Source organism: Lacerta agilis, chromosome 14 (genome assembly GCF_009819535.1).
Source record: "Lacerta agilis isolate rLacAgi1 chromosome 14, rLacAgi1.pri, whole genome shotgun sequence".
NCBI classification, from domain to species: Eukaryota; Metazoa; Chordata; class Lepidosauria; order Squamata; family Lacertidae; genus Lacerta; species Lacerta agilis.
The window spans coordinates 7,013,380-7,157,558 of NC_046325.1; the positions used below are offsets into that span (position 1 = coordinate 7,013,380).

The following is a 144,179-nucleotide window of genomic DNA, read 5'->3' on the forward strand; positions in this document are numbered from 1 at the left end:
GGCCGGGGACGAGGCAGCTATGCTGATAAAAGTTCTCACTTCTTAGCTGCCATGGCAACCGTGAAGGAAATGCCGAGTCGGCGCTGGATTATAGACAGTGGGGCGAGTCACCATTTACTGCCCCCTAGTGTCCAACTGGGGAACTGCAAGGAACTTACTGAAGGAAAACTTGTCTCTATGGCTGATGGCACTCAAAGACAGTTACAAAAATTTGGCTCTGTGTATTTAAGCTGTTTGAATACTAATCTTGAATGTTTTGTTTTGCAGGGCATGAAAAGCTGTTTATTATCTGTTTCTGCTTTGCTTAGAGATGGGTTTAAAGTCTGTTTTGAAAATGATGTATGTACAATTTCCAAAGGAGGTAAGCAGCTTGTTAATGTTCAGAGTCAGGATGGGTTGTTTACCCTGGAAGAGTCTATGGGAGCACAGGTAAAGTGTGCGAATATACCCACGCACAATATGTGTGTGCATCTTTGGCACAGGAGGATGGCACACTGCAACTGGGGCTATGTCAGAAAGTTGCATTTGTGTGCTGATGGGTGCAACATGAAGTCATGCTCAAAGTTCTTAGATTGTCGCGCATGTAAGAGAGCTAAAGTGAAGACTTGTAGTTATCCTAGATCTGACAGGGTAACTGCAGCACCTTTCGAATTAATTCATACAGATTTATGTGGACCTATGCCCACTGCCAGTTTGGGCGGTGCCAGATACGCTCTTTCTCTTACAGATGACCACACCCGGATGGGGTGGATTTATCTTCTAAAAGAGAAGAGTGAGGCCGCCAATACAATTAAAGAGTGGATTGCTGCTGTGGAACGCCAATTCCCGCACAAAGTAAAGTGTCTGCAATCCGATCGTGGCGGGGAATTTACGGGTTCTGTGTTAAAGAATTTTTTCCGCAGGAAAGGCATACGCCACAGGTTAGCTTGCGCTTTTTCTCCTCAAGAAAATGGGGTGGCTGAAAGGCGAAACCGCACCCTTCAGGAGGCTGCGGAAGCCATGCTGTTTGATGCACAGCTTCCACCAAGGTTTTGGGGGGAGGCGTGGAGAACAGCCAATTTCACCTTGAACAGGACATATAATTCTACTGTGGGGGACACACCCTATTTTCTCTTGTATGGAAAGAAGCCAAAGGTAGATTTCTTTCGTGTGTTTGGGTGTGAAGCTTGGGTTCTGATCCCTAGAGCTCAACGCAGAAAAGGTGATCCTCGATCCCGAAAAATGATATTTTGTGGCTATGAGCTAGAGACGAAGGGGTGGAGATTTGTCTATCCTGAGGGCAATCAATCTAGAGTTGTGATAAGCAGAAGTGCTGAGTTTTGCGAGCAAGGTGGATGGACACGCGTTCATGCCAATCCTGACGTTCTCTCAGAGAGTCTAGATGACTCTGCTGATGAAGATGTTCAGGAGCCAGCACCAGCACCTGCTGGAACACCAGCTCAAGGACAAGGGACATCTCCAAGGCCAGTAAAAAAAGAACCCAGGAGTACGCCCACATCTCCCGTAGTTAGTCCAGAAAGACAAAGAAAGCGAAGTAAGTCACTAGGAGGCTCTCCTGATGACAGGGACGTGCAGATTGGTCCCAACACATCAGAGTCAGAGGGGGCATCTGACCAAGTGGTAAGGCGTTCTGAACGCACCACAAAAGGAAAACCCCCGGAAAAGTACACAGCAACTAGTGTTTGGGCTTGCTTAGCTCAATGTGAGCCAGAAAGCTTCAGAGAGGTGTTACAATTGCCCGAGGAAGAGGCCGCTAAGTGGCATGAGGCAATGGTGAAGGAGCTTAACTCCATGAAATCGTTAGGAGTGTACTCCATCACAAAACTGCCAGAAGGAAAACAGGCAGTGAGCAGTCGCTGGGTGTACAGAATTAAGCCAACAACCACAGGAGAACCGCAATACAAGGCAAGGCTTGTTGCGAGAGGCTTCTCGCAGAGAAAAGGGCTCCATTACACTGAGGTTTACGCACCAACCTCCAGGAGTGAAACCCTGAGAATGCTTTTGGCAGTCGCTGCCCAGGAAGGTTTTCAGGTGAACCACTTTGACATAGATGTAGCCTATCTAAACTCAGACCTGGAGGAGGAACTCTACATGTTGCCACCTCCAGGGTTCGAAGACAGTATGCCAGGTCAAGTGTGGCGACTGCACAAGTCCATATATGGACTAAGACAGTCTGCCCGAAACTGGAATTTGTGTCTGAATAATGCTCTGGAAGACATGGGTTACAAAAAGAGCCAAGCTGACAGCTGTCTGTATCTGAAAGGTTCCGGACAGCAACAAGAAATGGTGTTGGTCTTCGTTGATGACCTTCTCCATTCTGGAAAGACTAAAAAACAGGGGCAACTATTTGCCAAAAGTCTTGAAAAGTATTTCAAATTTAAGAGTCTAGGGCCAGTAAAGGTCTATCTAGGTGTACAGATAGATAGGACTGCAAACGGGAGCTTTATGCTCAGTCAAACGCCCAAAATTGAGCAAATACTTGAAAGGTTTGGAATGGCTGAATGCAAAGGCAGCAGAACTCCCATGGAGACAAACTATGTGAAAGACAGTCAATTTGGGGAAAGGTCCGATTTTGACAATCCCGAAGTTTTTCAATCTGCTCTGGGAAGTCTCCTATATATTTCCCAGTGGAGTAGACCGGACATAGCGTTCGCGACAAATCTGCTCAGCAGAGAGGCTTCAAAGCCTAGCGTGGCTACCTGGAGAGGAATCAAAAGAATTCTCAAATATTTGCAGGCCACTAAAAATGTTTGTTTAAAATTGCCAGCTGAGGGTGAGACAAAACTCACTTGCTGGGCTGATAGTGACTGGGCGAATTTAAGGACAGAAAATCTGTGTCCGGACTGGTGGTAAAATTTGGAAAGTCTCTAGTTGGTTGGAGGTCGCGGAAACAGGAGCTTATTGCACTTTCATCCACTGAAGCCGAGTTCAGTGCCCTTTCTGACGTGTGTAGGGAACTAGAGTACTACCAATGTTTGGTACGAGAAATCTATGGGAATTGTCATTTGCCTGTCACTGTTTGGGAGGATAATCAACCATGTTTAAAACTGGCGGAAAATGGACAATTTAAAGCAAGAACAAAACATTTGGACATCCGTTTCCAAAACGTTTGTCAAAGTGTCCAAACAGGTTTGATTAAATTATAATATTGCCCTAGTTCAGAAAACCTAGCTGATGGATTTACTAAACCCTTAAGCTTTCAGAAGCATGAAGAATTCTGCAAGGGGTTGTGTTTATGTTTTGAATAAATGATTGTATTTACATTCAACCCAGAAATACAGCACGAGAGGGGGTGTGATATATTCCAGAACCTACAGGGTTAAACTGTTAAACTGCTCTGGTCATGTGACGTGCTGTAATCTGGGTGTGCCTATAAATGGGTTTCTGTTGCTTCCTGGAGTTTGGGAGTTTGGGGCGTGGTTTTTTCCTTTCTGTTATGTTCTTCAGTACTGGGAGCAAGCATGCCTTCCCAGGAGTTGTATCTTTTCTGTAAATAAACGCTTTAACAGAGATAAGAACGAAGACGGCTGCAGAGAGCTTTATTAAAGATGCCTTACACAACAGACCTGCTTCTTGCTGCGTGAGTAGAATCTCTGCTAACAGCCCAGGGAACTGGGGGGAAAGCAAAGTGGCACAGCAGGAGCGTGCTGGACTTTTTGCCAGTTTAAAGTGGACTACCCAGTTTACTGGACAGTCTTGAGCAGCCCCTTGTAAGGTCGTGTCGGCATGGATGTTAAAATCCCCTAGGACAACCAAACTAGGTATCTCCAGAACTTCCAGCATGACCCGAAGAAGCTCAGTCAGGGAATCCTTGGTGCAGCGGGGATGTCCATACACCAAAAGGAATCCTGTACTGCCCCTATTGCCCAACTTCCAGAACATGTACTCAGAGAACTGGGTCTTCTCAATAGGATGCCCGGTGTAAACTAGTGACTTCCTAAAAATCACTGTAAACCTGCCCCACACCGCCGCCCATATGACCTGGGTTGCTGTACATACAAGAAACCTGGTAGACAAGCAGTGGCAAGGACAGGCCCATCTGCTTCATCCAACCAAGTTTTTGTCACACATGCCAGGTCAAGTCCTCAAACCATGATCAAGTCATGGATGGCAGTGGTCTTATGAATCATTGACCTGGCATTGCACAGCAACACCTACAGGTTATGTGGGTCTCCCTTGTTGATTCCAGTATCCATCCATTGAAGACCAGACCCGGAGGCAGGGATAGTCTTCAAACAACCACTAAGCCTGCCTCCTCGGTAATGATCTTAGCATAACTCCTCCTGCTGCCCGTGATCACTGAGATCGGGTGGTCCATCGCATCCCCCCCCCCCGTGGAACATGCCCCAGCCATTCTGTTGGCTGGGGCCCACTCCCCAGCATCCTTGACCCTCTCCCCTTAAGAACCAAATACAAACTATATAAAACAATAAAACTAATTTTTTAAAGTTTACAGTTATATTAAAAAAAACTGACCCCCAGCCCCAACTAGACATTAATCCCACTCCAACACAGCAAAAACCAAACCATAAACCAAAATTTAAAACACAACAAATTAAAATTTTAAAGCAGTCACTGGACTAGGGGAGGGTGAGCCTGGGACTCACCCCATGGCCAGATGGACAGGGCCTTCCAGGGAGTGGCCTTCAGCACTCACAGCTGGTAGAGACATGTTTTATTTCAGCTGGCGCACATGATGGCATCCAGATGCAACATGGTGTTTCTTCTTTCTACGCTCCTCCCAGTGCTGTAAACAAGTGACGTGTCTATAAGCACTGTAGTTGTCTTCAAAGGATCCTCAGATGGCAGGGTTAATGTTGCCAGCTTTCATGTCACTTTTACTGGCATCTTTGTAACAGAGGGTTGGTCTGCCAACAGGCCCGGTGCCTGAGGCCAGCTCCCTATACAGTGGTACCTCGGGTTACGAACACAATTCGTTCCGGAGGTCCGTACTTAAGCTGAAACTGTTCTTATCCCGAGGTGCACTTTCGCTAATGGGGCCTCCCACTGTGCGTGTGGCTCTGGTGCACGATTTCCATTCACATCCTGGGGCAAAGTTCACAACCAGGAGAGCCAGTGTGGTGTAGTGGTTAAGACTCGTAATCTGGTGAACCGGGTTTGCGTCTCTGCTCCTATGCATGCAGCTGCTGGGTGACCTTGGGCTACTCACACTTCTCTGAAGTCTTTCAGCCCCACTCACCTCACAGAGTGTTGGTTGTGGGGGAGGAAGGAAAAGGAGAGTGTTAGCCGCTTTGAGACCCCTTAGGGTAGTGATAAAGCGGGATATCAAATCCAAATTTCTCCTCCTCCTCCTCCTCCTCCTCCTCCTCCTCCTCCTCCGCTGCTACTACTACCACTACTACTACTTCTGGGTTAGCAGAGTTTGTAACCAGAAGCGTTCGTAACCAGAGATACCACTGTATAGCACATCCCTGGGGATCATGCCACCTTCTATTCTATGTACATGACCAAGCCAGCATAAATTTAACTGAGACATTATGTTAACGTGCTGAAAATATGAGCACATGTCAAGGCCACGTGATCCGTAAACAACATCTCATGGATGAGAACCCACCAAAGTTTTGTCTTGGCATGGAGACACGCCAGGTTGAGCAGACCTCGGTCACTTCTTGATCTATAGACATGTTATTGATTCATTGGGGGGGGGCGGTGTTCAATACAGGGTTACCCATATGCACTTTCTTTTATTCTTTTGTCCCTTGAACTATGAGGCAAAGTGGTGGGATATCTGGTTGGCTGCCATTGCAGCATTGTCCTCCTTGCTACAGTGATGATCTAGGTCAGGATGCCGCAGGGGTAGTGGAAAGGGCAAGGGGGGTGGGGATTGGCACATTATTCCCTTATTTTGAAATTAAAAATGATGAATTTATGAGTATTTCCAGGCAATTTCCGACACACATCAAATTGATACCCTCATGGTAATTTCGACAAAAAACATTTATTTGAATTATTTATATGGCATCCTATACCAAGGATTTTTCAGCATGGCTAAGTAAATAAAAGGAGCAACCCCTTTTAGATCAAATCTCAGATCAATTTTGATTCTGTATGTGTCTTTTCTGTGTGTGTGCTGGTCATAGACCGTAATAAAGTACTAACTAAAAGGAGCAAGCTAGAAACAAAAATAAATAATACAGTAGATACTCCATTTCACACCAGATTCTTGGCACAAAGATTAAATCAAGAATCACTTCTCCTTTTCCTTATTCCACACCTGTTTTGTTTTTTGGGTTTTTTCTAGCTGAAAATGTGTTGCACAGAGAAATTGTAGTCATGGATTCCCTTGATAATACTTGAGTTTGATAACAGCTTTGATTATTAGTTTTTAGCTTGGATGTTTCATGTGTCCAAAGACAATGACTTAACTCTTATTTCACTCTGCTGCTGTTGACTATGGAAAACTCTAAACCACCTGGCACCGAGGAGCAGAGGAGACTCATGGTCTGATCTGGGGATGGGAAAGAGAAAAGAACTGTTCATTACCAAAGGTGCTACACAGGGCCAAAACTCTGAAGAAGCAATTATCTCCCCCTACAATGATCCAAATATCTATAATTTGTTCCCATAATAAAAGCTGCACATGCTTTCCAGAAGGCACAAGAGAACAGATGATAATAAAATCAAAAAATGGTTTAAAACTCCTGTGCCATGGAGAGCTGGGAATAGAGGCAAGAGGCAGGCAGGGATCTGTCAATTTCATTTCTGAAATTCCAAGTAGTTTTCATGTGCTTTGTCAGAATCAGAGTGTGGTCCATCACAATTACTAAATGCCTGAATTTCTAATCCTTCTATGGAAAAATAGGACCGGTACATTTCAAGTCTGCATTCTGCTGCACTTGGACACAAAACAGTCCGCATTTACAAAAAAAGATTGGCCAGATGTTGTGGTTACTGGTGTTGTTATTTCTTTTCATTCCTGTTGTGCACAGAGTAGATACCATGAAATGTCCTATGAATGATCCCATTGCTGTCCCACAGGAGTGGTACCAGCCAGGTCACCTCCTGGTTGGTGGGATTGCTGCTCATATCTTTTACATTTTCTTTGAAGTTTTCTTCAAGGAAAACCCATCACAGAATATGTTTGAGATTCCAATGTAAGGACCCTTTCTCCCTCTGCACCTTCTGGGCTTTTTAAATGCACAATTGACAGAAAAGATATTGGTCCTCCATTGGGAATTCCTCCTCCTCCTTTGAGTCTTTTGCATTGCACTAAGCTTGCAACAGCTCAATAAAATTATGTGTATTCAGAAACATTTTATTCATGTTGAATCCAACTCTCCTTTTCCACAAACCATGCAACATTTATAACAATTTCTTTAAGAGCCAGTGTTGTGTAGTGGTTAAGAGCGGTAGACTCATAATCTGGTGAACCGGGTTCGCGTCTCCGCTCCTCCACATGCAGCTGCTGGGTGACCTTGGGCTAGTCACACTTCTCTGGAGTCTCTCAGCCTCACTCACCTCACAGAGTGTTTGTTGTGGGGCAGGAAGGGAAAGGAGATTGTTAGCCGCTTCGAGGCTCCTTCGGGTAGTGATAAAGCGGGATATCAAATTCAAACTCTTCTTCTTCTTTAAGTGCAATTTCTTTCTTCCAGAACCTTGGTCTCAGGCTCCACTTATCACTGAAATCTTAAGAGGCTTATAAGGCAACAATTTAGCATTTCAAAATCAGAATTAACTTTTCTCACTGTCACCATTAGAAATTAATACCGACACAGCACAATCCTATACATATCTATTCAGAAAGTTGAATGGGTCTTGCTTACTGATAGATTAATGTAGAATTACAATCCAACAGTACATTTCTAAGCATGTCTAATGAGAAGTAAGTCTTATTCAATTTCAGGAGGTTACACTCAGGTAAATTGGGCTATGATTTCAGCTTTAGTGTGGATCCACATATAAGAAATTAGTCTGGCATAAATTTACATGGGCCAAAGCACACTTTATTATTTATTCAAAAAAAATGTATTCACAACATGATGGCAGAAAACCTCAAAGCACTTTACAAAAAGATAAGACAATAACATCGAGAAAACAATTACAATCCTGCTTTAAAACATACAAGAGTTAAAATACAAAAACAGGAAAAAATTACCTCAGTTTTCTAAGCATAAAGGGACCCCTGACCATTAGGTCCTGTCGTGTACGACTCTGGGGTTGCGGCGCTCATCTCGCTCTATAGGCCAAGGGAGCCAGCGTTTGTCCGCAGACAGCTTCCGGGTCATGTGGCCAGCATGACAAAGCCGCTTTCTGGCGAACCAGAGCAGCGCACGGAAACGCCGTTTACCTTCCCACCGGAGTGGTCCCTATTTGTCTACTTGCACTTTGACGTGCTTTCAAACTGCTAGGTGGGCAGAAGCTGGGACCGAACAACGGGAGCTCACCCCGTCGCAGGGATTCGAACCGCCGAGCTTCTGATCGGCAAGCCCTAGACTCTGTGGTTTAACCCACAGTGCCACCTGGGTCCCTAAGCATCTGAGTAGGCATGCCTAAATAAGAATGCTTTTAGCCAGCCGTGGGAAAGGTAGTATAAATATGCTTGCTTGATCTCAACAGGCAGCAAGTTCTGAAGTGAAGGTGCAGCCACACTGAATGGCTGAGTACTTACAAATGCGGAACAGGTATTTTGTAGCACCTATAGTAGTGTCAACTTTATCAGGTGTTTGTGTATTTTGTCCCCCCAAAGTGAGTTGGAAAAGTTATGCAAGTGTGGCTGTAGTGGTGTCAAAGCACTATACATATCCCAAATGCCCTCATAGCATACATAGAACACATAATATATATCTGTAATGACAAAGTATAGTCTCTATTAACCAGAAACATTGATTATAAACCACAGGATTTCACAGTAAACTAAATCAGTTAGGGAAAGGAATAACCATTGTGGTGTCATGTCAGTTTCATGCATCACATAATTCTCTTTTGAAACTGTAAATTATTTCACTTCATCCTGCAGTCTGGCGACAAAATTCTACCAGCATGTCCTTGCTTTGGCGTTTGCTGTGAAAGAGATAAATGAGAACCCCCAAATCTTGCCCAATGCCACTCTTGGATTTCATATCTATGACAGCTATTATGATGCAAGGATGACTTATCGGACCACTCTGGACCTGTTCTTCAAATCCTGTAGTTTTGTCCCCAACTACAAATGTGATTCCCAGAGAAACCTCATAGCCATCATTGGTGGGCTTGGCTCGGATACTTCTTCTCCTATGAACGATGTCATAATTCTTTACAAGATTCCTCAGGTAGGATCTATGAATAGGGGTATTTTCACAAATTACACCCTCTTTTGATATTCTGGATGTGATTTTGAGCTTTAGCAAGAGGTTATGATTGTGGCTCAAACCTTTGTTTGTTATTGGTCCTGTTGGTGGATGGTTTCCAAATTTGTAAACAGGGGCTTCGCCAGTTCTTTCTCCAGATGAATTATCTCTGAAACATCAGACACACTGCCTTGTGTTTTCAGTTTCTGCCAGTAGAAGCTCAGCATAAGTTTCAAGAGTAACACTGAGAACTCTTTAGTATCAGCTAAAGATAACCTTGGTTACTTTTGTTCCAGTAACCTCCTAGATACTTTAAAGCAAATCAGTGCACAAATGTGCTATACAAAGGAAAGCTCCAGGAATTCTGTCACTGTAAATAACAGAAAAAATATGGCCTGGATAACACCTTTCAAAGCTAATGTGCTGATCGGAACTTAGATATCCACTGCATTTTGCACTTCTCTGAATGTTGTAATGCTGCTGTGATGTAGTTTAACCATATTAAAATATTCATCTACATAGTAAAAGGTAAAGGGACCCCTGACCATTAGGTCCAGTCGTGTCCGACTCTGGGGTTGCGGTGCTCATCTCGCTTTATTGGCCGAGGGAGCTGGCGTACAGCTTCCGGGTCATGTGGCCAGCATGACCAAGCCGCTTCTGGCAAACCAGAGCAGTGCATGGAAACGCTGTTTACCTTCCTGCCAGAGTGGTACCCATTTATCTACTTGCACTTTGACGTGCTTTCAAACTGCTAGGTTGGCTGAAACAGGGACCGAGCAACGGGAGCTCACCCTGTCGTGGGGATTCAAACTGCCGACCTTCTGATCAGCAAGCCCTAGGCTCTGTGGTTTAGACCAAAGTGCCACCCGCTGTGACAAAGAATATAATTTTTCTATATGTATTTTGAGTGAAAGCACACATTTAAATTTCTGGTGATCCTGACAACATTGGTGACACTTTCATCCAAATATCGTAATAACTTTACCCAATAGCTGCATATTTTGAAACTGATCTATATAATAACTCTAAATTTCCTTTCAGTTCACATATGGCTCATTTCCCCCAGAGAAAAGCAATAGTGATAAGGTCACATCCTTTTACCATATGGTCCCCAATGAAACCCATCAGTATAAGGGGCTTATCCTCTTGCTTAAGCATTTTGGATGGACGTGGGTTGGGCTTTTTGCTGTGAATAATGACCGTGGAGAATATTTTTTACAGACCCTTGAGCCTTTGCTTTCTCAAAACAGAATTTGCTCAGCATTCACACAAAGAGTTCCACAACTTCCTCGTTTTGATAAATGGGGTGACCTGTATGCTATGCTGAAAAGCTTTTATGTAAGCTGTACAGATGTTAAAGCCAATACATTTATTCTCTACGGAGATGTTTTAACAATTATGTGGGTGAGATTTCTTTTATTTGCACGAGATCCTGGGAAAGTGTGGATCATGACAACCCAAATTGATTTAACATTATCAGGCTTACAAAGGAACTGGGATCTTCAGCCTTTCCAAGGTGCCATTTCTTTCACAATTCATTCGGAAGATCTCCCAGGATTCAAGGAATTTCTTCAGAGCAGGAAACCTTACTGGACCCAGGGAAATGGCTTTGTCAAGAACTTTTGGGAGCAAGCATTTGACTGCATATTTCCAAAACCTGGAGTGCCAGTGGAGGTGAATGAAACATGTACTGGAGAGGAGAGGCTGGAGAACCTTCCTTGGCCTCAGTTTGAAATGGGTGTGACCGGTCACAGCTACAATATCTACAATGCTGTCTTTGCTGTGGCTCATGCTTTGCATGCTGTTTACTCAGTTAGATCCAAGCACAGAGCAGAGATTGGCAGCAAAAGATCGGAACTTCTAAGTCTGCAGCCTTGGCAGGTAACGTCTTGAAAACAAATTCTTCTTAGGTAAGTTAGCTGATGAGTAGAAGGTGATACTGTTAAAAGATTCACACCCACAAATAGTTGCTGAAATGGTATTGTACATTTTATTCCCTGGAGGATTTTTCTGGGTTCACATTTTCCTCCTAGACATTTAGAATGAACAGAACTTTCATATTCTAAACAAAATCGAAAATTCTTTCTAGTAGCACCTTAGAGACCAACTGAGTTTGTTCCTGGTATGAGCTTTCGTGTGCATGCACACTTCTTCAGATACCAAAAAACACGAAAGCTCATACCAGGAACAAACTCAGTTGGTCTCTAAGGTGCTACTAGAAAGAATTTTCGATTTTGTTTTGACTATGGCAGACCAACACGGCTACCCACCTGTAACTTTCATATTCTAGTTCTGTTTTTATATTTTCTCTCTCCATATATTGTATCAAATTAGCTCCCTTTCTAAATTTGATCCTTTTTTATACTAAACTCCCCTAAAGTTTTAGGGGAGAGTTTCTAAACAGGAATTTCCACTTGTCCCTGTTATAAAATAACATATTATATCTTTGTTATTTAAGTATTATTCAGTAAATTATACCTTTGTTATTTAAGTAATATATAAAAAATGAGTGCCAATTGTGAATTCATTTCTATATTTTGCTCCACAATGCTTCATGATTCGAAAATGACTACAGTGGTACCTTGGTTCTCGAACTTAATCCATTCCTGTAGTCCGTTCGAATCCCAAAACCATTCAGAAACCAAGGTGCAGCTTCCGATTGGCTGCAGGAGCTTCCTGCACTCAAGCAGAAACCGCGTCAGATGTTCAGCTTCCGAAAAACGTTTGCAAACTGGAACACTTACTTCCGGGTTTGCAGTGTTTGTGAGCCAATTTGTTGGGCAACTGAGCCTTTCGGAAACCAAGGTTTAACTGTACAGGATTTTTGTGCTACCTTGGTTTTAGTTTGAGCAGAAATCAGTTTGCTATGAGGCGCGGGTGGCGCTGTGGTCTAAACCACAGAGCCTAGGGCTTGCCGATCAGAAGGTTGGTGGTTCGTATCCCCATGACAGGGTGAGCTCCTGTTGTTCGGTCCCAATTCCTGTCCACCTAGCAGTTCGAAAGCATGTCAAAGTGCAAGAAGATAAATAGGTACCGCTCTGGCGGGAAGGTAAACCGTGTTTCCGTGCACTGCTCTCGTTTGCCATAAGTGGCTTAGTCATGCTGGCCACATGACCCGAAAGCTGTCTGTGGCCAAACACCAGCTCCCTCAGCCTATAGAGCAAGATGAGCACCCCAACCCCAGAGTCGTCCACGACTGGACCTAAAGGTCAGGGGTACCTTTACCTTTACAAACCACCAACAAACAACAGATCCACCCTCAGCATTTATATCCCAGCATACATGGTTCTTCCCTTTTTTCATTTAATTTCCACTATGTTGCTACGTCTTCGTGTCTTTTTGTCTTTTCAATAGCTCCATCCATTTCTTCAAGCTGTCTCTTTTAACAACAGTGCTGGAGAATCAATCTTTTTTCATGACAAAAGGAAAGCGGGGAATGGATTTGACATTGTGAATATGGTCACATTTCCAAACAAGTCTTTATTTCAGGTGAAAATTGGAAGGGTGGATCTTAAGGCCCCTGAAGGAAAAGCATTCATCCTTAATGAAGATCTAATTGTGTGGCATGCAAGTTTTAATCAGGTATGGATTCTGCAGTATTCGTTTTGGGTCCCTATGTTCTTCAGATGGGTTATGCCCTATCGGATAGGGTTATACAGTAATTTGATTGTGGCTACCAAGCACATTCAAATGTAGATGAAACACTGAACTGCCAAAAACATTCACAGGTTTCTGTAGAAGTGAAACCTGAATAATATTAAATATAAACCACTTATGAAAACATGGCTTTTTGGGAAACTGATAAAATCAGCCACCAGTCAGTGATCTCATTTTTTGTTGGACAGGGATCCCAGGTTAGTTGCAAACCACATGGATTGCATTGAGAAGATCTTAGGTCCAATCTCTTCCATCTCCAAACAAGTAGGACTGAGAAAGGAAGGAAGGAAGGAAGGAAGGAAGGAAGGAAGGAAGGAAGGAAGGAGGGAGGGAGGGAGGGAGGGAGGGAGGGAGGGAAGGAAGGAAGGAAGGAAGGAAGGAAGGAAGGAAGGAAGGAGGGAGGGAGGGAGGGAGGGAGGGAGGGAGGGAAGGAAGGAAGGAAGGAAGGAAGGAAGGAAGGAAGGAAGGAAGGAAGGAAGGAAGGAAATCTATATGTGAAGGTTTAGGGACCAATTGAAGTGTCTGGACTAGGTGACAAACAGATCCAATCACCATTCTCCTACACATCTGACCAAACAGAAAGTAAATCCAGCTGGGTCAGAGTTCTTATCAGGATATGACATGGTCTGGTAGGGTAGATAAGATTCCTATTCTTCTTATGCCAACATATAATGAGGCAAATACTCTGGGATGAAACCAGTAAGTGGATGGACAGCCTGGGAGAAAGGAAGCACGGAACTGGATAGTTGGGCAAAGGTTTTTTGGCTGAAAGAAGGAGAGAACCTACCTTTGAATATGTTTTTATACATTGCTTCTCAAGCTAGCCTACTTCATAGGGTTGTTGCTGAGATTAAATGAAGAAGGAAAGAAGCACGTATGACACATTGAGATCCTTGCAGAAGAGGGGAGGTATAAATGCAAGAAATAAATAAACGTTGGAAAATCAGTTGTGGGTTTTTTTTAAATAAAAAATATTTACTCTTCCATGAACTTTTCCTTTTAATGGATAGACAAATCCCCTTTCTGTATGCAATGAATGCTGCCTCCCTGGTCAACAAAAGAAAAGGAAGGAATGGGAAAAATTTTGCTGCTATGATTGTGTTCCATGTCCAGAAGGGAAGGTTTCAAATCAAACTGGTAGGTGATAGAGTGCTCCTTCCAATTTCACCATACAGGGTTAATATGTATTATCATGTCATACCTATTTACAATAATTAAATTACTATGGTGTGCATTTAACCACTCCTCACTGCTTAGAATATCAATATATTTCTCTACTGTCTTCCAGTATCTTCCACGTCGTCCTGTAACTACTGTCATCAGGAGGCCCATTTATACAGTATAGGAATTGGTTTTAAGCATGGTGGCCCCTAACCTTTGGTACATCTCTCCATTACAATCACCATTGATACTGCCTTTTCCATGCTGATTGAAGAGCTGTATTTTTCACTAAGCTTTTCAGTTGGAATTTTGAAAAAAAATATGTTCTGTATTGGATCTGATTTGGCGTCTGTAATTATAAAAGGTTTCATGATCTATATCATAACAATTACAAATGTTTATTCCAAAAAAAGAAGTTTAAAAGTAACCTTGAACTGGTCTAAAGCCTTATCACCACCAAAACCACCAACATCGTCATTATTTTATTTGTACCCCACCCATCTTGCTAGGTTTCCCCAGCCACTCTGGACAGCTTACAGCATATCTAAAACTATAATAAAAACATCAAGCATTAAAAACCTCCCAATACAGGGCCGCATTCAGATGTATTCTAAAAGCTGTGTAATTCTTAACTCCTTTACAGCTGAAGGGAGGGTGTTCCACAGAGAACTCATGTATAGCTATGATATATGACACTCCTAAGCTGTTGTATATGTCTACTTACAGATCTCACTATTTGAACAAAATACATTCTCAGAAAATTGTTTGTTAGCTGAGTGTTTGCCTAAGGATCCAACAGCTTCCATTAATACCTATGAGAACATTCTAATGCGTTCTTGAACTCAAAATTTTGACCCTCAAAGTGTGAAAACCCCATGAAAACACTCTGAAGCCTTCCAAAAGGCATACAAGGAAGGAAAGTCAGCTTGTTTGTTTACAGTACTAAAGACAGGTCCAAATGTTGGGATATCTGAGTATGTGGTGCATATAACAAGATTTGGGCACTAATTACTCATGTTGTAATAATAGATTTTTCATATAAAAAGCATTTGGATAGTGGGACCTGTGTATAGAAAATATAAATAAACAAATGGCGAAAAAGTGATCTCAGGTATGTTTGCTACTGGAATATATACAGAGAAAGGGAGGGAGGGAGGGAGAAGGAGAGTATTTGGTCTTCAACTCTTAACTATCACAAAGTGAAGGGAGAAAAACCTGTTTAATTGTTTTTCCTTATAAGATGTTCCCTGTTGTTCAGTTCTGGCCTCAGAATAATGATGTAGCATTTAGGGGCAAAGATGCAGCCCAATAACCCAGCACTGGAGGCCAAGATAGAGAAGATCTCCACAGCCACCATGTATTTTCCACTTGTGCTCAGGTAGGCTGGAAAAAAAGACAGCCAAACACTGCAAAAGAGCAACATGCTGAATGTAATGAATTTGGCTTCATTAAAACTGTCAGGTAACTTGCGGGCTGCAAATGCGGCAACGAAGCTGGCAATGGCCAAGAGGCCCATGTAGCACAGGACACAATAGAACATGGTGACTAACCCTTCATTACATTGCACAATGATTTCTTCTGTTAAAGAGTACATGTCCAGATCAGGGAATGGGGGACATGTCATCAACCAAGCAGTACAGATAGTTGATTGAATAACAGAACAGGGAATCACAACTGAGTAGGCCAGTCTTTTCCCTATCCACTTCCTCATGCTGGATCCTGGCTTGGTGGCCATGAAAGCTACAACTACAGTGATAGTTTTCGCCAACACACAAGAAACGGCTACAGAGAAGATGATGCCAAATGTTGGTTGCCGAAGGAGGCAGGAGACTTTGCTAGGTTCACCCAGAAATAACAATGAAGAGAGGAAACAGAGCAGGAGAGAGAAAAGGAGAGAGTAGGTGAGGTCCCGGTTGTTGGCTTTGACTATGGGAGTGTCTTTGTACTTGATGAATGTTCCTAGCACCAAAGCTGTGATGAGGAAGAAAGAAAGGGCAACTGATGCTAAACTGATCCCTAAAGGTTCTTCATAAGAAAGGAAGCTCATCCTTTTCTCAATGCAGGCAGTTTTGTTCTTGTTTGGATACTGAGTTTTTGGGCATCTGAAGCAGTCATTCATATCTGAAAAATAAAGAATGTCAAATTTAAATAATGATTGAACAGTACTTTTTCTGCAATGTGACTCTTTCACTGATATGAAATATATCTTTTGAAATCTATGTATTTTAGTGTTCCGATATAAATGCTTTGATCTCACTTATTCTGAAAGCTATTATACTTTTCAACAGTATTTTGTCTTCCATATTTCTTCTTTGCTGACATGAAATGAAACCTATTGGTTCCATGTTTCTCAGTGTTCTTATATGTATGAGTGTTTTAAACTCACTGTATTTTTAGGCTTATTAAAATCATTTGTGAACTAAGTTTACAATATCTGTGTTGAAATCCTACTAATTGCCTTTCTTTTTCACACAAGCACATTAGCGCCTGCTACATCAGGCCAATAACCCATCTCATCTAGCTTCACAGTGGCCAACCACATACCTATGGGAAGCCTGCAAGCAGGACCTGAGTGAAACAGAAGTCTCCCCCAACCGCCCCACTTTCCAGCAACTGGTATTTGGAAGATTTCAGCCATCAGAGGTCATAGCCACTGATAGCCTTGTCCTCCATGAGTTTGTCTAATCCTCCTTTAAAGGCTTTCAAGTTATTGCCACCCACTGCTTCTTGTAGGAACGAATTCAATGGTTAAATCACGAACTTCATGAAGCAGTTAATTTTCTTTTGCCTGTTCTGAATCATCCATCACTCAATTTCCTTACATGCTCCCAGGCTCTATTGTTCTGTTTATCCTATTTTCCCATGCATTGAATAATTTTACTCATTTTTTACATGTTGCTCCTTACTGTCTTTTTGCTCTAAAATAACCCCCTGAAATGCTACTGTCTAGCCTTGCCATTGTCCTTACAGGAAGAACAATATGAGTGCTGCATGACTTACCCTCCTGGTTTGAAATTTCCCCTTCTGAACATGGAGCACAACCATAGCAGCAAAACTTTTCCCCTTCTTTCTTTTTCTTCTGACTGCCTGGGTGGCAGTGGTCATTACACAGAGAAAGGGGAGTCACCTATCCATAGCAGGAAAGTAGTTAAGAAGATTGAAAAAACCGATTGTTTATTTGACTTCTAGTGATGAAGTTCACCACTCAGAAAATAAAGGTTTAATATAAAAGAGCTGCATTATGAATAACATTATTTGGGATTCCCTCCAAACCTATGACAAACTTTGCAATCATTTTGAAGCAAAAAACCCACACCTTGTGGTGTCCCAAAATATTGTCAGACTTCCCCCAGCATGGTGCAATACTGTTCACCCCCAATCCAATAATGTTCAATTCACACCAAACCTGTGCCAAAGTTTTGCATCCATGGATTGGGGAGACCAGTAGGGCACTAAGTTTGTCAGGTCAGCCATACAGTTCGAGGGCTCTGCAAAAATGCTGCAAAACAATTGAAAAACATCTCAGCAGGACTGGAGATGCAATTGATTGAACCTGGGACCTTTTGCAAGCAATACGTGTTCTATTACTGAGTTATTGTCTCCATACATTATAAAAAGAGGTATCGAATAGGCGCCTATACAGCAATCATTTATATACTACAAAGGCTTTGCTTTATGTATATGGAAGATATAGTTATTTTAAAATGTACTGGGTTTTTTCTTTGGCATATCTAAGTAGAATCAATTTTGAATGTGCTCGGCAGGCACATTTCTCCATATCAGATAGAAACAACAGAATTTCAGACACCTATAGAACATGTCAAGGATAGGCGTGCCTGGCGTGCTCTGGTCCATGGGGTCACGAAGAGTCGGACACGACTGAACGACTGAACAACAACAACAAAAATAGAACATGTCATAAGAAAAGTGAGGAACAGAAGGTTTCCTAAAATAGAGACCTGATTAAAACCTCTGTGCCACACAAGCATATCTTCATGAATGATGAATGTTTCTCCTTCAAGAGCATCAGGATCAACTCGTCCAACTTTCATTTGATGGAAGGACTTGTTTGGGAACGTGATCATGTTCGTGATGTCAAATCCACCTCTCATTTCCCTTTCATCATCAAAGGACATTGTTTCTCCTGCTGAGTTGTTAAACGAAATGCCTTGCAGAAAATAGTGGAGCTGATTCAAAGAGGAAAAGGGGAAAGAAGGAAATATCTTCAATCAAGGCCAAATATCAACAATGGGCTATATTCAAATAGCAGATGGAGACGTTATAACAAAGCAATAAAAGGCTGAAATTCTGTACATACTAAATATACAGGAAATGATCCCAACCACAAAATGTTATCACTTGATGTCTGGCCATGGAATAATTAACTCACTGAAATAATATTTTGTTTGCAGCATATTACCTGCCAGGGCTGCAGATTTTGAAGTTCAAACCTTTTGTCTCCCACCCTTGCTCTTTGCTTTGATCTGTGTGAATAAATGGCATGCAAAGCATGAGCCACAACAAAGGCAGCATTGTAGATACTGTAGCTGTGGCCAGTCATGTCCATTTCAAACAGGTGCCCGGGAAGACACTCTAACTTCTCCTCCCCTGTACACGTTTCAGTATCTTGCATGAGCAGATCTGGAAATGGACAGTCAAATGCTTGCTCCCAGAAGTCCTTGAGAAAACCATCTGCTGTGTTCCAGTAAGGTTTTATGATCTGCAGAAATTCATTGAACTCAAGAAGCTCTTTTGAGTGAATGGTGAAGGAAATGGCACCTTGAAAGAGATCAAGATCCCAAGACTTTTGAAAACTCAATAATACGAAATCAATCTGTGTTGTCATGATCCACACCTTTCTAAATGATGCGCTTTCCTTATTTCCAGGATCTCGTAGATACATAACAGATCTCAGCCAGGTCAATGTCAGAGAATCTCCATAGACAATGAATGCATTGGCTTTATCATTAATGACACCCTCATAATACCTATCAAGCATCTCAAAAATGTCACCTATCATATCAAAACGAGCTATTTTTTCCATTCTTTGTGTGAAGGCTGAGCAGATCCCATGCTGGTAGAACAATTGCTCCAGGGCCTGCAAGAAATTCTCTCCTCCATCATCATCCGTAACAAAGAGTCCAACCCATGTCCATCCAAAATGCTGCAGCAAGCTGATGATTGCCATATACTGATGAACCTCATTGGGCACCATGCGGTAAAAGGAAAGGGAGTTATCTATATCTCTCTCCTCTTGGGGGAATGAGCCATATGAAAGCTAAAAGGGAAAGGAATAGACATTATGATGCAGGTTTAAAAAGTGTGTTACCAATATGGAAAGTTTTGAAAACTCTGACATGAGTGAGTTTCATGACTGCATGGGGATTGAAACTCTAGCCTGAACCACAACCAATGGCTTTGCACAGCTTTCAAATCCATTAGCCCAATAGCTCAGATCTGGGGACATCAGGTCGGCTCACCCTGTATGAAACTGGGGGACAAGCCACACCCCATCCCAGCTGCACCCCTGAATAAATTTTGGGACATAGCTAATGCTTAATTTAAAGAAATTATTCACATTCCAGGGTGTGTTTTGTTTATTTTGCAGTACTGGACTGCAGTTGTCCAGTACTGCAAATAAATTAAAGCACTTTAATCAGTCATCCAGGCTCTCCAAGGAGGCATAGTCTATGGTCAGCTTTCTAAGTCTTCAGGTCAACCGGCTTCGTACAGAGACAATGTCTCTTGCAGTTGATGTGTGCAACAGGGTGATGGTGTTGGAAGTGTCCAAGGTGCTGAATGCTCTCTGCTTGACTCAGACTTTCACTGGTGTAGCAATCTCTACTAATAAAGAGTAATCTTCGTTTCTGATAGACTTCCAGCTTGTAATGCTTCAGCATCCATCATATTCACTTTCTGAATCTCAAAATCACTTTCAGAATGATAAGAGAAGAGTGTGATTTGTGGGAGAAAAATTCATGTCTCAACTCATAAAACCTACCTGTGGAATCTTGTAGAGGCTTAAGGTATCAGCCATATGGAAAGAGGTGTCAGAGCTAAGTCCTCCAATTATGGCTATGAGGTTTTTCTGCAAGTCACATTTGTAGTTGGGAGCAAATCTATGCATTTTAAAGAGCAGGTCCAGAGTGTTACGATATGTCATCCTTGCATCATAATAGCTGTCATAGATGTGGAAGCCCAGTGTGACATTGGGCAAGATGTTGGGATTCTCATTTATCACTTTCACTGCAAATGCCAAGGCAAGGATGTGCTGGTAGAATTTGGTTATCATGCTGCAAATGAGGTTAGCATGAAATTTCAGAGGAGAATTCTACAACGCAACAAATAGATAAAACGAATTGCCATTTCTGTTTCAAACAGGTATATATTGAACTATAACCTTGTTATATTTTTCGTGCTTCTAAAATAATAAATATCAAACTCTTCATCTCAAGTAGAATGTATTACTCATCATTCCATTTCTATATTTCTTTGACCATTTTTTAGTTTGTTGTTTGGTCTTTAATAATTTTTTAATCAATCATGGCTTTGGAAAATGAATCACTTGCGGCTGCTACAATCAGTTTAACAGACTCACACCACAAGCCACATTTTGTTAAAATTTCTAGATTTCTCTATTTCATTTATCAACCAGTGCCAGGTGTGACTTCATAGATGAATGAAAACTAAGGAAACAGATTTATATCTCACAAAGCAATTCTCAAACTATGAGGTCAATATCTCACAAACCAGACTCTAGCAGTGTCTGATTCATGACATTTGTTCTAGGAAGATTAGACACTTGCAGATTATGTGTCCCAAGAATATTTAAAGCAGTAACCCCACCATTCCCCTCTTGTTGGTGGAATTAAAACAAGGTATAAAATGTCTCCCTTCCTTTCGCAACATTGCTGTTCAAAATAGAAAGTATTCTCATTATCACAGAGAGCAAAGCAATTTTTTTTACTGATGTTCATCTTAGGAGAAACACAATACAGTACTAAAATAATAATAATATAAAATACTGGAAGGATTAATCCCAAAAATGAAGGGAGAGGGAGACTCTCTTACTGTGGATTGTCATCAAACAGATTCTGTGAAGGATTGTCAATGAAGTGTTCTTCAATGATGGAATAATAGAACTGAGAGGCAACCCCACCGATGATGAGGCCACCTGACTGGTACCACTCATGTGGAACAGGAAATGTATCAGGTTCAGAGCACCTCATGGCTGCTCTGCACACAACAGGAGGCAGCAGAAAAAGCAAAGTGAATGCCCACAGCATCCTTGTAGACAAGCTTCTCTGCAATCTTGGATGCTCTTTCCCCATCAGAACCTGCAGAATGACAGAAGAAGAAGAAGAAGAAGAAGAAGAAGAAGAAGAAGAGGAGGAGGAGGAGGAGGAGGAGGAGTTTGGATTTGATATCCCGCTTTATCACTACCCTAAGGAGTCTCAAAGCGGCTAACATTCCCCTTTCCCTTCCTCCCCCACAACAAACACTCTGTGAGGTGAGTGAGGCTGAGAGACTTCAAAGAAGTGTGATTAGCCCAAGGTCACCCAGCAGCTGCATGTGGAGGAGTGGAGACGCGAAAATGGTTCCCAGATTATGAGTCTTAACCACTACACAACACTGGCTCTTAAGCAAACTAGATTGCATAATACATGGATCTGTTAACACATCAAAACGAGAGGGGTTGGCAAACCTTATTTAACTATCAAAGCAGTATAAACACATGCTTTTGGTGCTAGGTAAGATTTACAACACTCTGATTTCAAGGCAGACCAATAATATGAAGAAAATACAAAATGGGAGAAGGAAAATTGGGAGCCATGGCTGCCTCTTGATACTACTCCGATTTTCTCATGGTACAGAGGTTCATTATTATAATCCCTTTCAGGGCTGTTAATTGACAGTTTTCTTATGCCTCTGGTGCTCTGACCAGGTGGAAAAATTATAGTGATTTGGATAATTGTATGATGACTTAATAACTTTTTAAAAGTTTTAGTTCCAATGAGGGTTGTTGGCATTTTTTTGCATCATGTTAAGTACTGTGCTCATTCTCAAATCTGCCTATGTGCTGCCTCTGCCCCTTTGTGACACAAAAAGTGGGAATTAGCTTGAAGTGTTCCATGGTAAGTGAATATGAGCAGGAAAGTCAAAGTGAGTCCATTTTGTTTTGTGATTCAAAGGAGCAAATCTTGAAATAAAGTTCACTGCCCAACTCCAGTTTGCCACATGACTGGGCAGCTGTTATTTCTGTACGTAATAAATTTGTGGCAAAATCAAGATATGTCGCCAAGAAGAGGGCAATTATACTATTGTGACAATAACCATAAAATAAAGAGGTGTGAGACAAGTGAAGTAAGGGTGAAACATAGGACTCTGTTTATTTAAATTGTACAAATTCTCTTCAGTGTGATTTTGCTTGAACTCAGCTGTTAACCATTCTGGCAAACCACACACTGTCACTTTGAAGGGATTGAATTTAACTTCACCTACTTGCATCAACCCCACACCTAAGGGGGGAGGGGGGCCTTGTTGGCCCACCCTTTCTTGGGCCCCCACAACTCTAAGAAGGTGTTACATGTTCGTTACAAAGGTGATGTGCACTCAATGAGTTGGCCCCAGAACCCAGAAGAAAATAATTGGGTTTCAAATTTCTCTTTAAATGTGTCTAAGAGCACTCACCAAACACTTACTGGCAAAAAATACTGCCCATATCAGCCCCATTTTGATGGAGCGGATCCACTGGGTTTAGACCACCCTAAATCTATTCCATGGAAGTTGGCCACTGTTAAACCATTTTGTGGTGCAAGCCCAGCAAGCAAGGTCTCATTGGGTGACCAATATGCAGATTCCTACCCAGCATATACTCCAACACCAAGCTTGGGGGTGCCATGTTCAATCCTCCCCTCAGGCCATTTATAGCCCCCATTTATAGGTCCCCATCCTTCCCAATGTCATTTCCGCCACAAGCAAGGACCTACTGTAGTCCGGCTTCTGCCAATCAAACCTGTTCCCACAGCCTATCCTGAAGATTCAGAGAAATATCTTCCAACCAAATGCCATTGCCGCTTCCCGGCAGGTGATCTTGATGCAGTTGAAACAAGTTCAAAGATCAAATTTAACTGCTGAAGACAGATTTCCAGGCCTCCCTTTGCAAATACAACACATGCCACTCCCTTGGTGCTTTTTGCGGGGCCCATCTTCCCACCCATAGCAGTGCTGCAACCAAGATGACCAGGTGATTCACACTTCCAGGTGGCTATCAGAAAGCCAAACAATGTCTTTTAAAATGGCCTAGTCTAAGTCAACAGACTTCTAAGTACACAGGTCATTCTCAGCCAGATGAATGACCAGCAGGTCAGGGGGCCAGAAGAATTGAATATGAATGTTTTTGAAAAGGCAAAACATATGAAAATGGCTTAAAAATATCTGATCCATCAAGATAAAATTGCAAAAGGTACAAGAGAGTGATGCCCCCTGTCTCCATTACTGTTTATATTATTCTTAGAAACACTGGCAAGATGTATAAGATCAGATTATGAAATAAAAGGTATTATGGTTGGGCGCAAACCATATAAACTGAAAGCCTTTGCATACGATTTGGTGATAACAGTAGAAGACCCATTGGTAAGCATTTGTTGTTGTTCAGTCGTTCAGTTGTGTCCAACCCCATGGACCAGAGCACGCCAGGCACGCCTATCTTTCACTGCCTCCCGCAGTTTGGCCAAACTCATGCTAGTCGCTTTGAGAACACTGTCCAACCATCTCATCCTCTGTTGTCCCCTTCTCCTTGTGCCCTCCATCTTTCCCAACATCAGGGTCTGTTCTAGGGAGTCTTCTCTTCTCATGAGTTGGTTGGTAAGCATACTGAGGGTCTTGGACAGAATTCTGGAGTTGGGCTGGATGGCAAGATTTAAGTTAAATAAAAATAAAACCAAAATGTTTGTAAAAATATGACAGAACCAAAAATAAAAATAAAATAAAAGAATTACAACAAAAAACAACAACAGAACTATCAATAGAAAAAAGGGTGAAATATATGGGGTATGGCTGACAGCAAAAAATCAAAATATTTTCAAGGATAACTACAGTATATTACCACTTGGAAAGAAATATAGAGAAATCTGGAGGTATGGAGGTATGATGAATTTATCACTGTGGGGGAGGATATCAGTAACAAAAAGGAATGCATTGCCAAGATTGTAATTTTTGTTCCAGTCGATCCTAGTAGTCAGTGGAGCAGGACACTTCAAACAATGGCAGAAAGATATTTCTAAATTTATCTGGCAGGCAAAGAAACAGAGAATAAAATATAAATTGCTAACAGATACTAAGGAAAGAGCTGGCTTCTCCCTGCCAGATTTGAGATTATATTATGAGGCATCCTGTCTTTGCTGGCTCCGGGAGTGGAGTGACTTAAAGATGTGGATGTTCAGGATTTGGAAGGTCATGATAATAGATATGGTTGTCATGTATATCTATGGTATGAAAAGACCAAAGTGCATAAAGGTTTCCTAAACCACTTGGTGAGAAAATCGATTTACTTGGTGTGGGAAAATTATATAAAAAACTTATTGGAACAGAAAACACCTTGGTTGATCTCCCCACTTGAGGCAATATTAGTGAAAAAACTTAATTCAAAAAGTGAGTGGGCAACTTAAAAAGATTTGCTATTTCAAGTAGAAGGACAATTTATTTTTTATTTTATTTTGGAGGATATACGCCTCCTTAATTTTGAGGGGGTTGAGGAGGCCTGGTGGTAAGTTGCCCTAGGCTTTGTGGCATCTTCTGACACTGTGTGGCCTGGCGGGATATCACCCTGGGCTGTGTAGCATCTCTTGATGCTGTGCAGCCTGACGGGATGTTGCCCTGGCTGGGCCGCGCAGTATGGGTAGAGGACATGTGGAGTAGCGTGGCCTGGTGGGTGAATGTCATATAAAGAGGAGGCAAAATGAAGTGTGTTTTCTGCCACCAGTCCCTTTGCTCAGCGCGTCTGCTTGCTGCGAGGTGATGCAGCTAGGAAGGAATTAGCAGGCGGACACGATCCTTTCCCCTTCCGTTGGTCAGCGCCGGCCGCAGCAGCGTCACTTCGCAGTAAGCAGATGCGCTGAGCAAGGGGACTGGAGGGAGACAAAGGCAACAAAGAGCAGGGAAATCCTGAGCCCTCATGGCAAGCGGAGGGGAAAGGATTGTGTCCTTCCTGCTAATTCCTTCCTAGCCGCACTGCACACAGGCTCCAGCCCACCTGGCTCAGCTTCCAACGCAGCCGGCAGCCACCCCCTCCTCCTCTCTGTGCTCTGGTGCTGCTGCTGTCTCCAGGGAAGTGTGCCAGGGATGCGCAGGCAGCCGGGAAACATGCAGGTGGGAGGGAGAGGGGGGCTGGCTTGGGGGGGGGGAGAGAACTTTTGCCTTCCTTTCCTCCCCCCTTAAATTCCCCTCTCCTCCATCCAGTTATCCACCTCCTTCCGCTCACACACACTTCTCGTCCATTCAGTGTTTTTCCTTCCCTCCCCACTTAAACTCCTCTCCTGCATCCAGTTAGCCAGATTTTTTTCAATGAAGCCTGGCTCCAGGCTGCCGAGACTGCCACTGCCGCTGCCACGTTTCCTGGGGACATTTAATAAAATCTGGGGACATTCCAGGGACGGAACTTGTCCGGGGACATATTTGCAAATCCGGGGACTGTCCCTGGGAACCGGAGACATCTGGTAACCCAGTAATCTATGGCCCTTTCCATGGGTTAAGATAATGTATCAGCCTACAGGTACTTTACATCGGTAAAAAAAAGAACCCTCTTATTGTGAGCAGAGAATACCTTTTAAAACTCAAAGTATTAGTAGAATATTTTGCTGAGACCAGAAGTAGATATAAAATTAAAGTACAACAAGGGGAGTAGGGAACGCATGGAAATGGTTTCCATTTACTGCATGATACAATTCAATTGAAGAAGTCACCAGAAGTTATTTCTATTTTTCTTAAAAAATGAACACACACCTCTTACCAGGTGTTTGCTTTCTAAAACCTTGCTGTGTACTTCTACGTGCCAAAGTATCCTACAGCTCTGTTTCATCCTTTACTTTAAATATATATATTTTCCTAATATCTTTATCACCACGTCCTATATAATACTGTAGTGAACTTGCTTTATATTTCAGAGAACACAGCATAATTTCTGGGTGCCTGCCAAGATCCAGGTTTGGGTCAAGTACTATTTGGTGAGAGAACCACAAGAGAAACTTAAAAATCACAAATTATGCAGCAAAGTATAGCATGGAAATATAGGCAGTATAACCTTTAAATGTTCCCTTTAAAGTGAGTTCGAAAGTTTCCCACTTCCCCCAGACTGAAAAATATATTTTTTGTTTTCAACCCTTACCTTTCACATATATAAAATTTACCAGAATGAGGTAAGACCAAAATAAATTATTTAATTATTTCTTCGTGTAAGTCGCTCCCTGTTGTTCAGTTCAGGCCTCAGAATAATAATGTAGCATTTTGGGGCAAAGATGCAACACAATAACCCACCACCAGAAGACAAGATGCACCCACTGTTGAAACCTGGACTTTTTAAATTTTGATTTGCCGGTAGCTGGAGATTGTGTTCCGAGATTGGTCTGTTTTTCAATTCGCTGCGTCAGTGGCTGTTTCTGATTGGGTGTAAGAGTGTTCATTTTTTAACCCTTATTGTGCTGATTTTTATGGTACTTTGGCACATGATGATGTCGGTACTGCATGTTAGTTCCAGCAAAGGTATTATTCGTCATTTATTTCTGTTCTCCCCCCCCCCACAAAAAAAGCTCAGAAGCTTTGGGGCACCCACCCAAAAGCAAAGTAACTCCCCCCTCCCCAAAGATCCAAAACTTTGGTAAGCAGCTCCGGCACTTTATACCTGATCTAGTGTGATCCACCCTAGTGAATGAACAGCTGGCTGCAAGTTCAAAAACCATGCAGGTCCCTGAGTAGACAAATTATGCAGCAAAGTATGGCATGGAAATACATGCAGTAAAACCATTAAATTTGCCCTTTTAAGTAAGTTCCAGAGTTTCCTACTTGCCCCAGGGTATGAAAAAGACCAGAAGTTTGGTAAGTTAAAAACCGTTTACTTAAAAGCTCTTTCAAGGTCAGATACATGTGGTTAAGAAAACTGGCCTTAAAACTTAGTTACAAAATGGTGAAGGTTCCTCAATTACTGGTATAGAAACACAAGAGTGGCTGCTCAGAGCCACATAGTAACCAGCTCAAACCTTTTCACACATTTCTCAGGTAGACCGAAGGGGAACAAAATCCTGAATAGCTAGTGTGTTCCAAGGTGAGCTAAGCCCGGAAGAACAGCTTACTCTATGGTATTAATGGATGAATGCATTAATTTGACTTAATTCATGCACTAAGTAGATATGAGCATGTTGCTTATATGAGGCTGGTTATCAAACCAAGAGAAATAGAACGGGACTTGGAGCAGCAATGGAAATGATGCACCAAGGCAGATTGATCATTTTAAACAAATATCAGTAATAATAGACAGAAAAATAAAATTTTGTTTAAACCCTTACCTTTCATATATTTAAAATTTACCAGAGTAAAGTAAAACCAAAACAATTATTTAATTATTTCTTCTAATAAGTTGCTCCCTGTTGTTCAGTTCAGGCCTCAGAAGAAGAATGTAGCATTTAGGGGCAAAGATGCAGCACAATAACCCACAACCAGAGGTCAAGATGGAGAAGATCTCCACAGCCACCATGCCTTTTCCACTTGTGCTCAGGTAGGCTGGGAAAAAAGACAGCCAAACACTGCAAAAGAGCAACATGCTGAAGGTAATGAACTTGGCTTCATTAAAACTGTCAGGTAACTTCCGGGCTGCAAATGCAGCAATGAAGCTGACAATGGCCAGTAGGCCCATATAACCCAATACACTATAAAACATGGTGACTGACCCTTCATTACATTGCACAATGATTTCTTCTGTTAAAGATTGCATGTCCAAATCAGGGAATGGGGGAGATGTCATCAACCATGCCATAGAAATACTTGCTTGGATACAAGAGCAGGAAATTACAATGGAGTACGCCAGTCTTTTCCCTACCCACTTCCTCATGCTGGACCCTGGCTTGGTGGCCATGAAAGCTACAACTACAGTGATAGTTTTGGCCAGCACACAAGAAACAGCCATTGAGAAGGTGATGCCAAAAGTTGTTTTCCGGAGGAGGCAGGACACTTTGCTAGGTTCTCCCAGAAATAACAAGGAAGAGAGGAAGCAGAGAAGGAGAGAGACAAGAAGAGAGTAGGTGAGGTCCCGGTTGTTGGCTTTGACTATGGGAGTGTCTCTGTATTTAATGAATGTTCCTAGCACCAAAGCTGTGATGAGGAAGAAAGAAAGGGCAACAGATGCTAAAGTGATCCCTAAAGGCTCTTCATAAGAAAGGAAGGTCATCATTTTCTCAATGCAGACAGTTTTGTTCTTGTTTGGATACTGAGCTGTTGGGCATCTGAAGCAGTCATTCATATCTGAAAAATAAACAAGGTCAAATTTCAATAATGATAGAACAAATTTTTGTCTTCTTCACTGACATGAAATTACTGTGCAGCTATTGGATCCATGTGTTTTAGTGTTCAGATATAAATGTTTTGATCTCACTGATTCACTTATTACTTTTCTAGTTTATTTTTCCTTCCATATTACTTCCTTGCTGACATGAAATTCAACCTATTGCTTCCATGTGTTTTAGTGTTCATATATGAGGGTGTTTTTTTATGTTCCACTTTAGGTTTTTAATAACAATCTCAAAGCACTTTACAGTATATTAGACCTGGATGATGTTTCTCCAGCCTCCATGAGGGGCCTCTTTAGCAGGACTGCTGAGTCTTGGCTTTGTCCCCTAGGCCAGGTGGAAAGGGCCTTGCAGGGAGTGGCCTTCACGTACAGTGTATTTTTAGGTTTATTAAAATTATTTGTGTGCAAAGTTAATAATATCAGTGTTGATATCCTTCTAACTGCGTTTCTTTTTCACATAAGAACCTAAGCACCTGCTACATCAGGCTAATGACCCATCCATTTTTTATCATGTTGTTCCTTACTCGTTTTTGCAGTAAGATAACCCCCTGAAATGCTACCGTCTAGCCTTGCCATTGTCCTCGTAGGATGAAAAATATGAATGCTGCATAACTTACCATCCTGGTTTGAAATTTCCCCTTCTGGACATGGAGCACAACCATAGCAGCAAAACTTCTCCCCTTCTTTCTTTTTCTTCTGATTCCCAGGGTGGCAGTGGTCATTACACAGAGAAAGGGGAGTCACCTATCCATAGCAGAAAAGGTTTTTAGGAGATCAGAGAAACTGATTGTTTATTTGACTTCTATAAATGAAGTTAACCACTCAGCAAAAAAAAAAAAAGTTTAACATAAAAGAGCTGCATTATCCAGCTCTGTCAACATTGAATCCCATTATTTGGAATCCCCTCCAAACCTTTGACAAACTTTGCAATCATTTTTCAGCCCAATCTCCCCTTTTTACAGTGCCCTACAAACACTGTCTGACTTCCCCAACATGGTGCTATTCTGCTCACCCCAAATCCAATTTTGTTCAATTCACTCCAAACCTGTGCCAAACTTCTGCATTCATGGCTTTTGGGTGACTGGTAGGGCCCCAAGTTTGGCAGCCTCACAGTTTGAAGGCTCTCCAAAATGTTAAGTTTATTCTGCAAAATAATTGAAAAACATCTCAGCAGGAATTCCTCTTAGGTCTGCCTGGAGATGCAAGGGATTGAACCTGGGACATTTTGCAAGCAGTATGTGTACTATTACTGAGTTATTGTCTCAATGCAACAGGAAAAGAAGTTACCAAATGGGCGCCTATGCAGTAATTTCATTTATATACTCCAAAGCTTTGCTTTATAGTATATATGGAAGATATAGCTGTACAAAAATGTACTAGTTTTTTCCTTGGCATTTCTAAGTGACAATAATTTTGAATGTGCCAGGCAGCCACATTTTTTCCTTGCCCATATCAGATAGAAACAACAGTTTTAAACAAAATGCAATTTCCAACACCCAAAGAACACATCACAAGAACAGTGGGGACCAGAAGGACTTCTAGAATTCAGACCTGATTAAGACTTCCGGCGGCGACGCCATCGATGGTGGTCGTGGCTGCTTCGTCTGCGAAGCAGCCAGTACGTTCCGGGGGTTAGGAGCCCTGTACCCGCATATCGGGGCTCTGGTTGGGGTGTGGGAAGAGCGTCCCACACCCTGGGCTCCCCGGCTGTGCCCATTGTGGCTCCGAACCCTTCCCCCGCTCCCCCTGTAAAGGGGGAGTGGGGGTGAAGGGACGACGGAGCTGGGCTATAGGGGACATGCCCCAACCGGGATGTAAATGCGGCGACAAAGCCTTTGATGAGCGTCTAAGTTCTACCTGTCTTTGATGTGCTGATAAGAACCCAGTGACTGTGAGTATTTGAATGGCTCTTTGTATTCTCGGAACGACCTGGGGAAAAGGAGAAAGGCAGCCCGCCTCCCTCCCTTCGGAGAGGAAAGAAATTAACTCTTTAAGTGACTGCTGCTACTACAATCGATAGAAGGCATTGGGAATTTCAAAACTGAGACTGCAGAGATCCCCCTTGGGGGTTAATTGGTGATAAAATATCTCCTTTTGAAGTTTTGGGCTTTGTGCCTCGGCTTCGGAAAAATGGCGACCGGGACTGACGCAGGAAAAAATTGAAACAAAGGGAGGAAGAGACAGGAACTGGAACTGGTCACCCACTCTCCCTCTGAAAATGCTGGGTTTTACGATTGCATTGTCGCTGAATTCTGATTTACAAGATGAAGAAAGGCTTACTCTTTTGATGCTGGAGCTGATAAATCATAAACTACAAGCTTTGTGTGGAATTATAAGTGAAAAGAATTTACTTTCCACAGAGGAGGCTTGGAAAAAGATTGATGGAATGGAATCAAGCCTGTGCAAAGGGCTGGAAGGGGTGATTGGAAAATTCTTTGAAGAGCTTGTGCAACTCCGGAAACAGGAACCGATTTCTGGGGGTGGCAGCCCCAAATCGGGGAGATTTATAATATCCAGACGCCGAGGTGGCAGCTTGGTGTCGAGGGACATGGAATTTAGATTTTTACAAGAACAAGAATGGCAAGAAGGAACGGAGGAGCACAGAAGGAAAAAGTTGAACACCCTGGGGCTCGATGCAAGGTTTGTTGCGAATGCAGCCTGGATCTATGGTCGTTTGGAAGAAGATCTTTGGAGAGCCAGCTCTGGCGCAAGACAGGAAAAGGCGATGGACAGAAGGGGAGTGGGTTGAAGTATTAAATCCATAATTTAAATGGTCTGTCATGGTATCCGAAATCGGTGTGCGAAGTCTGTTAATTTTAAGTTTATTTTAAGTAAGAAAGGAGATATTGAATTTTAAGTTAAAAGCAGCATGTTAAAGGATAGAAGAAATAAGTTTAGTTATAAGAATATTTGATTATGATTTAAGTTATAATAGTAAGATCAAGATATTTGTGTTATTTTTGAGTAAAACTAAATTTTTATAGAGTGAAATGGTTAAGGAATTAAGTATATTGATTTAAAACCGAAGGTGAAAAGGCGGGGGAAGTCAAGCGTCAAGATTTGAAACTAGAATTTTTTTTTTTGTAAGGTATACTGCTAAGAAGGAAAATCCTGACATTTTATGTATTTGTATTTGTTTTTATATTTGTAGGTGTGGGGTCGGGTATGTGTTTTTTTTTTGTTTTTTTTGTTTTTTTTTTGTGTGTGTGTGAAAAAGCTAATAAATTCTGATTAAAAAAAAAATAGAATTCAGACCTGATTAAATCCTCTGTGCCACACAAGCATATCTTCATGAAAAATGAATGTTTCTCCTTCAAGAGCATCAGGATCAATTTGTCCAACTTTCATTTGAAGGAAGGACTTGTTGGGAAATGTGATCATGTTCGTGATGTCAAATCCACCTCTTATTTCCCCTTTTTCATTAAAGGACATTGTTTCTCCTGCTGAGTTGTTAAATAAAATGTGTTGCAGAAAATAGTGGAGCTGATTCAAAGGGGGAAAGGAAAAATAAGAAAAATATATATATAATGAAGACCAAGTATCAAGAATCAGCTATGTGGTAATTCGTGTTCCAGATGCTTCAGGTTACAGACTCCGCTAACCCAGAAATAATACCTCGGGTTAAGAACAGTTTCAGGTTAAGAACGTACCTCTGGAACAAATTAAGTTCTTAACCTGAAGTACCACTGTATTTTCATATAACATAGGGAAACGTTCTAACACAGCAAGGGATGGATCTATTTTGTACAGGAAAGGGGGGCACTAATAAAATCTTATCTCCTGACGTCTGGCCTTGGAGTAATTGACTCACTGAAATAATATATTGTTTGCAACAGATTACCTGCCAAGGCTGGAGATCTTGAAGTTCAAACATTTTTTCTCCCCCCAGTGCTCGATGCTTTGATCTGTGTGAATAAATGGCATGCAAAGCATGAGCCACAACAAAGACAGCATTGTATACATTGTAGCTGTGGCTAGTAATGTCCATTTCAAACAGGTGCCCGGGAAGACACTCTAACTTCTCCTCCCCTGTACATGTTTCAATATCTTGCATGAGCAGATCTGGAAATGGACAGTCAAATGCTTGCTCCCAGAAGTCCTTGAGAAAACCATCACCTGAATTCCAGTAAGGTTTTATGGTCTGCAGAAATTCATTGAACTCGAGAAGCTCTTTTGAGTGAATGGTGAAGGAAATGGCACCTTGAAAGAGATCAAGATCCCAAGACTTTTGATAACTCAGCAGTATGAAATCAATTTGTGTTGTCATGATCCACACCTTTCTAAATGTTGAGCTTTCCTTATTTTCAGGATCTCTTAGAAATATAACACATCTCAGCAAGCTCAGTGTAAAAGAATCTCCATAGACAATGAATGCATTGGCTTTATCATTTGTGAGACCCACATAATAACTTTTGAGTATGTCATAAAGTTCATTCAACATATCGAAATGACATATTTTTTCCATTCTTTGTGTGAATGCTGAGCACATCCCATGCTGGTACAGCAATTGCTCCAGGGCCCGCAAGAAATTTTCTCCTCCATCATCATCCGTAACAAAGAGTCCAACCCATGTCCATCCAAAATGCTGAAGCAAGCTGATAATCCCCATATATTGATGAGCTTCATTGGGCACCATGCGGTAAAAGGAAAGCAAGTGATCTATATCACTCTCCTCTTGGGGAAATGAGCCATATGCAAGCTAATGGGGGGGGGGGGAAACAGACATTATAAAAATAAGTATATAGAATTACCTTTAGCATGTGGTTGTTTACTCAAGAAACGTTTATTAAAACAATTGCTAGCGATCCAGACACTTAAGTTGAAGTATGCTTCCAGTTGAAATTTAATGAGAGTTGTGGTGACACTTAAGTATTGAAGAGCTGTGGTTTGCATGTTAAAGGTGCTGGGTGTGTGTTTGTGGTGGATGTTTTGTGGATACCAGGGTACGTGCATGGTGGGACATCTTGAACTACATCCAGGCAGGATATCTGGGGTCTCTTCAAAGAAGGGGGACATGAGTTGTCATGACCTATCAATGGGACAATAGAGTGCGCGACTGGAGACTTGGCTTAAAATGTACTATATACATAGCACGGAAACTACCACAATCTAATTCAGAGCTATAGTATATTGGCTGGAGGATACATTTCCCTATAGTCATCTGAGTCAGATGATGAGTAACATACAGAACCTCTCTAGCCCTGCAAATGTCCAATAGTGCTATATAAATTAGGAAATCCAGGCTCTCCAAGGAGGCATAGTCTATGGTCAGCTTTCTAAGTCATCAGGTCAAACCAGCTTCTTACAGAGACAACATCTCCTGCAGTTGATGTGTGGAACAGGGTGGTGGTGTTGGAAGTGTCCAAGGTGCTGCCTGCTGTCTGCTTGATGCAGAGTTTCACTGGTGTAGCAATCTCTACTGGTAATCTTCATTTCTTATAGATATTCTAGCTTGAAATGCTTAAGCATTAGTCATATTCACTTTCTGAATCTCAATACCATTTTCAGAACGGTAAGAGAAGATTGTGATTTGTGGGACAAAAATTCATGTGCCTACTCATAAATCCTACCTGTGGAATCTTGTAGAGGCTTAAGGTATCAGCCATACGCAAGGAGGTGTCATAACTAAGTCCTCCAATTATGGCTATGAGGTTTTTCTGCGAGTCACATTTGTAGTTGGGAGCAAATCTATGCATTTTAAAGAGCAGGTCCAGAGTGGTACAATAGGTCACCCTTGCATCATTATAGCTGTCATAGATGTGGAAGCCCAGTGTGACATTGGGCAAGAGGTTGGGATTCTCATTTATCACTTTCACCGCAAATGCCAAGGCAAGGATGTGCTGGTAGAATTTGGTTATCATGCTGCAAATGAGGTTAGTTCAAAACTTCAGAGGAGAATTCTACATTGCAACAATAGATAAAACAAATTGCCATTTCTGTCTAAAACTGATACATATTGAACTAAAACCTTGTTATCTTTTTTCATGTTTCTAAAATAATAAATATCAAACTCTTCCGCCTAAATAAAATGTATTACACATTATGCCATTTTTATATTTCTTTGACCATCTTTTAGTTACCGTAGTTGTTTGTTCTTTAATATCCACCCCCACAAAAAAGACTACAACAACATCCAACTCTTTCTCTTTTTACTCAAACTGGCCATGAAGGTGACTATTCTATTCATCTAACCCAGGAAATCAACAATATTTCATTGAATTAGTTACAGTCACTACCATCCTTATACAAGGCAGTTTCTGGTATTCATTAATAGGATTGCACTATGCATTTGCTTAAAAAATAGTTTTCAGTTGAATAAACAAGTTAAACTGAGACAAGCTAGTGATTGCTTTAAAAGCAACATTGTTTATTAAAAGACGTAATCAGATTCAACCTACCACAGTGTCATCCTACACATTTCTTCTCAAATGCAAGTGCAAATGAGTTCAATGTGAATAATTTACAAGTATTTTTGTATAAGATTGGAGACTTGTTTTAGTTGCAATCATTCACTTCTAATATACCAGAAGTCACCTCTTAGATTGCTGTGTAAGACAGGCATAGAAAAATGGGTGAAATGTTTTCTCTTAATCACAATTTTAAGGTTTTTCAGTTTTCCATCACCAATAACAAATATATTCAATTCAAAACTTCATAGAAGAATAAACTAACCCCTCCAGACTTATCCTCACTTCTCTATCACTACAACCATGGTCAGAAATGCATTTATAGCATATTCCACAGGGTTCAAACATTTTTGCAGCTTGCATTTGCAGTTCAAGGTAGAAGAAAAGAGAATTTTTTTTGAATACAAGTTTATGTCATTGAAGCATCTTAATTCAAACAAAAAAATGGGAATTTTGAGTATTAGAATGAAGGAAACATCCGTATTAGTGCATGCAAATAAATGCAAGCAGCATGCTCTAAGAACATTTTTTAATGATTTATTATTTATACCTCATGCTATCTACAGCTAAGTTCATACCTTTTTGTATGCCTTGGGAAAAGAATAAATCCCCCACCAACTTACTGCTGCTACAATCAGTTTAACAAGACTCCCAACACACACTACATTTTGTCAAAATTTCTATATTTCTCTATTTCACTTATCAGACAGTGCCAGGTGTGACTTCATAAATGAATGAAATATATTGAAACAGGTTTATATCTCACAAAGCAATTTTCAGACCTTGAGGTCTCACAAAACAGACTCAAACAGTTTCTGATTCATGGCATTTGTTCTAGGAAGATTAGACGCTTTCAGATTATGTGCCCCAAGAGCATGCAATGCAAAGCAGTAACCCTTCCACCACCACCACCCCCTTGCTGGTCCTTGTTGGTGCAATTAAAACAAAGCATTCAAAGTCTCCCTCCCTTTCTTCACACTGCTTTTCAGAATAGACAGTATCATTATCACAGAGAGCAAAGCCATTATTTATTGCCAGTCAGCTTCATAGAATACGCAATACTAAAATAATAATAATAATAATAATAATAATAATAATAATAATAATAATAATAATAATAATAATACTGGAAGAATTAATCCCAAAAATGAAGGGGGAGGGAGAGTCTCTTACTGTGGAACATCATCAAAAAGATTATGTGAAGGGTTTTCCTTGAATGAATCCTCAAAGAAGGAATAATAGAATTGAGAAGCAATCCCGCCGATTATTAGGCCACCTGACTGGTACCACTCATGTGGAACAGGAAATGTATCAGTCTCAGGGCACCTCATGGCTGCTTTGCAAACAACAGGAGGCAGCACAAAAAGAAAAGTGAATGACCACAGCATCCTTTTAAATAAACTTCTCTGCAATCCTGGGTGCTCTTTGCCTATCAGTACCTGCAGAATGACTTAAGCAAACTAGATTGCATGATATCTAGCTCTGTCAATAGAGCACAACAAGAGAGATTGGCACACCTTGTTTTAAAATCAAAGCAGTTTAAACACATGCTTTGGGTACTAGGTGAGATTTCCAACACTCTGATTTCAAGGCAGACCAATAATCTGACAAAAATACAAAATGGGAGAAAGAAAATTGAGAGCTGTGGCTGCCTCTTGATACTACTCCTATCTCCTCATGGTACAGAGGTTCATTATTATAATCCCTTTCAAGGATGTTTATTGAGTTTTCTTATGCCTCTGGTGTTCTGACAAGGTGGAGAAATTATAGTGATTTGGATAACTGTATGCTGACATAATAACTCTTAAAAAGTTTTAGTTCCAATGAGGTGTGATGGAGTTTGTGTGCGTGTATGTCCCTCTCCCCATCATGCTGAGTTCTATGTTTATTCTCAAATCTGCCTACGTGCTGCCTTTGCCCCTTCGTGGCACAAAAAGTGGCAATTAGCTTGAAATCTTCGATGGTAAGTGAACACCAGCAGGAAAGTCAAAGTGAATCCTTTTTTGTTTTGTGACTCAAAGTAGAAAATATTGAAATAAAGGTGACTATCCAACTCCAGTTTTTCCACATGACTTGGCAGCTGTTTTCTATCTACATAATAAATTTCTGGCAAAAACAGATGTGTCATGAAGAAGAGGCAAATTATACTATTGTGACAAAAACCATGGAATAAAGAGATCTGACACATGTGAAGTAAGGGAGAAACATAGGTCTGTGTTTAGTTAAATTGTGCAATTTTTCTTCAGTGTGTTTTTCCTTGAACTCAGCTGCTGTAAACCATTCTGCCAAGCCACACACTGCCACCTAGAAGGGGTTGGATTTAACTACTTCCATTTGCCCCACACTTAAGTGGAGAAGGAGGCCTCATTGACCCACCCTTTCATTGACCAAGATGCAGATTCCTACCAGACAGATAGTCCAGAACCAAGCTTGGGGTTGTCATGTTCAATCCACCCCTCAGGTAATTTATAGCCCATCCATACTATTCTGATCATTCCCAATGTCATTTCCACAACAAGGTAGTACCAACTGTGGTCCAAGTTCGGCCAAACCAACCTGTTCTCACAGCCAATCCAGAAGGCCCAATCAAATATCTTCCAACCAAATGTGATTCCCCCTCCATCCAGGTGAAACAAGTTCACAAGCTCAAACCTGATTGGGAGTGGCAGTTTTCCAGGCTCCCCTGTGCCTAACATCACATGCTGTGACGTTAACATATGAGAGCGCAGGAGGTGAGGGGGGGTGGAGTCAGAGGGACTATAAAACCAGCTCTGGGAGAGGCGAGAGGAGTTCGTTGGCGGGTTGGGTGGTTGGTTGGAGTGTGAATGAATTGGGAGAGAGTCTGTGGGTAGGTTGAGTTAGTGTAGCAGAATAAGCTGAGTCAGGAACAGTTAGGAGCTAAGAAGACAAGTAAAGAGTGGAGAGGTGGTTTAGGGAGTAAGAGCAGGGAGAGGACATTATAGGTCTGGATAGGCATCCCCATGATTGTAATTGACTAAGATCGTTTATGAAACCACACGCTTGTTAAACTACAATAAATAAACAGAAGCTTTATGTTACAATTTAACCCTGACTGGACTCAGTGTTTTACCAGGTAGGGCCTGGTTGGTGGCAGCGAGAAATAAAGTGGTGGCACAGGGATCAATAGACGGTGAAACGTCCGGGGACCCTGTGTGATCGCCACACACGCCACTGCCTTAATGCTTTTTGTGGGGCCCAAGCTCCCCTGCTGAAACCAAGATGACCAGGTGATGAACACTTCCAGGTGGCTGTCAGAAAACCAAACAATATCTTTTTAAATGGCCGACTCTAAGCCAACAGCCTTCTGTGTACACAGGTCATTCTCAGCCCGAAGAATGACCAGCAGGTCAGACGGCCAGAAGCATTGAATGTGTTTGGAAAGCATTGATCTAAACTCACACCACTACAACCCACTCAAAAATCCAGGAAACATGCCCGCAAGAAATATGTGCCCAACATTGAAGGCATAGCTGTTGAGACTACAGTGTTAACCTTGTGTGTCATTCCGCCCAGTGCACTATACTGTGCCCAATGACACACACATGTTTGCAGCCTGAAAACAAACAAACAAATCAGAATTACTATCAGTAGGGCACCCCTAGAGAGCGGCAGCATGGCTCTAAAATGCACATGATCTCCAAAGGCCCATAACCATTATCCACTTCTCACTAAGCCACCAAGAAGCAGCAGAATTAGCAGCACCAATTTGAAAAGAGTGAGTCTTATATCCCTTGGGGGGTAGCCCCAAGGCATCTAGGGCTGCTCTTAGCACTCTGACCACCTTATAGCTGGTCAACCGTGATTCATCCCCGTGAATGAACAGCTGGCTGCTAACAGTGGGCTGCAAGTTCAAAACCCATGCATGTCCTGGAATGGACATGGGCCATGGAAAGGGAAGAGTCTGAACAAGATTCTAGTGCCCCTATCCCATTGATCAGTCTTTGAACAACATAGGAACACTGGTAGCTCTGAACAGGGCTTCCGGTGCTTTCTGCCTTGATGGAGGCATGCCCGCATGAGCGGAACTCGTTATGCGGAATATAAACAAGGATGATTAAGGGCAATTGTCCTTGTGGGACTTCCGCTTGAGGCGCCACAGAAGATGACTGAAGATTCCATCTCTTCGGTTCTCATGGAGTAATTAGAGGCTGAGAGGGGGGGAATCAGCCTCCCAAAATCTTCCCAGGGGTATGGGAAGACAGTGCCTCATCCACAGATGCCCAACAACTCAGCCCAGAAAAACTCTTGCCAGGTGTTTGCTTTCTATGAACTTGCTGTGTACTTCTACCTGCCAAAGTATCCTACAGCTCCGTTTCTTTCTTTAGTCTAAATATTTTCTTTATCACTGAATCCTATATAAAACTGTTGTGAACTTGCTTCATATTCCATGGAACACTGCACAATTTCTTGGTGCCTGCCAAGATCCATGTTTCGGGCAAGTACTATTTACACCCATAACTTTTATATATTTTAATTTTACCAGAATGAGGTAAAAGTAACACTATTAATTAATTAATTAATTAATTAATTAATTCTTCTTATAAGTTGCTCCCTGTTGTTCAGTTTGGGTCTCAGAATAATGATGTAGCATTTAGGGGCAAAGATGCAACACAGTAACCCACCACCAGAGGACAAGATGGAGAAGATCTCCACAGCAACCATGCCTTTTCCACTTGTGCTCAGGTAGGCTGGGAAAAAAGACAGCCAAACACTGCAAAAGAGCAACATGCTGAAGGTAATGAACTTGGCTTCATTAAAACTGTCAGGTAACTTGCGGGCCACAAATGCAGCAATGAAGCTGGCAATAGCCAGCAGGCCCATGTAGCCCAGGACACAATAAAACATGGTGACTGACCCTTCATTACATTGCACAATGATTTCTTCTGTTAATGATTGCATGTCCAAATCAGGGAATGGGGGAGATGTCATCAACCATGCCATAGAAATACTTGCTTGAATAAAAGAACAGGACATTACAATGGAGCAGGCCAGTCTTTTCCCTACCCACTTCCTCATGCTGGATCCTGGCTTGGTGGCCATGAAAGCTAGAACAACAGTGATAGTTTTGGCCAGCACACAAGAAACAGCCATTGAGAAGGTGATGCCAAAAGTTGGTTGCCGGAGGAGGCAGGAGACTGTGCTAGGTTCACCCAGAAATAACAATGAAGAGAGGAAGCAGAGAAGGAGAGAGACAAGGAGAGAGTAGGTGAGGTCTCGGTTGTTGGCTTTGACTATGGGAGTGTCTCTGTATTTAATGAATATTCCTAGCACCAGAGCTGTGATGAGGAAGAAAGAAAGTGCAACTGATGCTAAACTGATCCCTAAAGTTTCTTCATAAGAAAGGAAGGTAATGGTTTTCTCAATGCAGGCAGTTTTGCTCTTGTTTGGAAACTGATCTCCTGGGCATCTGTAGCAGTCATTCATATCTGAAATATAAACAAGGTCTAATTTCAATACTGATTGAACAGTACTTTGCGTTCTATGTGACTACTTCACTGACATGAAATTAAGCCTATTGGAGCCTTGTGCTTTAATGTTTTTATCTCTCTTATTTTTCAGCTTCTTATATTCACTTGCGTGCTAAATTGTATTTCTTTTTGGGGTAAGAACATGAGAGCCTGCTTGAACATTTCAATAACCCATCTCATTCAGCTTCCTTTTCTCTCTGTGGCCCACCAGATGCTATGCAAGTGGGACCTGAGTGAAACAGAAGCCCCCCTTGACCCCTCACACTTCACAGCAACTGGTATTTGGAATGATACAGCTTCTGACCATGGAGGCATAACAGAGCCACCAGAGTTCGTAGCCATTGATAGCCTTCTTCTCCCTGATTATCTAAAATTCTTTTACAGGGGGGTAGCCGTGTTGGTCTGCCATAGTCGAAACAAAATAGAAAATTCTTTCCAGTAGCACCTTAGAGACCAACTGAGTTTGTTCTTGGTATGAGCTTTCGTGTGCATGCACACTTCTTCAGAAACACTGAAACAGAAGTCACCAGATCCTTAAATATAGTGAGGGAGTGGGGAGGGGTATTACTCAGAAGGGTGGTCGGAATGGGTGATCAGCTGATAGGTGTGGAAAACCTGTTGACGACTCTTAACGGCTGCATTTAGTCTTGCAGGGAAAGGCAAGGGGTGAGATGACTAAAGATGGCTTTGTCGTGTATAATGAGATAAGAATCCAATGTCTTTGTTCAAACCAGGTTTCTCCATGGTTTTAAGTTTGGTGATTAGTTGCAATTCAAAATTCTTTTAAAGCCTTCCATGTCGATGACTATCCTGGCCTCTTGTGGGTGGAAATTTCATAGTTTAATCATGTGCTGCATGAAGAAGATAATTTTCTTCTGTTTGTTCTGAATCATCCAACACTAATTTTCATTAGATGCCCCTGACCTCTCATGGTATTACACAGGGGTATTCTTTTTCTTTATCTGATTTCTCAATGCCTTGCATAGTTTTATGCATTGTCATCATCTTGCCCCTTATCCGCTTTTTGATAAGTGCTTCAAATGCTACCATCTATCCTTGCCAGTGTCCTCATAGTATGAAAAATATGATTGCTGCATAACTTACCATCCTGGTTTGAAATTTCCCCTTCTGGACATGGAGCACAACCATAGCAGCAAAACTTTTCCCCTTCTTTCCTTTTCTTCTGATTCCCAGGGTGGCAGTGGTCATTACACAGAGAAAGGGGAATCACCTATCCATAGCAGGAAAACAGTTTCAGGGAATAGGAGAAAACTGATTGTTTATCAGACTTCCATTAATGAATTTCACTACACATCACAGTTCATATATATATGAATTGTTTTATATAAGACAATTCCATTATTTGGGATCCCCTCCAAACCTATGACTAAATTTGTAATTATTTCACTGCCCAAACCCTAAATTTTGCCATACCCTCAAAACTGTATGGCTGATATGCACATAACACTGCTCTAATTGTTACCTCTAATGCAATATTGTCCAATTCACTCCACCCTGTGCTATAGTTTTGCAATAGTTTTGCAGTGTTTATAGCATAACTCATGCAGTTTGTAGAACCAGGGGTGGAAACCGAGTAACGGATACATCAAACTGGGTTCCTAGTTAACACCACTCAAAATCCAGCACTGTCTGATACACTTTTGCCAAAGTTTTGCAATCATGGCTTGGGGGATGACCAATAAGCTAAGGTTACCAGATTTCCCTCCCCCCCCAATGAATCCAGAGACACTTTTCAACTTCAGTTGAATTCAGTGGGTTTTGTCAGGGGACTGATTTGTAAATCTGGGGACTGTCCCCAGGAAATGGGGATGTCTGGTAACCTTACTAGGTCCCAAGTAGGCAGGCCAGTCACACAGTTGGGGGCCCCTGCAAATTGCGAAGTTTGACCTGTGAGATGCTGTAATACAATTGCAAAACTTTGGCATAGGTTTGGGGTAGATCCCAGGTTTTTTTTTTGGGGGGGGATTCCCTTGTGCTATAGTCTTGCAATAGTTTTGCAGTGTGTATAGCATAATTCCTGCAGTTTGAAAAAACGGGGGGGGGGGGGCAGAGAAACTGATACATCTATCTTGGTTCCTATTTAACACCACTCAAAATCCAGCAATGCCAGATACACTTCAAAACTGTGTCAAAGTTTTGCAATCATGGATGCAATCATGGACCTATGCCAAAGTTTTGCAATTGTTTTGTAGCATTTCATAAGTCAAACTTCACCATTTGATTTATGAAATGCTGTAATACAATTGCAAAACTTTGGCATAGTTTAGGAGGGGATCCCAATTTTTTTCATACCTCACACAGCTGCCTTATGTCATTATTGACTTTTGGTCCAGAAATGTCACCAGTATTTCATTCCAAACCCTGCCAGGAGATACAAGGGACCTTTTCCCAGCAGCACATGTATTCTGTTACTGAGATATTGAAAAAGAGATTGACAAATGGAGGAATCTGAAGTAATTTCATGTGGATATCTATCTATCTATCTATCTATCTATCTATCTATCTATCTATCTGGTTTGTCATGGATCCTACGCACAACCCCCCAAAAATTTATTCTTGCTGTCTTAGTAAAAAAAAAAAAAAGCCCAACAATTTTGGGATCTTCCTACAAAAAAAAGAAGCTGAACAACTGTTGAAATATGGCAAACCTAAAGTTGCACTGAATGTGCTAGAAAGCACACTCCCCTTGGCCCTATCAGATAGAAACAGCAGTTTTAAAATTTCTGTCTCCCAAAGACACATCTTAAGAACAGTGGGGACCAGAAGGATTCCTAGAATGCAGACCTGATTAAATCCTCTGTGCCACACAAGCATATCTTCATGAATGATGAATGCTTCTCCTTCAAGAACATCAGGATCAACTCGTCCAACTTTCATTTGAAGGAAGGACTTGTTTGGGAAGGTGATCATGTTTGTGATGTCAAATCCGCCTCTCATTTCCCTTTTATCATTAAAGGACATTGTTTCTCCTGCTGAGTTGTTAAATAAAATGCCGTGCAGAAAATAGTGGAGCTGATTCAAAGAGAAAAAAGGAAAAATAAGAATATATATATATATATATATATATATATATATATATATATAGTGAAAGACAACTATAGAGAAATGAACTATTTCAATCCAGTGGGTAGAAAAGTTATAACATTGCAATAGAAGGTTAAAATTCTGTACATGCTAAATACATAGGAAAAGAGGCACTCACAAAATGTTATCACTTTAAAAATATTGCATTTCATGAAGTGTGCCTTTGGAGTAATTGGCTAACTGAAATAGTATTTTGTTTGCATTATGTTACTCCCTTCTGTATGAATATACCTTAGGAATCTGCAGCTAACACAGACCAGGTATGAAAAATGAGCTATTCTCATATAAGCAGATAGAAAAGTTACAAAATGATATCACTTTAAAAATGTCCCATGTCACGAAGTTCGAGCTTGGGGTAATTAGCTCATTGAAATAATATTTTGCTTGCAGCATGTTACCTGCCAAGGCTGCAGATCTTGAAGTTCAAACCTTTTGCCTCCCATCATTGCTCTGTGCTTTGAATAAATAGCATGCAAAGCATGAGCCACAACAAAGACAGCATTGTAGATACTGTAGCTGTGGCCAGTCATGCCCATTTCAAACAGGTGCCCGGGAAGACACTCTAACTTCTCCTCCCCTGTACATGTTTCAATATCTTGCATGAGCAGATCTGGAAATGTACAGTCAAATGCTTGCTCCCAGAAGTCCTTGAGAAAACCATCTGCTGTGTTCCAGTAAGGTTTTATGATCTGAAGAAATTCATTGAACTTGTGAAGCTCATTTGAGTGAATTGCAAAGGATATTGCACCTTGAAAGAGTTCAAGATCCCAAGACTTTTGAAAACTCAATAATATGAAATCAATCTTTGTTGTCATGATCCACACCTTTCTAAGTGATGTGCTTCCCTTATTTTCAGGATCTTGTAGAAACATAAGAGTTGGCAGCCAGTTAATTGTCAATGAATCTCTGTAGAGGATAAATGCATTGGCTTTATCATCTGTGGCATCCACATAAAAACTTTTGAGAATGTCATAAAGTTCACCCAAATTATCTAAACGAACTAATTTTGGCAATCTGTTTGTGAATGCTGAACAGATTCCATGTTGGTAAAGTAATGGCTCCATAGTCTGCAAGAATTTTTCTCCTTCATTGTCATCCATAACAAAGAGTCCAACCCATGTCCATCCAAAATGAAGAAGCAAACTGATAATCTCCATATTCTGATAAGCTTCATTGGGCACCATATGGTAAAAGTAGAAGTGATCTACATCACTCTCCTCTTGGGGAAATGAACCGTATGCTAACTAAAAGGAAAAGTACAGACATTATAAAGGTAAGCAAGTATAAACACTCATTTTGATGATAAACTGAATGATTCTTCTAGTTGTGGTGGTATTTTTTTCAATTTCAGGATATTTTAATTATGTCTTGTCAGGCATGTCCTTTTGTTTCATTTATAAGATGCAATTCTAATCTGGAATTACTCTGTCTGTGGAGATTTAAGATCTTGAAGAAGCCGCACTCCTTGGATGAATCCCAGATATATCTTTGCCATGTCTGATATGCTGGCAAAATTCAGCCAATGCACCAGCAGATTCCTGCACTAGTTCAACTGTTGGGAATCATGAACAAGATTTACATGGCATAAGGAAGTATAATAGCTACCCTGGATCCTAAATTTTTGCTCTCCTTTGTTGAGACGAGCTGTGCTTTGCATGTTCAAGGTGGTGTGTGTGTGTGTGTGTGTGTGTGTGTGTTGTGAGGTATTGGTGCTGTGAACTCTTTCCCTCCAGGCTTTTTGATGTCTTCAAGGTAGGAGAGTAGTCATGATCTAGGACTGGTACAAAGGAATGCATAAAAGGGGACTTGGCTGAGAACAGACTATTTCCTTGGCAGGAGAATTATTATTGTCCAATTCTGCTTGACACAGACTTCCGGTGGTGTACCAATCTCTAGTGGTAAAGAATAATCTATGTTTCTGATAGACATTCCAGCTCGTAATGCTTCAGCATCAGTCATATTCACTTTCTGAATCTCAAAATCACTTTCAGAATGGTGAGAGAAGAGTGTGATTGTGTGGCAAAAACTCATGTCCCTCCTCATAAAACCTACCTGTGGAATCTTGTAGAGGTTTAGGATGTCAGCAATATGGAAGGAGGTATCAGAGCCAAGTCCTCCAATGATGGCTATGAGGTTTTTATGGGAATCACATTTGTAGTTTGGAACAAATCTATGCATTTTAAAGAGCAGGTCCAGAGTGGTACGATAGGTCATCCTTGCATCATAATAGCTGTCATAGATGTGGAAGCCCAGTGTGACATTGGGCAAGATGTTGGGATTCTCATTTATCACTTTTACCGCAAATGCCAAGGCAAGGATGTGCTGGTAGAATTTGGTTATCATGCTGCAAATGAGGTTAGTATGAAATTTCAGAGGAGAATTCTACAATGCAGTAAGTAGACAAAATGCCATTTCTGTCTCATATTGATACATATCAAACTATATCTTGTTATCTTTTTTGGTCTTCTAAAATAATAAATATCAAATATCAAACTCATCATGCCATCTCAATTTCCTCCTCCAAAAGAGACAATGAGAATCCCCACCTCTTTCTCTTTGTACTCAAACTGGCCATGCATCTAGTCCAGGAAAGCAACAATATTTTTTTTTTTTTATTACAGGTAGGTAGCTGTGTTGGTCTGCTATAGTCAAAATAATAATAATAATAATAAATCCTTCCAGTAGCACCTTAGAGACCAACTAAGTTTGTTCTTAGTATGAGCTTTCGTGTGCATGCACACTTCTTCAGATACACTGAAACAGAAGTCACCAGACCCTTATATATAGTGAGAGAGTGAGGAGGTTTATTACTCAGAACGGTGGTGGGAATGGGTGATTGGCTGATAGGCGTGGAAAACCTGTTGACAACTGTTAAAGGAATTAATCTACCAAACACTTGCTTCTGCTACAGTCAACTTTACAGACTCCCAACACACAGTACATATTGTTAAAAGAGAAACAGAAGAAAGACTAGATCTGTGTACAAACTATATCTGTAAAGCATATTTTTTTTCCTTGCAGAGATGATGTAAACTATGTTTTTGACCATACACAAAACAAAACTCTTCCATATAGAAATTATTAATTCTATCCACATCTGCATTACAGATTTTTTATTCAAAAAGTTAACACACTCTTTTGTAGGTTTTTTTGTTTGTTTGTAAAATACATAGATCTAGACCTCTGTTACAAAGTTGAATAACTCATAGCTTGTTGGATGAGGGGAATGCTGTGGACATGGTGTAACTTGATTTCAGCAAGGCTGGTTGACTGACCAAACACAAAGAGTATTCATTTACGGTTCCTTGTCATCCTGGTAAAAGTGATAAGTGGGGTTGTAGATTGATGTTCAATGTCTTGAACAAAGAAATTTAGAGGATGCCCATCAAATTTACGGATGTCACCAAAATGAGAGTTGTAACTAATGCTGCAGAAGACAGAATCAGGATTCAAGATGACCTTAACAGATTGGTGAACTTTGCCCATCAAATTTACGGATGTCACCAAAATGAGAGTTGTAACTAATGCTGCAGAAGACAGAATCAGGATTCAAGATGGCCTTAACAGATTGGTGAACTGGGCACAAACTAACAAAATGAATTTCACTAAGGACAAATTTAAGGTTCTGCACTTAGGCAGGAAGAACCAGATGCACAAATATAAGTTGGGGAGCATCTGGCTCACTAGTAGTATATGTGAAAAGGATCTAGGGATCATGGTGGACCACAAGCTTAACCTAAATTAACAGTGTGATGCAAGAGCAAAAAAGTAGTACCACTGTATTGTACCTTGGTCAGACAACACCTAGAATATTGTGTGCGGTTCTGGGTGCCACAATTTAAGAAGGATTTTGACAAGATGGAAAATGTGTAGAAGAGGGCAACCAAGATAAACAAGGGGCTGGAAACCAAGCCTTATGAGAAACCAATGAAGGAACTGGGTATGTTTAGCCTGGAAATGAAAAGACTGAGAGGAGATATGATAGTCATCTTTCAAAATTGTCAGGGCTGTCACATAGAAGATGAAGAAAGCTGGGTTTTTATGCTCTGGAGGGTAGGATTCAAACCAGTAGATTCAAGATACCAAAAAAAGAAGAAGATTTTGACTAAACATCACAAAGAACTTTCTCCCAGGAAGAGCTTTTTGACAGTGGAATATAATCCCTTGAGGGGGGTGTGCACTCTCCTTGATTGAAGGTTTTTAAGCAGATGTTGGATGGTCATTTGTCATGGATGCATTAGTTGAGATTCCTGCATTGCAGTGGGTTTGACTAGATGACCCTTCTGGACCCTTCCAACAGTATAATTTTTTTATTCTATGTCCTTGCTACTACCTTTTGTTTTGAGTGAACATCCTAAAATCCTGCACAACCATCATCTGTTTTATGGGGAAGATTGGCATTCCAGGGGGGGGGGGGAAGATGTCAAGACGTCCAATCGAAATGAACAAAGCAGTCAACTGCATTTAGTTTGGAAAAGAGACTTATTGTATCAAGTGGATGCTGTTTTTGGATCTTCTCTGGGGCATGTGCAACTCTAGATTTCTCTATTGCACTTATCAGTCAGTGCCAACTGTGCCTTCACTGCTGAGTGAAAATTATAGAGAAAGGTTTATTTCTCACAAAGAAATTCACTCAAACAGTGCCTGTTTCATGACATTTTCTCTGGGGAGATTAGACACTTGCAGATCCTGTGCCCCAAGACCAGGTACAGCAGTATCACCTCCATACCCCTCATGGTGGTCCTTAGTATACAAAGCATACAAAGTCTCCATAGCCATCTCCACATTGCTTTTTAAAAGAGAAAGTAATCTCATAATCACATTTCTCATCACAGAGAGCAAAATCTTCATTTATGGAATGTAAGCTTAATAGAATGCACAACTAAAAAATTTACTGGAAAGGATAAATCCCAAAAAACGCAGGTGAGGGGGGGATTCTCTTACCATGGAACATCAAACAGATTCTGTAAAGGGTTTTCCTTGAAGAAAGCTTCATAGAAAATATAATAGATCTGAGAACTAATCCCGCCGACGATGAGGCCACCTGACTGGTACCACTCATGTGGAATAGGAAATGTATCAGTCACAGGGCAATTTATAGTTTCAGTTTTGCACGCAACAGGAGGCAGCAGAAAAATCAAAGCAAATAACCACAACATCCTTGTATTCAAGCTTCTTTGAAAATGTACCTGCTGAATGACTTAAACAAACTAGCTTGCATGATGCCGGGCTCTGTCGATATAGCACAAGAGAATTTTGCACACCTTATTTTAGAGTCAAAATAGTATAAACACACGCTTTGGGTGCTAGGTGAGATGGCCAACACTCTGATTTCAAGTCCAACCAATAATATGAAGAAAATAAAAATGGGAGAAAGAAAATTGAAAGTCGTGCCTATCTATTCATGGTACAGAATTTCATTTAATATAATCACTTTCATAGCTGTTTATTGGCTGTTTTCTGGTTGCCTCTGGAGTTGCAATCAGGTGAACAAATTATAGTGATTTGGATAATTGTTGTTGTTTAGTCGTTTAGTCGTGTCTGACTCTTCGTGACCCCATGGACCAGAGCACGCCAGGCACTCCTGGCTTCTTGGATAATTGTAGTTTGATTTAAAAACTTTTAAAACGTTTTTGTTCCAAGGGTTTGTGTGGTTCTAGTTTTTGCAACATGTTGAGTTGTGTGTTTATTCTACCTACCTGTTACTCCATCCCTTATTGGCACAAAATGTGACAATTAGCTTGAAGTGTTCCATGGTAAGTAAGCAGGAAAGTCAAATTGAATCCATTTTGTTTTGTGACTTCAAGCAACAAATCTAATAATGGTCACTGCCCAACTTCATCCCCCCCCCCACCAATTCTATTAAAGTTTTGCAATATATGACACAATGAAAATGAAAGAAGAAAGAGAAGAAGTAAGAAAAAGAAAAAAATAATATCTATATAGCTTCCATCACCTTTCTATCTTGGTCATCAATGGACATACAAAGAAAGAAGCCTTACCAGCTCTCATCTAGTAAAGCCTCCCCCTTTCTCAGCCTCCCACCCTGAGAAAAAAACACTCTGGGAAATACTGGGTAATACACAATAAATTAGTGGCAGAATCCAGATGTGTCATCCAGAAGGGGGAAATTATAGTATTGCAACAATAACAATGAAAGAAAAAGGCTTGACCCAAGTGAAGTGTGGGTGAAACGTAGGGCTGCGTTCATTTAAATTTGTGCAAATAATCTTCAGTGTGTTTAGCTGTCAACCACACACGTATGTTGCACACTGCCACCTAGAAGGGGTTGGATTTTATGCCACCTATTTCCATCAGCCCCATGTCTAAGGGGGAAAGGAGGCCTTGTTGACTAGGGTTGCCATATTCCCAAAAGTGAAAAGTGAAAAAGTTGTCAAGAAGTCCAACCCACCGCAATGCAAGATTCTCAACTTAATATCATCCAGGCAATATTATATTAATCACAGATATTTAATTATATTTATCACAGATATTTATTTAAAATCATCTACTATTCTCTCCAGAAAGTTCCCAGTGCTCGTCCCATTTCCCCTCTGCTGCTGCACCAATTGTAGAAATTGTAGAAATATTTTACATCTAACTTTGCGTCTCATGATACAATTTGCATGAGAGGGTTCTTGGTTCACAGTTTAATGACCTTTTTAGTTAAATCACCCAAAGCACATTCATGCATCTTAATGTAAGCATTCGATGACAGCTGTAACATATATAGGTGAAACTCGAAAAATTAGAATATCATGGAAAGGTTCATTTCTTTCCATAATTCAACTTAAAAGGTGAAACTAATGTATATGAGATGGACTCATGACATGCAAAGCGAGATATGTCAAGCCTTTATTTGATGATTATGGCGTACAGTTGATGAGAACCCCAAATTAATAATTTCAACTTTGGGGTTTTCATCAGCTGTATGCCATAATCATCACAATTATAACAAACAAAGGCTTGACATATCTCGCTTTGCATGTCTTGAGTCTATCTCATATATTAAACTCCAGTAGCTAATGAAAACAATTGCATACATAAATGGACTTTTCCACAATATTCTAATTTTTCGAGTTTCACCTGTACTTCATTTCTTTCTGGCAACATAAGCTTGGGGAAAATTAGTGAATCGCATGTGATGGATCTCTGTAGTATGTGGGTCTCAGTAAGGGAAATAAAGTGCACTGGTCCCCCTTCTAACATTGTAGAGAAGGAAGGGGAAGAAGCAGAAATTAGACACAACCACAGCCATTGCCAACCTTTTTCCTCATGACATATTTGTGCCTACTGCTCCCTGGTGAACAAACCCTTCATTGTCATTGAAAGGCCTAACTCCCTTCCAATTGGTCACACAAACAGTCCCCACTCTCCTCCCAGGGCTCAAAAGGGTTTAGTTTAACCTCTGGTTTGCAAATAAAACTGAATTATTATGTCGGGAAATGATGCATGTTTAAAAACTGTGTCACCAGCATGAAAAGTTTGGAAAGCTCTGACACAGAGGGAGCTTCGTGACTCCATTGGAACCCTAGTCTGAATCACAACCATAATGGATTATATATATGTTAGGGCTTTGCACAGCTTTCAACCCCATCAACCCAATAGCTCAGATCAGGGGGCATCAAGTTGACCCACCCTAGGTCCAACTGGAGATCACCCACACCCTATCCCAGATGTACTCCTGAATACATTTTGTGACATGGCTAATCTTTAATCAGGCTTTTAAAACCACTAATTCACATTTCACAATGTGTTTTGTCTTTTTCAAATACTTTTTTTAATTATTTTTTTGTGACCAGTAACAGGCTACATAAAAAGAACAAGAAGAAAAGCAAAAGAAATTAGCTTTAAAAGGGGGGAGAGGGGTCACAATTGGCAATAAAGAAATTTGGATATAGCTATGTGATATTCTAAGTCAATAATAAAACATACAAAGAAGAAAAGAATGTGTTGTCTGTAATTTACAAAGAGTTTCATGTTCGAAAGAATAACCATTACAAATGTTTCTATCAAAAAATAACTTAAAAGGTAACCTTGAACCATGAATGCATTGTGTTTGGATAGTGAGATTTGTGAGAATACAAATATAAAGTATCACAGATGTACTTGTTGGAAGCCACCCTGAGTGGCTGGAGGGACTTGGCCAGATGGACGTGGTACAAATAATAAAATTACTACTACTACTACTACTACTACTACTACTACTACTACTACTACTACAGGGTATGTGAGTATTTAGCTTTAGACTAAGCTAAATACTCACGTACAGAACGTGGTACTTAACACTCCTGAGCTGTTTCATTTGTATCCTCACAAATCTCACTATCCAAACACAATGCATTCTCAGGAAATAATTTGTTAGGTGGCCATTTGCATAACAAGACAACAATTTCTATTAATTCCTATGGCAATATTTCTAATGTGTTCTCAGCCTCAAAATGTTGATGTCCCAAAGGGTGAAAAACCCAGGAAAACCATCTAAAGCCTTGTAAAAGGAAATCAAGATGGAAAACTTTGCTTATTTGTTTACAGTACAAAACACAGTTCAAACGGTTTGGATATCTGTGGTGCATACCACAAGGTTTGGGTACGAATTAATTACATTAGGATATATGAATTTTCATATAAAAAGCATTTGGATACTGGGACTTGCATGTATAAAATAAAATTAAACAAATGGCAAGAAGTACTTATACTTTTTGGAGAGGGGGGAGAGGGAGAGGGAGAGGGAGAGAGAGAGAGAGAGAGAGAGAGACAGAGAGAGAGAGAGTGAGTTTGGTTTTCAACTCTTACCTATCACATATTTAATATTTACCAGTGTGTGTGTGGGGGGGGAATTGTAAATTCTTTTTTTCTTATAAGTTGTTCCCTATTGTTCAGTTCTGGCCTCAGAATAATGATGTAGCATTTAGGGGCAAAGATGCAGTGGCAAAAAAGTGATCTCGAGTACTTTTGCTACTAGAATATACAAGTATATTCTATCACTTATTTAAAATTTACCAGAATGGGGGAGGGGACAAATTGTTTAACTCTTTTTTTTAATAAGTTGTTCTTTGTTGTTCAGTTCGGGCCTCAGAATAATGATGTAGCATTTAGGGGCAAAGATGCAGCCCAATAACCCAGCACTGGAGGCCAAGATGGAAAAGATCTCCACAGCCACCATTCCTTTTCCACTCGTGCTCAGGTAGGCTGGGAAAAAAGACAGCCAAACACTGCAAAAGAGCAACATGCTGAAGGTAATGAACTTAGCTTCATTAAAACTGTCAGGCAATTTGCGGGCTGCAAATGCAGCAACGAAGCTGGCAATGGCCAGCAGGCCCATGTAGCCCAGAACACAATAAAACATGGTGTCTGACCCTTCGTTACATTGGACAATGATTTCTTCTGTTAAGGATTGCATGTCCAAATCAGGAAAGGGTGGAGATGTCATCAACCATCCAGAACAAATAGTTGCTTGAATAAGAAAGCAGGAAAAGACAATGGAATTTGTCATTTTTTTTCTTATCCACTTCCTCATGCTGGACCCTGGCTTGGTGGCCATGAAGGCTAGAACTACAGTGATAGTTTTGGCCAACACACAAGAAACGGCTACTGAGAAGATGATGCCAAAAGTTGGTTGCCGGAGGAGGCAGGACACTTTGCTAGGTTCTCCCAGAAATAACAAGGAACATAGGAAGCAGAGCAGGAGAGAGACAAGGAGAGAGTAGGTGAGGTCCCGGTTGTTGGCTTTGACTATGGGAGTGTCTTTGTACTTAATGAATGTTCCTAGCACCAAAGCTGTGATGAGGAAGAAAGAAAGGGCAACGGATGCTAAACTGATCCCTAAAGGTTCTTCATAAGAAAGGAAGGTCATCATTTTCTCAACGCAGGCAGTTTTGTTCTTGTTTGGATACTGAGCTTTTCGGCATCTGAAGCAGTCGTTCATATCTGAAAAATAAACAAGGTCAAATTTCAATACTGATTGAACAGTACTTTCTCTTGTATGTGACTGCTTCACTGACATGAAATTAAAGCTATTGGATCTATGTGTTCAGAAGAATTCAGAAGAAATGCACTTAGTAACAGAGTGGAAGTTGGCAGGAGGTTCGTCGCACCATTATACTGATTCACTTATTACTTTTTAACAGTATTTTGCCTTCTAATTTATTTCCTCTTTTGGATAAGAACATAAGAGCCTGCTGGATCAGGCCAATGACCCATCTCATCTAGCTTCACAGTGGCCAACCACATACATATAGGAAGCCTGCAAGCAGGACCTGAGTTAAACAGAAGTCTCCCCCAACCCCCACACTTCCCAGCAACTTGTATTTGGAAGAATACAGCTTCTGTCCATGGAGGCACAGCAAAGCCATCAGAGATAATAGCCATTGATATTCTCCATCAGTTTGTCTAATCATCCTCTGAAGCCTTCAAAATCTGTTCCCATCATTGCCTCTTGAGGGAACAAATTCCATAGCTTAATCATGTACTTCATGAAGAGGTTGATTTTATTTTGCCTGTTGGAATTATCCAACACTCAATTTCCATAGATGTCGCAGAGATCTGGTGCTATTTTTATCCTATATTCCCATGCATTGAACAATTTTATCCATTTTTATCGTGTTGCTTCTTACTCGCTTTTTGCTCTAAAATACCACCCTTAAATGCGTAGCCTTGCCATTGTCCTTACAGGAAGAACAATATGAGTGCTGCATGACTTACCCTCCTGGTTTGAAATTTCCCCTTCTGAACATGGAGCACAGCCATAGCAGCAAAACTTTTTCCCTTCTTTCTTTTTCTTCTGACTGCCTGGGTGGCAGTGGTCATTACACAGAGAAAGGGGAATCACCTATCCATAGCAGAAAAATCTTTTAGGAGATCAGAGAAACTGATTGTTTATTTGACTTCTATAAATGAAGTTCACCTCTCAGAAAAAAAGAGTTTAATATGAAAGAGCTGCATTATGCAGCTGCGTCAACATTGAATCCCATTATTTGGGATCCGCTCCAAACCTTTGACAAACTTAGCAATCATTTTGCAGAAAAACCCCCACATTCTAAGGCGCCCCAAAATAGTGTCTAACTTCCCCAACATGGTTCTATTCTGGTCACCCCAAATCCAATATTGTTCAATTCACTCCAAGCCTGTGCCAAACTTCTGCATTCATGGATTTTGGTAGGGCCCCAGGTTTGGCAGGTCAGCCACACAGTTTGAGGCCTCTCCAAAATGCAGTCTGTTCTGCAATATGCTGCAAAACAATTGAAAAACTTTGGCGTTTGAGGGTTCATTGTTGAGACAGCTGCCTTGTGCCAAGTAGGATTCTTGGTCCAAACAACAAACCAGTATTTCATTTTTAACCATGCCTGGAGATGCAATGGATTGAACCTGGGACCTTTCGCCAGCAATACGTTTTCAATTGCTGAGTTATTGTCTCCATACAATAGAAAAAGACTTTACAGAATGGGCGCCTATGTAGTAATTTCATTTATATACTCCAAGGCTTTGCTTTATGTATATGGAAGATCTTTCGAGGAGTTGGAGATGGTGTTTATAAGTGGTCCATGTTTCACAAACATATAGTAAGGTTGGTAGTGCAATAGCTTTGTAAACAAGCATTTTGGTTTCCCTGCGAATGTCCCGGTCCTCAAACACTCTGCACTTCAATCAGGAGAAAGCTGCACTCGCAGAGCCCAGGCGATGCTGGATCTCTATTCCAAACTTAAAAATGGAAAGTGTAATGCTGGTGGTCAACAAAAAAGGTTAAAAACTGTCTCAAGGCAAATCTAAAAAAAATGTAGTATAAACACTGACAACTGGGAAACACTGGCCTGCGAGTGCTGCAGTTGGAGATCAGCTTTTACCAAAGGTGTCATGGGTTTTGAAGACACTCGAACTCAGGACGCAAGGGAGAAACCTGCTAAGAGGAAGGCACATTTGGCAAATCCACACCGTGATCAACTCCCACCGGAAACCAATGTCCACACTGTGGAAGGACGTGTGGATCCAGAACTGGGCTCCACAGTCACCTACGGACACGTGGTTAAAACCGTGTTAATGGAAGACAATCTTGCTCGGCTACAAGGGATCCCGAAAGAAGAAGAAGAAGAAGAAGAAGAAGAAGAAGAAGAAGAAGAAGAAGAAGAAGGGAGATATAGTTATACAAAAATGTACTGGGTTTTTTCCTTGGCATATCTAAGTAGAATCAATTTGGAATGTACTCAGCAGCCACATTTTTCCTTCGCCATATCAGGTAGAAACAACAGAATTTCCAACATCCAAAGAACACATCATAAGAACAGTGAGGACGAGAAGGATTCCTAGAATGCAGACCTGATTAAATCCTCTGTGCCACACAAGCATATCTTCATGAAAAATGAATGTTTCTCCTTCAAGAGCATCAGGATTAACTGCTCCAACTTTCATTTGAAGGAAGGACTTGTTTGGAAATGTGATCATGTTTGTGATGTCAAATCTACCTTTCATTTCCCTTTTTTCATTAAAGGACATTGCTTCTCCTGCTGAGTTGTTAAATAAAATGCGTTGCAGAAAATAGTGGAGCTGATTCAAAGAGAAAAAGGGGGGGGGAGGAAAATATATATAGTGAAACCCAAGTATCAACAATCAGCTATTTTCATATAGCATATGGAAAGGTTATAACACAGCAATAGATGGAAATATTCTGTACATGCTAAATATACAGGAAAGGGGGACACTGTCAAAATGATGACTTTGGAATAATTGGTTCACTGAAATAATATTTTGTTTGCATTATGTTACCTGCCAAGGCTGCAGATCTTGAAGTTCAAACCTTTTGGCTCTCTCCATTGCTCTGTGCTTTGATTTGTGTGAATAAATAGCATGCAAAGCATGAGCCACAACAAAGACAGCATTGTAGATACTGTAGCTGTGGCCAGTCATGCCCATTTCAAACAGATGCCCGGGAAGACACTCTAACTTCTCCTCCCCTGTACATGTTTCAGTAACTTGAATGTGCAGTTCTGGGAATGTACAGTCAAATGTTTGCTCCCAGAAGTCCTTGAGGAAACCATCTCCTGAATTCCAGTAAGGTTTTATGATCTGAAGGAATTCATGAAAACTGAGAAGCTCTTCTGAGTGAATGGTGAAGGAAATGGCACATTGAAAGAGTTCAAGATCCCAAGACTTTTGATAATTCAATAATACAAAATCAATATGTGTTGTCATGATCCACACTTTTCTAAATGATGTGATTTCCTTATTTTCAGGATCTCGTAGAAATATAAGAAATCTCAGCCAGGTCAGTGTCTGAGAATCTCCATAGACGATGAATGTATTGGCTTTGTCATTTGTCAGACACACATAATAACTTTCGAGTATGTCAAAAAGTTCATCCAACATATCGAAATGAGCTACTTTTTCCATTCTTTGTGTGAAGGCAGAACAGATCCCATGTTGGTAGAACAATTGCTCCAGGGCCCGCAAGAAATTTTCTCCTCCTTCATCATCAATAACAAAGAGTCCAACCCATGTCCATCCAAAATGCTGGAGCAAGCTGATAATCGCCATATACTGATGAGCTTCATTGGGCACCATGCGGTAAAAGGAAAGGAAGTTATCTACCGGTATATCACTCTCCTCTTGGGGAAAGGAGCCATATGCAAGCTAACAGGGGGGAAGACCAAACATTATGAAGATAAGTGTAAACAATTACTTTTAGCATTTGGCTGTTCATTCAACAAATCTTTGTTGACACAATTGGTAGTTTTCCAGACAATTAAATTGATGGATGCTTCCAGTTTGAGGATGCTTCCATTTTCTAGAGTTGTGGTGATACTTAAGTATTGAAGAGCTATGGGTTGCATGTTTAAGGTGTTGTGTGTGTGTTTGCGGTGAATGTTGTGTAGATGCCAGGGTACATGCATGGTGGGACATTGTGAGCTCCTTGCAAGAAGGCTCTCTGGGGTCTCTTCAAAGGATATTGATTTTTCAAGATATATTAATGGGACAATAGAGTGCATGGCAGTTGACTTGTCTTAAAATGTACTATTTTCATGGCAGGAGAACTAACACCATGCAGATGTCCAATAGTGCAAAATAAGTTAAGACCCTTTAATCTGTTGCCAAAGCTCTCCAAGGAGGAAAAGTCTATGCTCAGCTTTCTAAGTCTTCAGGTGTTCTGGCTCCTTGCAAATACAAGTTTTCATGCAGTGTGTTGGTGTTGGAACTGTCCATGGTGCTGAGTGCTCTCTGCTTGACTCAGACTTTCACTGATGTAGGAATTTCTACTGGTAAGGAGTAATCTACATTTCTGATAGACATTCCAGCTTGTAATGCTTCAGCATCAGTCATATTCACTTTCTGAATATTAAGACCACTTTCAGAATGGTAAGAGAAGAGTGTGATTTGTGGAACAAAAATTCATGTCGCTACTCATAAAACCTACCTGTGGAATCTTGTAGAGCCTTAAGGTATCAGCCATATGGAAGGAGGTATCAGAGTTAAGTCCTCCAATTACAGCTACGAGGTTTCTCTGCGAGTCACATTTGTAGTTCGGAGCAAATCTATGCATTTCAAAGAGCAGGTCCAGGGTGTTACGATAGGTAATCCTTGCATTGTAATAGCTGTCGTAGATGTGGAAGCCCAGTGTGACATTGGGCAAGATGTTGGGATTCTCATTTATCACTTTTACAGCAAATGCCAAGGCCAGGGTGTGCTGGTAGAATTTGGTTATCATGCTGCAAATGAGGTTAGTTTAAAATTTCAGAGGAGAATGCTGCAATGCAGGAAGTAGATGGAACAAATTGCCATTTCTTTCTCTAACTGATACATATCAAACTATATTTTGTTATTGTTTTTGGTTTTCTAAAATAATAAATATCAAACTCTTCAGCCAAAATAAAATCCATCACTCACCATTTCATTCCTATTTTACTTTGACTATCTTTTAGTTAGCTCTTGTTTGATCTTTAATATCTCTTCTCTCCCCAAAAAGACAACAACAATCTCCCCTTCTTTCTCTTTGTACTCAAAGTAGCCATGAAGCTGACTTCAGTAGGAGTAACTTCCCAGTATTTTTTGTTTTAGATTGCAGACTTGGTTTAGGTGCAATCATTCACTTTTAATAAACCAGAAGATACCTTTTATATTGCTATGTACGACAGACATAGAAAAATGGAATGGAATGTTTTCTCTTAATCACAGTTTCAAGGTTCTTCAGCTTTCCATCACTACTATCAAATATATTCAATTTAAAACTTTATAGAAGAATAAACTTACTCCTCTAGACCAGTGTTTCCCAACCTTGTGCCTCCAGATGTTTTTGGACTACAACTCCCATCATCCCTAGCCAGCAAGACCAGTGGTCAGTGATGATGGGAATTGTAGTCTGAAAACAGCTGGAGGCACAAGGTTGGGAAACACTGCTCTAGACTTAGCTTCACTTCTCTATCACTATACCATGGTCAGAAATACATAATATATTGCTCCATATTTCATTAATTTAATGGTTGTGTTGTTAAGCCGTAAAATCTCCACAGGGTTCAATGATTTTTGAAGCTTGCATTTGCAGTTGAAGAGAGATGGAGAAGACAAAAGTTTTGGAATATGAATTCATGTTATTGAAATATTTTAATTCCAACCAAAAATCGGAATTTTGAGTGTTAGAATGCAGGAAATGTCCATATCAGTGCATGCAAATAAGTGCAAGTAGCATGCTCTAAGAGCTTTTTTTTTGGGGGGGGAGATTTATTATTTATACCTCATGCTCACTACAGCAAAGCTCATACCTCTTTTTTATCAATCATGGCTTGGGAAAGGAATTAATCTCCCATCACCATTAAACAGACTCCCAAAATACACTATATTGTGATAAAATTTCTAGATTTCTATATTTCACTTATCTGCCAGTGCCAGGTGTGACTTCATAGATGAGTGAAATATATTGAACCAGGTTTATATCTCACAAAGCAGACTCAAACAGTGTCTGATTCATGACATTTGTTCTAGGAAGATTAGACACTTTCAGATTATGTGCCTCAAGAACATGTAAAGCAGTAACCCCTCCACCAGCACCCCTCTTGCTGGTCCACGTTGGTGGAATTAAAACAAAGCACACCAAGTTTCCCTCCCTTTCTCCACACTGCTTTTCAAAATAGAAAGGATTCTCATTATCACAGGGAACAAAGCCATTATTTACTGCCTGTCTACTTAGTAGAATACACAGTACTAAAAATATATATACTGGAAGGATTACTCGCAAAAAATGAAGAGGAAGAGAGACTCTTACTGTGGATCATGGTTAAACAGATTCTGTGAAGGGTTTTCCATGAAGTCTTCTTCCATGATGGAATAATAGAACTGAGAAGCAACCCCACCGATGATGAGGCCACCTGACTGGTACCACTCATGTAGAACAGGTGTGATGGCCTGGGAGTCAGACTCTGATGCTGAACCTGAGGGATCCCAGCCTGCACAGGATTCCCCACCTCCAGAACCAGCTGAGCCGGGGCCAGGGCTTGAGCCTGAAGGATCCCCACCTGTGCTGGATCCCCAGGTGCAGGCATCAGCAGAGTCTGCTCTGGCTCCTGATGGGAGGGAGGACCCATTGCCTGCAGGTGCTCCACTCCCAGCCTCTTCAGAGGAAGCTGAGGCATCCCCTGGGTCCAGTAACCCACCAGCCTCTCCTGAGCTACAGAGGCTCAGGGCAGAGAGGCGAAGGGAGTTAAGTGTCTGCAGGAGGAGTGCTCGCCTCCAGGCCCGGAGGAGAGGCGAGTCTCCAGAGGATCGGGGCGGCCCTAAGCATAGGGCCAGATAAAAGCCAGCCAGACCCAGCCCAAGTTGCGTGAGCAACATAGTTGCAAGCGTGTGCTCAACCTGCAACCTTGTGCCTGAACCTGCCTTGGACCTTGACCTGCTCCCTGCCTCGCTCCCCGCCGGACTGACCTCCTTTGGACCCCTAGACCCAGGACTGGACTTGGACCTCGCTTCATGGACAAACCCTTGGGGCCAGCACAGTTTGCTCACGCCACACCCGCACTCCCCCTTCGCTGGGGTGCGTTCGGGAGGAACTAATAGCCATGGCTGACCAGGCGGCTGCGCTGGTGGCATTGGCCCAGGAGAACCAGGCCTTGACCCACACCGTGCAGCAGCTAAGCAATGTGGTTACGGCGCTTCAGCAGCGTTTGGATGCCTTACCGGCTCCTGGGGTCGCCGCCCCAGCTCCTGGCAAGTACCCCGTGGCCCTGCCAGAGAAATTTGATGGGTCCCCAGCCAGCTTTCCCATGTTTCTTGCCCAGGCCAAGCTGTATATTCAGGGGCGAGCTCGGGATTTCCCCGACGACCGCACCAAGGTGCACTTCCTGATCAGCTTGCTGAAGGACCAGGCGGCCAAGTGGGCGTTGCCGCTGCTCCGGCAAGACTCCCCCTTGCTGACAGACTATACGGGGTTTTGCAATCTTCTGGAAACCACGTTTGCCAACCCTCAGAAGGGGAGTCAAGCCAATCGGGCAATTCGGCGGTTGAAACAGGGCAAGTCCACAGTGGCCATCTACGCCACAGAATTTCGGCTGCTGGCGCAGGACTTGACCTGGAACGACTCTGCACTGCGGGACCAGTATCTCGAGGGACTTTCAGACGAGGTACTGGATCAGCTGGCCACGTTGGATCGTCCTGCCACACTGGATGCCCTCATCCAACGGAGTCTGCAGATAGATGATCGGTTGGAGGACCGTCGCCAGGCCCGGGGCCGCCGGCACTCCGGGCTCCCAGCGCCGGTGCTTCCCTGCAGTTCCGTGGCCAGAGCTGAGTCATTGGAGGAGCCGATGCAGCTCGGGGCAGCGCGGCCTCGCCTCTCCCCCTCGGAAAAGACTCGGCGTCGGGAGGGGAACCTGTGTCTCTACTGCGGTGGGAGTGGACACTACGCCCGAACCTGCCCTGAGAAACGCCAGCCGCAGGTGAAACGGCCAACCCCAGTAGCCGATGGCCCAGGCTACCTGGGGCCCCAAGCATCGCATGATGGGCCCTCACCAGTGGAATTGCAACACCTCATGATACCGGTGCGTCTATACCCCCCCGGTGGGCCCTGGATTCTCACCCACGCTCTGGTGGATTCGGGGGCAACCCGCTCCTATATGGACTCTGCCTTCGCCACTCAGCATCAGGTGCCGCTTCAGAACAAGCCGGAACCAGTACAGGTGGAGGCAATTGACGGACGGCTCCTACGCTCGGGCGCGGTTACTCGGGAGACCCAGCCCTTGGTCCTGTGCTACCAGCAGCACCGGGAGGTGCGAACCCTGGACATTGCCACCATGCCCCGGTTTCCCCTGGTGCTTGGGATGGACTGGCTGGAGTCGCACAATTTTCAGATCGACTGGGTCAATCGGACTGTACGCTTCCCAGACCCGGGTTCCCATGCTCAGTCCGAGTTAGTAGCAGCTGCCCCCATGGGGCAGGCTGTGTCAACGCTCCCTGCCGTGTACCAGGACTATTTAGACGTGTTCGAGGAACAGGGAGCAGACCAGCTGCCACCTCATCGGTCCTTCGACTGCGGCATAGACCTCCAGCCTGGGGCGCCCCTGCCTGTAAGCCGCCTATATTCTCTTTCGGAGCCAGAGCGTGAAGCCTTGCAGGACTTCCTTCGCAAGAACCTGGAACGCGGGTTCATTAGGCCCTCTACCTCACCCACTGCCGCTCCCGTACTCTTCGTTAAGAAGAAGTGTGGGGAGCTTCGCCTCTGCCATGACTACCGGGCCCTGAACAAGATCACCATCCCAGACCGGTACCCCTTGCCCCTTATTGCAGAATTGCTGGAGCGGGTGCAGGGGGCGCAGATGTTCACCAAACTGGACCTCCGAGGGGCCTACAACTTGATTCGGATCCGTGCCGGGGACGAGTGGAAGACGGCATTCGGGACCCGGTATGGGCAGTTTGAATACCTGGTTATGCCGTTCGGATTATGCAACGCACCCGCCGTGTTTCAACGGTACATCAACCACGTGTTCCAGGACTTGCTAGACAAATACGTGGTGGTGTACCTAGATGATATTCTGATTTATTCCCGTGACCCAGCCCGTCACGAGAGTCATGTTCGGTCCGTGTTGCAGCGCTTGCGGGAGCACCGCCTGTATGCCAAGCTCAGCAAGTGCGAGTTCCACCAGCGGTCAGTGGACTTCCTTGGACACCGACTCTCCCCTGACGGGGTGCAGATGGACCCTGGGAAGGTGGCTGCGGTTCGAGAGTGGGCAGCGCCCCGGAACCGCAAGGACTTACAGCGGTTCCTAGGGTTCGCCAACTATTACCGGACCTTCATTGCAGATTATGCTCATCGCACCACCCCATTAACCCGACTGCTGCGCCCCAAGACACCCTTCTCCTGGGATGAGGAGGCTGAAGTGGCATTTCAGGGGTTGAAAGCCTGTTTCCAGAGGGCGCCGATTTTACAGCATCCTGATCCCTCTCGTCCCTTCGTGGTGGAGACTGATGCCTCCAGTACGGCTCTCGGTGCCATCCTGTCTCAGCAACACGGACCCGAAGCGCCGCTGTTACCCTGCGCCTACTACTCCCGGCAGCTCCTTCCGGCGGAGCGTAACTATACCGTGTGGGAGCGGGAACTACTGGCCATCAAGGTGGCCTTTGAGGTCTGGCGCCATCATCTTGAGGGGGCACGACACCCGGTGGAAGTGAGAACGGACCACCGGAATCTGGAGTACCTCCAGACCACCCGCAAGTTGAACCAAAGGCAGATCCGGTGGGCGCTGTTTTTCTCCCGGTTCCAGTTCCGGATCCGCTACATCCCTAGCTCCCAAAACCGGAAAGCGGATGCCCTGTCCCGGAAACCCGAGGACGTCGCAGACACTGTACAGCAGGCAGTACCGACGACTATCTTACCACCAGCCACATTCCTGGCCACTCAGGAGGCCAAGCCACTGCAGGCTCGGGTGCGAGAACAGCAACGGGTCGACGCTTGGGCTCAGGAACGGCTCCGGGAACTGTCTGACGGGTCATGCCCTCGATATCCAGGGCTGGCCCTGCACCAGGGCCTACTGCTGCACCAGGGTCGTCTATACATCCCACCAGGACCATTGCGGGCTGAGGTTCTCCAGATGTCCCACGATGCCCCAGCAGCAGGGCACTTTGGGCGGTACCGGACCACTCATCTGGTAAGCCGGGAGTTCTGGTGGCCCCGCCTGAAGGCTGATGTGGCACGCTATGTTGCTGGTTGCGATGTCTGCCGGCGGGCCAAGGGTCCTACTGGGTGACCCCCCGGTCTGCTCCAGCCATTACCAGTCCCACCACGTCCCTGGCACACGGTCTCACTGGACTTTGTGGTAGACTTGCCCCCATCTCGTCACTGTACCTGCCTCCTGGTTTTCACGGACCATTTCACTAAGATGGTGCACTGTGCCCCCTGCCCGTCCATACCCACAGCTAAGGAGACGGCTCAACTGTACATGCAGCACATCTTCCGCCTGCATGGCCTTCCCGAGCGTGTGGTTTCTGACCGCGGCGTCCAGTTCACATCCCACTTCTGGCGAGCCCTGCACCAGACCCTTGGGACGGAGGTCTGTATCTTCGGCCCACCACCCGCAGACCGATGGCCAGACGGAACGGGCAAATGCGGTGCTGGAGCAGTACCTCCGGTGTTACTGCAGCTTCCAGCAGGATGACTGGGTCGATCACTTGCCATTGGCGGAGTTCGCCTACAACAATGCAGTGAACGCCTCCACCCAGCAGACCCCGTTCCAGGCCTCCTACGGCTACCATCCACGTTTGTTCCCGGACGTGCTGCCAGCTTCCGCGGTCCCCGCAGTGACAGACTGGCTTCAGGAGCTTCAGTCCCAGCAACAATTATTGATGGAGCAACTGCGCCAGGCCAAGGACGCATACAAGGCCCAAGCTGACCGACATCGTCAGGAGGGGTCAGAACTCCATGTTGGCGATCGGTTGTGGCTCTCTACCCGTCACCTGCATCCTTCTCGGCCCTCACGAAAGCTGGATGCACGGTTTGCCGGCCCATTCACCATCACTGCGCAGGTGTCACCGGTGGCGTTTCGCCTCCAGTTACCTCCATCACTCAAGGTTCACCCAGTATTCCACCGGTCCCTACTTAGTCCAGTCGCCCCGCCCGACGAGTTCCACCCAGACAATCCACGACCGCAGCCAGTTTTGGTTGAGGGGGAGCCTGAGTACGAGGTGGAGCGCATTCTCGACTCACGATACCGCAGGGGGAAGCTCCAATACCTCATCGACTGGAAGGGGTATGGGCCTGAGGATCGTTCATGGGAACCAGTGGAAAACGTCCACGCACCTGCCTGTCTCCGTGATTTCCATGCAGCTTACCCCAGCAAGCCTGGTCCGGCCCCTCAGTTGAGGGGGAGGCCTGGGAGGGGGGATGGTGTGATGGCCTGGGAGTCAGACTCTGATGCTGAACCTGAGGGATCCCAGCCTGCACAGGATTCCCCACCTCCAGAACCAGCTGAGCCGGGGCCAGGGCTTGAGCCTGAAGGATCCCCACCTGTGCTGGATCCCCAGGTGCAGGCATCAGCAGAGTCTGCTCTGGCTCCTGATGGGAGGGAGGACCCATTGCCTGCAGGTGCTCCACTCCCAGCCTCTTCAGAGGAAGCTGAGGCATCCCCTGGGTCCAGTAACCCACCAGCCTCTCCTGAGCTACAGAGGCTCAGGGCAGAGAGGCGAAGGGAGTTAAGTGTCTGCAGGAGGAGTGCTCGCCTCCAGGCCCGGAGGAGAGGCGAGTCTCCAGAGGATCGGGGCGGCCCTAAGCATAGGGCCAGATAAAAGCCAGCCAGACCCAGCCCAAGTTGCGTGAGCAACATAGTTGCAAGCGTGTGCTCAACCTGCAACCTTGTGCCTGAACCTGCCTTGGACCTTGACCTGCTCCCTGCCTCGCTCCCTGCCGGACTGACCTCCTTTGGACCCCTAGACCCAGGACTGGACTTGGACCTCGCTTCATGGACAAACCCTTGGGGCCAGCACAACAGGAAATGTATCAGTCTCAGGGCACCTCCTGGCTTCTTCGCACAAAACAGGAGGCAACAGAAAATGCAAAGTGAATGACCACAGCATCCTTGTAGTCAAGCTTTTCTGCAATCTTGGATGCTCTTTGCCTATCAGTAACTGCAGAATGACTTCGGCAAACTAGATTACATGATACCTGGCTCTGTCAATAGAGCACAACAAGAGAGATTGGAACACCTTATTTAAAAATCAAAGCAGCTATAAACACATGCTTTGTGTGCTAGGTGAGATTTCTAACACTGTGATTTCAAATCAGACCAATAATATGAAGAAAATTGGTAATGTGAAAAAGAAAATTGAGAGCCCTGGCTGCCTCTTGATACTACTCCTATCTCCTCATGTTACAGAGGTTCATTATTATAATCCCTTTCAGGGCTGTTTATTGACAGTTTTCCTATGCCTCTGGTGTTCTGACGAGGTGGACAAAGTATAGTGATTTGGATAATTGTATGGTGACTTAATAACTTTTAAAAAGTTTTAGTTCCAATGAGAGTTGATGTTTTTTTGTTTGTTTGTTTGTTTGTTTTTTTGCATTATGTTGAGTTCTGTTTTTATTCTCAAATCTGCCTACGTGCTGCCTCTCCCCTCAGTGGAATAATAAGTGGCAATTAGCTTGAAGTGTTCCATGGTAAGTGAAAATATCAGCAGGAAAGTCAAAGTGAGTCTATTTTGTTTTGTGACTCAAAGCAGCAAATCTTATAAGAAAATATCTTTTAGTTTCTCTGCGCGAAGTTTGATAGCGCAGAATTGGAAGGGAGAAAACGCGCCAGATATAAAAGAGTGGAAAATTAAATTACAGGAATACGCTGAGATGGCCCAGTTGACCAACACCTTAAGAGGAAATAACAGACAAGCTTTTGTGATAATATGGGAGAAATATAGAAGGTATCTACAAAGCATCAATAACGGTATAAAGTCTATGGCGGCCTTTGAGTGACTCTGGAGTCATAACGGGAATGTAATACAGGACATGGCTAAATGTAGAATTTGGAATGTTTTTGAAAGGAGACAAAAGATAATATAGCAGTGTTGAGCACATTCGTAATGAGAAAATGAATGTTCATAGGGAAAAGATGGGAAGTCTAACAAAAGAGATTAATATTTGTGTGCTCTTTTTCTTTTTCTTTTTCTCTTCTTTTTCTTCTTTTTTTCTCCTTCTTTTATTTTATTTTATTATTCTGTCTACTTCTTCTTCCCTTTTTTTTCCTCCCCTCTTTCCTTCCCCTCTCTCCCCCCCTTTCCCCCTCCCTTCTTGTTTTTTTCTTTTCCTTCTCTCTTTCTTTTTTTCCTTTTTTTCCTTTTTTCTTTAGTATTGTATTGTTAAAAAGATATAAAAGAATATAATATGTGTAGTTTTACATTTTCATGCTTTTCATTATTAGTAGCATTTTTGTCATTATTGTGTGCATGAGGAAGCAAGAAAAACGAGCCAACGAAAGAGAAATTATATATGGGAGAGTACATACATTTTATTAATTTATATAGTGGAATTTAATTTGTAAAACAAGTACAAATGAAAAGTATGTATAAAATGTTTGAGATAATGGCGGATGTAAGAAATCGAAATATAATAAAATATTTATTAAAAAACAAAAACAAAGCAGCAAATCTTGAAACAAAGGTGACTGCTCAACTCCAGTTTTGCCACATGACTGTGCAGCTATTATTTCTGTACATAATAGATTTGTTGTGAAATCCAGATTTGTCATCAAGCAGAGAGAAATTATACTATTGTGACAATAACCATGAAATAAAGAGGTGCGACACAAGTGAAGTAAGGGTGAAACAAAGGACTGGGTTTATTTAAATTGTACAAATTCTCTTCAGTGTGATTTTGCTCAATCTCAGCTGTTAATCATTCTGGCAAGCCACACACAATGCCACCTAGAAGGGGTTGGATTGAACTTCACCTACTTCCATCAGCCCCTCACCTAAGGGGGGAGGGAGGCCTTGTTGACCCACCCCTTCTTGGGGCCCCAGAACTCTAAGAAGGTGTTATATGTTAGTTCCAATGGCAATCTGGACTCAATAGATAGGCCTCAGAACCCAGAAGAAAATAACTGGGTCTCACATTTCTCTTTATAGGTGTTTAAGGATGCTCACCAAACACTTACCTGCAAAAAAATATGCCCATATCAGCCACATTAGAGCAAGTCATGTAAGCACAGAATTGTAAAATTTGAAGGCCCAGGCAGCAAATAAAGTTAAGGTATATTTAAGCCCAAAGAAGGTGCTTAAAAAAAAGAGAAGAAACAGAAGACACAACATATACATGCAGTTTATTCTATCTCATTTTCTGAACTACTGCTACCATTTTCTGTTTCTTCTTCCTCTTCCTCTTTGTCATTTTTCTCATGGACTTCTAAAAGCTTTAGGTTTGCACAGATTGAAACAAGTTTTTCTACCCTTTCACAGGTCAGTTTATTTCTTACCAAACATAGAACAGATTCTTTCACATGCAGCAGAAGATGCAGGAATCTGCAGTAAGAGAGAGGCAAGAGGTGTCAGAGGTTGTGTGGTGCAGAGACTTTGCCACCATGTTGCAGGAGGGATGTTTTGCAGAATCCCAGAATGTACTCATGGCCCAAATACCTGGAGATGTTCTACATTCTGCAACATTTGAAAGTACTTTTCCAACATCAAGTCCTAAGTGCACAGCTTGTTTGTCAAATGCAGCAGCTGTATTCTCATCACTCAAACCTAGAGATGGGAAGGCCTGGGCAGAAACCAGAAAAAATGGGAGAGGGACTCGCCCCCCCCCCCATTTTTTTGCAAAGCTGTTTTTTCCCGGAAAAAAAAGAAGAAAAATCAGTTTGATATAGTTTGAATTTTAACACCAATTTTTTCAGCAATCCGTTCATCTGCACTTCCGTGAGAAATTCCTAAACACATGGCTGTGATAAAAATATCTATTTTTGAACACCTAAGTGTTCAAATAGTGTTGTAAAGCAATTCAAATTGTGTTCTAACAGTAATAATTGAGGATATTAAAATTCCAAGAAATATAAGGAACACTGTGTTTGATGAGGACGTGTTTTGGGTTAAGCTGCAGAACTCCCTAGAGATTTTAACACCAAATGACCACTTTTTGTAGATGCTAACTAGCACTGGAATCACATGGAAGATGATACACTACATCACCCCAAACTAAACTTCCATGACAGTGAAAAACAATAACAGGGGACTGGGAAAGGCATCAGGCTGACTTGCCCTGGATAAACACAAGGCATACTCATCCGAAATGAATCAAAAATTTATTTAGGTCATGGGGATGATTCAATTGGGGGGAAACATCCTAATTAAGCATACCACCAGGAAGGGGGCAGGGGAAGGAGACATTATATCTCCTGCTCCAAACCAAGTCATGGTATAAGGCAAGTTCCTGTGTTTAGGTTCTTATGTGTATTACAAGTAATTCATTCCTGGTTCTTGATACCCTCTATTATCTGTGGGAATCCATTCATGATTGAGTTGATAGTCTTATTATCTGATAACCTTATGGCTTCCATATCCTACTTTAGCAACTTGAAGATCAGGAAATCAAACTGTTGGAATTCATGGCCTGTTTCCTGATATAGATATAAGTTTATATTCGTTTGTACTTAAAGAAGCATCCATGGCAGAAGCTCGTTTAAGTCAGGCAATCAAAGCTCGGAATGCTGAACTAGGAATATGGGGATTGGATATGGGAATTGAAAGCTGAACTAGGAATATGGGAATCAAAACTCCAAACTTTGATGTGACAATATTGAAAGGAGAGAGCTGTATTTCTCATGCAACGTTTGACATGAGATAGATAAATGTTTCCCTTAGAGAGGGCAGAGGGCAGTCAAATGCAGGGCAACCAGGAGGAGCTCAACAAGCTCCCATTCACTCATACCACAGAGGCATAAAGAAACAATGTGCATGTCTCTTTTTGTCACTTTCTACCATTTTCACAATAACAAATTGCAGTACAAGTTTGTAGCAGTACAAGTATTTCCTCTTCCTTTGAGCAAGGATTCCTCTAGTATGACCTGTCTTGTGAATCTGTAATTTGGGACTAGAATGTTTTGTCAGATCAAAACCAGGTCTCAATAAACCAAAGGGAGCATGGAAACGGAGGGAATCATCTCTATGTAATCTGTAGCTTGACTCAATACAGCAATTGATCAGAACACATTCCTGTTTAGAAAACTCTTGCCAGGCACTGCTTCTCTGTTGACCTGCTATGGAGCTCAGCTTTCTCTCCTTCCTTTGTTTTTGTTTTTTTTCCTTTTCAGCATTTTCTATGGATATTGTTTTGCTTACTGTTTTTATTAGGCTATGCTAAGTAAATGGAAGCTTTTTTTACACTTTAATGTACTAGGTTCTAATTTCATAGGAAACACCCACTCTTCTCTGGTTAGCTCATTTAAATACCCTCAATCTTTCATGGGACTGGTGGCAGTTAAATGAGAGATATATGAGGTGAGGGGATTAAATAGGATTTGAAGAACCAACAGAAACTGTGTGAAGAGACATGCAAATCATTTTAAATGAACTTGTATCAATAGTATAAATGGACCAAACCCTTCATTTATGATATAATGGTGGCAAAACAAAGTGAGACTTTAATTCTTTCTCCTTATTAGTTGTTCTTTGTTGTTGAGCTCAGGCCTGAAAATGATAATGTAGCATTTCGGGGCAAAGATGCAGCCGAGTAACCCAGCACTGGAGGCCAAGATGGAGAAGATCTCCACCATCACCATGTACTTCCCTTTGGTGCTTAGGTAGGTTGGGACAAAGCACAGCCAAACACTGCAGAAGAGCAACATACTGAATGTAATGAACTTGGCTTCATTGAAACTGTCAGGTAATTTGCGGGCCAGGAATGCTGCCAGGAAGCTGAAGAAAGCCAGGAGACCCAAGTAGCCCAAAACACAGGAAAACAGGGTCACAGACCCTTCATTACATTGCACAGTGATTTCTTCCATTAGTGAGTGCATGTCTAAATCGGGAAATGGAGGAGAAGTGATCAACCACAGAGTGCAAAGACTTGCCTGAACGAGGGAGCAGGAAAAGACTATGAAGTTTGCCAGTCTTTTCCCCACCCATTTCCTCATGCTGGACCCTGGTTTGGTGGCCATGAAAGCTACAACTACAGTAATGGTTTTGGCCAACACACAAGAAACAGCCATGGAGAAGATGATGCCAAAAGCAGGTTGTCTGAGAAAGCAGGCCATTTCCCCTGGTTTGCCAAGAAATAAGAAAGAAGATTGAAAGCAGAGCAGTAGAGAGATGAGGAGAGTGTAGGTGAGGTCTCGGTTGTTGGCTTTGACAATTGGGGTGTCTCTGTGCTTCACAAAAGTGAGTAACACTAAAGTTGTGACAATGGAGAAAGAAAGAGCAATTGAGGCTAAGCTGATCCCTAAGGGTTCTTCATAAGAAAGAAAGGTGATCGTTTTGGAGATGCATCCATGTTTGTTCCTGTTTGGATATTGGTCTTCTGGGCATCTGAAACAGTCATTCATATCTGTAAAACAGGAATGGGTCACATTTCAAATGCAATTCATATACTTCCCCTGCCTCCCATGTGGCCATTTCTGGAGTTCAGCCTGATCATTCTTAATGAACTGGAGTAATATAAAAATGCACTTTAGTGTTACAATAAGCCCCCAATCTATGTACATTAAACTCAGGTGCATTTTGCTTCACACACATGGCAAACAAAATTTAAAAATATAAGAAGGTGGAAACTGATATTAAAAGATTACAAGGAAATAAGACAACATCTAACAGGGTAGATTCGGTATCATCAACTAAATGAGGTGTTCAAGGCAGACAAGTAAAGGAAATCCCATTACTAGATAAAGAGCTACTATAAAATAAGGCAAAAGTAATTTCTAAAATTTATGAAAATACTGGAGTGGGATGTGAAGACGAACAAGTAAAAGATGTTATGATTAGATGGGTTATGGATATAGATAAAACTATCGAATTAGCATCATTGGAAAAGCTATAGAAAGGGAGTTGGAAATTTACGTCTTGTGAAGCAATAAATGAAAATTTAATAGAGATTTTTATAGATGGTATTTAACACCAACCAAAATATGTAAAATGTATAAAACAAAATCAAATTTTCAAAAGGTTTGAAAATTTTTTCAAATCAAAAGGTTTCTGGGATACAGTACACAAAGAGCTAAAGAAAATGTTCAAACAATTTTTTGTTAAGAAAACAGAAGCATTTTTATTGGGGATTTTAGACAGAGATATTGCCAGAGAAAATAAGAAAATATTCCTTTATGCTACAAGGCCTGTGAGAACACTAATTGCTAAAAATTGGGGGGGGGGGTTGAGAAACAATACCGACAAAAAAAGAATGGCAAGACAAATTATTTCATTATATGGAATTGACTACATTGACAGAGGCAGTTAGGGGCCAGCCCAAACAAAAATATCAAAAAGAATGGCAAAAATAAAAAAAAGTTTATCTTAAAAAGCAGTGCCCTCACATTAATACTTGGACTTGTTTCAATTAATTTCAGCAAAATAATTTATGGTACTTAAGTTAAAAACAGAAAGACTAAGGGATAATTAAAAAAAAACTAAAAAGGAGACAGTTTACCAAAAACTGAAAAGAGAACCGGGTTGAGGATGAAGGAAGTCAATTGGAAGAAGAGTTGAAATATGGTGTATTTTGAGGTGAAACTCGGAAAATTAGAATATTGTGGAAAGGTTCATTTCTTTCAGTAATTCAACTTAAAAGGTGAAACTAATATATGAGATACACTCATGACATGCAAAGCGAGATATGTCAAGCCTTTATTTTTTATAATTGCAATGATTATGGCATACAGTTGATGAGAAACCCAAATTAACAATTTCAACTTTGGGGTTTTCGTCAGCTGTACACCATAATTATCACAATTATAACAAATAAAGGCTTGATATATCTCGCTTTGCATGTCATGAGTCTATCTTATACATTAAACTCCAGTAGCCAATGAAAACAATTGCTTACATAAATGGACTTTTCCACAATATTCTAATTTTTTTAGTTTCACCTGTATATTGTGGAAGAGTTGTTTTGTATAAGTTTCCATACGTTATTATGTTTTATTTGTATCTTTTTTGCTTTTTGTTCTGTTGCTGTTTGTTTGTTTGTTTTTTGATTGGGCATTATTATTTTTATGTTTAGTTTGATAAGTGTGTATGTATGTGTTATAAAATAAACTCAATAGAAATATATATATAAAGTGACTGACAAATTTAATAATAAACAAATGCAGCGCAGTGAAATTTATTTACCTGGGAACCAGTGGTTGACCAGACATACATTTCTGGTACATTATCACTTCACCAGTTCCTATCTTGAACTTTCTGCATCTCCAGTTATAAAATTATAAGCTTTACATAAGGATATAGCTGAGTAGGCGTAATTAATTCTAAAACCTTGAATTTCCCAGACTCAATCAATCCACACCTTTTAAAAAATGAACCAAAGAATCCAGCCACCTACATCACACTAAAAGGATTTACACATTCTTGACTCAAATTTTCCATGTGCTGAAACCAGAAGCCTTTTTAGTGGGCATCCTAGGCCAAGATATTTCTAATTGTGATAGAAATTGGTTTATGTATGCCACAACAGCAGCTAGAATTTTGATAGCTAAAAACTGGAAGACAGAAGAATTACCATCGATAGAAGAATGGCAGATGAAAATGACGGACTATATGGAGCTCACAGAGATGACCGGGAAACTCCATGACCAGAGGGATGATGCAGTGGATGAAGATTGGAAAAAATGTAAATTGTATTAAAAAAATTATTGTATGATTGATAATTAGATATAACTAGGAGAAAGTTAGGCTGTAGATGTAAGCAAGGATAAGTGGTTAAGATAGATGGTTATAAGTTAAGAAAAATAGATAAGACTAGATATTTAGATAAGTTTTGGTATAAAATATTATTTGGTAGGTTGTTTAGAAGTTACTAAAGATGACTGACAAGGAACGCAGGAAGAGGAGATAGGAGGATGTCCAATACAATGTGAGGTAGAGATATTAGATATAAAATAGAAATGTATGTTATTATGTTTGTCTTGTTTATTTTTATGTAATTGTAGGTATGAGTGTATTTTTTGTGTTAAAAATGTTTAATAAATATTATATATATATATAAAAACAAATTTTCCATGTGCTGTTACAGAGGGGAACTATCCTCCCTAATATGCCATCTGTTGAACTGTAACTGCATCTACCAATTATAATCACACTTTGTCCCCCCCTAACCCCCCCCCGAATTTCGTTAACATTTTCATGGTCATCATCATGACCATCATAAGCATTGTTAACATCTGTCTGCTGACTTTGTAATAGGTTTGTTTAGGCAATTTTAATATTCTTCTGTTTAAAATATTTTAAAATAGGCGCGCAACATGATCGTTTTGACTATTTTAAGGCTTACACTCAAATCAGTGTACAATGTATGGCATGAGATTAATTCATTTTTCTAAATGTGAAATTGGTGGAGCTTACATTTTAAACCATGTGCGGTTTGAACTATGTGTGTTTGCTTAAAAGTAAATCTCAATGGGTCACCTAAGGCTCATTCGTTTTTCAAAGTGTTCTTTGGAAGATAACACAAGACAACGAAGAAACATTGCAAACAGCATGTGATCAAATATTAATAAGTATATCTTAGGCCCCATGGCAGTTCTCTTATGAAAATAAAAACAAATTCTTTGTCACACACCATTCTGGTCTGAAATCTTCCCTTCTGGACATGGAGCACAATCATAGCAGCAAAATTTCCTTCCTTCCTTCCTTTTCTTCTGATGACCAGGGGAGCAGCAGTCATTACACACAGAAATAGGCACCACCTACCCATAATCAAGAGAGAAAAAATTTAATCGCAAATTAATTAATTTATTGGTTTTATTTTTGCTTGTGGACTTGAAATCAACCCATCCCAGGAACTTTAAATATAATTTTAGAGACCTTATCATTGATTTATCTGGCTCTTTATTATTACAGGCCAGTGATATTTTCAATTCCTACTTGGAAATGCAAAGGATTGAACCTGAGTACTTTGGATTCTGTTCAATGGGAGAGAGAGAGAGAGAGAGAGAGAGAGAGAGAAGGGCCCACAGAAATACTCCTGGACCCATACCTGGTTAAAACCCTTGTGCCATGTTATCATTTCCTCATGAATGATGATTTTTCTTGATTCAAGAGCATCATCATCCACCTGTCCAACTTTCACTCGAAGGAAGGACTTGTTTGGGAATGTAACTATGTTCATGATGTCAAGTAAACCTCCCATTTGCTTTTTCCCATTGAAGCTCACAGTTTCTCCGGCAGAGTTGTTGAATGTAATGTCAGGAAGATAAGAGTGGAGCTAATTGAATCATAACAAAAAGCCATAAATGGGTTAAAAATTGATATATGATCAAAACCTAAGGCAGTGATATAGAAAGTCCCTTGTTTTCAAATATGGTTTAGGTATTATAAAGTAATCTAAATGATAGGAAACCAACATAATTCATACCCATTTAAGTTTTACCACCATTTCCCCTGAGTGTAGGTTCTGCTGGGTTTGTGGGTCATGTGAATGAACTGAAAGGGTTTTTCAATGGGGGTGGGGAGTAATTCTGACCCTGCCTAGCACCGCCACAACAAGACCCCTCTTTTGTAACTGATTGCATCCTCGGCTCAGCCAGCTGAGGCAAAGATAACGTGGGATGGAGGGAATACAGCATTGCATCTGCCCTTATCACGGCAGATCTTGGGTTTGGATTGCTCACTATGTGTGGGAAATTAGCTCTTATTCCCTAAACAGATGATAATTTCAAGCGAAATGTACATGAGATGATGTGAACATACACAACACACATCTCTACATTGCAGGGAGTTGGACTAGATGAACCTTGGGATCCCTTCCAACATTACTATTCTATGATTCTGAGTTTGTCAGTGAATAAGATGAATAATCCCATTTCATCAACTACTTGTGGAGGATAAAATGGATCCAGCCCTACCTCAGACTATTCAATCCATTGAATAAAGAAGATTTTGATTTCAACACATTACTGTACCTGCAAAGACTGCTGGTCTTGAAGTTCAAATCTCTTATCATGGACCATCGCTTTCTGCTTCAATCTACCTGAGTGCATGGCATGCAAAGCATGAGCCACAACATACACAGCATTGTAGATACTGTAGCTGTGCCCACTCATGCCCATCTCAAACTGAGGCGCAGGAAGGCTCTCCAGCCTCTCTTCCCCAGTACATGGTTCATTGCTTTCCATTTGTACACTGGAGTTTGGGAATGTACAGTCAAATGCTTCCTTCCAGAACTCCTGGAGAAAACCATCTCCCTCTGTTCTATCAGGCTTTAGATTCTGAAGAAATTCATTGAATTCTAGAACCTCTTTTGAATGAATTGTGAAAGAAATTGCACCCTGAAAGAGCTCAAGATCCTTTACTATGAAATCAATTTGGGTTGTTATGATCCATACCTTCCTAAATGATGAACCTTCCTTATTTTCAAAATCTCGTAGAAATACAATACCTCTCATCCATAAAATGGTCAATGATTCTCCAAAGAGTATACATGCACTGACTTTAGCTTCTATTAAAGACAAATTAATATCCGAGAACACACCAAATGTTTCACTCAGCTTATCTATACGGCATATTCCTGGTATTTGTTGGTTGAAGGCTGAACAAATTCCATGCTTGGAAAGCAATGGTTCCAGGGTCTGCAAGAAATTTTCTCCACCATCATCCTCTGCAACAAAAAGTCCAACCCATGTCCATCCAAAATGCTTCAGTAAGTTGATGATCCCCATATACTGATGGCTGTCATTGGGTACCATGTGGTAAAAAGAAAGGAACTGATCTGCATCACTCTCCTCAGGGGGAAAAGATCCATATGTGAGCTAAATGGAATTGTACAGAAATGATAGATTTGTGTTTGGATAAAACTTCATTTTTGAGCATGTGCTTTTTCATTCAACAAAGATAAGTGTTTAGGACAGTTCAATCCAAGGACTTTTCCAGCTTTATGTTCTAGAGTTATTGTGAATTATTATTATTATTATTATTATTATTATTATTATTATTATTATTGTTGTTGTTGTTGTTCATATTATTATTTTCAGATAATTTTCCTTCATTCTGCATATAATTTCTGGGAATCTTGCATAGCTTGTAAGGATAGCACCACAGTGAAGCTTTACTACTACTGCTGCCGCTACTACTACTACTACTACTAAAACTAATATTCTAAATGAAATCCCATCCAGTAATCTGGCAGCTATATTAATGTTTCCAAGTCTTCTTCCTAGGGAGCCTCAGTGACAGCCTTATTGGCAATGGAAGAATGTAAATTATGAAAAATCCATATACCTTCCCCCCATTCATAGCTCCTACCTGTGGGATTTTGTATAGACCTATAGCGTCAGCAATAAAGAAGGAGGTAACAGAGCTAAGGCCCCCAATGATGGCCATGAGGCTTTTTTGAGTGTCACATATATAGTTGGGGACAAATCTGTGTGATTTGAAAAGTAGGTCCAGAGTAGTCCGATAGGTCATCATTGCATCGTAATAACTATCATAGATATGGAATCCAAGGGTGAGATTTGGCAAGATCTTTGGATTCTTGTTGATTTCTCTTACAGCAAATGCCAAGGCCAGGGTATGTTGATAGAATTTTGTCACCATGCTGCAAAAAAAGTTATATTTTCAAATTTTCAAGTGGAAATTGGGGGTTTCTTCACTGACTCTGCCATTGTAAGTCTCAGAATGCAAGTGTTTAAGTGGCTTACTTCCACTAACTTGATTTAAATTAGGTTGTTTTTTTTAAAGGACACTGTCAAAGAAACAGTGAGGTATATACTGCAAACTGCCTGGACATGAAGGAGAGATTGAGCTGTGATAGAAGTTTGAAAAGGAGAGCGATTTAAATGAGACTCTAACATCATTGAAAGCAATCCTGGGGACCAACAGCAGTGCACATCTTCAGCTTTCTATAATATACAGGAGTTAACAAAAAGAACAGTCTCTGTTGAGGAGACAGTCGAAAAATTGGATTATTCCATATTAAGTCAGCATATGCCAAAGCAAATAAAGGATATTGTTTGGTACAGTTTACATTAAGAGGTATAAATGATAGAATTTTACAAACTCACTTCACAAACAACCTACACCTTGAAGGACACAGGATTATAATTCTGAGAGAAATTCCATGAAGGATTTTAAAGTAAAAGAAGGATTATATATGTCCGGCAACTGCTCTCAAAAATAAAGGATTGGTCTGTTAATCAGTCACTGTCAATGTATATAATGTTATAGAATCTCCATACATGTGATTTTTTGAGTTTATTTAAATGCTGAAAATAACTTTCTCTCTCCACTTAAATTATGTAGCATACATAATCACACTTCAGCAAATCACCTTCAACCCATTCCTAGAATCAAGAGATGTGCCCAGCAGTGCTCAAGAATGCCCCCAGCTCTGAACACGAATTCCAAGGGCCCAGCTTTGATTGAATATACACATTTAAAACCTGCAATTATTTCTCTTTATGTCTGCTTAAAACCCAATGTGAGAATAATTGAATGAATGAATGAATGAATGAATACAATTCTGGTGGAAATATCCAGAAGGAATATCATTTACTTACAGAGTCAAGAGGCATTGGAGTACTGAATTGCTTAAAGCACAAGAATCCTGAAGAAAGTACAAAAATGAGCTTGACACAGCTGCCCTGGAAGCATTGGACAATGAATTGGAAAATTTGGTTGCCTTGGATATAAAATCTGACAAGGTTGACCATTGTCTCTGTTATTGTTAATATTGGTGTTAAAAGTTTAGAAATATAGGGAAAGTGATAAGATACAAGGTATCAAAGTGGGACAGCAAACCTATAAATTAAAGCATTTTCAGATGATGTAGTTAGTTTTTGTTTGTAGAATACCCCTTGGTGAATCTCTCCTTGTCCATTCCTCTGTTGCTTTACAGAACAGAAAGATTTTTAGTATGAGAGAATGAAATTCTGTTTAATGTCTGTCAGTTTAGAAGACTCAGACAGTGATTGAGAATGAGAAGCTCTCATGGGTGGCCTTATTGGCCCTACTCAGCCAGAAAAAGTCACCAAAGCAGTTTATATATATCAGTGGTCAAAACTCACTACTTGAAGACTTAAAATCAGTAAGACATGACGTGAAAGAAATGGAGATTTGAAGGGATATGTGGGGAGACACTTACTATGGAAGTTTGAACATATTCAGTGAAGGCTGTTCGCTAAAGAAAACTTCATCAAATACATAAAAGATCTGAGAAGAAATCCCACCGATGATGAGGTCACCTGGCTGGTACCACTCATGGGGAACAGGAACAGGATAACTGGTGGGACACCTGGTAGTATTTGCTTTGTACACACCAGCCACTTGCAGAAACAGCAACAGAAATAGATCAAGCATCCTTGCAGTGCAGCTTATTTCCTCTTCCCACAAGCCTCTTAAGAAGTGGCTACTGGAAAGTCTCATGAGTTTTGATTAATTGAACAAATTATAATAAATTGGATAATTGCATGGAGAGATAATAACATTTCCAGAGTTTTAACTCAAAGTGACACTTAACAACAACAACAACCTGACTCCATGTTACCTCTGCTCCTGAGTGGCCCACAAAGTGGCAATTGGCACGAAATCTTCTGTGGTAAGTGAACATCAGCAAAAAAATAAAGAGTGAAGCAAAGCAACAAATCTTGCAACAAAGACCACTTATGAAACTAGAGTTTAATGAAAGGACTGTGAAACCAACATTTCACTACACATTAAATCTGTAGCAACACCCTCCTCCAAACACACACACGCACACGCACACACACACACAATTCACCAATCAATTGCTTTCCCAGGCTTTCTTTCTTTTTTCTTAACACCCCCCCTTTTTATGTTACATTATTGCCATACACCTCAAACATTTTCCATATATATAATACTGGGATTAAACAAACCCCTCAGACTTGTCCCCGTCCCACACTGGTTTCCATATTTTACCCTCTTTTCTTGCATATAATTATAATTATCCATTCTATTTCATCTCCTCATTTACTAATCTAATTTATTTTACTTCATAAATGTTATATCAATCCTGATAATGTTTCTGAATAGCTACAGTGGTTTTCCCACTCTTGTTTAAATTTTCCCATTCTTGTTTAATTTTTTTATCATCTTGATGTCTGATCTTCACGGTCATCTTTGCCATTTCAGCATAATCCATCATTTTGGAAATCCACTCTTATTTTGTTGGGACCTTCTCTTCCTTCCACATGCTTTCCCAGGCTTTCAAGCCCTTCTCATAGTGTTTCATTTGCACTGGTAGCCTCCAGAATGAATTGCCCCTGCAATGCACATTTTGTGGGGCTGCCCCTGAGGCTGGCTTTCGCAGCTAGTGCAAAATGCAGTGGCTCAGTTGCTGACTGGGGCAGAATTTCACCATCATGTTATGGCACTGTTGGTGAAAGAACTGAGCTGCCTGCTTGGGATCAGAATACTTAAAAGATGCTCTTCCCAAAGTGAACAACTGAATTTAAGGATACAATTTGTGTGTCCAGGCGGAGTCCCCCGAACCCCGGGCAGCCACTGAGGGAAATAACGACACGTGACAACATTCTATCAGATTAAATTGGCCACAACTTTATTAATATTCAGATGTAGGGAGACCTTGGTTGAGGCATTGGGCATTTATCCTTCCCAGTAGTAATATCAGGGTTATCCAGCATGTGTGGGGAGTGGGCTAACTCTGGAGAAATATGTTCAAGCAGATAACCCCCCCCCCCGTTAGTCGCCGCTCTTCCCAAGTGAACAACTGAATTTAAGGATGCAATTTCCCTCATATTCAGTGTCCCAATATCCCTCTAGAAGCTTAATGTGAAGAAGGGACTATCGCAGGCACTTCCACCCGGTACAGCCACCCCCGGACGTTTCACGGTCTATGAGTGCTGCACCAACGACAAACGGTCCCCAGGTGCAACCCACCAGACTGTTAGCTGGAACCTGCTTGCTTCATTTACCACAGACGAGGATAATGTGAACAAAGAAGTTGTTTATTGTGTACAAAAGCTTGTGGTTGCTGATAAATAAAAGGTGTTCAATAAGCTTATAACGATGGTCCTATACCGGCCTATTACCTCTAAATGATACTGGCCTATTACCTCTAACAGTCAACTAAATAACAATAGCAACACATTTCACAATCTGTTTATCCTCTCTGCTAACTTCCACCAATGCTACACCTCAGAGTCTTAAACTCCCAGCTCTCACTCCTGACTCACGCTCTGCTCAACTAACTCAACTGCTCGACTCCCTCAACTCCTGAACTCCACCAACTCTCCTCACTGACCACAGGGAGGGGTGTTTTATACCCAGGATGAGCCCGCCCCTAAGGGTTCTAACTGTCACAAAATTTAACCCCTACCTGGCTTTGGGCTAGTTCTCCACAGGGACTAGTCTTGAAAGTGTATTGAGCAGAAGGATGTGAATGTCCACGGGAAGGTGGGAATGGTCCCTTGATGTGCCCCATGTTGTGTTTTGAACGGAGATGGTTCAATGTTTCCATGACACAAATCTTCAGATTACAGAGATATGTCAAATGGTTTTCATCAATTTCCTCTCAAAAATTGCCACAGAGATCAGAAGAAAGAGCCTTCATGTCTCTTCTGCAACCACCTCTCATTTTCAAAATAATGTAGCAACCATAGTTTTACCAATTTGCTCCTCCATTTTCACTCAGCCCATGGAAAGCAGTTTTTAACATTTATAATGCAATGATGATAGAAGAGTACAATTATTTTCATTATTGATGAAGAAAAATATTTCTGGACCCCTACAAATATAATCATGGAAAAAATGTGGCATTTCATGAGATGAAAAGCAGAAAAATTCATATTTTACGGAGAAATGTAGAACTGAGTTTCTAATAGCAGTGCAGCACCCCATAAGATTACCACGAAGCTTGAAGATCTTGAAATGCAAAACTTTCATCCCCCTCAATTGCTCTGTGCTTTGATGTGGACTAGTAAATGGGATGCAAAGCATGTGCCACAACATAGACAGCCTTGTAGATCTTCTATCTGTGGCCAGTCAATGAGCAGTACAAACTGAGGTCCAGGAAGGCTTTCCAGCCTCTGCTCTCTAGTACACACTTTATTGTTCTGCAATATATGACACAATAAAAACCAAACATGTTTCATACAAATTACTAAAGAAAATACTGCAAAGAGGGCGGAGGAGTAACAGGAACGCAAAAAAAGAAGAAATCGGAAAAATAAGGATAAAGAAAAATTAATATCTATATAGCTTACATTACCTTTCTATGTTGATCAGCGATTGACATGCTAAGAAAGGAGTCTTATTGGCTCTCATCTAGTAAAGCCTCCTCCTTTCTCAGCCTCCCACCCTGAGAAATAATACACAATAAATTTATGGCAGGATCCACAGAAGAGGACAAGCCATAGAATAATGGAAACATACAATGCAGGTTTCTCAACTGAATATTGCCCAGGCAATATTATATTAATCACAGATATTTAATTAAAGTCATCTACTAGTCTCTCCAGAAAGTTTCTGGTGCTCTTCCCATTTCCCCTCTGCTGCTGTACCAATTATCTGCATCACATAACTGTCACTAGAAGAAATATTTTACTTCTAACTTGTTGTTCAGTCGTTCAGTCGTGTCCAACTCTTCGTGACCCCATGGACTTCTAACTTAGGTACTCAAGATACCTAAGTTACCTAAGATTTGCTTCACAAGTCAACAATTTCCATTAATTCCTATGGGGATATTTCTAATGTGTTCTCAGCCTCAAAATTTTGACATCCCAAAGGGTGAAATGCCCAGGAAAACCATCTGAAGCCTTGTAAAAGGCAAACAAGGAAGAAAGCTCTGCTATTTGTTTACAGTAGTAAACACAGGTCCAACTGTTTGGGTATCTGAATCTATGGCGTATACAACAAGGTTTGGGTACTAATTACCCATGTTAGAATAAGAGAATTTTTGTTTGGATACTGGGAAGTGTGTGTATAAAATAAAATTAAACAAATAGCAAAAAGTAATTAGGCTTCTTGGGGAGAGGGAGGGAGGGAGGGAGAGAGTGAGTTTGGTTTTCAACTCTTACGTATCACATATTTAATATTTACCAGTGTTCGTGGGGGGGATTGTTTAATTCTTTTTTTCTTATAAGATGTTCCCTGTTGTTCAGTTGTGGCCTCAGAATAATGATGTAGCATTTAGGGGCAAAGATGCAGCCCAATAACCCAGCACTGGAAGCCAAGATGGAGAAGATCTCCACAGCCACCATGTATTTTCCACTTGTGCTCAGGTAGGCTGGAAAAAAAGACAGCCAAACACTGCAAAAGAGCAACATGCTGAATGTAATAAACTTGGCTTCATTGAAACTGTCAGGTAACTTGCGGGCTGCAAATGCAGCAATGAAGCTGGCAATGGCCAACAGGCCCATGTAGCCCAGGACACAGTAGAACATGGTCACTGAGCCTTCATTACATTGCACAATGATTTCTTCTGTTAAAGAGTGCATGTCCAGATCAAGGAATGGAGGACATGTCATCAACCACACAGTACAGATAGTTGATTGAATAAGAGAACAGGGAATCACAACAGAGTAGGCCAGTCTTTTCCCTACCCACTTCCTAATGCTGGATCCTGGCTTGGTGGCCATGAAGGCTAGAACTACAGTGATAGTTTTGGCCAACACACAAGAAACGGCTACAGAGAAGATGATGCCAAATGTTGGTTGCCGGAGGAGACAGGAGACTTTGCTAGGTTCACCCAGGAATAACAATGAAGAGAGGAAGCAGAGCAGGAGAGAGACAAGGAGAGAGTAGGTGAGGTCCCGGTTGTTGGCTTTGACTATGGGAGTGTCTCTGTACTTAATGAATATTCCTAGCACCAAAGCTGTGATGAGGAAGAAAGAAAGGGCAACTGATGCTAAACTGATCCCTAAAGGTTCTTCAAAGGAAAGGAAGGTCGTCATTTTCTCAATGCAGGCAGTTTTGTTCTTGTTTGGATACTGAGCTTTTGGGCATCTGAAGCAGTCATTCATATCTGAAAAATAAACAGGGTCAGCTTTCAATAATGATTGAACAGTACTTTGTCTTCTATCGGACTGTTTCACTGACATGAAATTAAACCTATTGGATCTATGTGTTTTCGTGTTCAGATATAAATGTTTTGATCTCACTTATTCTGAAAGCTATTATACTGATTAACTTCTTACTTTTCAATAGTATTTTGCCTTCTAATTTATTTCCTCTTTCAGATAAGAACATCAGAGCCTGCTGGATCAGGCCAATGACCCATCTCATCTAGATTCACAGTGGCCAACCACATATGTATGGGAAGCCTGCAAGCAGGACCTGAGTGAAACTCAACCCTCACACTTCCCAGCAACTCGTATTTGGAAGCATACAGTTTCTGTCCATGGAGGCACAGCAAAGCCATCGGAGATCATAGCCATTAATATTGTCCATGAGTTTGTCTAATCACCCTTTGAAGCCTTCAAAATCTGCTCCCATCATTGCCTCTCGAGGAAACAAATTCCACATATTATTCTGAATAATTATCCAACACTCAGTATCCTCTGATGTCTCTGAGATCTAGTGTTATGTTTACCCTATTTTCCCATGCATTGAACAATTTTATGCATTTTGTATCATGTTGCTCCTTACTCGTTTTTGCACTAAAATAACCCCCTCAAATGCTACCGTCTAGCCTTGCATTTTTCCTTGTAGTAAGAACAATATGAGCACTGCCTGACTTACCCTCCTGGTTTGAAATTTCCCCTTCTGAACATGGAGCACAGCCATAGCAGCAAAACTTTTCCCCTTCTTTCTTTTTCTTATGATTGCCAGGGTGGCAGTGGTCATTACACAGAGAAAGGGGAATCACCTATCCATAGCAGAAAAGTCTTTTAGGAGATCGGAGAAACTGATTGTTTATTTGACTTCTAATAATGAACTTCACTACACAGCAAACAAAGAACTGCATTATGCAGCTGAGTTAACTATGGGTCACATTATTTGGGATCCCCTCCAAACCTATTACGAACTTTGCAATCAAAACCCCTCACATTCCGATGTGTTCCAAAATACGGTAGTGTCTGACTTCCCCAACATGATTCTATAATGGTCACCCCAATTCCAGTATTGTTCAATTCACTCCAAACCTGTGGCAAAATTTTGTATTAGTGGATTGGGGGTGACTTGTAGGGCCCTAGCTTTGGCAGGTCAGCCACACAGTTTGAGGGCTCAAGGAAATGTTACGTTTGTTCTGCAAAATGCTGCAAAACAGTTGAAAAACGGTTCACCAGGACTTCATTTTAACCCTGCTTGGAGATGCAAAGGATTGAACCTGGGACCTTTCGCAAGCTTTATGTGTTCTATAACTGAGTTATTGTCTCCATACATTATAAAAAGAATGGGCGCCTATGTAGAAATTTCATTTATATACTCCAAAGCTTTGTTTTATATATATGGAAGATATAGTTATACAAAAATGTAATGGTCTTTTCTCCTGGTATCAATTTTGAATGTGCCAGGCAGCCACATTCTTCCTTGGCCGTATCAGATGGAAACAACAGTTTTAAACAAAATGGAATTTCCAACATCTAAATAACATGTCATAAGAACAGTGAGTAACAGAAGGATTCCAAGGATGCAGACCTGATTAAAACCTTTGTGCCATACAAGCAAATCTTCCTGAATGACAAATGATTCTCCTTCAAGAGCATCAGGATCAACTTGTCCAACTTTCATTTGATGGAAGGACTTGTTTGGGAATGTGATCATATTTGTGATGTCAAATCCACCTCTCATTTCCCTTTTATCATTAAAGGACACTGTTTCTCCTGCTGAGTTGTTAAATACAATGTCTTGCAGAAAATAGTGGAGCTGATTCAATGAGAAAAAGCAAAAATAAGGTGTGTGTGTAAAATGCAGACCAGTTCTAAACAATGAGCTATTTTCATATAGCAAATGGAAAAGTCATAACACAGCAATAGATGGCAAAAATTCTGTACATGGTAAATATACAGGAAAGGAGGACACTCACAAAATGTAATCACTTGATATCTGGCCTTGGAGTAATTGGCTCACTGAAATAATATTTTGTTTGCAAAATAATAATAATAATAATAATAATAATAATAATACCCCGTCCACCTGTCTGTGTTTCCCCAGCCACTCTGGGCAGCGTCCAGCAAAATATTGAAATACAATTTTATTATATTAAAATATTAAAATATGTGTTACCTGCCATGGTTGCAGATCTTGAAGTTCAAACCTTTTGCCTACTGCTCTGTGCTTGGATCTATATGAACAAATAGTGTGCAACGTATGAGCCACAACAAAGACAGCATTGTAGATATTGTAGCTGTGGCCAGTCATGCCCATTTCAAACAGAAACCCGGGAAGACACTCTAACTTCTCCTTCCCTGTACATGTTTCAATACCTTGCACGTGCAGTTCTGGAAATGTACAGTCAAATGCTTGCTCCCAGAAGTCCTTGAGAAAACCATCTGCTGGGTTCCAGTAAGGTTTTATGATATGTAGAAATTCATGGAACTTGAGAAGCTCTTTTGAGTGAATGGTGAAGGAAATGGCACCTTGAAAGAGCTCAAGACCCCAAGCCTGTTGATAACTCAATAATACAAAATCGATTTGTGTTGTCATGATCCACACTTTTCTAAATGATGTGCTTTCTTTATTTTCAGGATCTCTTAGAAACATAACACATCTCAACCAGGTCAATGTCTGAGAATCTCCATAGATAATGGATGCATTGACTTTATCATTTGTGAGTCCCACATAATAACTTTCGAGTTTGTCATAAAGTTCAATGAACCTATCGGGATGAGCTGCTTTTTCCATTCTTTGTGTGAAGGCTGAACAGATCCCATGCTGGTAGAACAAGTGCTCCATAGTCTGCAAGAATTTTTCTCCTCCATTGTCATCTGTAACAAAGAGTCCAACCCATGTCCATCCAAAATGGTGAAGCAAATTGATGATTGCCATATTCTGATGAGCTTCATTGGGCACCATGCGGTAAAAGGAAAGCAAGTGATCTATATCACTCTCCTCTTGTGGAAATGAGCCATATGCAAGCTAACAGGAAAAGAACAGACATTATAAAGATAAGTATAAACAATTACTTTTAGCATTTGGCTGTTCATTCAAGAAATGTTTCTTCACACAATTGGTAGTATTCCAGATTGTTAAATTGAAGGATGCTTCTAGTTTCAGGATACTTCCAGTTTCTAGAGTTGTGCTGATACTTATGTATTGAAGACCTGTGGTTTGCATGTTTAAGGTGCTGTGTGTGTGTGTGTGTGGTGGTTGTTTTGTGGATGCCAAGGTACATGCTGGCTCCCTGCGGTCTCTTCAAAGGAGAATGATTTGTCATGATCTATCAATGGGACAATAGAGTGCATGACAGGAGACTTGACTAAAAGTGGACTATTTTCAAGGCAGGGGAACGATCATCATCTATTTCAGAACTACATTGGCTGGAGGATACATATAACTACTGTCATCTGAGTCAGATGATGAGTAACATACAGAACCTCTCTAGCCCTGCAGATGCTCAATAGTGCAAAAATAAATTAGGACCCTTAAATCGGTTATCCAGGCTCTCCAAAGAGGCAAAGTCAATGGTCAGCTTTGTAAGTCTTCAGTTCAACCCGGCTCCTTGCAGAGACAACTTCTCTTGCAGTTGATGTTTGTCACAGGGTGGTGGTGTTGGAAGTGTCCAAGGTGCTGAATGCTCTCTGCTTGACTCAGACTTTCACTGGTGTAGCAATCTCTACTGGTAAGAAGTAATCTACGTTTCTGATAGACTTCCAGCTTGTAATGCTTCAGCATCCATCATATTCACTTTCTGAATCTCAATACCATTTTAACAATAGTTAGAGAAGAGTGTGATTTGTGGGACAAAAATTCATGTCCCTACTCTTAAAACCTACCTGCGGAATCTTGTATAGGCTTAAGGTATCAGCAATGTGGAATGAGGTATCAGAGCTAAGTCCTCCGATTATGGCTATGAGGTTTTTCTGTGAGTCACATTTGTAGTTTGGAGCAAATCTATGCATTTTAAAGAGCAGGTCCAGAGTGGTACGATAGGTCATCCTTGCATCATAATAGCTGTCATAGATGTGGAAGCCCAGTGTGACATTGGGCAATATGTTGGGATTCTCATTTATCACTTTTACAGCAAATGCCAAGGCCAGGGTGTGCTGGTAGAATTTGGTTATCATGCTGCAAATGAGGTTAGTTTAAAATTTCATAGGAGAAATCTACAATGCAGGAAGTAGACAAAACAAATTGTCTTGTCTGTCTCAAACTGATACATATTGAACTACAACCTAGTTATATTTTATGGTGGCTCTAAAATAATAAATTTCAAACACTTTCGCTTAAATAAAATGAATTGCTCATCATGCCACTTCTATATTACTTTGACCATCTTTTAGTTAGTCCTTGTGTGATCTTTAATATTCATTCCCCGCCCCCTAAAAAAAAGACTACAATAATGTGCACCTATTTCTCTTTGTACTCAAACTGGCCATGAAGGTGACAGTTCTATGCATCTAGCCCAGGAAAGCAACAATATTTATTTGAATTAGTTACAGTTACTACCATCCTTATACAAGACAAGGCAGTTTCTGGTATTCATTTATTGGATTGAGGAACTATTCCAACAGATTCCATATGAAAAATGTTTATGTCCTTGCGGAGATGGCAATACTGAATCAGTGGCGCATGCACTCCTGGCTTGCACTCTTTACAAAGGCCTGAGGAATGACACCATCACTCCTCTTTTATTGTCTATTCCAGTCTGCCCAACCCCTGCCACAGTGTCTTTTCACCTGGCAGATCAAGAGGAGCAGATGACAGCAAAGGTTGCAATGTTTTTAACAGGGGCAATAAGAATAAGGTCCACCATTTGACTGCTGATTCAGGACTCTAAACTGTGCTTTATATAATTGACTTTTTATTTTGTTCTGTCTATACCACAATGTTATTTTGTTGCTATGGCCGATGGCTGATGCAAATAAAGTTTCATTCGTTCATTCATTTCTACTCAAATGCACGTCCAAATGAGTTTAATCGGAGAAGATTGCAGACTTGGTTTAGGTGCAATCATTCACTTTTAATATACCAGAAGTCACCTCTTAGGTGGCTATGTAAGACAGACATAGAAAAATGGGGTGACATTCTTTCTCTTAATCACAATTTTAAGGTTCTTCAGCTTCCCATCACCACTATCAAATATATTCAATTCTAAACTTCATAGAAGAATAAACTAGCTCCCCCAGACTTAGCTTCACTTCTCTATCACTATACCATGGTCAGAAATGCATACAGAGCATATTGCTCTATATTTCACTAATTTAATGGCTGAGTTGTTAAACCACAAAACCTCCACAGGGTTCAATGATTTTTACAGCTTGCATTTGCAGTTCAAGGAAGATGGAAAAGACAAATGTTTTTCAATACAAGTTCATGTCATGAAAGCATTTTAATTCAAACAAAAAAAATGGAATTTGGGGTATTAAAAAAGGTAAAGGTAAAAGTATTAGAATGGGTATTAGAATGAAGGGAACATTCATATTAGTACATGCAAATAATTGCAAGCAGCATGCTCTAAGAGCATTTTTTTGATGATTTATTATTTATACCTCATGCTATCTACAGCAAAGCTCATACCTTTTTGTCACTCGTGGCTTGGGAAAGGAATAAATCTCCCATCAACTTGCTGCTGCTACAGTCAGTTTAACAGACTCCCAACACACACTACATTTTGTCAAAAATTTCTAGATTTCTCTGTTTCACTTATCAGCCAGTGCCAGGTGTGACTTCATAAATGAATGAAATATATTGAAACAGGTTTATTATATCTCACAAAGCAATTTTCAGACCTTGAAGTCTCACAAAGCAGACTGAAGAAGTGTGCATGCACACGAAAGCAAATACCAAGAACAAACTCAGTTGGTCTCTAAGGTGCTACTGGAAAGAATTTCCTATTTTGTTTCAACTAAAGCAGACTCAAACAGTTTCTGATTCATGGCATTGGTTCTAGGAAGATTAGACACTTTCAGATTATGTGCCCCAAGAACATGCAATGCAAAGCAGTAACCCTTCCATCCCCCTCTTGCTAGTGCTTGTTGGTGCAATTAAAACAAAGCATACAAAGTCTCCCTCCCTTTCTCCACACTGCTTTTCAGAATAGAAAGTATCATTTTTCTCACAGAGAGCAAAGCCATTATTTATTGCCAGTCAGCTTAGTAGAATACGCAATACTAAACATATACATATACATTGATCAAACAATGAAGGGGGAGGGAGAGTCTCTTACTGTGGATCATCATCAAGAAGATTATGTGAAGGGTTTTCCTCGAATAAATTTTCAGAGAAGGAATAATAGAATTGAGAAGCAATCCCACCGATTATTAGGCCACCTGACTGGTACCATTCATGTGGAACAGGAAATGTATCAGTCTCAGGGCACCTCATGGCTGCTTTGCACAAAACAGGAGGCAACAGAAAAAGCAAAGTGTATGACCACAGCATCCTTTTAAATAAACTTCTCTGCAATCCTGGATGCTCTTTGCCTATCAGTACCTTCAGAATGACTTTAGCAAACTAGATTGCATGATACCTGGCTCTGTGAATAGAGCACAACAAGAGAGATCGGCACACCTTATTTAAAAATCAAAGCAGTATAAACACATGCTTTGAGTGCTAAGTGAGATTTCAACACTCTGATTTCAAGGCAGACCAATAATCTGACAAAAATTCAAAATGGGAGAAAGAAAATTGGGAGCTGTGGCTGCCTCTTGATACTACTCCTATCTCCTCATGGTACAGAGGTTCATTATTATAACCCCTTTCATGGATGTTTATTGAGTTTTCTAATGCCTCTGGTGTTCTGACCAGGTGCAAAAATTATGGTGATTTGGATAATTATATAGTGACTTAATAACTTTTTAAATGTTTTAGTTCTAATGAGGGGTTGTTATTGTTGTTGCATCATTTTGAGTTCTGTGTTTATTCTCAAATCTGCCTGTGTGCCTTTGTGGCACAAAAAGTGGCAATTAGCTTGAAGTGTTCCATGGTAAGTGAAGACCAGCAGGAAAGGCAAAGTGAATCCATTTTCTTTTGTGACTCAAAGCAGCAAATGTTGAAAGGTCACTGCCCAATTCCAATTTTACCACATGACCTGACAGCTATTATCTCTCTCCACAATAAATTTGTGGCAAAGCAACAGATGCATCATCCACAAGAGGAAAATTATACTATTGCAACAGCAAACATGAAATAAAGGTGTGTGACACAAGTGAAGTCAGAGTGTTTATGTAAATTGTTTAAATTATCTTCAATTTGATTACAGGTAGGTAGCCATGTTGGTCTGCCGTAGTCAAAACAAAATAATAAATAAATAAATTCCTTCCAGTAGCACCTTAGAGATCAACTAAGTTTGTTCTTGGTATCTTGGTAATACCAAGAACAAACTTAGTTGGTCTCTAAGGTGCTACTGGAAGGTTTTTTTATTGTTTGTTTTGTTTCAATTTGATTTTGTTGGAATTTAGCTGCTAACCACTCAGTCAAGTTACACACTGCCACCTAGACAGGGTTTGATTTACCCCACCTATTTCCATCTGTTCCACACCTAAGGGGGCAGGGAGGCCTTGCTGGCCCACCCCATCATGGGGCCCCACATGTTAGCTTGAAATGTGATCTTTATGCAGTCAACAGGTTGCAGAACCCAGAAGAAAAGAATTGGGTCTCACCTTTCACTTTAAATGTGTCTCAGACTGCTTACAGCCCCCTATACTATGCTGACCCTGCCCAATTCCATTTCTTCTATATATATTTTTTGTTAGACAATATCCACCACAAACGAGGTTGTGATGTCACGTTAGAAATGAATGCAAGCAGCCATTTTAAGCAGCCATTTTAATTCATTAGGGACCCCTGACCATTAGGTCCAGTCGTATCCGACTCTAGTGTTGCGGCGCTCATCTTGTGTTACTGGCCAAGGGAGCCGGCATACAGCTTCTGGGTCATGTGGCCAGCATGACAAAGCCACTTCTGGCGAACCAGAGCAGCGCGTGGAAACACGGTTTACCTTCCTGCTGGAGCGGTACCTATTTATCTACTTGCACTTTGATGTGTTTTCGAACTGCTAGGTGGGCAGGAGCCGGGACCGAGCAACAGGAGCTCACCCCATCATGGGGATTAGAACTGCCGACCTTCCGATCAGCAAGCCCTAGGCTCTGTGATTTAACCCACAGTGCCACCCGTGTCCCATTATTTTAATTCATTAAAAGCTGCTAAATACAAATAGAAAAGGGGAAAGAAGAATCCAAACTGTGCGGCTGAGTAGTGAGTGTGTGGCCAGCTATTTGCCCTCTTTTTCAGCAACCAGTCACCCACACCACCTGAAATTGGGTGGAATTGTTTTTTAAAAAATTTATTACTTTATTATAATTATTTTATTTTATTGAATGATTCCCTGGTTAACTGAAACAGACCTGTTTCTCCTTCTAGCTCCGTAGTTCCTTCTCCTGAGTTGGCAGCAACGATCCAGGGCCTCAGACAGGGTCCCACCTAACCTTACCTGTGGGTGCCTGGGATTGAACCTGGGGCCTTCTGCATGCAGAGCAGATGTTCTACCACTGAATAATGGCCTTGCAGTGGTGGGGGGTGTAGCATACCAAAGAATTGGGTCTGTCTGGAGTTCTCAAGGCAAAAATGGCCCTGAGCTACAGGCTTTCCCATCCCCTTTGCATTTGACTGTATATCCAAATCTTCATGGGCCAATGGGAAATAATAAAGTGTGTTCTGGAGAGAAGAGGCTGGAAAGCCTTCCTGGACCTCAGTTTGAACTTCTTGCGACTGGCCACAGATGGAAGATCTACAAGGCGATCTATGTTATGAAACATTCTTTGCATCCCATTTACAATTGCCACAGAGCAATTGAGGGGGATGAATGTTTTGGATTTCAAGATCTGCAAACTTCGTGGTAATCTCATAGGGTGCTGCACTGCAATCAGAAACTCAGCTCTACATTTCTCCGTTAAATCTGAATTTTTCCACTTTTCATCTCATGAAATGCCACGTTTTTTCCCCTATGATTCTTTTGGGAGGGATTTCCAGAAATTTTTGCACCTCAGTCATGAAAATCATTGTACTCTTCTATCATTCCATTATAAAGTTTAAAGTCTCCTTTCTAAGAGCTGAATAAAAATGAAGGAGGAAATTGTTTAAACTATGGTTGTACATTATATTGAAAATAAGATAAGGTTGCAGAAGAGACATGAAGGCTGTTCCTTCCAGTCTCTGTGGCAATTGTTGAGAGGAGATTGGTGAAAACCATTTGACAGATGTCTCTAATCTGAAAGTTTCTGTCATGGAAACAGTAAACCATCTCCCTTCAAAACAAAGCCTGGGAATCAAGGGGCCATTCCCACCTTCCCACGGACATTGACATCCTTCTGCTCAATACACTTTCAAGACTAGTCCCTTTTTCCCATTAAGCTTCTAGAGGGATATTTGGACACAGAATATGAAGAAAATTGTATCCTTAAATTCAGTTGTTCTTTTTGGGAAGAGCATCTTTTAAGTATTCTGATCCCAAGCAGACAGTTCAGTTCTTTCACCAACAGTGCCATAACATGATGGTGAAATTCTGCCCCAGTCAGCAACTGAGCCACTGCATTTTGCACTAGCTGCAAAAGCCAGCCTCAGGGGCAGCCCCACAAAATGTGCATTGCAGGGGCAATTCATTCTGGAGGCTACCAGTGTAAATGAAACACTATGAGAAGGGCTTGAAAGCCTGGAAAAGCATGTGGAAGGAAGAGAAGGTCCCAACAAAATAAGAGTGGATTTCCAAAATGATGGATTATGCTGAAATGGCAAAGATGACCGTGAAGATCATACATCAAGATGATAAAAAATTTAAACAAGAATGGGAAAAATTAAACAAGAATGGGAAAACTACTGTAGCTATTCAGAAACGTTATCAAGATTGATATAACATTTATGAAGTAAAATAAATTAGATTAGTAAATGAGGAGATGAAATAGAATGGATAATTGTAATTATATGCAAGAAAAGAGGGTAAAATATGGAAACCAGGGTGGGACGGGGACAAGTCTGAGGGGTTTGATTAATCCCAGTATTATATATATGGAAAATGTTTGAAGTGTATGGCAATAATGTTAACATAAAAGGGGGGGTGTTAAGAAAAAAGAAAGAAAGCCTGGGAAAGCAATTGATTGGTGAATTTTCTGTGTGTGTGTGTGTGTGTGTGTGTGTGTGTGTTTGGAGGAGGGTGTTGCTACAGAATGTTGGTTTCCTTGTGCTTTCATTAAACTAGAGTTTCATAAGTGGTCTTTGTTGCAAGATTTGTTGCTTTGCTTCACTCTTATTTTTTTTGCTGATGTTCATTTACCACAGAAGATTTCATGCCAATTGCCACTTTGTGGGCCACTCAGGAGCAGAGGTAACATGGAGTCGGGTTGTTTTTTGTTTTTTTTAAGTGTCACTTTGAGTTAAAACTCTGGAAATGTTATTATCTCTCCATGCAATTATCCAATTTATTATAATTTGTTCAATTAATCAAAACTCATGAGACTTTCCAGTAGCCACTTCTTAAGAGGCTTGTGGGAAGAGGAAATAAGCTGCACTGCAAGGATGCTTGATCTATTTCTGTTGCTGTTTCTGCAAGTGGCTGGTGTGTACAAAGCAAATACTACCAGGTGTCCCACCAGTTATCCTGTTCCTGTTCCCCATGAGTGGTACCAGCCAGGTGACCTCATCATCGGTGGGATTTCTTCTCAGATCTTTTATGTATTTGATGAAGTTTTCTTCAGTGAACAGCCTTCACTGAATATGTTCAAACTTCCATAGTAAGTGTCTCCCCACATATCTCTTCAAATTCCAATTTCTTTCACGTCATGTCTTACTGATTTTCACTCTTCAAGTAGTGAGTTTTGACTACTGATGTATATAAACTGCTTTGGTGACTTTTTCTGGCTGAATAGGGCCAATAGGGCCACCCATGAGCGCTTCTCATTCTCAATCACTGTCTGAGTCTTCTAAACTGACAGACATTAAACAGACTTGCATTCTCTCATACTAAAAATCTTTCTGTTCTGTAAAGCAACAGAGGACTGGACAAGGAGACATTGACCAAGGGGTATTCTACAAACAAAAACTACCTACATCATCTGAAAATGCTTTAATTTATAGGTTTGCTGTCCCACTTTGATACCTTGTATTTCATCACTTTCCCTTATATCTCTTATATCTCTACACTTTTAACACCAATATTAACAATAACAGAGACAGTAGCCAATCTTGCAAGGCAACCAAATTTTACCGTTCCTCACCCGATGCTTCTAGTGCAGCGGTGTCAAGCTCTTTTTTGTACTTTATTCACAATTCTTGCACTTTAACAATTCAGAATACCAATGCCTCTTGACTCTGTAGGTAAATGAGATTCCTTCTGGATATTCCCATCAGATGTCAGACTTGAGGAATCTTGTCCCTCCCCCCCTCATGACACCAAGAGGCAGGGAGGAAAAAAGAAAGTCATTCCATATGATTTATTCCATCATCATGGTCACACACAAAGAATTCCAGTCATTCTCTATAATGGAGTTGCTCGGACTGAGCTCCTCCCCCCTTTCCCTCTAGAAACAACACCTGCTTCTATGGTGTCTGTCCATGGACAAGTTTCTATGTTCTCTCTGAAAGGGATCAGTGACTGTCCAGAGTTGTATCTGCTCTGTCTACCCTTCCTCCTCTTCTAACTCTGCATACCTCTGCTGAGCTGCAATCCGTCTCCCAGCCCTGCTATAATTCGAGACTGCCTTCTTCCTCTCTGGCAGCTACATTCCTCCTCCTCTTCAGTCCAGTCCCTAACACCAGAATTGTATTCCTCATTCATTCATTCATTCCCACAAAAGGTTTTAAGCAGAGCTTAAAATCTCTGAACTAGTGTTCAGAGCTGGGGGCATTTTTGAGCACTGCTGGGCACATCTCTTGATTCTAGGAAAGGGTTGAAGGTGATTTGCTGAAGTGTGATTATGTATTGTGCATAATTTAAGTGGAGAGAAAAAGTTATTTTTGCTTTTAAATAAACTCAAAAAAATCACACGTGTGGAGATTCTATAACGTTATATATATATATTGACATTGACTGATTAATAGACCAATCCTTTATTTTTGACACCACTTGCCAGACATTTATAATCCTTCTTTTTCTTTAAAATCCTTCATGGAATTTTTTTTCAGAATTGTAATCCTGTGTCCTTGAATGTGTAGGTTGTTTTTGAAGTGAGTTTGTAAAATTCTCTCGTCTATAGCTGTTAACGTAAACTGTACCAATCAATCTCCTTTATTTGATTTGGCATATGCTGACTGTCAATAAGGACCTCAAGTTTTCTCCATCTCTCTTTAAAAAAATAATAATAATATTTTCCTCCTTAAACAATATTTTCAACAATACAATAACAAACACAAAGACATTCTGCTCTGCCGAGCGTGTGACTTTCCTCCTTCGCTTCAGCCAGTTCTTCACTTTCAAGTCCCATCTCACATTTTAGCTCTTTAATTTCTATTGTTCACATTGTAGGGTTTATTTCAATCCTTCCAGTGTCTTCAAATTTTTGCAATCATTATTCAAATATATAGTAAATTTACCCCAATCCCTTTGAAATTTTTGATCGTCCTGATCTCGAATCCTGCAAGCCAGTTCTGCAAAATCCATCATCCTCGCCTGCCACTCCACAATCGCTGGTAACTCCTGTAACTTCCACTCCATTAAAGTTCTTGCTGCTACTGTGGGGAAAGTATATCTGAACATCTTTTTTAATTCATCATAGATGATGATGAAGAAGAATAAGAGTTTGGATTTGATATCCCGCTTTATCACTACCCGAAGGAGTCTCAAAGCGGCTAACATTCTCCTTTCCCTTCCTCCCCCACAACAAACACTCTGTGAGGTGAGTGGGGCTGAGAGACTGAAAAGAAGTGTGACTAGCCCAAGGTCACCCAGCAGCTGCATGTGGAGGAGTGGAGACGCGAACCTGGTTCCTCAGATAACGAGTCTACCGCTCTTAACCACTACACTACACTGGCTCTTCCCAAAACATTCCCAAAACATTTCTACTTTGTCATACGTCCACCTCATATGTTAAAAATCTCTGTCTGATTCTTTACATTTCCAGCATGTTTTATCTCTCATTCTATACATTTTAACTAGCTTTACTGGTGTTAGATACCATATGTACATCATCTTCATTACATTTTCTTTTAATGCCATACAAGCTGTAAATTTCAAATTTTCATTCCACAGTTTTGTCCAGGTATCAAACTCAGTATTATGCCCAAAATCTATTGCCTTTTAACATCAAAGTTTCCTCCATCTCAAGAAATTTGGTCACTTCTTGTACTTATCTTGATGTAAGTTTTCTTCATCTTGTTCATGCATCTCCCAAATTTTTCACACTTCAGTACCATAATATCTGCCTGTACATCATCCAGGTTTTTCTTAACTTGGGGATTCTTCTCACCCCATTTTTTGACTGTCTCCTCAACAGAGACTGTTCTTTTTCTTAGCTCCTGTATATTTATAGAAAGCTGAGGAAGTGCACTGCTGTTGGTCCCCAGGATCATTTTTAATGATGCCAAAGTTTCATTTAAATTGCTCTCCTTGTCAACTTCTATCACAGCTGAAGCACTCCTTCCTGTCTGGGCAGTTTGCAGTATATACCTCACTGTTTCTGTGACAGTGTACTTTCTTTTCTTTTTTAAAAATCTAATTTAAATCAAGTTAGTGGAAGTCAGCCACTTACAAGTATGCATTCTGAGACTTACAATGGCAGAATCAGTGAAGATGTCTGTCTGCATCTTGCCACTCCACCTGCCCATAACTGAGTCCTCTGAATCTATCCAGGAAAAGGAATGGTGATTCCAACATACTTGGGTGATCTCAAGCCGTCTCCGATACCATCAGTGTTTAAAAGGGCGTATTGGCCACCTGGGACAAAGCTGCAGAGTGCATTTCTGGCTAACCCAGAAACCCACAATTTCCACTTGAAATTTTGAAAATATAACTTTATTTGCAGCATGGTGACAAAATTCTATCAGCATACCCTGGCCTTGGCATTTGCTGTAGAAGAAATCAACAAGAATCAAAAGATCTTGCCAAATCTCACCCTTGGATTCCACATCTATGATAGTTATTATGATGCAAGGATGACCTACCGGACTACTCTGGACCTACTTTTCAAATCACGTAGATTTGTCCCCAACTATATATGTGACAATCAAAAAATGCTCATAGCCATCATTGGGGGCCTTAGCTCTGTTACCTCCTTCTATATGGCCAACACCATAGTCCTCTACAAGATTCCACAGGTAGGAGCTATGGATGGAGGGAAGGTATATGGATTTTCATAATTTACATTCTTCCATTGCCAACAAGGCTGTCACTGAGGCTCCCTAGGAAGAAGACTTAAACATCAATATAGCAGCCAGATTACTGGCTGGGATTCCATTTAGAATATTAGTTTTAATAGTAGTAGCAGCAGTAATAATACTAATAATAATAATAATAGAGCTTCACTGTGGTGATATCCTTACAAGTCCTTGGATGGAACTGTCCTCAAACCGTATCTTTGGTGAATGAACAGGCTCAAAAGGAAGGTTTATCCTGACCTAAAACTTTCATGTCTTTATAATTCCGTTTAGCTCACATATGGATCTTTCCCCCCTGAGGAGAGTGATGCAGATCAATTCCTTTCCTTTTACCACCTGGTACCCAATGACAGCCATCAGTATATTGGGATCATCAACTTACTGAAGCATTTTGGATGGACATGGGTTGGACTTTTTGTTGCAGATGGTGACGGTGGAGAAAAATTCCTGCAGACCCTGGAACCATTGCTTTCCGAGCATGGAATCTGTTCAGCCTTCAACCAAAAAATACCACAAGTAGCCCATTTAGATAAGCTGAGTGAAACTGCGGATGTGCTCTTGGATATCTATTTCTCTTTAACAGATGATAAAGTCAGTGCGTGTATACTCTTTGGAGAATCTTTGACCATTATATGGATGAGAGGTATTATATTTCTACAAGATTTTGAAAATAAGGAAGGTCCATCATTTAAGAAGGTATGGATCATAACAACCCAAATTGATTTCATAGTAAAGGATCTCGAACTTTTTCAATGTGCGATTTCCTTCACAATTCACTCAAAAGAGGTTCTAAAATTTAATGGATTTCTTCAGAATCTAAAGCCTGATAAAACAGAAGGAGATGGTTTTCTCAAGGAGTTCTGGGAGGAAGCATTTGACTGTACATTCCCAAACTCCAGTGTGCCAATGGAAGGCAATGAACCATGTACTGGGGAAGAGAGGCTGGAGAGCCTTCCTGCACCTCAGTTTGAGATGGGCATGACTGGCCACAGCTACAGTATATACAATGCTGTCTATGTTGTGGCTCATGCTTTGCATGCCATGTACTCAAGTAGATTGAAGCAGAAAGCGATGGTCTGGGATAAGAGATTTGAACTTCAAGACCAACTGTCTTTGCAGGTAATGTGTTTGTAAAAAAATCCAATGGATTGAAATAAGAGCTAATTTTCCACACATAGGGAGAAAAAGAGTTGAAGAAGAGTTTGGATTTGATATCCCACTTTATCACTACCCGAAGAAGTCTCAAAGCGGCTAACATTCTCCTTTCCTTTGTCTTATTGAAATTTAATTTAAAGTCTGTGTATGTTTTCTAAAACTTTTGGTAGAGTATCTTTAAGATCTTGCACTGTAATTACAAGTTCATCCTAAAAAGCTTTTAATTTGTATGCTTTTTTCCTACCATTATTCCTCTGATTCTTTTATACAATCTTATCTTCCTCATCAAGGCCTCTAATACTAAAATGAATAATAATGGTGAGAGGGGACATCCTTACATTGTCCCCTTTGTTATTTTGGACTTTTCTGTTATAACCTTATTAACAATCAACATGGCCTGTTGTTCAGAGTGAATTGCATCTAGTCCTCTCCCAAATAATTCCCCAAGATTCATTTTTTCTATCATTTTTTTCATAAACACCCATGAAACATTGTCAAAGGCCTTTTCAGCATCTATAAACATTAAGGTCTCTTGTTTCTCATTTCTTACTTCCAGATATTCAATAATGTCTATTATATTGCTTATTTTATTCTTCATTTGGTGACCTGGCAGAAACACAGCCTGGTCATATTGAGTTATTTCTGCTAAAATGCTTTTCAATGGATTGGCTAAATATCTTATAATCATTATATATTAAGGAATCTGGTCTATAATTTTTAACTGACAACAAATCCATGTCTTGCTTTGGGATTAAGGTAATATAGGCCTCCTTCCAAGTATCTGGTAATTTGCCCAACTTTACTTCTGTTAATGGTTGTACCAGAAAGTCCATTGTTTTTATTATTATTTTGAGAGTCCATCAGGCCCTGGTGTCTTACCAGTCTTAGCTTGTTTATTTGCTTCTTGCACCTCAATTGTTATTAGCATGTTTAATAGAATCATTTTCTCTTTAGAAATTTGTGGAATTTTATTTTCTAGACATTCTTGTATCTTCTCTCCCCCCCCCACCTGCTTGATATAATTCTTCATAGTATTTTTAAAATTGTTTCCTTATGTCTTTCAAAATATCCACTATTTTACCCTTTACACTCAATTTGTTTATCACATTCAAGGCCTCTTTTTTCCTCAGTTGCCAACTGACAAGTTTACCTGCTTTGTTTCCATATTGAATTTTTCTTTCTCTTTTTTAAACTTCCATTTTATTTCTTGATTAACTATCATTGAATACAGTGATTGCAACATTTTATTGCTTGCTTTATAGAACTTTCCCCCGTTTTTTTAAAAAAACAATTGTTTTACATTTCTAATCAGTTCACGTAAATTCTCCCTCTCAATTAGCTCCACTCTTATCTTCCTGTCATTACATTCAACAACTCTGTCGGAGAAACTGTGAGCTTCAATGGGAAAAAGCAAATGGGAGGTTTATTTGGCATCATGAACATAGTTACATTCCCAAACAAGTCCTTCCTTCGAGTGAAAGTTGGACAGGTGGATGACAATGCTCTTGAATCAAGAAAAATCATCATTCATGAGGACATGATAACATGGCACAAGGGTTTTAACCAGGTATGGGTCCAGGGGTATAACTGTGGGCCCTGCTCTCTCTCGCTCTCTATTCGATTGAACAGAATCCAAAGCACAAAAGGTTTAATAAACAAATCCCCCAGGTTTAATCCTCTGCATTTCCAAGTAGGAATTGTAAATATCACTGGCCTGTAATAATAAAGAGCCAGATAAATCAATAATTAGGATCCTAAAATTATATTTAAAGTTCCTGGGATGAGTTGATTTCAAGTTCATAAGAAAAAATAAACAAATAAATTAAATAATATGTGATTTTTTAAAAAAAATATTTCTTGGTTATGGGTAGGTGCTGCCTGTTTCTGTGTGTAACAGCTGCTGCTCCCCTGGTCATCAGAAGAAAAGGAAGGAAGGAGAAAAATTTTGCTGCTATGATTGTGCTCCATGTCCAGAAGGGAAGATTTCAGACCAGAATGGTTTGTGACAAAGAATTCATTTTTATTTTGATAAGAGAACTGCTCTGGGGCCTAAGATATACTTATTAATGTCTGGTTGCATGCTGATTGGAATGTTTCTTTGTTGGCTTGCATTATATGTCAAAGGATATTTAGAAAAAATGAAGGAGCCTCATGCAATACATTCTACATTGATTTGAGTTTAAGCACTAAAAGAGTAAAAACAATTCAAGTCAGTAAGAGCACACAGAGGGATTTGCAACTTGTTTACACAGTTAAAATAGGGGTTTATATCCCATAGACTTTCAAGGAATAACGCTCAAAATGAAGGTTCTGACCTGCTTAATTTCTACCTGTCATACATCTCTTAAAGGGACATTAATTTTGCTGGGACTTTCAAGGAATAACACTCAAAATACTGTATCGGAACTGCTGAGTGTCTAGGAGGCAGAGGAAGTATACGAATTACATTTCAAATTTGACCTGTTTCTGTTTTTCAGATATGGATGACTGTTTCAAATGCCCAGAAGACCAATATCCAAACAGCAACAAAACTGGATGCATCTCCAAAACGATCACATTTCTTTCTTATGAAGAACCCTTAGGAATCAGCTTAGCATCAATTGCTCTGTCTTTTTCCACACTCACAATTTTAGTGTTTTTAGTTTTTGTGAAGCACAGAGATACCCCAATTGTCAAAGCCAACAACCGAGATCTCACCTACACTCTCCTCATCTCTCTACTGCTCTGCTTTCAATCTTCTTTGCTATTCCTTGGCAAACCAGGGGATATGGCTTGCTTTCTCAGACAGCCTTCTTTTGGCATCATCTTCTCCATGGCTGTTTCTTGTGTGCTGGCCAAAACCATTACTGTAGTTGTCGCTTTCATGGCCACCAAGCCAGGGTCCAGCCTGAGGAAGTGGGTGGGGAAAAGACTGGCCAACACCATTGTCCTTTCCTGCTCCCTCATTCAGGCAAGTCTTTGCACTCTCTGGTTGGCAACTTCTCCCCCATTCCCAGATTTAGACATGCACTCACTAATGGAAGAAATCACTGTGCAATGTAATGAAGGGTCCGTGACCCTGTTTTCCTGTGTTTTGGGCTACTTGGGTCTCCTGGCTTCCCTCAGCTTCCTGTCAGCATTCCTGGCCCGCAAATTACCTGGCAGTTTCAATGAAGCCAAGTTCATTACCTTCAGCATGTTGCTCTTCTGCAGTGTTTGGCTCTCCTTTGTCCCAACCTACCTAAGCACCAAAGGGAAGTACATGGTGATGGTGGAGATCTTCTCCATCTTGGCCTCCAGTGCTGGGTTACTCGGCTGTATCTTTGCCCCTAAATGCTACATTATCATTTTCAGGCCTGAGCTCAACAACAAAGAACAACTAATAAGGAGAAAGAATTAAAGTCTCACTTTGTTTTGCTGCCATTATATCATAAATGAAGGGTTTGGTTCATTTATACTATTGATACACATTCATTTAAAATGATTTGCATGTCTCTTCACACAGTTTCTGTTGGTTCTTCAAATCCTATTTAATCCCCTCACCTCATATATCTCTCAGTAAGTGCCACCAGTCCCTTGAAAGATGGAGGGTATTTAAATGAGCTAATCAGAGAAGAGTGGGTGTTTCCTATGAAGTGAAAGTACGTTAAAGTGTAAAGAAAGCTTCCATTTGCTTACCATAGCCTAATAAAAACAGTAAGTAAAACAATATCTATAGAAAATGGTGAAAAGGAAAAAAACAAAAACAAAGGAAGGAGAGGAAAGCTGAGCTCCATAGCAGGTCAACAGAGAAGCAGTGCCTGGCAAGAGTTTTCTAAACAGGAATGTGTTCTGATCAATTGCTGTATTGAGTCAAGCTACAGATTACATAGAAATGATTCCCTCTGTTTCCTTGCTCTCTTTGGTTTATTGAGACATTTTTTTGATCTGACAAAACATTCTACACCCAAATTACAGATTCACAAGACAAGTCATACTAGAGGAATCCTTGCTCAAAGGAAGAAGAAATACTTGTACTGCTACAAACTTGTACTGCAATTTATTACTGTGAAAATGGTAGAAAATGGCAAAAAGATACATGCACATTGTTTCTTTATGCCTCTGTAGAATGAGTGAATGGGAGCTTGTTGAGCTCCACCTGGTTGCCCTGCATTTGACTGCCCTCTGCCCTCTTTAAGGGAAACATTTATCTATCTCACGTCAAATGTTGCATGAGGAGTACAGCTCACCCCTTTCAATTTCATCACATTAAAGTTTGGAGTTTTGATTCCCATATTCATGGTTCAGCCTTTAATTCCCATATTCAATTCCCATATTCCTAGTTCAGCATTCTGAGTTTTGATGGCCTGGTTTAAATGAGCTCCTGGCATGGATGCTTCTTTAAGTACAAAGGAATATAAACTTATATCTATACCAGAAAACAGGCCATGAATTCCAACTGTTTGATTTCCTGATCTGCAAGTTGCCAAAGTGTGATATGGAAGCCATAAGGTTAAACGATAATAAACCATCAACTCAGTGATGAAGGGATTCCCACAGATAAATTGAGGTATTAGCTACAAGGGATAAATTACTTGTAATACACATAAGAACTTAAACACAGGAACTTCCCTTATACCATGATTTAGTTTGGAGCAGGAGATATAATGTCTCCTTCCTCTGCCTCCTTCCTGGTGGTATCTTTACTTAGGATGTTTCCCCTAAATGAATCATCCCCACGACTCAGATAAATTTAGGATTTGTTTTGGATGAGTATGTTTATGTCACGGGCACTTCAGCCCTGCACAGCACCTCCGGACGTTTCACGGTCTATGAGTGCTGTACCCACGACAAACAGTCCCCAGCTGCAACCCACCAGACTGCTAACTGGAATCTGCTTGCTTTATTTATCACAGATGAGGATTATGTGAATAAAGAAGTTGTTTATTGTGTACAAAGGCTTGGGGTTTCTGATAAATAAACAGTATCCAAGAAACTTATAAAGAAGGTCCTATACCGGCCTATTAACGCTAGATGATACCGGCCTATTCCCTCTAACAGTCAACTAATTAACAATAACAACACATTTCACAACAACTGTTTTTCCTCTCTGCTAACTTCCACCAATGCTACACCTCAGACTCTTAGACCTAGCTCTCACTCCTGACTTTCTCTCCGACTAACCGCCTCCCACACAACTTATTTTTCTTCTTCTTCCAACTGACCACAGGGAGGGGTTTTTTTATACCTGGGCTGAGCCCGCCCCTTTGGGTTCTAACTGGCACAAAATTTAACCCTTACATTGCTTAGTCCTGGCTTTGTGCTAGTTCTCCACAGTTGTGGGTTCATTCAGGGTAAGTCAGCCTGATGCCTTTCGTGGTCCCCTGTTGATTAGTTTTCACTGTCCTGGAAGTTTAGTTTGGGGTGCTGCACTGCTGCAGTGTATCATCTTCCATGTGTTTCTAGTGCTAGTTAGCATCTACAAAAAGTGGTCATTTGGAGATTAAGGCTAATGTGTCATAAGAACTCTGATGACACCTAGCTCCATTTCTAAGTAATATCTAAATAAGAAGAAGCTAACTACCGGCATGGTGCACCTAGAGATCGGGTTGGGGAAATGGCTCTGCTTTGGTCAAGCGTTCCTGTCATGGGGAAAGAGGGGGGGTCAAGAGCAACGTAACCCCCCCGAGAAAAAATTGGAGAGGAGGTTTTCAATTGAAAAACACTGAGCTGTGCAACAAAAGGATTTTCTGCTTCTCCAGTATTATCTCCAGCTTTAAACAGTGTGGAAGGGAGCAGAAGAATCCCAGCACCAAACTGGATGCACTCTCAACCGCGAGATGCCCCAGGACCTGGCAAAGATAGCACCAGGATTCTCAAGAAAAAATCTGAAGCTGCAAACATTGTGTGCCCAGGCAGAGTCCCCCAAACCCCGGGCAGCCCCTGCAGGAAATAATGACACGTGGCAACGCTCTATTGGATTAAATTGGCCACAACTTTATACTCTATAATATCTCTTTATTATTTAAAATCATAACGAATAACACATCATCAAACATTAACACACATGATTACATACATATCAGATTACATTCATACATGAATACATACCTATATACATACATTACATTCATATCTTCGAACATCCTATAGAAACCCATTTATTCTTACCTATCTTGCACTACTTCATTCAATCTTGAAACTTCCAATTATCCTTCTTGTATTTCTTGTTAAATTTATAACATTACGTACAGTTTTTATTCTTTTTCTTTCCTCTTACTATTTTCACATACTCTCCATTTGATTTTAAGGTTCAATCTTGATCTGCCTTTAGGATTTCAGTTAAACCACTCTCTGCTAAGTACTCTTTAAATATCCTCCATTCCCTCCAGACTGCCTGATTCGTCTGTCCTCTTAATTTGCCCGTTAATTTGGCTAGTTGTAAGTATTCAATCATTAGGTTTTGCCAATCGGCTATAGATGGTATTTCCTTACTTTTCCAATTTCTGGCCACTAGCATTCTCGCAGCTGTGGTGCCGTACATACATAATATTCTCTTCTCTTTTTTAATCTCCTCTGGCAAAATACTTATCAGGAATATTTCTGGTCTTTTTTAAAAATTAATTTTTGTCAATTTTTTCAGTTCTTCATAAATCAGGTTCCAGTAGTTGTTTAGTTTTGGACACGCCCACCACATATGTTTGTAAGACCCAATTTCATTTCTGCACCTCCAACACAATGGGGATCCATTCTTGTACATTTTCGTTATTTTTTCTGGGGTGAGATGCCACCTATACATCATTTTCAGTATATGTTCTTTTAGATTGTAACAAGCTGTGAACTTTAGGTCCTCCCGCCACAATCTTTCCCATTGTTCCATTAGTATATTATACCCAAAGTCTTGTGCCCACCTCACCATTACAGATTTTACCTCCTCTTCTTTCAAATCCCATTCTAACAATATGTTATAGATCAACGAGATATGCTTCCCCTTGCTTTGGAGTACTTCTTTCTCAAATCTGGATTTTTCTTTTGCCAAACCATTTCTTTTATCTATTGTAAATCTTTGGTAAATTTGAAAATATTGCAGCCAATCATTTAGGTGTTCCTTTATTTCTTCATATTTTTTCAGATGGAACTCATTCTCTTTTTCTTCTAGTAACATTCGATATGTGGCCCTTCCTCCCTCCATATTTGTTTTTTTGATTGTTATTACCTCTATAGGTGATGTCCAGAGCGGGATTTTTGGCTCTAAAATTCCTTTATATTTTGTCCAAACTGAATATAATGATTTCCGGATCAAATGATTCAGAAAGCCTTTGTGGACCTTCACCTTTTCATATAGAAGGTAGGAGTGCCAGCCATATCTGTTTTCAGCACCTTCCAAGTCCAATAGCTCGTAATCTTTTAGTAGTATCCAATCCCTTATCCAATTTAGTGCTGCAGCTGCATGATATAGTTCTAGATTAGGCATGGCGAATCCTCCCCTTTCTTTCCTGTCAGTCAGTAGCTCAAACTTTATTCTTGGTCTTTTTCCATTCCATACAAATTTCGCTAGATCTTTCTTCCATTCTTTAAAAACTCTCATACCCCCCAATATCGGTATTGCCTGGAATAGAAATAACATTTTGGGGAGGATGTTCATCTTAACCACCGATATTCTTCCCCATAGTGAAAGATTTAGTTTATTCCAGACCTCCATATTTGTCTTTATTTCTCTCCATGCTTTTTTGTAATTATCATCCACGAGATTGATACTTTTAGGTGTTATGTTTATTCCTAGATATTTGGCTTTATTTTTAATTTCCAATCCTGTTAATTGATGTAATTCTTCTTTCTCATATTTATCCAAATTTTTAGTCATCAGGGTGGTTTTCTGATAATTTATTTTTAGCCCCGCCACCTTACCATATTCCTTAATTATATCTAATGCTATCGGTATATTCTCTTTTGGATCTTGCGTCGTAATTATTAAATCGTCGGCGAATGCCCTTACTTTATATGTGTTCTTTCCCACTACGATTCCTTTTAGTTTTCTTTCCTTTCTGATGTTATTCAATAGGACCTCTAGTAATATTACAAAAAGCAAGGGTGAAAGAGGACACCCTTGCCTAGTTCCTTTAGTTATTTTGAAGCTGTCTGTTACGTTCCCATTTATTATTAACCTCGCTCTCTGTTGATTATAGATTGCCTCTATAGCCCTCCTCATATTCTCCTTTAATCCAATTTTTTCTATTTGTCTTATCATAAATTCCCAGGAGACATTATCAAATGCCTTTTCAGCGTCCAGCAGCAACAATGCTGCTTTTTTGTCTATTTTAAACTCTAAATACTCCAGTATATCTATTATGTTCCTTGTATTATTTGAAATTTGTCTACCTGGTATAAATCCTGCTTGGTTGGGGTGTATTATATCCTTAATCACGTTTCTTAATCTGTTTGCAATCACCCCTGCAAACAGTTTGTAGTCACTGTTTAAGAGGGAAATTGGCCTGTAGTTTTTCATTAAGTCGAGGTCGGCATCCTGTTTGGGAAGAAGCGTAACGTATGCTTCTTTCCAGGAATCTGGTATGTTTCCTTTGATTAATATTTGGTTCATTAGGTCCTTTAATGGGTCGATTACGATTTCCTCCATTTTTTTTATAATATTCTGTCGGCAATCCGTCGGGTCCTGGTGATTTCCCGGGTTTACATTTTCTCATTACATTTCTAATCTCCTGTGCTGTAATTGGGGTGTCTATTTCTTTTGCTTTTTCCTCTATATTAATCTCTAATTTATGTTTCTCTAAATACTTATTTATTTCATTACTGTCTTCCTCTTTTTTCTTATATAATTCCTCATAGTACTTCAAAAAGTTTTCTGCTATCATCTGTGGTTTATTTATATATTTGTCCCCAATCTTTATTCTGTTTATCATTTTTTCATTTTTCCTTTTCTTCAATTGCCAAGCAAGAAATTTGCTTGGCTTGTTTGCAAACTCAAATTTATTTCGTTTCCAATTTTTTAGATTCCAATCCATCTCCTGTTCTATCTTTGTTTTGTATTCCGTTTTTAACATATTAATCTCTTTTATTAATTTTTTGTTTTTTGGGTTCTTATATAATTCCTTTTCTTTTCTATTCAATTCTTCGATTATTCTTTTTTTTCTTTTTCTTTTTCTCTTTTCTTCCTAATATTCTGTTTTATGAAGTAGCCTCTAATGTATGCTTTCCCTGTATCCCATATTATTCCTTGTTCTGTTTGCTTATCATTATTCATTTTAAAAAATTCCACTAATTCTTTTTTTGCACCTTCCAGAATTTTTTCATCATATAGTAGATCATCGTTTAACTTCCATCTTCTTATACCTGTTGTCCATTCTGGTCTTAGTTGGAGTAGGATTGCATTGTGGTCTGAAATTGTTCTTGGTTCTATTTTTATTTCCTTAATTCTATTCAGTAACTCTATTGATAACCAGATTGCGTCTATTCTACTCGCCATTTTTCTTGCATGTGAGAAATATGTATACTCTCTTTCTATTTCATTTTGGAACCTCCAACTATCTTTCATATCTAATTTCTCCACCATTCTGAAAAAGGTATGCAGTAATTTTCCTTGTTTTTTCTCCTCTCCTTTCCCCGTTCTATCTAATTGCGGGTTGGCTACCCCATTCAAGTCCCCCATCATCACCATTTTCCCTTCGGCAAAATCCATCATTTTGGATTCAATCTTTTTAAAGTATTCTACTTTTTTCCCGTTTGGTGCATATAATCCTATAATATATATTGGCTCGCCTCTATAGTTAATCTTGAGAATAACCATTCTTCCCTCTCCATCTGCAAAAATTAGTTGTGGCTCTAGACTTGGTCTTACGTAAATTACTACCCCCCTCTTCTTTTTCTCGTCTGCTGCAATAAATTCAGTTCCCAGTTTTGGGTCAATTAGTATTCTTTGGTGGTCTCTTTTTATGTGGGTTTCTTGTAGGCATATAATGTCTAATTTTTGTTTCAGTAATATGTGTCTTATCCTATTCCTTTTTACCTTATTATTTAAACCATTCATATTCCAAGATAGTATTTTGAGATTCATTTTATTGTATTAAACTTCAGACCGTTAGCTTAAAACTCTCTATTCGCTCTCGGAGCTACTTTCTTCTTGTGCTGTCCCTGGGTTGGGTTCTTTTCCTATTTGTAGTCTCTCTCCTCCTAATTCTGTCCTGTACCTCCCAAAGAAGAGATTAGCATCCTCAGGTGAATCAAACCTCCTCCTTTTCCCTTTGAAATTAAAGGATATTCCTTCAGGGTATTCCCACTTAAAGGAGATAGACTTTGCCTTCAATGCCTTCGTAAGAGATTGATACCTTTCTCTTTTTCTCAATAAACGAGGAGGAATTTCTTTCAACACTATTATGTTTCTTCCTTCTATCTTAAGAATCTTTCTCCTTCTGGTTTGTAAAATTTGATTTCTCAGCTTATTAGATTCAAAAGAAATCAGGCAATCTCCTGGCCACTTGTTTTCTTTCGCTTTCTTGGAGTTGACCCTGAACACCGTTTCTATACCCTCAGTCACTATTTCCTCTTGCATCTCTAACCAAGTTGCTATCTCTTTAATAATCGTTTTTTGTAGATTTTCTTCTGGCATTTCTGGGACACCCCTGAATCTGAGAATGTTCCCCTTAACTTGCATTTGCAACATCGACATGGCATCCCAGGTTGCCTCCTGTGTTATCCTAAACTCCTCCCTTTCCTTCCTTGCCCTTTCTCCTTCCCTTTTACACTCTTTAATTTCCTTATGAAATTTTTTAACAGTTTCTTCCAAAGTCTGTATTTTGTTTTTATTTTCCTGTATTGTCTTTACCAGTCCCTTATTCTCCTCTGTCAACTCCAATACTTGCGTCTTCAATTCTGCAATTGCCTTTGTATTACTCTCTATTTTTCCATTCATTTGATCTAGCTTCTCTTCAATTCCTTTCATGTTGTTATTTACTTCCACTTTTAAGTCATTGAATTCTTTCTTCATTTTTCCTATGTCTCCTCTTATATCTCCTCTTAAGCTCAGGATTAATTCTTTAATTTCCATGTCTTGTTCTGCCCCTGAGTTTCTTCTTGTGTTGTATTTCTTAGTTGTTGTCATTATACAGTCCACAATCCTGCAATTCCTTTAGTCCTTTAATTTCTTTTTATTCCTTTCTTTTCCCCAGATTTCAGTCACCTATGGTTTCACCAGTTTTTCTCCAGCTGCAATTACTCCTCTCACCTCTTGTGTCGCTGTCTCCTTCTCTTATTTTTCACCTTTCTTTTTTCCCACTTCTTTTCCTTGCAGTCCCACTGGTGACCACTGGTGTCGCTTTTCTCGGAGGCTCCCTCTCTTTGCTGGGTTTTTGGCTTTAGTTGTTTCCCCTTGCTTCTTTGTTAGTTACTTCCTTCTTCTTCTCCTTACATTTCCCCACCCTTCACAGCTCCACGCCGCTCCATCTTTGCCTCATGTAAGTCAATTACTTTGCTTCTTAAACAGGGAGTCTCTTTCCAATTTCCAATTTTTTCTGAATCCTTTTGAGAACTGAGAAGCTCCTTGTCGTTTGCTAGCACCAGGTTATCGGGTCTCAGAGAAAAAGCGTCTTTGCCTCTTTCCCTCTCTCTCCCTCTTTCCTTCTCCTTTCTTTCTTTTTATCTCATAATATGTTGGGGGGAAAAAGAGGTTCACAGTAGTATTATTTCATAGTCCATTTTCCGAATTGAACCTTTAGTTTCCTGTACTGGGTTCAGTTACACTAAGGATAATTTCCGTTTTCTTCCTGCTCCCCCCACGGTTTTACACTCGTCCTTCTAATCGGCTAGGTTTAATGTTTCAGTCCATAAATTCCGCCAATTAGGTAATGATCTGGGGGTGGTAAAAATTGGAAATTTTACCGCTCTCTCGCCGCTCCAGTATCCGGGGCTTTTTTCGCCGGGAGGTGCTTTAATCCTCGCTCCGAGTTCCTCCGCTCTCTCACCGTTAAGCCAGAGAATTCGGGGTTCTCGTCTGGCGCCGCTGGATCCTTCGGTTGAGGGTCACCCCCTCAAGCCTTTCTTGGGGTTGCGTAAATTGGCCACAACTTTATTAATATTCAGATGTAGGGAGACCTTGGCTCAGTCAATTGGGCGTTTATCCTTCCCAGCCCCCCAGCTGGGGTTCTGGGTAATATCAGGATTATCCAGCATGTGTAGGCTAACTCTGGAGAACATATGTTCAAGCAGATAGTCCACCCCACCCCCTGTTAGTCGCCACTGGAGGGGGAGGGCAATGACGACCTCTGGGCATATGGGCCAATGCCTCCCCCTGAGACCCTTTTAACGGGAACCCTGTTATTGCCGGCGCAATGGGGGTGGGGGTCACTGCTCCACACACCCCATTTTGTAGATGACTAAAGGATTCCACTTACTGGGGCAGAATTTCACCAGCATGTTATGGCACTGTTGATGAAAGAACTGAACTGCCTGCTTGGGATCAGAATACTTAAAAGATGCCCTTCCCAAAGTGAAGAACTGAATTTAAGGATGTCCAAATATCCCTCTAGAAGCTTAATGGGAAGAGGGGACTAGTCTTCAAAGTGTATTGAGCAGAAGTATGTGAATGTCCGTGGGAAGGTGGGAATGGTCCCTTGATTCCCAGGCTGTGTTTTGAAGGGAGATGGTTCAATGTTTCCATGACAGAAATCTTCAGATTAGATAGATCTGCCAAATGGTTTTCATCAATTTCCTCTCAAAAATTGCCACAGAGACCAGAAGAAAGAGCCTTCATCTCTCTTCTTCAACCATCTCTCATTTTCAAAATAATGTAGCAACCATAGTTTAAACAATTTCCTCCTCCATTTTCACTCAGCCCATGGAAAACAGTTTTTAACATTTATAATGCAATGATGATAGAAGAGTACAATTATTTTCATTATTGATGTAGAAAAATATTTCTGGACTCCTACAAATATAATCATGGGGGAAAATGTGACATTTCATGAGATGGAAAGTGGAAAAAATTCAGATGATACAGTGAAAAGCAGAGCTAAATTCATATTTTACGGAGAAATGTAGAGCTGAGTTCCTAATAGCAGTGCAGCACCCCATAAGATTACCACGAAGCTTGCAGATCTTGAAATGCAAAACTTTCATCCCCCTCAATTGCTCTGTGCTTTGATGTGGACTAGTAAATGGGATGCAAAGCATGTGCCACAACATAGACAGCCTTGTAGATCTTCTATCTGTGGCCAGTCATGAGCAGTTCAAACTGAGGTCCAGGAAGGCTTTCCAGCCTCTTCTCTCTAGTACACACTTTATTGTTCTGCAATATATGACACAATAAAAACCAAACATGTTTCATACAAATTACTAAAGAAAATACTGCAAAGAGGGAGGAGGAGTAACAGGAATGCAAGAAAAAGAAGAAAGAGGAAGAATAAGGAAAAAGAAAAATTAATATCTATATAGGCGTGAAGGATAGGCGTGCCTGGCGTGCTCTGGTCCATGGGGTCACAAAGAGTCAGACACGACCGAACGACTGAACAACAACAACAAGCTTCCATTACCTTTCTATGTTGATCATCGAATGATATACTAAGAAAGGAGTCTTACTGGCTCTCATCTAGGAAAGCCTCCTCCTTTCTCAGCCTCCCACCCTGAGAAATAATGCACAATAAATTTGTGGCAGGGTCCAGATGTGTCATCCAGAAGGGGAAAATTATACTATTGCAACAATAACCATGAAAGAAAGAGGTTCAATAAAGTTGCAATTCAAATATATTGCTGAAAATCAAAGAGATTATACAGAATCTGAGTTGAAGGAACCCTGATGATCATCTAATTGAAGAAGAAGAAGAAGAAAAAGAAGAAGAAGAAGAAGAAGTGGTGTTTGGATTTGATATTCCGCTTTATCACTACCTGAAGGAGTCTCAAAGCTAACATTCTCCTTTCCCTTCCACCCCTACAACAAACACTCTGTGAGGTGAGTGGGGCTGAGAGACTTCAAAGAAGTGTGACTAACCCAGGGTCACCCAACAGCTGCATGTGGAGGAGCGGATACACGAACCCGGTTCACCAGATTACGAGTCTACCACTACACCACACTGGCTCTCTAGTTCAGGCATAGTCAAACTCCGGCCCTCCAGATGTTTGAGACTACAATTCCCATCTTCCATGATCACTTGTCCTGTTAGCTGGGGATGATGGGAATCGTAGTCCCAAATATCTGAAGGGCCGGAGTTTGCCTATGCCTGATCTGGTCCAACCCCTGCAATGCAGGCCTGTGCGGCTGTCCTTCACATGAATCAAACCTGCAACCTTGGCATTATCAGCACCATGCTCCAACAAACCAAGCTATCCGACTGCCTTATCCTCTGCGGAAGTCAAGATGATGTACATGGTTCTCCCCATCCTCAATTTAGTCTTACATCAGCCCTATGTGGTAGGGTATGCTGAGAGAGAGAAAACAGCTAGTTCAAAGACATAGAGCAGAGCTTTCTAAACTTTGTGTCATAACATGTTAGTGTTTCAGCTGCAATGTGTAGGTGTGTCACACAAATGGTCCCCACACTCGGTCCAGGGCTGGAAAGGGGTTACTTTAACATTCAGTTTGCAAGTAAAACTGAATTATTTTGTCAGAAAATGATGTATATTTAAAAACTGTTTCACCAACATGAAAAATTTGTAAAAATTTCAAATAGAGTGGGCTTCATGACATGGGGATTCGAACCCCATATGACAACCATAATGACATAATGGCAACCATAATGAGTCAAACTGGGGACCACCCACATCCCATCCTAGATGTTGTCCTGAATAGGCTTTGGGACATGGCTAATCTTTAATTTTGCTTTTAAAATAAATAATTCACTTCTACAATGTGTTTGTTCTTTTTAAATATTTTTAATGAATTTTAGTAACCAGAAACAGGCTACATAAAAAATAGGAAAAGAAATTAGCTTTAAAAGAAAAAGAGGGGGAAAGAATAAGCTGTCATAATTGGCAATAAAGAGATTTGGATATAGCAATGTGATATTCTAAGTCAATAATAAAACCTGGTACATCACATTCCTCAAAAATCTCACTATCTGAATACAATACATTCACAGGAAATTTTTTGTTAGGTGGCAATTTACACAATGAGCCAACAATTTCCATGAATTCCAATGGGAATATTTCTAATGTGTTGTCAGTCTCAAAATTTTGACCCCCCCCCAAAGGGTAAAAAACCCAGGAAAACCCTCTGAAACCTTCTAAAAAAAGGAAGAAAACTCTGCTTAAGAGTCAGACACGACTGAACGACTTAACAACAACACTAAACACAAGTCCAACGGTTTGGAGATATGAAACTATGGTGTATATAACAAGATTTGGGTACTAATTACTCACAGTAGAGTAAGTGAATTTTTGTATAAAAAGCATTTGGATACTGAGACCTGTGTGCATAAAATAAAATAAAACAAGTGGCGAAAAAGTAATCTAAAGTACTTTTGCTATTGTAATATATAAAGGGGGGGGTGGAGAGAGTGTTTGGTATTGTACTCTTACTTATCACACATTTAAAATTTACCACAGTGAGGGGGAAAACAATTGTTCAATACTTTTTTCTTATAAGTTGCTCCCTGTTGTTCAGTTCTGGCCTCAGAATGATGATGTAGCATTTAGGGGCAAAAATGCAGCCCAATAACCCAGCACTGGAGGCCAAGATGGAGAAGATTTCCACAGCCACCATGTATTTTCCACTTGTGCTCAGGTAGGCTGGAAAAAAAGACAGCCAAACACTGCAAAAGAGCAACATGCTGAATGTAATGAACTTGGCTTCATTGAAACTGTCAGGTAACTTGCGGGCTGCAAATGCGGCAACGAAGCTGGCAATGGCCAAGAGGCCCATGTAGCCCAGGACACAGTAGAACATGGTCACTGAGCCTTCATTACATTGCACAATGATTTCTTCTGTTAAAGAGTGCATGTCCAAATCAGGGAATGGGGGACATGTCATCAGCCACACAGTACAGATAGTTGATTGAATAAGAGAACAGTGAATCACAACTGCGTAGGCCAGTCTTTTCCCTACCCACTTCCTCATGCTGGATCCTGGCTTGGTGGCCATGAAAGCTAGAACGACGGTGACAGTTTTGGCCAGCACACAAGAAATGACCATTGAGAAGATGATGCCAAATGTTGGTTGCCGGAGGAGGCAAGAGACTTTGCTGGGTTCTCCCAGAAATAACAATGAAGAGAGGAAACAGAGCAGGAGAGAGACAAGGAGAAAGTAGGTGAGGTCCCGGTTGTTGGCCTTGACCATGGGAGTGTCTCTGTACTTAATGAATGTTCTTAGTACCAAAGCAGTGATGAGGAAGAGAGAAAGAGCAACTGATGTTAAACTGATCCCTAATGGTTCTTCATAAAAAAGGAAGCTTATCATTTTCTCAATACAGGCAGTTTTGTTCTTGTTTGGATACTGAACTTTTGGGCATCTGAAGCAATCATTCATATCTGAAAATTAAAAAGGTCAAATTTCAATATTGATTCAACAGTACTTTGTCTTCCATGTGACCGCTTTGGTGACATGAAATTCAATCTATTGGATCCATCTGTTATAGTGTTTATATATAAATGCTTTGTTCTCACTTATTCTTAAGGTTATTATAGGTTGTCTGCTAGGTTGATAATATCTGAGTAGAAATCCTTCAAACTGTCTTTGGGATAAGTAAATAAGAGTCAATGACCCACCTCATCCAGCTTCCTGTTCTTTCAGTGGCCAACTAAATTCTTATGGGAAGCTTGCAAGCAGGACCTGAGTGAAACAGAAGTCTTCCCCATCTCTTATACTTCCCAGAAACTGGTATTTGGAAAAATACAGCCTTCAAGCATGAAGGCCCAGCAAAGACATCTGAGGTCATAGCCATTGATACCTTATCCTACATGAGATTGTCCATTCCTCCTTTGAAGCATTCAAAATTTGTGCCCATCACTGACTCTTGAGGGAACATATGTCATAGCTTTATCAAGTACTTCATGAAGAAGTTAACATTATTTTGCCCATTCTGAATCATCCAACACTCAAATTCCTTAGATGCCCCCAAGCTCTAGTGTTATGAGAATTGTAATCTTTATTTTTTATCCAATTTGTCAATCCCTTGCATGACTTTATCCATTTTTATCATGTGCTCCAACTCACACACACCTCTCCGGTCCGTGTCCTCATAGGATGGAAAATATGATTTCTACATAACTTACCCTCGTGGTTTGAAATTTCCCCTTCTGGACATGGAACACAACCATAGCAACAAAACTTTTCCCCTTCTTTCTTTTTCTTCTGATTCCCAGGGTGGCAGTGGTCATTACACAGAGAAAGGGGAATCACCTATGCATAGCAGAAAAACAGTTTAGGAGATCGGAGAAACTGATTGCTTATTTGACTTCTCTTAATGGAGTTCAACCCTCAGCAAAAAAGGGGGGTTAATATAAGCAGCTGCCATACGCAGCTGCATTAACTATGAGCCCCATTATTTGGGATCCCCTCCAAACCTATGACAAACTTTGTAATCATTCTGTAACACAAACTCCACATTTTGCAGTGCAAATCAAACACTGTCTATATTCCACAACAAGGTGCTACACTGGTCACCCCAAATCCAATATTGTCCAATCCACTCCAAACCTGTGCCAAAGTTTTGCATTCATGGATTGGGATGACCAGTAAGGCGCCTGGTTTGGCAGGTAAGCCTCACGGTTTGAGGGCTGGCCAAAATGCAGTTTGTTCTGCAAAATGCTGCAAAACAATTGAAAAACAGCTCAAGAGATGCAAGGGATTGAACCTGGGACCTTTCACCAGAAATATGAGGTCTATTACTGAGTTATTACCTCTATACGATAGAAAAAGAGATTAGCGAATGGGCGGCTATGAAGCAATTTCATTTGGATATGCCAACGCTTTGCTTTTTATATATGAAAATAAAAAAAAATTACTTCTACAGAAATGCAGGGTCCTCCCCTCCCCTTGGCATTTCAAAGCAGCATCAAATTTGAATGTGCTAGGAAACCACATTTTCCCTCTGCCCTATCAGATACAAAAAGCAGTGTTAAAGAAAATGTCATTTTCTGACACCCAAAGAATACATCATAAGAACAGTGGTGACGAAAGGATTCCTGGAATAGAGACCTGATTAAATCCTCTGTGCCACACAAGCATATCTTCATGAATGATGAATGCTTCTCCTTCAAGAGCATCAGGATTAACTGCTCCAACTTTCATTCGAAGGAAGGACTTGTTTGGGAATGTGATCATGTTCGTGATGTCAAATCCACCTCTCATTTCCCTTTTATCATTAAAGGACATTGTTTCTCCTGCTGAGTTGTTAAATAAAATATCTTGCAGAAAACAGTGGAGCTGATTCAAAGAGGAAAAGGAAAAATAAGAAATATATATATAATACACATATAGTGAAGGCCAAATATAAAAAAACGAGTGGATGGAAATGTTATAACAAAGCTACAGAAGGCTAAAATACTGTGCATGCTAAACATGCAGGTAAAGGGGCACTCACAAAATATTATCACTATAAAAATATCACATTTCATGATGTGTGGCATTGGAGTAATTGGCACACTGAAATACTATTTTGTTAGCATTATGTTACTCCCTTCTTTATGAATATTGCTTATGGATCTGAACCTAACACAGAACAAGTAGGAAAAATGAGCTATTTTCATATAGCAGACAGAAAAGTTACAAAATGGTATCACTTTTAACATGTCCTATTTAATAAAATTCGGGCTTCAGGTAATTGTCTCGTTGAAATAATATTTTGCAACATGTTACCTGCCAAGGTGGCAGATCTTGAAGTTCAAACCTTTTGTCTCCCGCCATTGCTCTGTGCTTTGATCTGAATGAATAAATGGCATGCAAAGCATGAGCCACAAAAAAGACAGCATTGTAGATATTGTAGCTGTGGCCAGTCATGCCAATTTCAAACACATGTCCAGGAAGACATTCTAACTTCTCCTCCCCTGTACATGTTTCAATATCTTGCATGAGCAGATCTGGAAATGTACAGTCAAATGCTTGCTCCCAGAAGTCCTTGAGAAAACCATCACTTGAATTCCAGTAAGGTTTTATGATCTGAAGAAATTCATGGAACTCAAGAAGCTCTTTTGAGTGAATGGTGAAGGAAATGGCACCTTGAAAGAGATCAAGATCCCAAGACTTTTGAAAACTCAGTAATGCGAAATCAATCTGTGTTGTCATGATCCACACCTTTCTAAATGATGTGCTTTCCTTATTTTCAGGATCTCGTAGAAATATAACAGATCTCAGCCAGGCCAATGTCAGAGAATCTCCATAGACAATGAATGCATTGACTTTATCATTTGTGACATCCACATAATAATTATCGAGCATGTTGAAAATTTCAGCCACTAAGTCAAAACGAGCTACTTTTTCCATTCTTCGTATGAACGCTGAACAGATTCCATGTTGGTAAAGCAATGGCTCCATAGTCTGCAAGAAATTTTCTCCTCCATTGTCATCTGTAACATAGAGTCCAACCCATGTCCATCCAAAATGGTGAAGCAAATTGATAACTGCCATATACTGATGAGCTTCATTGGGCACCATGCGGTAAAAGGAAAGGAAGTGATCTATATCACTCTCCTCTTGGGGGAATGAGCCATATGAAAGCTACAAGTAAAAGAACAGACATAATAATGGTACCTAAGTATCAACAATTATTTTGAGCATGTGGGTCTTCATTCAAGAAATGTTTGTTGAAGCAATTTTGAGGTTTCCAGACAGTTAAACTGAAGGATGCTTCCAGCTGAATACTCTAGAGTTGTGGCAACATTTTCAAATTTCTGGATATTTTATTTCATAAAGCATTTATGTCTTGTCAAATATGTCCCTTTGTTTCATTTACAGAGTGCAATCCTATTGTGCAATTACTCTGTGGAAATTTAGGATTTGGGAGAAACCGCACTAGTTGGATTAACCCTAGATACAGAGGTACCTCGGGTTACAGATGCTTCAGGTTAGAGATGCTTCAGGTTACAGACTCTGCTAACCCAGAAATAGTACTTTGGGTTAAGAACTTTGCTTCAGGATGAGAACAGAAATTGCGCAGCGGCAGGGTGACAGCATCAGGAGGCCCCATTAGCTAAAGTGGTACCTCAGGTTGAGAACCGTTAAGAACAGACCTCCAGAGCGAATTAAGTTCTTAATCCAAGGTACCACTGCATATCTTTGCAATGTCTGATAGACTGGCAAAATTCCTCAATGCACCAGCAGAATGCTTATCTAGTTCAGCTGTTGGGAATCATGTATAAGATGCACATGGCAGAGGAAGATATAACAGTTATCTTTGATCTATAAGGGTTAAAGAACTGTGGTTCACATACACAAAGTGCTGTATGTGTGTGTGGCAGATATTATGTGGATGCCAGTGTACTTTCATGCATGGTGGTATGTTGGCACCCTGTGCTCCTTCCAGCCACTCTCTCTGGGGTGTATTCTAAGTTGGAGAGTTGTCATGACCTATGACTGCTGCAATGGAATGCCTGGCAGGGGGACAGACTATTGGTTGAGCACAGACTATTTCCTTGGCAGGAGAACTACCATTGTCTAATTCAGAGCCACATTGGTTGGAGGATACATCCCTCCGTAGTCCTCTGACTCAGATGATGAGTACAATACAAAAGCTCTGTCTCTCCAGACTTGCAGAACTCAAATAGTACAAAATAAATTAGGGCCCTAATTAGAGTCATCCAGGCTCTCCAGGAGCCTAAGGTCAACTTTGTAAGTCTTCAGGTGGTCCTGGCCTCTTGCAAAGACAACTTCACTTCCAGTTCATGGGGTGGCACAGGGTGGTTGTGTTGGAAGTGTTCAAAGTGCTGAATGCTCTCTGCTTTCACTGGTGTAGCAATCTCTACTGTTAAGGAATAATCTATGTTTCTGATAGACATTCTAGCTTGAAATGCTTCAGCATCAGTCACACTCACTTTCTGAATATCAAAATCATTTTTGGAATGGTAAGAGAAGAGTGTGATTTTTGGGACAAAAAAATCATGTCCCTGTGCATAAAACCTACTTGTGGAATCTTGTAGAGCCTTAAGGTATCAGCCATATGGAAGGAGGTATCAGAGTTAAGTCCTCCGATTACAGCTATGAGGTTTTTCTGCGAGTCACATTTGTAGTTGGGAGCAAATCTATGCATTTTAAAGAGCAGGTCCATAGTATTACGATAGGTCATCCTTGCATCATAATAGCTGTCATAGATGTGGAAGCCCAGTGTGACATTGGGCAAGAGGTTGGGATTCTCATTTATCACTTTTACAGCAAATGCCAAGGCCAGGATGTGCTGGTAGAATTTTGTTATCATGCTGCAAATGAGGTAAGTTTAAAGTTTCAGAGGAGAATTCTACAATGCAACAAATAGATAAAACAAATTGGCATTTCTGTTTCAAACAGATACATATTGTATTAACCTTGTCTTTTATGGTGGTTCTAAAATAATAAATATTAAACTCTTCAGCCCAAATAAAATATATACCATTCATCATGCCATCTCTGTATTATGTCATGTTTCACCTTTAATCTCAGTTGCCTGCCCCCCTCAAAAGACAACATCAATTTCCCCCTCTTTCTCGTTGTACTCAAACTGGCTATACCATTCTATGCATGTAGCTCAGGAAAGCAAAAATATTTCAAAGAAATTCACTCAAACAGTCCCTGATTCATGATATATGTTCTAGGAAGATTAAACAGAGTCTGTGCCTGAAGACTAGGTACAGCAGTATCATCTTCATCCTTCTCTTACTGGTCCTTATTACACATCCATTTGGTGCAATTATAACTAAGCATATGAACCACATCTACATATTGCTTTTCAAAATAGAAAGGATTCTCATTAATCACAAAGGTCAAGGCCATCATTTACTGCCTGCCGGCTTAGTAGAATGCACAATAGTAAATAAAGTACTGGGAAGGATTAATCCCAGAAATGAAGGGGGAGGGAGAGTCTCTTACTGTGGATTATCATCAAACAGATTCTGTGAAGGGTTTTGCTTGAATAAATCTTCAGTGATGGAATAATAGAACTGAGAGGCAACCCCACCGATGATGAGGCTCCCTGACTGGTACCACTCATGTGGAACAGGAAATGTATCAGTCTCATAGCTGCTTTGCACACAACAGGAGGCAGCAGAAAAAGCAAAGTGAATGACCACAGCACCCTTGTAGACAAGCGTCTCTGAAAACATGGGTGCTCTTGTGCTCATCAGCACCTGCAGAATGACTTAAGCAAACTAGATTGCATGATGCCTGGCTCTGTCATTACAGCACAACAAGAGAGATAGGCACACCTTATTTTAGAATCAGAAGAGTATAAACACATGCTTTGGCCGATAGGTGAGATTTCCAACACTCTGATTGCAAGTCTGACCAATAATATAAAACAAATATAAAATGGAAGAAAGAAAATTGAAAGTCACACCTGCCTCTTGCCACTAGTCATTGTACAGAGTTGCATCTAATATAACCACTTTCCTAGCTCTGTTCATCGACAGCTTTCTAGTGCCTTCTGAAATGCTTCCTGAATTCTGAACAGGTGAACAAATTATAGTGATTTCAGGTTGAAAAGTTATTAAAAGATTTAATTTGTGACCAAGGGTTGGTTGTTGTTGTTTTTTTTAAACCAACTTGTTGAGTTGTGAGTTTATTATCAAACCTGCCTACATGTTACCTCTATCCCTTAGTGGCAAAAAAAGTGGCAATTAGCTGGAAGTGTTCCATGGTAACTGCAGACCAGCAGGAAAGTCACACTGAATCTGTTTTCTTTTGTGATTCAAAGCAGCAAATGTTGAAATTTAGGTCACTCCCCAACTCCCGTTTCAACACATGAACTGACAACTGTTATATCTCTCCACAATAAATTTGAGGCATAAAAACAGATGTGTTGTCCATAAGAGGAAAATTATACTATTGCAACAATAAACATGAAATAAAAGGTTGTGAAGTCCGGGTTTTTATGTAAATTGTGCAAATTATCTTCAATTTGATTGTGTTGGAACTTAGCTGCTAACTACTCAGTCAAATTACACACTCCCACCTAGACAGTGTTAGATGATTTAACTCCACCTATTTCCATCTGACCCACACCAAAGGGGTAGGGAGGCCTTTCTGTCGCAGCCCCTCATGGTGGTGCTACATGTTAGCTCCAAAGGTGATCTGTATGCAGTTAACAGGCCCCAGAACCCAGAAGAAAAGAATTGGGTCTCACCTTTCTCTTTAAATGTGTCTCAGGTCGCTTTTTGCCGCACTATATGATGCTGATCTTGCCCATTGCCTCAAGAGAGGATGTACCGTGCTCCGACTTCTGCCAAACCCACCTGCCCCCACAGACAATCCTGAAGGCCCAACCAAATACCTTCCTACCAAATGCCATTGCCGCTTTCTGACAGGTAAACTCCACCCAGGCGGAAGATGTTCACAAGCTCAAACCTGATTGGGGGTGGCAGGTTACCACCACCACCCCTGTGCAAATACAACACACACCACAGCCTTGATGACTCGCCATTTTGCTACATCCACCTTTTTTGGAGCCTGAGCTCTCCTTCAATAGCGTGGTTGCAACGAAGGTGACCAGTTGATGTGCACTTCTAGGTGGCTGTTGGGGGGGGGGCAGAAGAAGGAATGCTTAGCTTGAAGTGTTCCATGGTAAGTGAGCACCAGCAGGAAATTCAACAGCGTTCTGTGTTCTCAGACAAATGAATGATCAGCAGGTGTCCAGAGGCAGTGAATGTATTTGAGGGGTCCACCCCTCCAATGTTGAAGGGAATTGCCATTCAAATGATGTGTGCGCACCATGTCATCTGATCGATTAAGCGGGACAGGACTTACCTGCCCTCCCAATATTTTATTCAAGTTGGCCCCCCTGACTCCCCACAAATTAAATATTTATTTGTTAGACCACAGTATCCACCAAGACCAAGCAATGGCAATGCCACATTAGAAATATATGTAAGCAGGCATTTTAAGTCAAGATATTAAGTTATTTTAAGTCTCCGCAAAGGGGAGAAAGAAAGAAATCCAACCATGAGGCCAAGGAGGGAATGTGTGGCCAGCTTAATAAGGAACTATTTGCCCTCTCACCCGGCAGCCAGTTGCCCACACAACCCCAAAATGGGTGGGATTATTATTATTTAATTCATTATTTTACTTTAATTAATTTAAAAAAACAGAAGCCATCTTACACCGAATCAGACCTGTTTCTGCTTCTAGCTCCGTAGTTCCTTCTCCTGAGTTGGCAGCAGCACTCCAGGGCCTCAGACAGGGTCTCACCTAACCCTACCTGGGGATGCCAGGGATTGAACCTGGGGCCTACTGCATGCAGAGCAGATGTTCTACCACTGAATTATGGCCTTGCAGGGTTGGGGGTGTAGCATACCAAAGAATGGGGTCTGTCTGGAGTTCTCAAGGCAAAAATGGCCCCGAGTTCCAGGGGAAGCAGCCACATACAGACTTCCCCTTCCCCTTTGCATTTGACTGTATAGCCAAATCTTCATGGGCCAATGGAAAATAATAAAGTGTGTTCTAGAGAGAAGAGGCTGGAAAGCCTTCCTGGACCTCAGTTTGAACTGCTCATGACTGGCCACAGATAGAAGATCTACAAGGCTGTCTATGTTGTGGCACATGTTTTGCATCCCATTTATCGAGATCAAAGCACAGAGCAATTGAGGGAGATGAAAATTTTGGATTTCAAGATCTGCAAGCTTCGTGGTAATCTTATGCGGTGCTGCACTGCTATTAGAAACTCAGTTCTACATTTCTCTGTAAAATCTGAATTTTTTCACTTTTCATCTCATTAAATGCCACAATTTTTTCCACAATTCTTTTGGGAGGGTTTCCCAGATATTTTTGCACATCAGTCATGAAAATCATTGTACTCTTGTATCATTGCACTATAAATGAGCTCCTGGCATGGGTGCTTCTTTAAGTACAAAGGAATATAACCTTATATCTATATCAGAAAACAGGCCATGAATTCCAACTCTTTCATTCCCTGATCTGCAAGTTGCAAAAGTGGGATATGGAAGCCATAAGGTTGTAAGATAATAAACCATCAACTCAGTCATGAAGGGATTCCCACAGATAAATTGAGGTATTAGCTACAAGGGATAAATTACTTGTAATACACGTAAGAACTTAAACACAGGAACTTGCCTTATACCATGAGTTAGTTTGGAACAGGAGATATAATGCCTCCTTCCTGGTGGTATGTTTAATTAGGATGTTTCCCCTAAATGAATCATTCCCACGACCCAGATAAATTTAGGATTTGTTCCGGATGTGTACAGTATGTTGTGGGTTCATTTAGGGTAAGTCAGCCTGATGCCTTTCCTGGTCCCCTGTTGATTAGTTTTCACTGTCCTGGAAGTTTAGTTTGGGGTGCTGCAGTATATAATCTTCCATGTTTTTCTAGTGCTAGTTAGCATCTACAAAAAGTGGTCATTTGGAGATTTGGGTTAAGAACTCTGATGACGCCTAGCTCCATTTCTACGTAATATCTAAATAAGAAGAAGCTAGAGATATGGTTGGGGGAAATGGCTCTGCTTTGGTCAAGCGTTCCTGTCATGGGGAAAGAGGGGGGGGGATCAAGGGCGACGTAAACCCCCTGAGAAAAAAATTGGAGAGGAGGTTTTCAATTGGAAAGCACTGAGCTGTGCAACAAGAGGATTTTCTGCTGCTCCAGTATTATCTGAAATCCAGCTTTAAACGGTGTGGAAAAGAGCAGAATAATCCCAGCACCAAACTGGATGCACTCTCAACCGTGAGATGCCCCAGGACACGGCAAAGATAGCATCAGGTTTCTCAAGAAAACATCTGAAGCTGCAAACATTGCGTGCCCAGGCAGAGTCCCCCGAACACCGGGCAGCACCTAAGGGAAATAACGACAACGTTCTATTGGATTAAATTGGCCACAACTTTATTAATATTCAGATGTAGGGAGACCTTGGCTCAGGCATTGGGCGTTTATCCTTCCCAGCCCCCCAGCCGGGGTTCTGCGTAATTTCAGGATTATCCAGCATGAGTGGGGAGTGTGCTAGCTCTGGAGAACATATGTTCAAGCAGATAGCCCGCCCCCCTGTTCGCTGCCGCTGGAGGGGGAGGACAGTGACGACCTCTGGGCATATGGCCAATGCCTCCCCCTGAAACACCTTTAACGGGAATCCTGTTATCGACGCCGCAATGGGGGCAGAAGTCACCGCCCCACCCTCACTCCAATTTTGTCGATGACTAAAGGATTCTGCCCAAGGCCTGCAACCACCAAAGTTGTGATGAATTGCTATGGGAAAGGCGAAACCTGCCAATGCAGGGAAAGTCCAGGGAAAGTCCTTTCTGGCCCTTCAACAGCGAACTTGTCATAGCAGTGCCTGTGTGCCTGTGTGGCTGCGGAAAAGAATGTGGTTAACCTGCAACGTAAACGTCAATTTAGGGGGCTACTCGCGACGACACAAAACACGCACCCCATTTGATGTGGGGAACGTTCATTATTATATTATAAACGATAACCTGTGAGGTTCCTGGAAACAAGTTTTTTTCTAAAACATTCATAGTAGTGGCAAAAAAAATGGAAATCAGAAAAAATACCTGAATTACTAGAATGGTGAGCTAAAATTTGTGAATTTGCGGAGATGGCAAAACTAACAGCATCGATTAGAGGCTGCTCTAATCAAAAAAACTTACAAAGAATTTGGTTTCAGAGCTTAAATTTAACATGCAATAGCGTGAAGTACGCAAGCATACAAGAGAATATTACAATACAAACAGAAAAACAAATTTAATAGCTGTCAACACAACAAGAAATAACAGTATGAAGAGAAGATCGCACATGGGTGAAGGGAAGTAATGGGTAAGTAAAGTGGGAGGGAGGTATAAGGCAGTAATTGGCAGATTGTAGAGGACAAATATGCGATTTAGGAGGTTAAGAACAAGGAATTAAAAGAAGAAGATTTAAGTTAATGAATAGTAAAATATGGAAATCTGAGAGGAATTTAGTACAAATGAAAACTTGAGGGTCATGTTATTGCTTCTGTCTTTGTTTATTTTGGTTGTAAAATCTTCTGTTGTAAAGGTTTATTTTGGTTGTAAAGTCTTCTGTTGTAAAGATTGTACATAAAATCAATTAAACATTATTAAAATAAATAAAAAGTTATTGAACCCCTGGTTGACTTGGATGTGGGTTAGATGGGGTCCAGCAAGCTACGTTTGCTTTCTGCCAAGCTGAAGGAAATGATAAAGTACAGAATGCATCACTTGATGAGATGTTATTTGCAGACAATTATCTGCGGCAGAATGCAGAGATCAGTAAGATACAGAGGGTGAAAAAACAATCATTTGGGTATGGTGGTTCCAAAATATATATTGCTATGCATAGCCATACTTTGAACTCATTAGCAGTCATTACAATTCTTTTAGCAGCACCATAACGTTATTGCTGAATTCTGCTCCAGTGAGCTGTTAGCGACTGAATTTTGCACTAGGTGCTGAGGTCCAGAAACCTGGGTAAGCAATAGATTAAGCTGCTTATTGTTGATTCACCTTTGAGGTTGTTTTGTGTGTGGGCCTTTTATCAGATATCTGCCCTGTCCTTGCCTAAAATTAGATTTTGCCAAGTAGCCTTTATAATGTTTTCTGACCAGTACAGGATGCATGGAACTATTATTCCTGAGATCTTTTATATCTTTTTTCACATTTAAAAGTTTTCATTCCACTGTGAATCCTGCCCTGCCCAATGCATGTTTTGGGCACTAAGTTCATTTTTCTGGTGTTGCAGGATTACATCCCAAGCCCCAGTATAAATTAAATATGGGGTTGTTTTGTTTGAACACTTTGATATCACTCTTAATCACATTATTTCAGGGTGGCTTACAAGACATAGAACTAAAATCATACTTGATCATAACAATGCTTATATTTTTAAAACAGAATTGACTGTGAAAGAAATGGCTTCACTCTGACTTTCCTGGCAATATTCGCTCATGACAGAAGATTTCAAGCCACTTGCCTCTTTGTGGGCCACTCACGGGCAGAAGTAACATGGAGTTACAGTTTAGAAAACAAACCCAAACCAATTGGTTACCAAAAGTACCACTCTGCGCTAAATCTCTGGAAAAAAAATGTCTCTCCATGCAATTAACCAAATCATTGTATTTTGTTCAATTCATCAAAGCTCAAGGGGCTTTGCAGTAGCCACTTGAAAAGAGTCAATAAGCAAGCCTAGAAGTTTTTACAATAAATAATACTCTATTCAGCAGAATAGTTAGTGTAGGGGCAACTTCCAGGCATGGCCATGTTCATTTCATTTCTCACATTTCCCCATTATTGGCCAAAATTGAAATTGGTGCGGGCAATCTCGCCTTCTAATCAAGGCTCCATTGGTAACTCCCTGTTTCTAAAATGCAACTCACAAACCTCTTTTAGAATAGTATTGGCAGAGAAATTCCTGACCCAATGTAGCTCCTTCCTCTCAAAGGAAACGAGAGCAGCAAAGAGCAAACTACACAACAATTAAAGTGATGCAAATCATCTGAAGATGTGCCAATAAAGACACAGACTGGGAGATGTTTCTTTTTACAAGGACTGTGGAAAGAGGAAATAAGCTACACTACTAGGATGTTTTGTGTATTGGTGTTGCTGTTTTTGCAAGTGCCTGGTGTGTGCAATGCAGATGCAACCAGGTGTCCCACCAGTGACCCCTTTCCTGTTCCTCACGAGTGGTACCAGCCAGGTGGCCTCATCATCGGTGGGATTTCTTCTCAGATTTTTTATGTATTTGATGAAGTTTTCTTCAGAGAACCACCTTCACAGAATATGTTCATACTTCCATAGTAAGGGTCTCCCCACTTATCCCTTCAAATCCCCATTCCTTTTGTCTCATGTATTCCAGATTTTATGCCTAAAAGCAGTAAGTTTCTTCTCATTGTTGTATGCGAGCTGCTTTGTTGGCCTTTAGTGGCTGAATAAGGGGATTAAAATGCTTCAGGTGTATGAATAATTCTACTGGTTCACAAAGAAGCATTTACATAATTGAGAAAGTTCCAATAGGTTCATCCCTGAGCACTTTTCATTATCAATCTCTCTCTGAGTTTATTAAGCTAAGAGACATTCAACACAAACTTTTGTTCTGCCAAAATCAAAATGGGGGAGAAGACTTTGTATGTTTGGCTTTATTTTACCCAAATAAATGTACAATTCCTAGATAGAACATAATACAGATATTCTGGAGGAAAAGGGTGAAAATGGAAATAAAATAAATACAGGTAATGTGGAAAAGAGAGAGAACAAGCGCTGTTTCAAATTCTGTCCACCTGATACACACCCACCCACAAAGCACTTTTTGGGAGTGCAAAATGTTTTCACAATTTTCTATCTCAAATTCCAAGCTCGTGCTTCAAATTATGGAAACTATTTATCATTTCATTTTTCATTATTTACTTCATGTTTGAAGTGTTCTTCATGAGACTAGGAATTAAAAAGGCATTGTTTTCCATTCTGGTAAACTTTGTCTTCCATCAAAAACTAAATTCTTCATCTGGGTATCCACTAGGGTAAATTCATGTAACATGTGTCATTTACTTTGTAAATGTAAGATATGTCACCATTTCATTTCAGTGCACAGGAAAATACAATACAGACGGGTTGGTGGGGGATGGAATAAATTGTGTACGATTTGCTGTTTGAAGGCAACTGGAGCAGCAAATGCCGATCATATTCCCTGGACTGATTTCCTTTCTGGACATGAAAGGAATGAGTAAACATTGGTTATTTCTGCTCCCAATTCTGTTTTCAGCACATTGAAATTATGACCTTGAGACGTGAAAATAGCTAACACAAAAGAACAATTTAAAAAACAATTCAACACATATTTAGAATCAGATCAGATCCAATACAAATACTAACTGGGACAAAAGTAAATATTTTTTTCTGACTGTAGTACAGTGAATTCTAATTTCCCCACAGTTGTTGCAGTGGTCTTCCCAATTATGAAAAGTGACACAGATTCTTCTGGTATATTTAAATTGATAAAAACAGGGCATAGGCAGACACCATCTATTTCAATCTTTAAACACCTGATGAAAATGTTTCTATCACATCAAAGTTTTGCAGGCATTTGGGATACATATTTACACCATATTTATCTGATTTCTGATTCTGATTTTTATATGATTTTTATTGTATAATTTATGGCTCTGATAATTAACTCTTAAGGCTTCAATCCTCTGAGAGTAAGAGCCACTGAACAAAGTTAGATGTCATTCTGAATAGAAATTCCCATGTTTGCATTGGATGTTGACAGATTTGTTCCCTTTAGGATCAATGGTACCTTGAAAGTCATGACTAACTTGCTTCATTGGTTTACATGAGAACTAACTTTAAGGAACTTACAGTATATTCTTACAAATAAACACCAGAAGCTGCCTTATACTGAGTCAGACCATTGATTAATCTTGCTCAGTATTGGAAACAGGAATGGATAGCAGATCTCCAGAGTTTCCAGTAGGGAGACTTTCCCAGATCTACCTGGAGTTGTCACCTGGGACCTTCTAGATGAAAAACTGATGGTCCACCAAATGGCCAAAGAGCAACAATCCATCCAGGACTGTCTACCAAGAAGTCAATGGGATTTATTTCCTGGTAGGTTTAGGACTCACCTCATCCATCTCCTGAGAAATCTCTATGTGGGACAAGAAGCTACAGTTAGAACTGGATATGGAATAACTGATTGGTTCAAAATTGGGAATGGAGTACGACAAGGCTGTATATTGTCTCCCTGCTTATTTAACTTATAAGCAGAATTCATCATGCGGAAGGCTGGGCTGGATGAATCCCAAACAAGAATTAAGATTGCTGGAAAAAATATCAACAACCTCAGATATGCTGATGATACAACCTTGATGGCAGAAAGTGAGGAGGAATTGAAGAACCTTTTAATGAGGGTGAAAGAGGAAAGCGCAAAACATGGTCTGAAGCTCAACATCAAAAAAACTAAGATCATGGCCACAGGTCCCACCACCTCCTGGCAAATAGAAGGGGAAGAAATGGAGGCAGTGAGAGATTTCACTTTCTTGGGTTCCATGATCACTGCAGATGGTGACAGCAGTCACGAAATTAGAAGACGCCTGCTTCTTGGGAGAAAAGCAATGACAAACCTAGACGGCATCTTAACAAGCAAAGACATCACCTTGCCAACAAAGCCTGTAAAGTTAAAGCTATGGTTTTCCCAGTAATAATGTACGGAAGCGAGAGCTGGACCATCAAGAAGGCTGATTGCCGAAGAATTGATGCTTTTGAATTATGGTGCTGGAGGAGACTCTTGAGAATCCCATGGACTGCAAGAAGATCAAACCTATCCATTCTCAAGGAAATCGGCCCTGAGTGCTCACTAGAAGGACAGATCCTGAAGTTGAGGCTCCAGTACTTTGGCCACCTCATGAGAAGAGAAGACTCCCTGGAAAAGACCCTGATGTTGGGAAAGATGGAGGGCACAAGGAGAAGGGGACGACAGAGGATGAGATGGTTGGACAATGTTCTCGAAGCTACTAACATGAGTTTGGCCAAACTGCGAGAGGCAGTGAAGGATAGGCATGCCTGGCGTGCTCTGGTCCACGGGGTCACGAAGAGTCGGACACGACTGAACGACTGAACAACAACAACAGGTTTAGGACTGTAGCTTTCATGGTCCAGAGCACACTTAATCATGAATGTTGTTGTTGTTCAGTTGTTCAGTCGTGTCCGACTCTTCGTGACCCCATGGACCAGAGCACGCCAGGCATGCCTATCCTTCACTGCCTCTCGCAGTTTGGCCAAACTCATGTTAGTAGCTTCGAGAACACTTTCCAACCATCTCATCCTCTGTCCAACCATCTCATCGTCTGTGAACCACCTCATGAATATGAAGTGGTTGAACATGGAAAGAGTGCTGAGAGTTTTAAAAATCTAGTCAATTGAAAAGGAAAAGCAAGAGATTAACAATAGGTTTGTCGAATTAATATGCAGAATCCAAATGACCTGATGAAAAATAAATGCTATTGGGGCTATATGGTGTTTCTTACCTTAGACATATGAGTTACAGAAATGATCAATTTTGTGATATGTTAATTCCACACATTACAGAATTTACACTAGAAATTGTGAATATCTAACTTCATTTGCAGTGTGGTGACAAAATTCTACCAGCACACCCTTGCCTTGGCATTTGCTATAAAAGATATAAATGACAGCCCCAAGATCTTGCCCAATCTCACCCTTGGATTCCACATCTATGACAGTTATTACGATACAAGGATGACCTATCGGACAACTTTGGACCTACTTTTCAAATCACATAGATTTATCCCCAACTACAAATGTGACATTCAAAAGAACCTTATAGCCATCATTGGTGGACTTAGCTTTGATACCTCCCTCTCTATGGCTGATACCATAGGCCTCTACAAGATTCCACAGGTAGGACCAATGAATGTGTCTCTTCACAATTTATATTTTTTTTCTGTTACTAATAATCCAGACTGGACATTTGATTCTCCTGGACAACCTATAAGGATTTGGAATGGCAATTGGTGCAAAATGAAGCAGCCGTATTACTGACTGGAATTCCCTTTAGAAGGCTGCTGATGAGGAAGAAGATGATGAGAATGATAATGATGCTTCAGAAAGAAGCTGTTTACTGAGGTGCTATCCTTGCAAGCCAGAGCTAAATTCCATACACACACACACACACACACACACACACACACACACATACACACACACACACACACACACACACACACATATATATACATATATATATGGGGTGAAGGAAAATATTCAGATTTCTTAAAATCACCATAACAATAGAAAAATTATCTAGAAGAGTACTTGGGTTGAACTGTCCTTGAACCTATGAATGGCTCTGTCTTAATCTTCATTGAATGAACAGGCACATGATCTAAATGAAGATTCATCCATATGTAACTCTACAATGTTTGTACACTTCCTTTTAGCTCACATATGGGTCATTTCCTCCAAGGGACAGTGATGCAGACAAGTTCCTTTCCTTTTACCGCATGGTTCCCAATGACAGCCATCAGTATATGGGGATCATCAGCTTACTAAAACATTTTGGATGGAAATGGATTGGACTTTTTGTTTTGGAAGGTGACGGTGGAGAAAATTTCTTGCAGACTCTGGAACCATTGCTTTCTAGACATGGAATCTGTTCATCCTTCACACATAAAATACCACAAGTAGTCAATACAGATAAGCTGAGTGAAACAATTGATCTGCTATTGGATATTTATCTCTCTTTAACAGATGATAAAGTCAGTGCATGTATAATCTTTGGAGAATCTTTAACCCTTCTATGGATGGGAGGTGTACTATTTCTAGGAGATTCTCAAAAGAAGGGAAGCTCATCATTTAGAAAGGTGTGGATCATAACAACCCAGATTGATTTCATATTAGTGGCTTTCCAAAAGCTTTTAGATCTTCAGACCTTTCTAGGTTCCCTTTCCTTCACAATTCATTCAAAAGAGCCTCCAGGGTTCAATGAATTTCTTCAGAGCATTAAGCCTGATCAAACAGAAGGACATGGTTTTCTCAGGGATTTCTGGGAGCAAGCATTTGACTGTACATTCTCAAACCCCAGTGTGACAATGGAAGTTAATGAATCATGTACTGGGGAAGAGAGGCTGGAGAGCCTTCCTGGGCCTCAGTTTGAAATGGGCACGACTGGCCACAGCTACAGTATCTACAATGCTGTCTATGTTGTGGCTCATGCTTTGCATATCATTTACTCAACGAGATCAAAGCAGAGAGCAATGGTCCAAGATAAAAAATATAAACTTCAGAATCTGCAGCCTTTCAAGGTAAAGTGTTGAGATAAAATTCTTCTTAATTCAATGTCTTTAGTAGTCCAAAAGGAGACTTCACCCAGATTATCACCCACAAATACAATTTATTATCTGTGAAACCTAGAATCATGGAACCATAGAATTGCACAGTGGGAAGGGATTCTAAGGTTTATCTAGTCCAATCCTCTGCAGTGCAGGAATTTATGTTGATATCATCTGGTTCCCCCCCAAAATTTTTTTAATCTACATTGCATTATTAATGGCACATCTGTGGTGGCAAAAAAGCAGATCTTTCACAAATATGGAACAATGCAAACCCAATATCTTCTGGAAGGAAGGTGGATTGTAATGGGTGAAAACTGGGATGAGCCACCTTAAGTTTCTCATGCCCAACAAAACTGAAGATACTCCAGTATATGTCACCCATCCTATGTTAATCGTGGCTCAGCTGGCTGAGTCCAGGATGTGATATCTTTTTTAAAATGGTGTTGTGGGCTTGGGTCATGGCATGGTAAGAATTCCGTTCTAAAACACTTTCAGATAATTCACATGGCCCAGAAACACAGCAGAACTTATACTGGGGGAAAGGGTGGTATTAGTCAAACTCTGTATTAGAGACCTTTTGACCTCCCGCAGGCTTGGGCCAATCAGAAATGCTCAATTTCTGAAAGGCGTTCCAGCTAATCTTAAATGGCTTCCTATAGTTTAGATTATTGAACTGTGCTAAACCATACTTGCAAATTTTATGTTTTTGACCCCTTTATGTCTTGTTATGTTGCAATTAGCTCCACCCTTTTCTTCTTGACATTACATTTAACAACTCTGCTGGAGAAACAGTGAGTTTCAATGGCAAAAAGCAAACAGGAGGTGCACTTGACATCATGAACATAGTCACATTCCCAAACAAGTCCTTCCTTCGAGTGAAAGTTGGTCAAGTGGACAATGATGATCTTGAAGCAAGAAGATTCATCATTCATGAGGACAAGATTACATGGCACAAAGGTTTTAACCAGGTATGGGTCCTGGATTGTAATTGTGGGACCTGCAGGCTCTGTCCCACTGGAAAAACTCCAAAGCTCATCTGAATAACAAAATGGTTGAAATGTTCAACCCCCTGCATCTCCAAGTAGGCTTTGAAAATGACACTGGTCTGCAATAAAAAAAACCCAATCAAATGGACCAATGATCAGTTGTCTTATCCACTTTTTAAGGGATTTGTGTTGTACTTTGATAGAACAGGTTTATATTTAAAATTTCTGAGATGAGTATTTCAAGTTCGAGAGCAAACAATATAGCAAATAAAGAAGTTAAAGTTTCTGGAAAGTGTTTATTTCCCATTCCTGGGCAAAAATTAAACAAACAAAGAAATTACATAATATTTTTATGTAGGGGCATTTCTCGGATCTGAATTTTAATTTCCCATTTATGAATAGGTGGTGTCTATTTCTCTGTGATCCAATGATCCCTACTTTAAGTTTGAATAAATTGCTTGTGTAACCTGAAGGCAGGATGAACTAATTGGGTATTGATTTGTTACGAATTGATGGGTCAATGGACCGTAATAAAGATTGTATTGTATTATTATTATTATTATTATTATTATTATTATTATTATTATTATTATTTTGTGGGGAGGAATGGAGATGTGCTCCCATCTGAATTTTCTTTTCACCTGCATTGACACTGGTTTGAAAATGACACTGGTTTGTAATAAAAAACAATCAGATGGACCAATGATCAATTGTCTTATCCATGTTTTTAGGGATTTGTGCTCTACTTTTATATATGCTTAAATTTTCTGAATTGAGTCTTTCAAGTTCATAAGCAAAAAAGAAAACAAATAAAGAAATTAAGTATATTATTATTATTATTATTATTATTATTATTATTATTAGTGTGGAGGAATTGAAACTTTCTCATATCTGAATTTTCTTTCCTCCTGATGGATAGGTGGTGCCTATTTCTGTGTGTAACAAATGCTGCTCCCCTGGTCATCAGAAGAAAAGTAAGGAAGGGGAGAAATTTTGCTGTTATGATTGTGCTCCATGTCCAGAAGGGAAGATTTCAGACCAGAATGGTTTGTGACACACAATTCATGTTTTATTTTCATTCGATAAGATTAGGATGGTTTGCTTCTTTATATCTAATTGCTATGTTTAATTACTATGCTGTTTGGAACGTTTCTCTGTTGACTTCCAATATCTTCCCAAGGACACTCAGAAAAATGAATAAGCCTCATTTAATACATTTTACATGGATTTGAGTGTAAGCCTTAAAATAGTCAGAGTGATCTAGTTGTACACCTACTTTATGATATCATAAATAGAAAAAATATATATTAAAATGGCCAAAGCCAAACTATCAAAAAGTCAGTAGAGAAATGTCATGGAGAGTTTGACAGATTTCTGCTTTTAAGAGGTGAAATCAAAGTGTGATTATTAGTAGTAGATGCTGGGTCTGACATTTAAGTTTCTCCTTAGTGCCCTCTGCAACACATGTCAGGTGCAAAAATGCACGGGGCACCCCACAAATAGACAACCAGATACACAGTTCCAGATAGGAAACAGTGAAGTGGTGATGTACCAGGAATGCATGTCTGGCCAATCTGCACAGGACATCTGAAATGCTAATTTATGCCTTTTATTTCCAGGTACATGAATTTAACAGTCCTACGTTTGGATTGTTTTATTATTTATTACAATTCCCCTTTCTTTCTGATGCCATTTGCTTCAGGTGCCCAAATCTCTTGGGCCAACACTGAAATATACCATAAACCTAATACACATATTAAAGCCAAGAGGAAAGAGAAATACATTCAAAACATTGAAAACATCCCACCCACTTCTCAACGGCCACATGTGGTTAAAAGCCAAAGGCTTGGTTGTAGAGGTAAACATTTGCCTTGCACCTAAAGATATATAATGATATCGCCACAGGAGCCCACTTGGGGAGAGCATTCCACATATGGGGAGCCATCACACAAAAGGTCAATTTGGGGGATTGCCATTCTCCAGATCTCTTGTAGAGGGGGTAGGACACAAGCCTCATATGGCAATAGTATTTGGTCTTGAGCCATTTTAAGGCCTTATATGTCAAAACCAGCACATTGAATTGGGCCCATAAACTAATTGGCAACTAGTGCAGTCAGGCATTACTGAGTTGCCTAGAAGAACAACGTGGCCACAGAATTCTGCACCAGCTGAAGTTTCCAAAACATCTTCAGAGGTGGCCCATCCATAACCCGTTGCAGTTATCTAACATATATATAACAAAAGCATAGATGACAGAAGTTCAGCTATCGCTGTCCAGAAAAAGGCAGCTGTGGTGGCAGCAAAAGTTGAGGGAGCAACCTCCAATTCATATAGGGAACCGTCCAGAAAGAATGCCTCGTTTTATCTGGATCGTGCTTCAGTTTAAAAGTAAAATCATGAAAACAGCTATGTGGTCTGATGCACTGTCTCTGTATCCAGCCAAAAAAGATGCAGATGTGGGATTGGCCAAGTCTTTTTTCCCAGGCACAGGCTCCCTTTCCTCTGTTTATTTTTCATTTGCTTGCCTATTGTATAAAGTGCACAAAAGGTCAAATGTCTGTAAGTTGTGGGCTAACTGAATGGCACGTTCATTTTACCACAGTGCATTAAGAATGTCCAGGTTGAAATTACAAAATGGTCATATAGGAGGCAGAAAAAGCAAATGAATTGGATTTGGAATTTGACCTGTTTCTGTTTTACAGATATGGATGACTGTTTCAGATGCCCAGAAGACCAATATCCAAACAGGAACAAACATGGATGCATCTTGAAAATGATGAGCTTTCTTTCTTATGAAGAACCCTTAGGGATCAGCTTAGCCTCAATTGCTATTTGTTTCTCCATTGTCACAACTTTAGTGTTTTTAGTTTTTGTGAAGCACAGAGATACACCCATTGTCAAAGCCAACAACCGAGACCTCACCTACACTCTCCTCATCTCTCTACTGCTCTGCTTTCAATCTTCTTTGCTATTCCTTGGCAAACCAGGGAAAATGGCCTGCTTCCTCAGACAACCTACTTTTGGCATCATCTTCTCCGTGGCTGTTTCTTGTGTGCTGGCCAAAACCATTACTGTAATTGTAGCTTTCATGGCCACCAGACCAGGGTCCAGCCTGAGGAAGTGGGTGGGGAAAAGACTGGCCAACTCCATTGTCCTTTCCTGCTCTTTGATTCAAGCAAGTCTTTGTTCTCTCTGGTTGGCAACTTCTCCCCCATTCCCAGATTTAGACATGCACTCACTAATGGAAGAAATCACTGTGCAATGTAATGAAGGGTCTGTGACCCTGTTTTCCTGTGTTTTGGGCTACATGGGCCTCCTGGCTTTCTTCAGCTTCCTGTCAGCATTCCTGGCCCGCAAATTACCTGACAGTTTCAATGAAGCCAAGTTCATTACCTTCAGCATGTTGCTCTTTTGCTGTGTTTGGTTGTGCTTTGTCCCAACCTACCTAAGCACCAAAGGGAAGTACATGGTGATGGTGGAGATCTTCTCCATCTTGGCCTCCAGTGCTGGCTTACTGGGCTGCATCTTTGCCCCGAAATGCTACATTATCATGCTGAGGCCAGAGCTGAACAACAGAGAGCAACTAATAAGAATAAAGAATTAAGGCATCTCTTTGATTTGCCATCATTTTATTCTTAAAAAGGAAGGTTTATGCACAATTCATTTATACTATTTACACAAGATCATTTAAAATTATCTACATTTTGACTTCTTGGAGGAAATTTTGCTGGTTGATACTCTCATTGATAGCCAAGACATAAATCTTTGTTAGTACACCCTCCCTTGTGTGATAGGGAGATTAACCTCACATGCTCTGAAGAAAGCCATTCTTTAAACCGAGTATGAGAACTTTTTGGCTGCAGATAAAGTTTTGGAGCAAGAATCCACCACTGTGCCCAGATACTGTATAATATCCTTGAAGGTTAGCTCTCAGCACCTCAGTTCAGCTAAACTTCTCTTCTCTTTTAACAATACTTGAGATATGGATATTTTGAGATTATAATTTGGATGACACTTTCTGCCAATTAATCTTAACTGACTGCTGCCATAAAAAGAGACATTAGCTAGAATAACTACTAGACTGTAAAATAATACCAAAGACATAGCTATTTATTTCAGATTAAGAAAGATGATTTGCGTGTTGAGGTCCCCAACCACCCTCCAGTAAATAACTCACACCAGAAACATTAATTTTGGTTTGGTTTTTGGGATAAATTTTGGCCACAACTTTATTAAAATACAAGACATGTGAGTGGTTGCGTAGGCATTGGTTTAGACTATCTGACCCACTGGGGACAGAACTGACAACCGTCAGTAAGGGAAAGCATATTGGGGAGAGAATAGGAGCTGGGGGGTCAGACACTACAACTCTTCCCAAATGCTCCCAGGGGCTCTTGCGTGGCCCTTGCCCCCGAACGGGGGATACGGACAAAAGCATTGCGAGCTCCTGGATTCCTTTAACTGAATTCCCACGCAGCAGCAGCAGCATTGGAGGGGCAGACACAGCCAATCATTACCCCTCCAGCAACGAACACGAAACCAATGCCTAACCGCCAACCTTACAAGTTGTGACTAATTGCTACGCAGTAGGCGAAAACCAGAAGGCACCAGCCAATCAGCCAACTGGAAAAAATCCTACCAGGCCCCTGCACCAACGGCAGATGACCCCATGACAGGCATAGCAAGGTCAACGCAGAGGCCTAAAACGAGGGAGGGGAGGGCGGGCGATCCTTTGCAAGCAGCAAAGAGAAATAATACAGGGTGTGCCAAGGATTTTAATCCAGTAACTGTCCATCAACCAAAATTGCAACGTTAATTTCTCCCCAACAACAAGTAATGCCCCAATCAAAACAGCGACTAACTCAGAACCAACACACACTGGAAGGGTGGATTTTCTGGCCCCCACCGCAACCCGTGCTCTCTAGGATGGAGAACACGCAAAATGGATAAGGATGCTCTGGTGATTAAGAAATATCATTTTTTTCTTGCTTTTAACACCCCTTCCTATCTGTGAGTACTTGCTGCAGAAGTGAAACTACATTCCTTAGCACTTCTTTGTGAAAGAAACAGACACAAGTTTTCAAGGCAGACACTGTTAAATTGGAGAGAAATAGGCTATAATCCAATATGGCGAATATATTGTTGAATACCCCACTGATTGTTGGTATTGTGTGGCATTTATTGGGTGAGCAATTGAAAGAGCTCATAGCTGAGGATAAAATGATGAACCAAAATAGATCAGAGAAAGATCAGACCAAAGAATACACAGGACCTTGGGGGAGGGGGATACTGATCAAGGTCTGCCTGAGCAGGAAAGGAGAATGGTTGCAGATGATGGGATGGACAAGACCTTCACAAAAGTGCCTGGAGGAGTGAACCAGACAAATGGTGGAGTTGTGATGCTGAAGGAGTGGAATGAATCCATTGACAGAGATAGTAAGAAACTTCATAAAATGGCAGTGATAGATTTGAGAGAAAGGTGCATTGCATTAGTAATGCAATCTTGAGGTTATGCATGTTTGCAAAACACTATCTAAAAGTTTTAACAGTCTGGATAATCAATTGATTAATTCTCCTCTTATTGATGATGCATCTGGTGTGTGGGTATTGTACTTTGCGGGAGGAGGTTCCCCTGTATTAATTGAGTAAAGAAATGTGTTTCCCAGTGCTTCAGTAAAATTAGGCTTCCACCTGTGGCCTTTATTTCATGATTAGCTTCTTTGCATCCACAAAGAAAATGGCACTTAGTGGAACATTCAGGGACAGAGGTAACATGGAGTCACATTTTAGAAAACAAACCCAGCTGAACATGTTGGTTACCAAAACTGCCACTCTGTGCTAAAACTTTGAAAACAATATTTTCTATGCATGCAATTAAAAAAAATCATTATATTTTGCTCAATTTGTCAAGACTCAAGAGACTTTTCAGTCGTCACTTGGAAAGATTCAATAAGAAAGCCTAGAAGTTGTTATAATAAATAATTCTGTATTTAGTGGAGTGGTGAGGGTAGAGGCAAAGGCCAGAGGAGACCATGCTCATCTTATTTCTCACATTTTTTCCTTTATTGGCCAGACCTGAAATGGTTGCTGGCTATCTCACCTTCTAATCAAGGTTCCATTTGTAACCCTTTGATTCTAAATGCAGCTCATAAATATCTTCTGGAACAGTATTGCCAGAGCCAGTTATTACCCAATGTAGTCTTTTGCTCTCAAAGGAAATGAGAGCAACAACATATTACAGATCAGTTAAAGCACCTGAAAATATCTAAAAGGTATACTGATAAAGACATAGACTGCAAGATTTTTCTCCCTAAGAGGCTTGTGCAAAAGGAAACAAGCTGCACTGCTAGGATGTTTTGTGGATTTGTGTTTCTGTTTTTGCATGTACCTAGTGTGTACAATGCAGATAGGAGCAGGTGTCTCACCAGTGACCCCTTTCCTGTTCCCCATGAGTGGTACCAGCCAGGTGGCCTCATTATCGGTGGGATTTCATCTCAGATCTTTTATGTATTTGATGAAGTTTTCTTCAGAGAACAGCCTTCACTGAACATGTTCAAAATTCCATAGTAAGTGTCTCCCCCATATCCCTTCAAATCCCCATTTCTTTTGTGTCATGTCTCCCAGATTTTAAGCTTCCTGTTACCTGTTTTTTAAAAAAATAATTGTGCACCAACTTATTTCAGATTGAGTAGGGTTGCCATATGAACCTGAAGATTTCAGTAATGTTTAGGGATGGGGGTGAGGTGCTAACTTGGCACCTGGGGGGATTTTTAATTTAATAGTACCTGTAAATGTCCAGGATTTTCTGTGTCCCCTGCTAAAAAAAAGCTGAACTTTGGACAATCACCCAACCAAAAGGCTGAGCACCTGTGTCCGGATTTTTACTTTGTAATATGGCAACCTTAAATAAATCCTACCTACCTACCTACCTTCCTACCTTCCTACCTATCATCTATCTACATACACATATATAATAATAAATAATAATAATAATAATAATAATAATAATAATAATAATAATAATGTATTATTTGTACCCCGCCCATCCAGCTGGGTTTCCCAGGCACTCTAGGTTGTTTCCAACAAAGATTAAAATACATTAAAATGTCACACATTAAAAACTTCCCTAAACTGTGCTGCCTTCAGATGTCTTCTAAAAGTCTGGTAGTTGTTGTATTCTTTGACACCTGATGGGAGGGCGTTCCACAGGGCGGGCACCACTTCCAAGAAGGCCCTCTGCCTGGTTACCTGTAGTTTTGATTCTCACCGTGAGGGAACCACCAGAAGGCCCTCAGCGCTGGACCTCAGTGTCCGGGCAGAATGATGGAGGTGGAGACGCTCCTTCAGGTATACTGGGCTGAGGCCGTTTAGGGCTTTAAAGGTCAGCACCAAAACTTTGACTTGTGTTCGGAAACAAATCGGGAGCCAATGTAGGTCTTTCAAGACCAGTTTTATATGGTCTTGGCGGCCGCTCCCAGTCACCACTCTAGCTGCTGCATTCTGGTTGTAGTTTCCGGGTCACCTTCAAAGCTAGCCCCACATACGCATACACATACATCTACATACACACTCAAACACATGCCAGAAACCTTTATTTAAATTACACACTTCACATAATACGTTCAAATTTCCATAATAAGGTCTATATCCCCTAAAATAACAAAACAAAACAAAACAAAACAAAACAAAACAAAACAAAACAAAACATTATTTTCTTCTGCAGTGGTAGACCTTAGCGTCTCAAATGCAGTGGCAGCATGTGCAACACCCAAATCTGGTGCCCAGTCTTGCCTTCTACCTGTGACTTTTGTGTCATATACTTTAGATTTTAAGGCTTAAAGCACTAATTATCCTGTGTAAACTGCTTTGCTGAAGAAGGGATAGAAACACTTCAAGTAAATAAATAACTGGGTCACAAATAATCCAATACATCCACCCCTGGAAAATCCTCGTTCTCATTAGGAGTATGAAGTGTTCTCTCAATTTTCAGGATCATGCTTCTCAAATTAATGGAACGCATTTATTACTTCAATTTATATTGGTTTTTTTTCATTTCTTAATTGCTTTATATGAGGCTAAGATGAAAAAAGGCAGTGTTCATTCTACCCTGTATATATCACATGCAGCACAGACTATGTTCTGTTCTGCTGAAGTTTAAAGGTAAAGGTAAAGGGACTCCTAACCATTAGGTCCAGTCGGGGAGGACTCTGGGGATGCGGAGCTCATCTCGCTTTATTGGCCGAGGGAGCCAGCGTGCAGCTTCTGGGTCATGTGGCCAGCATGACTAAGTCACTTCTGGCAAACCAGAGCAGCACACGGAAATGGTGTTTACCTTTCCGCCAGAGCGGTACCTATTTATCTACTTGCACTTGGATGTGCTTTCGAACTGCTATGTTGGCAGGAGCAGGGACTGAGCAACGGGAGCTCACCCTGTCACAGGGATTTAAACCTTCTGATTGGCAAGATCTAGGCCCTGTGGATTAACCCACAGCGCCACTCATGTCCCTTTCTGCTGAAGTTTATCTTCCACCAAAAACTAAACTATTCATCTGCCTGTCCACTGTGATGAATTTATGTACCGTATGTAACCATTGCATTATTTCATGCAATTAATTTCAATGCACAAGAAACACAATAAGAAAGGGAGGGAAATTTAATAAATCAATTGTCATTTGCAGCTTGTATATAACTGGAACAGCATAAGTTTATCATATTCCTGGGAGTGATTTCGTGTCTGGACATAGAAGGAATGAGCAAACAGTGGTCACTTCTGCTCCCATTTCTGTTGAAAACAGAAAACTTACCTTCATGAGACATGAAAAGAGCTAAAACATCTGCACATAAAAGAACAATTAAAAAGTAATACAACACATATATTTCAACTTTTAAATGCCTTTCTGAAAATGTTTCTTACACATCAAACTTATGCAAGCATTTTAGAATGCATAAATGTTTATGTAAAATCTGATTTCTGATTATAATATTTATATGTTTTTGTATAATTTAATATAGATTTTTGTAAACAGATGCAATTTTTTAATGAAAAATTGTATATTTTACACACACACACACACCCTAAATCTCAGTGCTTCATTGCTCTGAAAATAAGACCCACTGAAAAATTGATTGTTGTTCTGAATAGAAAAGCAATATATTGGAATGGGAAAGTTTCAGATGTTTTGGGATCAATGGGATGTTGAAATGAACTTGTCTCATTGATTTTAATAAGAGATAATTGTAAGGAAATAATGGTATAGTCTCAAGATGACTGAAGGAATCTAACACAATGTCCTGATGTCACAGGCATGAAAAAATGTGGGTGGGATTTTTTTGGGGGGGAGGGGGTAACTGCCGAGGCACCTAGGACTTGGCTCATATGGTGCAGTTCTACAAATAAACACCAGAAGCTGTCTTACTATTACTTAATCTAGCTCAGTATAATAAAGAGTAATGGGTAGCAGTTCCCCAGAGTTTCTAGCAGATCGACATTCCCAGAGCTAGCTGGAGATGTCAATTATTGGATCTGGGATTAGCTAGAAGTAAAACAGATGATCCACCAAACTGTCGCACAGCAGCAACCCACCCACAACTGTCTACTAAGAGGTAAGATCCAAAGAGTTCAATGGAACATTTCCTGATAAGTACAGAATTGTCACACACATTCTTTATTATAGTCCAAAGACCTGCAAAAGCGATTTTGAAAGCCAACTGCAGCAGAAATTCAGGAAAGACACTACTAGGCAGTCACTGTTTTTAGGGTTCTAGGTTTCATGGTCCAGGACAAACTTGGTATATGAATTGCTCACATACCGAAGCGATGTAGCTGCGGGTTTTGTTTTGTTTTTTTATAAAAATCAAGTCAGTTGAAAAGTACAAGCAACAGATTAACTATAGATTTTTCAAATATGCAGAATTAAATGACTTGATGAAAAATAAATGCTATTTGGATTGTTTGGTGTTTTTAGCTTAGAAATATGATT

At 40.7% G+C, this 144,179-nt stretch overlaps 5 protein-coding genes across 5 annotated transcripts; 2 read left to right on the forward strand and 3 right to left on the reverse strand.

The window, feature by feature from the left end:
• Positions 1–10,391: 10,391 nt before the first annotated feature.
• LOC117058548 (vomeronasal type-2 receptor 26-like) lies at positions 10,392–102,725 on the forward strand. The gene is made up of 4 exons (XM_033169776.1): positions 10,392–11,168; positions 12,642–12,869; positions 101,218–101,344; positions 101,824–102,725. Exons 1-4 carry the CDS (start codon positions 10,392–10,394, stop codon positions 102,723–102,725), a joined length of 2,034 nt encoding a protein of 677 aa, XP_033025667.1.
• Positions 39,615–46,006, reverse strand: LOC117058549 (vomeronasal type-2 receptor 26-like). Its single transcript, XM_033169778.1, has 4 exons — positions 45,716–46,006; positions 43,364–43,591; positions 41,663–41,789; positions 39,615–40,516 (listed from the first exon to the last, which is right to left on the reverse strand). Exons 1-4 carry the CDS (start codon positions 46,004–46,006, stop codon positions 39,615–39,617), a joined length of 1,548 nt encoding a protein of 515 aa, XP_033025669.1.
• LOC117058550 (vomeronasal type-2 receptor 26-like) lies at positions 70,246–71,147 on the reverse strand. Its single transcript, XM_033169779.1, has one exon. It carries the CDS (start codon positions 71,143–71,145, stop codon positions 70,246–70,248), a length of 900 nt encoding a protein of 299 aa, XP_033025670.1. The 5' UTR covers positions 71,146–71,147.
• Positions 102,726–114,869: 12,144 nt separating the features above from the next.
• On the reverse strand, positions 114,870–120,651 carry LOC117058919 (vomeronasal type-2 receptor 26-like). Its single transcript, XM_033170334.1, has 4 exons — positions 120,361–120,651; positions 117,441–117,668; positions 116,516–116,642; positions 114,870–115,771 (listed from the first exon to the last, which is right to left on the reverse strand). Exons 1-4 carry the CDS (start codon positions 120,649–120,651, stop codon positions 114,870–114,872), a joined length of 1,548 nt encoding a protein of 515 aa, XP_033026225.1.
• A 16,250-nt stretch (positions 120,652–136,901) lies between these two features.
• LOC117059444 (vomeronasal type-2 receptor 26-like) lies at positions 136,902–137,834 on the forward strand. Its single transcript, XM_033171187.1, has one exon. It carries the CDS (start codon positions 136,904–136,906, stop codon positions 137,801–137,803), a length of 900 nt encoding a protein of 299 aa, XP_033027078.1. The 5' UTR covers positions 136,902–136,903; the 3' UTR covers positions 137,804–137,834.
• The last annotated feature ends 6,345 nt before the right edge of the window (positions 137,835–144,179 follow it).

Coding starts and splice junctions, on each gene's coding strand:
- LOC117058919 (XM_033170334.1), bottom strand. CDS start 120,651: ATGATAACAAAATTCTACCAGCACATCCTGGCCTTGGCATTTGCTGTA. Junction 117,669..120,360: donor GGCTCTACAAGATTCCACAA/GTAGGTTTTATG, acceptor TCTTTGAATCAG/CTCCACTGTTTTCTGCAAGA. Junction 115,772..116,515: donor GGAAATTTCAAACCACGAGG/GTAAGTTATGTA, acceptor TTTAATTTTCAG/ATATGAATGATTGCTTCAGA.
- LOC117058549 (XM_033169778.1), bottom strand. CDS start 46,006: ATGATAACCAAATTCTACCAGCACATCCTTGCCTTGGCATTTGCGGTA. Junction 43,592..45,715: donor ACCTCTACAAGATTCCACAG/GTAGGTTTTATG, acceptor TCTTTGAATCAG/CTCCACTATTTTCTGCACGG. Junction 41,790..43,363: donor GGCACAGAGGATTTAATCAG/GTCTGCATTCTA, acceptor TGCTATGGATAG/GTGATTCCCCTTTCTCTGTG.
- LOC117058548 (XM_033169776.1), top strand. CDS start 10,392: ATGGTCCCCAATGAAACCCATCAGTATAAGGGGCTTATCCTCTTGCTT. Junction 11,169..12,641: donor TAAGTCTGCAGCCTTGGCAG/GTAACGTCTTGA, acceptor TCTTTTCAATAG/CTCCATCCATTTCTTCAAGC. Junction 101,345..101,823: donor GAAGATTTCAGACCAGAATG/GTTTGTGACAAA, acceptor TCTGTTTTTCAG/ATATGGATGACTGTTTCAAA.
- LOC117058550 (XM_033169779.1), bottom strand. CDS start 71,145: ATGAATGACTGTTTCAGATGCCCAGAAGACCAATATCCAAACAGGAAC.
- LOC117059444 (XM_033171187.1), top strand. CDS start 136,904: ATGGATGACTGTTTCAGATGCCCAGAAGACCAATATCCAAACAGGAAC.